Here is a 144,179-nt window from a genome sequence, read left to right on the forward strand (position 1 = left end):
GGAGGAGGAGGAGGAGGAGGAGGAGGAGGAGGGGGGGGGGAGAAGAAGAAGAAGAAGATGTGGAGGAAGAAATGTGTTGATTAGACAAAACATTAAGTTTTTCCCTTACTTAGTGGTTCAAATTCTGAAGTCTTTGAGGGTTCAATACAGCAGTTAGCAATGTTTGTGTTGCTTAAACTCTAACAAATAAGAAAATAATAAAAAGAAATTAGTTTATAAACACAAAAATGAATATTTTTGTTTAATAATGTCTATTTTATAATTATAATCTCAAAAAAGTAACAATATAAAAGTATTTTATAAGACAATATACAAAACTGCTAGGCGATTGGGTGAGGTGAGCCTCCAAGGGCGCCTTGTCGCCTAGGCATTGCCTTGACAACTATGACAACACGAGTCAATCACATTAAGGCATCACAACATTTTTTTTATGGTTTAATGGTAATGGTTCACTGGAGAACTAGACCTTATATCACCAAATGGACAACATAAATAATTTTGCAGCATTTGAACTATTGCTTTCTCCTTGGTCAATTGTGCTTATGATAACTTGACTCCTCTGAAGGGATGAGAGATCCATCATATGGATGGCCGAACCCTGCAGGTAGGTTGGGCGAAATTTCAAAAAGTTTCTCTCTCCCATGTGGGAATCACATTCCTTGTTTTAGAAAATCTGCATTTTTAAGGATCAATCTTGAACCTAAACTGAACCAGATCTGAAACCAAAAGGTAGGAGAGGGATATACTTGATACGGAGTAGCAGTAACTCTCAACGAAGGTGTTCACACCCAAGGAAAGCTCCAAGGAAAGCTCCCACTGAAGATGACACAGCGTAGAGTAGAGCAGAATCAACAGGTGGTTCTTCACAAGAACCGAATCCTTCAACAAGAATTTGATGGAGGGTATGTGACCACGACTTCATATCAGTTTTTCGTTCTTGATCGCTCCTACAGTGGAGAACGAATTGGCAATGGCAGCAGTAGGAGGAGGGCGCAAGAGCAGAAGATGGCGCAGTCTTACTGTTGTCTTTTCTCTTTCTGTGATCTGAGATCTGATTGAGTTGTTGTGTTTGGAGGTTCGCCCTCCTCCTCCTTTAATAGCCTTAAAGAGATTAGCTCCTAATCCCATTAAGAGTTTCCTAATTCAAATCCTTATTTGAATCTGGACTCTCTTTAAGAGATAAGGATAAGCCCTTATTTTATCTACAGATTAGATCAACCCTCCTAATCTTATTAGGAGTTTCCAAATCCCAATCTGTATTTGGATCTGGACTCTTTGAGTGGATAAGGATAATCCTTTATGCTATCTACTGATCCAAATCCTAGCTCTGCCCCTCTTTAATTAATCTAATTAAACCAGTTCGAATTGGGCTTTAGGCCCATTAAGTCCATGTGCTCACTAACCTTCCAAACTGTTGCCCAGTTGGGTTTCCTTGTATGGTATGGGACCCAAACATTGATCTACACATCAGCCACATGGGTTCAGTTTAGCCTCTGTTACAAGGCCTGGCCGAATTCACTGTAATGGACAGTGAACCCCTGCTCTTAATGAGCCCAACACTTACACTAAGTGGTCCCTGGACCAAGCTACCTTATAAAAACCCAGGGACTGTGGGCAGATGCAAGATTAGCCCATCAGGTATTACCCTCAATGGTCTTACACTTAACCTCTCAGCCCATAATGATCAAACACTGCCCGACAAGAGATGACCTCTCCCTCGGCTGCAAGGAACAGTGCTACACTCTCTACTCACATGGATATCGGGAATTAAAACCTTTTGCAAACATTTTGAAACCATAATATATATATGTATATCTCTATATAAATATATTTTGCAAAACAAATTTCAACAATTGAAATCAACTGCCGGCAGTTTAGGTTTCTATCAGAGAGAGTGCATCCCCGATCATTACCTTTGTCCGACAAAGGGGCTGATCCTGTCACTATGATCACCCACTCAGATGAATTCTCGGACTATCCCAACATACCCAGGTTTTAACCCCCTCTAAGGATCTCACTGATTGGCATATCAAAGACACCTCAATCCGACACATAGTGCAGTATCATAATCGAGTCTAGGGGTCAGGTGTAACATTCCAGTTTTGCCCATCAATCTCCAAGGTCCAAGGCAATACTGGAATTCTGGTCCGGTTTAGGGTTTCAAGAAAGCCCACACTGCATGTACCTCAGGTCTCATCCTGACAGATGAGACAAGCCACCCCAACCAACTTGGCGGCACATCAGTGTCAGCCTTGGCAGGATAAATCTCCCTAGATCTATCCAACGGCTGTGAAGATTCTAAATTTACACGAGTCTCATATGTGTCCAGTTTAAGGGTATTACACAGAAAAACACTACAATAACATGAATCAAATATGTACTTTATTCATTTACATTAAATGTCATAAGGTACATCATTTTGATTGGAGCTAAGGGCATACACTGTCTAACATCCTCACTTGTCCATAAATCATTTTGCAGCATTTGAACTATTGCTTTCTCCTTGGTCAGTTGTGCTTGTGCCTTTTTTTGGTTTTTGTTTTCATTGCTAGAGTTAGATGGATCTGGATTTTGTTCTACTTAATAGGACACAAATTAAACATAAATTATTAACTGATGCATTACACTTTTATAATGCTCAAGCAAGAATGCCTCTTAGACCTTATAAAACGTAGATTTCCTATACATGATTATGCTTTTGCATTTAGTTATTATGTTGCAAGCTGATTTATTTGCTTTGTTTAATCCTTAATATTTCCCTTTTGGATCTGCATTTATTTGCATTTGGCTAAGTCCTTGTATTCCAAGATTTTGGGGTCAGATGGATGATGGATCTGACTCCTGGGCATATACCTGCACTAGAATCCATGCAACATCTTGGACTATGAATTTATGTTATCTATCATGATAGAACTCAACCATGAGTGGACAGGATGGGGTGATTTCTCAAGGATGCTTTTCTAGAGCCGTGTTTATTTTCTTAAATCTTTTTTTTTTTTTAATTATTAGCACAACCAAAGAGGATTATGCATAATGAATGAGAGGAAAAGATAAGAGTACTACCTGACATCTAGAAGATTCCAGATGAGAGAACCACATTGATTGCCACTGAAAAATAAAAAATCACCGAAGTAGATAGAAGATCATAGTCAACAAGTATGGGTTGCCTGTTTACCAAAAAAAAAAGTATGGGTTGCCTGACTCTCTGTACAGCTGTTGTCTTCTTACCCTCTTGCTGAACCATCAGCCCGTGATTGCTGATCTAGACATCTGTTTCAATGAGCTGCTTAACCTAGATGCAAAAGAATTGGCTTGTCTCTATTCTATTAGCCTTAGTGCCTAAGGGCCATCTGAATATGATAACATTCAGCCTACTACCACATCTGATCATCATGCACCAATAATAGTGAACCTATGCCTAAGGAAAAACCAAGTGTTAAACCTTGTTGCTGAGAGAGTATCTCAGCTTTTAATGAGCCCCCCTCGTAAATCTGACATGACGGACATTACCACATTTGCTTAACTAAACACCCTATCTGCTCTTTGATGGTTTCTCATTGCCAGTTCTCCAGTCAGCAACCAAGTTTAATGTAACTCCCTCTTGATACGAGTTTCTTGGATGCAATTTCTTAAAATTTCAGTGCTCTGTGGCCACTGGATTTTTTTTTTTTTTAATTTATTATCTCTGTTTGCTAATATTACATTGCTTTTCAAGTGTTACATGCTCCCAGAAAGTTTGTTTTTCCTATTCTAAAACTAAATTTACTCTAAACTCAGTAAGCCTTATCCTCTTTGTTAACTATTGATAATATATCTGTTCCAAAACTGGTTATAAATTGTTCTAATCTTCATCTTTGCTAATTGTATCTGTATACAAACAATGTCCTCTCTACTTGTGTCTGGAGTTTGAACGATTTTCGTAGGGTCACATGAAAACTTGTAACGAGTTTATAAGTTTTTGATAAATATTTCTTTCTTTCAGGTGTTTAGAAAGTTTGGAGTGGAGAAGTTTGATTCAATGAATGAGCAGTTGGATCCACATAGGCATAATGCAGTCTTCCAAATACCTGATAGTTCTAAGCCTCCTGGCACTGTGGCTGCAGTTCTGAAGGTACTTAGATGTTATTACGAGTATTCATTCAAAACGTAATATGGAGCTTCCTTTTTAGTTTATATATGTAGCAAAGGAGTGGGGGTTAACTGTGCTGATAGACATTATGACATAAGCATGACTAAATGACTTGGTTGCATTATGCAGAAATAAGACTTACATTTGAAATTACATTCACATTTGCCTTGGAAAAATGACGAGTAAAATGTAGTGGCAAATTTATAACGAAATTGTGCCTTTGTGTTTATCTTGCAGCCTGGATACATGCTCTATGATCGGGTAATTCGGCCAGCTGAGGTTGGTGTTACTCGGTCTTTGGACAGTGGAGCTGGTGAAAATGCTGAAGCCTGAAAGTTGAAACGTGGTCAATTTACTCCCCCCCAGTCATCCAGTTCTCATTGCCATATACATGTTTGGTCGAGAGCCCTGTGTAATTCCATGAGTAAGAGAAGGAATTATAGTGATCTGAACTAGATTGGTTGTAGGGACTGTTTCCAGTGCATGTCTGAGACAAATTTTCCCTACACCATTTGTTTATTCACATATTATTGTGCGAGAGAGGGTCCGAAGAAGGTTTTGAATCTTGAAATCAATTTTAAGCCAAATTTAATTTGCCATGATGGCATCAAGTTGAATATCTATTGCATTGTATCGTGTCTCAAACCTGAAACCTTGACACAGTAATAACCAGGAGTCCATACTCAATAGAAAAAAGTAAGGGTAAATTACATTGACCCGCTCCTGGACTTTTATGTTGTGACAAATACCCCTTCGGTCGTGAAGTCAGATAATGAAAATCATTAAATTATCAAAATACCCTACTAAAAATATCATTAAATTACATTTTCTTGCCATTCTCTTTTAAAATCCAACTGACCTAAAAATATCTTTAATCATTATCGAATTATCGCCGAAAAGCTTTGCCTGTGAAATTCATGAACTATTGAATCTTTGATCCTAGACATTGATTATCATGAGAATTTTTTAACCTTGGGTTTCCTCAAAGTTTCAGGTTTTCTGGGTTGACTTTGCAAAACCAAAGAGTATTACAAGGATCAGGTCAGGTAGATCTCTTCAGGTGGATCACCATTCACCAATTGCATCTTCCGTGTTGGCATGGTTGCGCCACGGCGATGATAAACCAATTGACCCAAGACACTGGGCAGAAGCTAAAGTGGAACTCGTGAACATAGCGCATGAAAGAAGCCATATGCCTTGATTGGAGATTTTATCCACGGCGATGATAAATCAATGACCCCAAGTCACTGGGCAGAAGCTAAAGTGGAACTCATGCTGATAGCGCATGAAAGAAACCATATGCTTTGATCGCAGATAGCGCATGAAATGTGAGACGATGCTTTCGAGGGAAAGGATTTTAAATGGGGATCGGAAAATAAGAAGTGTACTAACTAATGGCCTAAATGATAGATTTTGCAATTCAAAGGTATTTTTATTTAAAAAAAACATGTCTTGATTGGAAACAGGAATTTGTTTCTTGCTTGACTGCTTGATAGAATTGTGAAAATGGGCAATGGACACGTCACACGGGTGGAATCAAGGTGCGGGCTGGTCGAATTCAGGGGGAGCCAATACAGAGTTGAATTATGCTGGGGTGGGCGGCGGATGCACTAGGGCTGGAGCTGGAATGGGTGGCAGAGACACTGAAGATGGAACTGGAAACGTGTGGCTAGAACCAACCGCCGTGGTGTATAATTAATACCAGGAACGATGACAACTGGAGCTGGAGGGAGTGGTGGAAATGGCCGAAACACTGCGACCGGCATGATTCGCATCTCCTTCTCTTCCCTTTGTCCAGTCACGCAAATCCCAATTCTTACCAGTGATTGTCTCCAGAAAAGGGTAGTTCGGGGTCTTTGTCTAACGCCAAACGTTCAGGCCCTTCAGGGGGTCATTGTCCCCAAAAACAAAAATAAAAAAAAGTGCAAGGGGGTCTTTGTCACTTACCCCATAATACAAGGGGATCCGTGTTTGTCACTGACCCATAATACAAGGGGATCTGTGTAATTTACCCAAAAGTAAATAAATAAAAAGGCCCATGAAATACTGCTATTGTCCAATGATCTGGTTAATTTGTGCTGTATGTAGCACACCTGCGTGCACTTGCAAATCCGTTTCATATACCCCACCAAGCAACTGGAATTCCACAATAATATACAAGATAGAAGATTGCAGGATATTTATTTGGCATGAAGTAATATGCAACTACAGGACCGTACTTATTAGGAAGAGGTGAAGGTCCGAATAGTTTGATCCGTTGTCACCGTACTTCTCCGTAGTTTTTATTTTCTCAAATCATAGTTGGTTGTACTCTGCTTGCCTAACTCTTCGCACATTTCTCACATAAGTATACGCTGGTACTCCGAAGTCTGAACACAGTGATGAAGTCTGACTCCGGCTTAAGTCATGTTTACTCGCAAAGCCATTGAAAGATCTAGAGTTGATTCTATCACTCTACAGGACCAAGAAGGGTGCAGCTTTCCACGCCTAGAACTAGAATCCATTAATGGTTGTTTAGTTAAGAACCGTTTGAAAAAAAAAAAAAAAAAATTAAACCATTAAAATGAGTGAGTATTGAAAAATGTGTCTATCGATGTAATTTTTACATTGATAATCCGTGTAAAACTTCATTGTAAGCAATGTCTTACTCAATCACACAATCATACAGGTTGGATTAGGTTGAAATCACATGGTCTGAACTAGTAGTCGAGATGGTCGCGTGCATGGCACCCCCTCCAATAAGGAGGCATGAGATCAAATCCATGGAACCACTGGTTCTTGGTGGTATATATGCCCAATGATGGACCTCATGCGGACTCTGCTCTTCTCCACTCCACCCTCTATTCCTCTGAACCACATTACATTCTACAAAATGTTGTATAATTTGGTTTAATTGTGCTGTGTGTTTCAAAAACCAATTTATCTACAGAGAATATTTGTACTCTACATGTCTGTATTATTATCTGTACTCCTTCCAAACTCAAAAAACAAAAAGTCAATGTCACAAAATGAGCTTTTTGTCTTATTTGTTACTTTTCATCCAATGGGGTTGATGCAACGCTACTGAATGGACATTTCAAAATTGAAACTATCTCATTTCCAGCAATATTATTAGGATAACCAAGAATTCATATTCAAGCAGGAGAGGAGAGGCATTTTAGTTGTCCACCATTCAAAGGACTGGTTAATGATCGGTAACTAAGTTGATACTTTTGAAAGTTTATAGATACTGGATTAGCATATTTTAAAGTTTAAGGATCAAAATGAGATTAACCCAAAGTACAGGGTATACAATTTTCCCTAGTTTTTAAATGATTGTTAATTTTTCTTACTCAAAATGCGATCCAAATGTAGCAGCTGTTAGCTAGGCAGATTTCTGTCTACTGCTTATCAGGCCCTTTCCATTGATTCTAATAAGTTGTTTTGTTTTGTCCATTCAACTTCACCCACCTACTGAGTACTGACTGGCTTATCTGAAAGATATTAAAAACCTCACCGACTCCTCAAAGAACGATCCAATATACTAATACAGGAGTTTCTGTCAAAATGGTACGCCACATGAATGTAGAATAGAAATAACACTCATTGATCTCTTCTATACTTTTCGCAATTCCAAGCCAACCAGCGGCATAAATAACAATGCTATTATTAATAACAACTACGATGGCAGTTCTACTTTGACAATTTAAGAGGTCCATGATACAAGGCTAAGCTACGATTATAATAAATTCCATCATCGTTCCGCCCGAAAAATGTTCAGTCAGCCGATACGAATCCCATTTCGGATGAACACCAGGAAATCACAAGGACACGTCAGCCCGTAGATATATACAGCCTGGGGCCAACGCGCCAAATCACCTCTTCTAAGGAAACTGCTCCTACTTCGATTGTTACACCAAATCAGCAGCTTATTTACAATTCCATGCCATTGAATATCGCTGCCAAGTTGCCTGCTTTCAACCCAGTAGTCTTCCTCGCAAAATCGCCTCTACAATTATAACTAATCGCCGGAGACGTCTCAAAACCTATCGACCGTCTTCCGGTCATATTGTTTTCCTCTTTCTCTTTGGATGCCTTCCTTGCCAGAAATGCATTCGTCGTACGCTTGTAAGAACTGAACCACTTAGCCTTCATGTACCCGCTTCTCCTCCAAGGTGGAATGCACATGTCGTTGCTCTTCATGGACTCTTTTGCAGCGGTACTCATTATCTTCATCACATGCTTCAGCTCCTCCTGTCTTCCGACGAACACGGGAGGAAAGACCTCGAGCAAGGAGAGGTAACGATTGGTAGGTCGAGCAATGGTGAATTCTCCGGAGAGTGCCACTTCGACAATGTAACGAGTTCCGGATACAATGACGTCGATATATTCATAATCCCCCGCCGGGAACCGGCCAATTTTCTCCCATCGAGATTTGCAGAGACCTGACATTAATATTATGGGTCACGAATTCAGTATCTGATAGACAAAAAAAAAAAAAAGTGCTAATGTACACTGCAATAATCTGCATGGCTAACGTACGCCATGATGGAAGGGCAAAAATAATGTCCCTAATGGACGCTGCATACGGTCCACTGAGGCACTGAGCCCACGAATGAAAAATTCTGACACCAATTTAAACTCTATACAGATTCCGACGTTGTTGATTGATGATTCCGATATTGAAAACGTGTTCTCTTACGTAATGAGATTGGCTCTCATTTCTCAGTGTTCAAGCCACATCTCTCTTTTACAATCATTAAATCACAATATCTACTACGGTTGTTAAAACATCCAATGCCATTTAGTTTGGTGTCCTCAATACACCAAATCAGCCTTGCCTCCCTCTGTCTCTCCGCTCTCGTTAAAGTTCCCGTGGGCCCGTACAAGACGCCCATTGGAAAGGAAACCAATCCGGAATCCAAAACTCTCCCAATGGCGGAGTTTTCAGTAACCCGCACAATCAAGGCGCACGTTAGCAACTATTAGAATCCGTGCCATAGAAAAAGAAATTACGAGGAAAACAATGAAAAATTAAAAACAAAAATTTCAAAGGTCACTCCTATTTACCTGCGTCGAGACCTCTCTCCCGCAATCGACCCATCAACTGACGTTTAAATCCTTCCGATGGCCTTGTTCCGCTAATTCGGCTGGCTTGTTCCACTTCCTTAATAACCGTTCGCTTAACCTCGTCCGACGAATCGCAGCCTAGCAAGCTTTGTAACGTTTCTCTCGTCTCTGAATCAGACCAGAAAGTCTCCGAGTCAAAACCGCTTTTCTCTTTCTCCCGGTTGCTCTGCTCATCTTCTTCTCCATCAATTTTGTCATCTGTCTCCAGGAAGGAGTTTATAAGATCGGATAGATCGGCGGAGTTCTCAGCCGAGTGCTCGCTCCCACTGCTATCGCAGGGACGAGCCAAAACCACCACGTCGAACGCTGCTGCAACTCTTTTAAACCTTACCGGAATCTTCACCATGATTGATCCGGAAACGTGCTGCAAATCTTATTGACTTCTTGATCCTAGTTTTTTCTTTCTTTCTGTGTTTTTTTAAGAATGAAACTCTAACAACGGGTGTCTCTTTATATAGAGAGGGACTTGTTGATGTACTGTTGCTTACGTCATTATGCTGCTGCTGCTGCCATAACAGAGAGAGAGAGAGAGAGATTAAGTGTGAGACTCCATGATTCCATATAGCGGAGTACATATCAATGGATTAATATGACGATATAAGTTCAGTTGATTAAGAGTGATTGGAGGGTCCCATAACCCATTTGAAACCCACGTTGGTAATGTACACGAAAATTCCCTTTGTTTCAAAGTTTGCTTTCCTTGTTATTACTTATTACCCTCTCGTTCCGCTCACAGTCACAGGAAGCAAGAGTAGTGAACCTAGTCGTTTTTGCAGCTAAATTAAGTCTGGCTTCTCTTATAATAATTAATTTCAGGGGTATTAGCCAATACACTAACTCTTACGCCGTTTAATCTGCCGTTTCGTATCCGTTAACTTGTCGTGTAGCGTGAGGCATGGCAATGTCAATGTCAATGTCAATCAAAAGGGGATGATTGAAAGAGGAATAGGATTACCACTACGGTACCGAAAAGGAATGGTGCCTAAAGAAATTGATAACCAACCAACTGGTATCATCAATTTGTTGATGACATGGGAACTGGGAAGGAGGCCCACTACTGACGTGGACTAAAACCAAGAACCTAGATCATAGCATTTGCATCCACGTGGGCAGCAATTGTCCCGATGTGCCGCATAATTCAGTTGAGTTAGCAAAATAATTGGTTAAGGTGTCTAGATTCATTGGATCATTTTGGTTGTCCAGGTTCATTGAACCTACAATACTGCAGAGAAAATATTATTACCCTTCCGAGTTCCGACATTATAAGATTAAAGAATTGCTCATCTTTCTTCTTCTGGGTAAACAAATCCAACCGAAGCGTGAAACTGGAAGCTGTATGTAACCGCTTTCCGGGCGTGATTCGGAAATAGGCATTAGGGAATTGAGTGGAATACAAAAACATCTGCACACAATCTAACGGCTCTGCCTGAGATTTGCATTTTAGATCCATTTCTTATTGTCTCTTTTCTTTGAGTAAGGGATCTGCTGTCAATCCTGTCCCAACAGTCCCACTGCAGCCAGCCTCACATTACATTGGGATTTGGGAATATCTCCCTGGGGAGATGTTCCGGATGTACGGCTGCAATGGCTGGTCCTGGTTGGAATTTTAATTATCGGATCTGTGTTGGTAGCAGATCCAAAATTCCTTTTCTTTTTCATTTACATGTGTTAAATAACGTAGAGTCGTAGACAACACAACAGTCAACAGGGACACACATAAAACTCTAACATGTGCCACACGTGCTGAACACCATCGTCCATCGTGGTGTCTTAGCCCAACCCCAAAGAATTGAATTCAAAATGGTTGATTTTCATTCCAACCGCTTGGTTGGGCGGAACTGGAATGATATGGCTGATTCTGTGATTGAGCTATCATCTTATATCATATGGACTATATGAAAAGCTAGAAATAATTTTGTGTTTAAAGGAATAGATCCTAATCCTGTTGTATGTGAACAGAAGGAGGAGAAGTGATGAAAGCTTCCCTTCAAGAATCAACAGCTGTTCTCTGGCCAATCTCGTTCTGTTTTTAAAGCTTCTGAAAGTTTCTCTGCACATATTTTCTTTTTGCAAAGCCAAAACGGATGGTAGCTTTTGTAATTTGGGCACTAGTGGGTTTGGTTTTGGGGTTACAGATTCCTGTGGCACTTTTTTGGTGGCAAAATATGGTTCCTGTAGGGATGTATGTGCTGAAGTTTCTGCTATCTTGGAGTGTTGTTTAACTGCTAAAAACTTGGGTTACAATTTCATCTCTCTGGAGTGTGACTCTGTTATGGGTTGGGGGATGGGCTACCCCCCGTTTTGTGGCTCTTCACAAGATACTAAAAAAAAAATATTATAGAGGCACAATCTGTGTAATCACATGCTTTCCGTGGTAACGTAAATAAACCTCACGTTTACATGCTCTTTTGTCATCTCTTAATTTCCTTGATTTGTAATATATCTCTAAGACCATTTCAATGTAGAGAAGTTAGGAAATTGGGCCAACGAAGGATCCCAACCTAAACCAAAATCACAAAATTGGGTTAGAGTTAGAGTCCAACAATTTGAGTTGGGTTAGGGTAGAGGTGCAACTCGGGTGAATCAATTGGGCCAAGTTTATGGTAAACCCAAGTCCAACCTTAAGATTTGGGCCTAAGGCCAATGCCCAAGGTTAAACCTGATCTTCTAAACCCAAGCACCACCCGTACTATAATTTGATGCATTTGGGTTGGACTTGGGCCTGGTTTCAAGGTCCACTTAAGTTGCACCCGTAGGTCATGACTGATCTAAACCCTACCTAATATAGCCTGACTTTCACCCTTAAGCAAAAGTATTAGGAGATGATTATTTCTAGAAGTGATCATCGAAAGTATTGGAAAATGGGACCATGATTCAGTTAGCTGAACCGTGAGCACCCCTAGCTAAGAGCATATCAAGATAGCATGCAACTAGAAGTCATTAAACATATCCAATGCAAACCATCGAAATTCAAACAAAGTAAGGTCAACTTTGATGCCTCTTTCAAACAGGGAAGCGAAGCGGTGCAGCAATTGGATGGGTAGCTCATATAAGTTGATACAAGCTTTGCGCTCAAAACTGGTCAAGTCTCACTGAATTTTGATGCCTCTTTCAAACATGATATCAGAGAAACTTATAACCAATCAGGTGGTATTCATCAAAATTGACCAGGGAGGGATGTTGATTGGTCAAAGCTCTTCCTATATCATACCTTTCTTGCATCATAAATTTACCCAAGAATGGGAGGATGCAACTTGGGTTATCCCAGATTAGCATTTTACACTCCTTCGGGTTCAGGCTTTCGAACTGGGCCCATTCAGTTTTGACAAAATCCCAATCCAAGCCCACCCAAGTTACACCCCTACCCAAGAAATATTTATAGTTATAGTCTTACAGGAGGGTCAGTTGACTTCAAAAGGCAATGGTTATACCAAAGGAGTCCAGATCTACTCCTTATAGCACGCCTCACACCGACCTCACAGCATGTCCTGGCCGTGCATTGGGAACATCTCCTGCACTCGTATTTAATATTCATGAAGAGATGTTCCCAATTCAGGGTGGGATATGGCTATGAGGTTGGTGTGAAGTGCTCTATGAGGAGTAGATCCCAATTCCTAAGAAATGGTTGTCCAAAATCACCAATTTCTGGAAGGGAATGCCAACTGGCTCAATTGGTAAGGTCTTTGGTTGGTTGTAATGGAGACTTGGATCAAATCCCATTGTCACCAGGATTGGTGGTTTATGGGTAGAGAAAAATCACTAATGTTTGGAATATGATTGGACATCAAACAAGAAAGTCAACAGTTAAAGAAGTAGGACCAACTAATGGTTGCTCAGTTGATATGTTCTTTAATTGTAGCAGAAACTTGGAATCAAACCATGTCACCATTAAGCCAGTTGATATCTTTTCCTTGACTCTCTCTCCTCTCCCCTTCCCACCACTCCCATTAAGCCATGTCACAACTCCCAATCCAACTACCTAAAAATATTCCTAGAATCTCTCTCCTAAGGCATATTTTCTAAGTCATTGGGAACTTATCATGTTACCCACTCTCCAATCAATTCCTAAAATTTCTCCCCCAATCTATATCCACTCTCTCATTTAAAATATTTATATTAATTAATAAATAGTTAAATACAGTTAATATTTAATCCAACCCATATTCAGTGAGTATTAAATAGTGTTATTACCAAAAGTTAATAAATATTGTTATTAATTAACTCATCATGACCTTTTAAAGTATTTTGGATAAATACTGTTATATTCATGTTAATTAACAACATTTTATAGAAATTGAAAACTCTTTAACTAATTTTCATAAATTGAGAATTATATTTAACAATTATCAAAAAGTATAAAATTTTAGTTATTGCTATTATTATAGTTAATAACCGAATGAAGATGGGGAATAAAATATTATACTGTTGGAAAATAAAACTATTAATTAATTTATATTGGAAAATAAAAGGTAAATTAGTGTAACTTTGTTAGTAAACTACCTAAGAAAAATAAATATTTAATAACAATTTAAAATATTTTCAATAAATCTCCATAATCACACAAATGTAATAAAATTTTCAAAAAAAATCATAAAACTACATTTTCATAAAATAACATTTTGGAAATTAAAAGATATAAAATTTTTGAAAGTTTATTTAAAATGTATTAAATAATTATTGAAAATTATTGGAATATTTTGTAAATTTTAGAAAAAATTATTACATTTGATAGATTTTGGAAAACTATTGAAAAATTATTTAGTTTTCATTATAAATTATTGAAAGTTATTAAAGATAAATGAGTATGGGAAAGGGAAAACTGTAATTTGAATCAATAATTACATAAATTATTAAGACAAGTTAGTATAATATTGGAAAAAGAAAATTACTAATTAGTTTATATTAGAAAATATAAGACACATTAATATAATTCTGTAAGTAAACCATTTACAAAGAAAATAAATTATTTAATAACAATTTAAAAATAATTTTGAATAAATTTTCAAAATTACACAAATGTAATAAATTTTCCAAAATTTTCATAAAATTACATTTTTGAAAATTAAAGACAATTTAGTATACTTTTAGAAATTTACCATGTCGTTGATACTCAATATATCCTTTTTATCATTTTTGTCATCAAATTGAATGTGTTGACAGGGAGTGGGTGCCTTGCCTTGAAATCGCCCAACACTGGGGACAGGGCAGGGAAAATTTGAAGATTTCACATCCTTGATAATGAGTGGGTGTTTTGCCCTGAATTCACCCAACATTGAAGATGAAGCGAGGAAATTCGAAGATTTCCTGTTCCTAACGGGGAGTGGGTACCTTGCCCTGAACCTGCTTGACATTAGGGACAGTGTGGAGATGGGGTAAGTGTCTTGACTATGAGGTGGGGATAAGGATGGGGTGCCCTGCCCCGTTGCCATTCCTATACAATTATTAATTATTAGTGAAATTAATAAAAATGTTAAATTTTGTAATTATTTTTATTTATTTAAAGTCAGTCGAAATTTCATTTAAAAATAACGAAAATAATAACAGTTATTAAAATTATTACAAATAATTAATAAAATTAAATTAGTTACAAAAATATTTGTTCATATTAAATTAACAATAATTATTTTCTGTAAATCAACATTAAATGAAAAATACAATTATTAAAATTTTAAATATTAATAATAAGTTTGAGTACTTTTTAGTTAATTAATAGCAAATTTTGATTATTAATTTATCAATTAATTAATAATAAATAAAATTATTCAATCTTTCAGTTTTTCCCAAGCATTGCACAGGTACATTTTTTATTACCTGCGTGCTTTGTCCAGCCCTTAAAAATAGACATCAAAGGCAAATGCTAGGGTGCGGGAAAATGTTTTTCCCTTTAAAACCTATGAGCCACACACCGCCCCCCAATGCCCCGTTGAATTGATAAGCTGTCCATTTTTGTGACCTAAATTCCCATGAATTGAGAAGCTGAGATTTTCACATTATCATAAAATTACCACACAGAAATAGAACCCAACTTTAGCCCACATTCCTGATTTGTCAACTTGTTCTTTGTTAGGTGGTGATTTGTACATCTGCATAGTTGGTGTCTTCACAATAGTGACGTGAACATCATCAAAGTTAAATCCAAATGCCATATGACGGTAATAGTTGTATGCAAGGTTCAGAGTATCGATATGTATCGACCGATATGTATTATTTTGGGAACTACCCTTATACACCTCTACGGAAGGTGTATCGGGGTTCTCACCGATTCAGAGGTGGAGGAGCCTTAAACCAGCCCCTAAACTAGTTTAAAAAAAAAATAAAAAAAAATAAAAAAAAAGTATCAGTATCACCTGATACGCCAGTATCGATATTTTGAATGTTGGTTGTACACGTCCACTTATAAATTATAAAAATAAAGAAATACAAGAGAAAAAGATAGGCAATACGTAATCCAATCATCCTGGGTGCTAATAATTATTGTACTTGATATCGCCTGACCCTATACGTGAGATCAAATGCTTGAGCAAGTTTTCGAATGCAGAGCCTTCACCACGTCTCTGTTGCAGGCAAGGTTTTTAAAACCGACTCAGAGAAAGAATCGGTCAGGGGTCCGGTTCCTGGGGCGAACGGTCCAATCATTCGAATTAAACAGTTGGCCTGTTCTGATAAAAAATAAAAATAAAAATTAAAAAAATAAGTCAAAACCGTTGAACGGTTCAACCACCCAGGTCAGTGGATTTGCTGACCAAATCAACATTTTTTGGCCAAAATCCGGTTTTGGTGAAAAACGAAACCGGTCACCTAACCTTCCTGGTTTTTCCGGTCCAACTGTCCGGTCCGGTCCGGTTCGGTTTTGAAAACCATGGTTGCAGGGACAAGTGGAAAATAAACGCTTCCAAGTTCCAACATAGGACAATGTTGTATAAAATATCCTATAAATATTATTAGTTGGCAGATTTATCAAAAAAAATATTATTAGTTGGCAGGAACTTGGTCCATTGTATATTTACAAACACATCAACTTCATCATATTTGTCTTTATAGGCACATACCATAGTTGATAGGCTTTAAACAAAACCCCTTACAGTGTAATCATCTCACACAAACAAAGGATAATCAGTGATTGAGATGTTGCACTTGAAAGAACATTTGGCACCAAAAACAAGGAAAAACAGTGTAATCATCTCACACAAACATTGAGATGGTGCCTTTTTCTCCGTCTGGTATCCATATATTCTATTGCAAACTTCGTCATATTTGGGGCTGACTTCAGAACAAAATATGATCTTGCAAAAGGAAAAACAGGAAATTCAGGAGCCATCCATCATGGTATCATTCTCATTTGCAGGGCTGCCACCTATATCAACCACCTTCTTCTCGTTCTGGCCAGCTCCAAATGTGAACTCATGAGGAGGAATACTCAAGGCTGGACGGTCAAAAATGGATGTCATAGCAGGCAAGTTGAAAGCAGGGACAGGAACTGGGTTGATAGTCTTTGGGAAGCTGAAAGCAAATGATGGCGCCTCAGACAAGGAGAAAACTGGTAGGGTTGGAGCACTCTCAATTGATCCAAAGATCTTCCTTTCATAATCCTCCAACTGCTGGTATACAGCTACAATTCATGGGCAGAAATGTCAGAAACAAGGAATTGTGCACTATGGAAGGAGAATATTTAAGGTTGGAAGGTGATAGTCACCATAGAAATCATGCAAGATGGATGGAGGCCACTAATTGAAAATGTCCCACCACATGAAAAAAGAATCTAAACCATCTATCCTTTATGGTGGTCTAACGGAAATTAAGTTAAACACAAAAAATAGACCATGAGAGTTCCATCAAAAGGTGGTCCCACAACCCTGCAAATACATGTATACTAACATGATGATCGGACACTAAGTAAAACCTCAGTGACCTATCAAAACTCCTACGACTTTCAATAGCATTTAAAGATATCACAGCACTCAACCAAACTGGTCTCCACACTATGTACGCAAGTGTAAACATTGAGATCCAGAAGTTGTGACAGCTGAACACCAAATTTTCTAATTGCTACTATATGAGAAACAGTAACATCTAACAGTCTCAAAATGTTGTTATATCGTTTACAGTAGGCAGCTATTTGCTCACATAATATACCATACAGAGATTGGAAGAATGAAAGACAACATTTTTTTTGTTGATAACAGTAAGAATCTTATTAGTTATGACAAAAAGAACTGAAAATTAACAAATAGTGCCACAAATCAAACTCACAATAGTCTAGCAGTTTCATTTTCTTAATGTCAGAAAACTAGGGATGCTTTACTAGGTAGTGCTGCTGCTTTCTAATCAAGAAAAAGTTGATGATTTGACTTTAATTGAACTTGTGTTTCGCATTTTCTACATTATTCTACAATGGTTCTGTGTGCTTCAAATCGATAAGTTCCATCTTCCTCCTCTCATCTATTTTTACAACATCTTCTAACCTCCAAAATCAATTTGTAATCCTATATTTGGCAGCACTTCAGACACGAGTAGATTTCTTTTTTTTTTTTTTCAGTATCCAGACAAAAGTAGATTATAGAAAAGAAAGCAGTACATGTAGATAAGGATATGCAAACCTGATGTTAGATCAACAGATGGCCTCCGGTCTTTCACCCATTGGTAGCTTTGCGCAAGCCTCCATCCTTTACGCTTCATCAAGTATGCTATTACAATAGCTGGTGACCTGTGATAGACTGCATTATGACAATTCTGCCAAAAGCACTAAGTATTGAAGCTCACATCACCCAAGAACAGCAACAACTGACCTATTTTTCCCTGACATACAATGGACAAGAACACGAGCCTTGTCCTTTTCACATTGCTCTGCACAAACAAAAGAGTTTTTAAGTAGAATATATGCAGATATATACTCTGCAAGAAAACCATATTAAACTCTGGTCTTGTAGGAATCAGGTGACAAGACTACGAATGCATGCACAATGTCACACAAGGGGGTGAGGGGATTGGGAATAATAGTAACATTTTTATCTCATTTACCAATTAAAAAACCAAAACTGGCAAGGTTGTAAAGACTTTTAAGGGTTAATAACAGAAAATCAGATTGAGAAAATGAAAACATATAGAGGCAATAAGCAAATGGTAAACTCAGTGAAGAACCACAGATAAGATTCAAAAGCAGTGAACCTCATCATAGATAAAACCCAACATTTTTTTCAGGAGAAGGAAACGGTGAACTGTATTGATGAAAAGGATATAATGATACAACAGGCCACCTGCTGGAGCTCCCAAAAACAAGAGAGCCCCACCCACCTGTAAGGATTGATATTCATTGTTCATACACCAAGAAACTTCTACTTGCTGCATCATATTAACATGTTTTTACGAAGATTAGTGCACTGTATATTTGGTGCACATGTAACAAACAAACACATGTGCATGAGCATACAAGCATGAGTGTATTTGTATTGCTCATAACAAAATAAATGAGAGAAGTGTTTTGTTTAGTGTATACAAATATCATTATGAAAGGACATGACTTCAAGTTTGGCATCCCTCTTAATCTGTTTCAAAACCCACCTCATATAGGTTGGAATAGGATTTCTGAGTTAGACCCTAGTCATGCTTAAGTTGAGCAGTTAGAGTTGGTTCTCAATTTGGTAGAACAGCATGATGGCAGCTTGGTTCCTAGGTCTGGACAGAGTTTCCCCCATCCCAACCTTACCTACTCCTACCAGATGGACTGTCTGCCTAATCCAAACTGCATCAAATAGGGGATCAGCCAAGTTGCCACTATCACAGCCCATGTTAACCCTATACCCACCTTATAATGGATTTTCTTTGAGTGACATTGACCATCCATAATTTCTATGTTATTTAAAAAAATATCCAAAAGAGCTTACTTTGAAGAGGTGGCAAGGGTTTTGGGGCCCAACTGCCCCATGACCATGAATATATTGTTTTGGACAGGAAATATTTTATGTTGATAATATAGGGGTGCAAGCCCAGTTCAACCATTGGGCTTGGGCCTAGTTAAAATATAATTATTGCTAAACCAAACCCAACTCAAGTTGCACCGCTAATAATATCTCTAGCCAAGAAAACTTTAAATGACAATAATAGCCTCCTGTGAGCAATAAGACTATCAAATCCTTCACAAAATTTAATTTTCTACAAGTATCAATTTGAATAGAACTTACGGAGCAGACTCCTTTAGAAGCACTAAGTAATTTCACTAAGGATAAAAGAAGGAAAAGTTGGCAGCCCAAAACAAATAATTTTGCTTTTAAAAACAGTATATATACACTAGAGTGAGGTAATACTTTTACATGTGTATAAAAACAAAAATAGAGAACAAATTTATAATATTAACAATGATGATAATAATTGATAACTTGTTAATAATAAGAAGAATGTGACAAATAACAACAACACTAATAATAATTATTAACAAGTTATATACTCTCTTAGAAAATAATGAAAGAAACTAAATAACTAGAGACAAGCTCATATCCAAAAGCGAAGGCCAATACTACAAATTGAATTAAATATGAGAATAGTAGATTAGATAGGAATGTCTTAGAACAAACCTTATGAAACTGCATCAAGCATGGTGAAAACTGGTTAGTTAGTTCAGATGTAGTAAGTTTACCCAAAATAAAGTAATTTTTCATGTGGCAAATAATGTTGCATGGATATGGACATGAGAGGACTTGTGGGCATGTCAAAGTACAAGTATACATTATTGAAAAACACCATATTTTGTTGAATTTCATCATTATAGTCCTATAGGAAAAGTTTTCAAAAGCTTATCTTTGCTACTTAGTAACATTTTGTAGGAAAAAAATAACATCCAATCTGTCCCTCAATATAATCCATGGAATATATGTGAAAATTCAGAAGGGTTTCTTATGGGAAGGTGTGGGAGGGTGGGGGCAAGAAGTTTCATTTGGTCAAATGGGAAAAGGTGTGTAGGCCTGAGGAAAGGGGAGGGTTGGGTTTTAGATGGGTGAAGGTTTTCAATAAGCAATTGATAAGTAAGTGGTTGTGGAGATTTGGATTGGGGAGAGAGGAAAATTCATTATAGAGGATAAGAGACTGTGGAGATCTGGTTCAGATCTTAGATCAGGTGGTGTTGGATCCCTTTGAGAGGGATAAGAGACTGTGGACCCTAACTCCCTCTGGAACCTTCTCTTGTGCCTCTTTCTTCAAGTCCCTACTGCCTTTATCCAGTCCATTTGCACAAAACTTTCCAGTTAAGGATGTTTGGGGTGAGCCAATTCCTCCAAGGATTGGAGCCTTTTGTTGGGAAGCCTTCCTCAGAAGATGTAATACATGTGACGTACTCCAAAGAAAAAGGCATTTTTGGTGCCTGTCTCTGAATTGGTGCATTCTTTGCAAGGCTAATAGTGAAAGCTCCTACCACTTATTAGTTTCTTGCCCCTTTGCTACTGATCTTTGGGAATGGTTTCTTTCCTCTTTTGGTTGCAAGTGGACCCCACCGCCAAACATTCAAGGTTTGTTTAGCCCCCTATTCTTTGGTTGCCCAAACAAAAGGGGAAGGATAATGTGGAGATGTGTGCAGGTAGCTGTTTGTTGGACTCTTTGGGAGGAAAGGAACATCAGAATTTTCTCTGAAATTGAAAGAAGTAAAGAATGCCTTATTGAAGTAGTAGTATCAGTGAGGGTGGTGCATTGGCTAAAATCCTTGGACCTGTTTGTTGATATTTCTACGGATATGTTGCTGAATAGCTGGCTGGAGGTGGCAAATTCTGCTCCTACTCGTTCTTTAGTTTGTCCTGTGTGGTCACCACCAGGAAGTGGACTTATAAAGCTAAACTTCGATGGAAGTAGTGAAGGAAATCCAGGTCCATCAGGTGTAGGAGAAGTTTTCAGAGATGAGGATGGGAAGGTGTTCACTTTGTATTCAGGTTCCATTGGATTTGGAGACTCTCAAAGCTGAGGTCTATGCAGTACTGGAGGGTATAAGGAAGTCTAAGGAACTTAATATACAAAAGTTAGTCGTTGAAGGGGACTCAAAGCTGGTCTTAAGTTGGTTACAAGAAGGTAGTGGACTTTGGAAATATGCTAATGAGAGGAGGGAGATTAAGTGGCTAACTAGAGGACTGGAAATCAAGTTTCAGTGGGTCAAGAGAACAGCAAATGCATTTGCTGATGCTTTGGCAAAGCAGGGGGTGGGAAGGGATCAAATGTTTTGGGCTGTTCTGTAAATTTTTCATTTTTGTTATCTTCCCGGAGAGAGTTAAGATTGTTTCTCTCTCTTTGGAGCACTGTAACTAAATTCTTTTAATCTAATAAATTCCAGTTGTTGATAAAAAAAAAAAATCATTATAGAGGAGAGTGGTGGTGGAGAAATATGGGGTGGTGAGGTTTGGGTGAGAATCAAGGGAGGTGAGTTCATTCTATGGGCTAAGTGTTTGGAAAGGGATTATGAAGTTTAATCAGGAATTTAGAAGCCTAACAAGCTTTTCAGTAGGGGATGGACCAAGAATCAGGTTTTGGGAAGATGATTGGTGGCGTGGGGTTGGAAAGTTGAGTGAGTTGTGTACAAGGTTGTATAGGCTGGCTGAAGGTGAATGGATAAATCCTGCTATTCATGCTATTCAGTTCTTTGTAGGGAGTCTAGGGACCATTTATGCTCAAATCAAGCTGAAGGTGAATGGATAAATCCGGTTCCCCCTAGGGTTAAAGCCTTTCCAATGGATTGCGGCCATGGATAGCATCTTGACTGTGGATCACTTGAACGTAGTGGCTTAAATATAGCTAATATATGCTTCCTATGCAAAGAACAAGAAGAAACTGTTTGCCATCTGTTTATTTCTTGTAAAACATCTGGATTCATATGGAACTTATTCACAGCTCTGTTTGGGGTAAGATACTTTCAGCCAAGGCTCCCTTCAGAGATTTTTTCATCATGGCCAAAGAAAATAGGAAGATAGAAAGAAAGGCTAATTTGGAGTTGCATTCCATTTGCAATATGCTGGAACATCTGGAATGAAAGAAACAGAAGAGTTTTAGAAGACAAAGCTAGGAATTTGGATAGGATGGTGGTGGCTGTTAGCAAATCTGTTGCAGAATGGGTCCTGTTATTACCAGAATTTAGACAAGTTACAAAAGAGGACCTTGGGGAAGTTCTGGGGTTTCAAATTTGTAATCTGGATAATTTATTTGAACTTGTAGTTGGGCTGATTGTGATATTTTAGTTTGTATGCAGGTGTTTCCTTAACACCTGGCAGACTGTATCAATTTTTTTTTTTTTTTTCTAATAGAACTTTATTTTTACTATAAAAAAAAAGTCTGAAGTGTGTCCAACAAAAACACTTCATTCATTTAGGAGAGTCCACATAACACTGATGGTAACTTGGTTTAGAGCTCAAAAAGAGTTTCTATAATCCTCTTCTCACCTTTTATGAGCATCCTTAAAATCTAGAAGTTTAGACAGCTCTTATCAATTGAGTAAATTCCAATACAAAGTTGTAATAAGGTGATGTGGATGGTGGGATTGAATACATGGCTAATCCAGTGAAACCCCACCTAATTGATGACCTGGGTTTTTTAAATTAGTAATAAAAACCATTCTTTCATACATCCCCAAGTATAGGCTAGAACATTCTACCTGCCCCCTATTACTAAGCTTTCAGCTAGAATTTCCCTAAATGATCTTATTAAAAAAACTTTTTTCTCCATAATAATATATTATATGGGAGAAAACAGAGAGAAAACCAATAGTGATAGTCCTGATTAGTAAGCAATTAGTTAAAGTCACAATTGTACCTCATTAACTGAATTTAGTTAATGAATGAATTAAAAGGTTGGGTACAAAGATCAACAGAACAAGTCATTGCTGCGTAGCCATCAAAGTTATACACTGGTGAAAGTTATTGACTTGTTCAAAGACTTTTCGATGGATGATATACTAAGGGGTTGGTCAGCAGTGGCAAATTCTTCAACCAAACAGTCTGCTTTTTAGCCTTACTGGACACCTGCAGCACAACAAAGGGTAAAATTAAATTTTGATGGAAGCTCCTTGGTTAATCCAGGACCCTCTAGAGTTGGGGGAGTTTTCAGGGATGGGGAGGGCAGACTGGTGGCACAATATTCTGGTCCCATAGGAGTGGGAGATTCTCTGAGAGCTAAAATTTTGGCTCTACTACAAGGCCTGAGATTTGCCAAGCAATGGGGATTTCAGAACTTTGAGGTGGAGGGAGACTCTAAACTGTTAATAGGGTGGCTGCAGACGAAAAGATTGGGTGTATGGACTTTTAGACAGAAAATAAGGGAAATAATCTGCTTGGCAAGGGATGCTGGAGTAATCTTCAAAATTTCAAATGGGTAAGGAGGTCAGCCAACTCTGTGGCAGATAGTTTGGCCAAGCAAGGGACCTTCAGGGAAAACTTCTTTTGGGCTGTATTATAACTCTTGAAGTTGATGGGGTCAACACTCATATTCTGAGTGGTTGTATAGATCCATTTCCAATAAAAAACTGAATTAAAAGGTTGTATATATCCACATCCAATGGCCAAGATTTGAAACTTCTACAAACCTCATTAGAAGCTTCACTAGAAATCAAAGGGGCCATTGCTTGGTATAGTTGTCAAATCTCAGGACAACAAATGTGAAAACATGGGTTCAAGACTTATATTTTATACTTTGAAGGTCATTTGATATGGTGCATGTGAATCTCCCGCCCCACACCCCCGGTAAGTAACCCCATTTGCTTTAGGACAAAGCAATGCATATAGACATCATATATACAATATATGATGCTCAGATTCTGATGGGTTTTGAGGTAGACAGCTCAACAGAGGAAGAGAGGTACTCAGACACTGATATAGATGACACCAGTAGTCTCAGGAGTGTAGAGTCACCACAACCGAGGGATGTTTTCGATGAAGACAGCTCTTTTACTGAGATTCTTTTCATCAAAGGAGAAGATTTGGATTCTGTACAGGAAAAGCAGGAACTTTCTCAACCTCGTTCGCCCCAGAATGTGACAGTCAAAATAGCAACAATTATAGAAGAAAGTTAGGGCACACCTAACCCAAAAAATCCTCCCAGTTCTACAGAGCAGCTTAGTCCTGATAGCAACCCAGAGAAACAGGATTCGTTCTTGCTATGGCACACAAAGACACTGGTTGGGGAACAACAATCTAAGGGGGATTTGGATGCCATGGTTAACAGGGTGTTGATGGAACATGATACTCCTCTGCAGGCATCACAGGGCGAAGGATTGGCCCTAGATTCAACGCTTGCAACTGGATTTTCCAACCTGTCCAGGTACGTCTGTCAATTCGATTTTGGTTACTGATATGGGTTCTCTGCCTGTAACAGGTATCCCAGTTTCTCAACAGGAAGAAACAGCTATTGGAGGGAAGGTGGTGAGAAGGGACTTTGTGTAGCCAAGGGGGGGAGAGCTTGACCTGAAAAAAGAAACAAGAGGACGAATTAGAGAGGATATGGGATCAAATTTGCACCCATCTTGAATTGTTCAAGCAGATAGAGGAGTTACAGGAAGGAAATCCAAATAAAGTGGAGGTCCAAAAAGGGGAACCTGAGAGGGGAGGCATTGAGGGGGGAGAGCTGTTATTAAAAAAATTTCAGGAAGAAGAATTAGAAAGGATCTGGGGACAAATCAGTACCCTTCCTGACGATTATAAGAATGCAGAAGAACTTTGGGAGGAAAACCTAGCAAAGATTGAGGACCTGAGAGAACCCAGAGTGACAGCTAGAAAATCTGAGATAGGAAAAAACCAGAGGAAAAAGAAAAGATCAGAGGTAGAGAGATTGCTTTCAGACTTAGAGGGAGATATTGAATTCAGTGGAAGAGGGGAAAGAAGGAAGGTCTCTAAGTAGGGGACCATACATTTGAGTGGCTATCATTACATAGTTACCATGAAAATTATCAGTTATTGTGTGAGGGGATTAAGTAGTGCAAGGAAGAGAAGGTTGATCAAGGACCCTTTGGGAAGAGAAAAAACTAGACAACGTGATATTATAGGAGACTAAACTAGCAGAGTTTGACAAGAGATGGATTAGAAGTTTTTGGAAGTCAAGAGGAATAAGGTGGGTCTCTACACCTTCTTAGGGGGCCTCAGGGGGTATTGTAACTCTTTGGAGAGAGGATGTCAAGGAAGCAGTGAAGGAATTGTTATGGAACTTCCCAGTGTCAATTAAATTTAGAATGGTGGAGGATGGTTTCACTTGGGTGTTAACAAAAGTGTACGGACCAAACAACTACAGAGAGAGGAAAGAGCTCTAGGAAGAGTTATTTGGGATACAAGGACTATGGGAAGGTCCTTGGTGCTTGGGAGGGGACTTCAATGTAACTAAATTTACTAATGAATCAAATAACCCCCAACAGACTCGCACAACCAAAATAAGGAATTTCAATGATTTCATTAATATCTGCAAATTGGAGGAGCTCCCCCTACTGCAAGCTCATTTCACCTGATCCAATTTTCAGGAAACCCCAATTTCCTCTAAGTTGGACAGATTTCTATTTAGTGACCATTGCCCAATCGTACTTGGGCAGGAACTGTTTAGGTGTGGACCTCGACCCTTCAGATTTGAAAACACGTGGTTGACACATCCGGACTTTTAAAGAAAGTGGAAGAGTGGTGGAGTGAAGAGATGAGGGCGGTGAAGTGGAAAGGGGTAAAATTCCTTAAAACGTTGAAGAGCCTAAGAACAAAGTTAAATGAATGGAATAGGGACCAATTTGAGAGAATGGAGGAGTTAAAATCAGCTCTTTATCCCAAATAGAGGAACTAGATGAGAAGGAACCCCTTAGGAAAATGAGTGGACAAGAAAGATAATTAAGACGAAGATTGAAGGAGTTAGAAGAAATCCTTTTGCATGAGGAAATTTCTTGGAAGCAAAAATCTAGACACAAATGGATCAAGGAAGGTGATGGAAATACCAAATTCTTCCATGAATGTGCCAATGGGAGGAGGAAAAACCTGGTGACCAAACTTGAAGTGGATGGAATAAAATTGGACTCCCTTGAAGAGATAGCCAACTGCTTTGTAAATCATTTCAAATCTATTCTTAGGAAGCCATAAGGAAGAAAACTCGAGTTGACTGATGTGGAATGGCCGAACCTCTCTGAAGAAGACAAAGCTTGGTTGGAAAGGAATATTGAGGAGGAAATTCGGCAAGCAGTGTTTACCATGGAAAGATCTAAGGCACCAGGGCCAGATGGGTTCACTACGACATTCTTTCAGGATTGTTGGAATATAATCAAAGAAGATTTGTATTTGGTTGAGGTCTTTAGAGAGTTTGGAGATAGTTTCATTATTAGTAGAGGAATCAATGCAACATTCTTAGTTTTGGTTCCAAAGAAGAAATAGGCCTTACATCCTAAAGATTTTAGACCAATTAGCCTAGTGACAAGTATCTACAAGATTTTGGCTAAGGTCTTGTCCTTGAGGATCAAAAAGGTGCTTCCCTCTCTCATTAGTCAAGCTCAAGGTGTCTTTGTTCAAGGAAGACAAATAATTGATTAAATCTTAATAGCAAATGAGTGTCTTGAGGAGATGAAAAGATTGGGAACTCAAGGTTTTGTTTGCAAATTGGATCTTGAAAAGGCCTACAATTTGGTAAATTGGAGCTTTCTATTAGAGGTGCTTCGAAAGTGCAGCTTTGGAGACAGATGGTGCAAAAGGATAAATGGTTGCCTCTCCTCTTTCCATTATTCAGTTTTAGTCAATGGGGGAGTGAATGATTTCTTCCCTACTTATAGGGGTTTAAGACAGGGAGATCCACTTTCCCCTTTCTTATTCATACTGATGTTTAGTAGGTTGTTATCGGAAGGGGATAGGGCTGGATCAATAAGAGGATGGAGAATAGGGAGAAATCAAATCCCTGTAACCCACCTTCAGTTTGTTGATGACATTATAATTTTTTGCGAAGGTTCTGAAGTGGTGAGAGTGCTGAATTTCATTTTTTGAGAGTGCTTCCAACTTAAAGGTCAATCTTGAAAAGAGTTGTATGGTGGGACAAAACTTAGATCAAAGGAAGTTGGAGTCTATTGTTGTATGCTTAGAGTGTTCTACTTCTAAGTGGCCCTTGACCTACATAGGGTTTCCCCTATGTCCTAACCCATATGAGAGTCGTTTCTAGGACCCTGTGGTGGAAAAGTTCGAAAAAATGCTACTTGCTAATCTTCCTATTTACTTTCTATCCGTTTTTAGGATACCCTCTAGGGTAGCTATGAGGTTAGAAAAACTAATGAGGGACTTCTTGTGTGAGCTAGGAGATGAGAAAAAGAATCACTTGATCAGTTGGGTGGTAATCAACGTTGTAAGTAAGAAGGGGGATTAGGATTAGGGAACTTAATCAACAGAAATGAAGCTCTTTTAGGCAAATGGCTCTAGAGGTGGCCTATTGGAAAGAAAGAGGCTCTAGCATGAAGTGGTGGCTAGTATCCATGGCTGTTCTAAAACTGGTTGGGATGCTGGGATATCTCAATGGGCTCGACTCACTACTCCTTGGAAGGAAATTTCTAGCATTCTCCCTAAATTCCTCAAGTTTGTAAGGTATGATGTTTGCTCAGGTAACTCTGTTCTTTTTTGGGAAAATGTTTAGGTGAGGAACCAACCTTTAAAAGATCTTTTTCCCTCTCTTTATACTATCTCCCTCTTCAAGGAGCCTATTTTGAGGTTTCTTCATCACCCAGTTCTCCCTTTGTCTCCTGCCTGGGATCTCAGGTTTCGTAAAGGCCTAAATGATGAGGAACTTATTTGTGTCTCTGAGCTTTTATTATTGTTGGATTCTGCTTGCTTGGAACCCCCTCAATCCAGATAAAGAGTTTGGACCCTGATGTCAAATGGCTCTTTTACTTGTGCTTCCTTTTTTAAGTCCCATTGCTCTTCTTCCCCTTGGGTTTTCCAAGTGAAAGAAATCTGGTCTAGGCCTATCCCCCCTCCCCCCCCCAAAAAAAAATAAATAAATAAATAAATAAAAATAATTTCCTTTTGTTGGGAGGGTTATCATGGGAAGATTAATACTTTGGATAACCTGCAAAAGACGAGACCTTATTTGTGTTTATCCCTAAACTGGTGTACAATGTGTAAAGTGTAGAATGAGGACTGTTACCATTTGCTGTTATCTTGTTCCTTTGTTGCAAATATTTGGACTTGGGCTTTCTCTTTATTTGGGTGCAAGTGGAACTTGCTTTCTGAAGTAAAAATGCTCTTTGATCCGTCAACTTTTTAGTGGCCAACGAAGAGAGGAAAACTGATGTGGAAATGCATAAGAGCAGCTACGGTTTGGACTATTTGGGAAGAACGGAATGCCAGGATATTCCAAGGAAGGAAAAGAAAGGAGTCTTGAAGAAGTTAAGGAGTGTATTTTAACAAGATCCGTCTTTTGGCTAAAGACTTCTAATTTGTTTGTGAATTATTCCTTTGATGACATTCGAATGGGTTGGGTAATGGTGGCTTTTGTAGTCTCTAAGATGAGTAGGACACAAGTAAGGTGGACACCCCCTCCAGAAGGGGTTGTTGTAAAGCTGAACTTTGATGGTAGCAGACAAGGCAACCCAGAACCCTCAGGCATTGGAAGGGTTCTGAGGGACAAGGATGGCAACATTATCTCTTTATTCTCAGGTCCAGTGGGAGTTGGAGATTCAACAAGGGCTGCAATTAGGGGTGCTCATGGTTCGGTTAACCGAACCGTGGGGCTTTTTTTGGAACTGAACCGGTACTACCAGTTTTCTAGTGGGAGTTGGAGATTCAACAAGGGCTGCAATTAGGGGTGCTCGTGGTTCGGTTAACCGAACCGTGGGGCTTTTTTTGGAACTGAACCGGTACTACCGGTTTTTGGAAAACCGGTAACCAAAACCGGACCGAAGCCAGTCGGTTTTTTGGTTTTTTTATTTTTACAATATATATTATAAAAATATAAATAAAAATATAATAAAAATTTATAAATATATATAAAATATTATACTTTAAATAATAAATAATATATCATATATTATAAATATATATTTATAATATATAATGCATATTTATTAATTTATAATATATTAAAAATACAAAATATATAATATACATAAATATATGTATATAAAATATATAGAAATATATGTATACCAGTTGGTTCGGTTAACCGCCGCTTTTTTGTATTGGTTAACTGAAACTGAACCGGTACCTTTGATTTTTTAAAAACACCGAACCGACAGGTTTGGTTAACCGGTTTTTCAGTTCGGTTTCGGTCGGTTCGGTTTTTTTTTCTCACCCCTAGCTGAAATACTTGCAGCTGTACAAGGCCTACAAATTGCTAACCAACTTGGGGTGCAGGACCTAGTGGTAGAAGGTGACTCCAAGGTTGTAGTGGGCTGGTTGCTGAATCTGATCAGTCCTGTTTGGGGCTAAAGATATCTCCTGAAAAAAGTGAAATGGGTCACAAGGAATATGTCAATCAATTTCCAGTGGATTGTAGATCAGCAAATGCTTTGGCAGACTCTCTGGCCAAACAAGGGGTTTCTCGGGCTTCTTTATATTGGGCTAATCTACAGTTTTATTCTGTTCTTGTTAAAATATGGGTCTGTAGTCACCCTAAAGGGGAGGTAGCACCTCGTGGCTCCTCCAAGGCTGTTTGTATTCTCTTTTGTTCTCTTTACTAGAACTACTTATTCATTCATCAAAAAAAATCAAGATACGAAGACAAGTTCATTAAGACCTATTTCCAAAAGCTAAGCTTTTAAACCAAAGGCAAAGCAAAATCTAAATGGAAGGATAACCAATATATTAATATAATGCCATTAGGAGTAGGAGATAGTTGAGGAAGTTCTGAAGCAATATAATGTAGCTTTTAGTAACTTGTATAAATAATTATATTATCCAAAATAGCAGGCATCAATTTATAAGTCTAAGGAACTAAGTAAAATATATATTTTAAGGATTTGATATCAAAGATACAGGGAACACATGAATATGAATTCTTGCAGTATAACTCATAATAGGGTACCCACCAAAAAACTCATAATTGGGTGCAATAGTGGCCACACCTATCTTGATCATAACAACATAGCTTCTTCCAATCAACAAAAAATAGGACACGTAAAGATTTAAATGTTTGAAATCAAAAGAAACCCAGATATGGGCACACTAAAATTGATATAACACTCACTACAATGACTGAAGGAGTAGTAAGGAGTTAGGACTAATCAATGACAACCTACAAATACCACAGGAAAAGTTCACAATTTCAATTTGAATGGAGATTTCATTCCTAGAGAAATATATATTATGGTATCCTAGAAAATATTAATATAAACATGATTAAAACTACAAAAACGACAATACATAATGAGTTCACAAGTCTAAGGAACAACATTACTCATCCATGGTGATAGGAGAGGTTGAGTTCATGTTTTTTCCAGGAAGAATCAAGCTTGTTTGGAAGAAGTGGCATAATATCTTCTTATTTTAGTTTATAGGAGAATCATTAGAGGCTTGTGTCAGAAAAAGTATTCCATGATTCACGTTGGTGGAATGCATAGATATGGAAATTTTGTTTGCCCATGGATCCCAAGACATTAGCATGTGGAACCTATGGAGAGGCATACTTCAGGACTAGATGTTCTCAAAGATGAGTTGCACAGTTTGTTTTTTTTTTTTAATAAAGTTAACTAATTTTATTAATGAAAGGAGAGGTACACAAGAGGGTGTACAAGTACAAAAGAGGGGCCGGACCCCTGAGAACTACACAGGAGGACAGGAATCACAGTACAATGACTCTACAATAACTCCTAATTTTGCTAGACCATCTGCAACTGCATTTAGCTCCCTTGGGATCCAGGTTAGAGAAACATTTGTATGAGCCAGGAGGTCCCTTGCCTCCGATAGGAAGTGACTAAGTCTCCAAGGTCCAGCTTCCTGTTGATCCAACCATCTTATAGTGTTGGCTGAGTCACCTTCAATTAAGAAGCTTTGAAAGCCCAGTTTGCTGACTAGGCGAATCCCTGTTAGAGCTGCTAACACTTCTGCCTTTGTGGAGTCGGCTATCCCAATCGGACCACTATAAGCCCAGCAGGTGTGGCCATTCTCATCTCTTAGAATTCCTCCTATGCCAGCGGCTCCAGGGTTACCATAAGCACTTCCATCAAAGCTAAGAGTCCAGAATCCTACTCTTCTAACTGAGGGAGCTCTGGGAGGGGGTGGGGTAGGAGGGGAGGAAACCAGGAAGTTATATACGTTTCTGGTGAGATCGTTGAAACTAACTCCTGTGAACTCCTCTGAACTAGAGGCCCACAAGTTGCAGTTGTGAGTGATGTGGTTGATCAGCTCATCCTTAGATTTTGACCTATTTTCAAACAGCCAATTGTTTCTTTCCTCCCAAATTCCCCAAAGAACAGCATGCAGTATTATCAGCCAATAGGTCTTACCTCTCTTGCTCAGACCTCTTCCTTGCCACTGAGAAATCAGGTCCTGAAGATGATTAGGAGCCGCCCAACTGAAGCCAACTAAATGAAGAAAAAAGTTCCAGATGCTGCTTGCTACCTGCAATGTATGAAGAGATGGCCTGTTGTCTCTCCTTCACGTAGGCAAAGGGTACAGGCGTGAGGGGAGATATAAAGCCTTCCAAGATTTTTCTTCTGCAGTAACTCACAAGTGTTCACTCGCTACAGGCAAGCCTCCCAAACAAAGAAATTCACTCTTGAGGGTATAAACTTGCACCAGATCTTCTTGTAAGGAAAGTCACTGTCTCAGATACCCGCAACCAGAGCTTTGAAGAAAGACTTGGACGAGAACTCACCTACAGGGTGGGATTTCCAGACTTGGGAATCTTGGGAATTTGGGGATATGTAGGTTTCACTGAGAGAAAGAAGGAGTTCAGTTAGCTCACTGATCCCCGGATCCCTTAAGGGTCTTCTGAGGTTCAAGTTTAGGTTTCTTTCATTGCTGGGGGAAGGCACTGGGAGATGGTTGCGCCCTTATTTAGAGTAAGGTTATAGAGCCTGGGATACAGATCTGCTAATGTGGAGTTGCTCCACCACAAATCCGTCCAGAATTTTATTCTAGTACCGTTACCCACCTTGTATCTAATGAAAGAAATAAAGAGGTTGTGAATAGCAGAAATACCTTTCCAGGGATTTGAGAAAGTTGATCGGTTTGAGCGGAGATTGTAATCCCAACCGTTTACATTTAACCCGTACTTGCTGGTGATAGTTGCCCAAACAGAATTTTATTCCATGGGGAATCTCCACAGCCATTTTCCAAGAAGGGCAATGTTTTTCTCTTTTAGATGCCCGATTCCTAATCCTCCAGCCTCTTTGGTTTACAGACATGATTCCAATTTACTAGGTGCCCTTTTTTTACACCTCCGCCTTCCCAAAGGAAATCTCTTTGGATTTTTTCAATCTGTGATCTGACTTTTGCAGGGATCTGAAATACTGATAGGAAATAGACAGGCATGTTTGCAAGGGAGGCCTTAATAAGTGTAATTCTACCCCCTTTTGATAGGTAGCAGCTTTTCCAAGTAGCTAACTTCTTTTCGCACTTTTCCACCACAGGCTCCCAAAAGCTTGAATTTTTTGGATTCCCTCCTAGTGGCATGCCCAAATAGGAAAGGGGGAGATTTTCCACTCTACAATTCAGAATTTCCTTGAAATTTTCCATCAGGGACCCTTCAATTTGGTTTGTTGCTGCTAGGCTACTCTTTATGTAATTTACCTTCAGCCCTGATACTAATTCAAAACACTGAAGCACTCTTTTCACATTTGAGATGTTCTCCGGACTGGCTTCCAGGAATAAGATGACATCATCGGCAAAGAGGAGGTGGGAGACATTTATGGCATCTCTTCCTACCTAAAAACCTTTGATCAAATTAAGGTTTTTAGCTTTCTTCAAAAGCTGGCTGAAAACATCCATTACCATTGTAAAGAGGAATGGAGAGAGGGGGCATCCCTGCCGTAGACCCCTTGCTGGCTTTAAAATAACCTTTAGGCTCTCCATTGATCATGATCGAGAACCAGGTACAACTAATACAGCCTTTCATCCACTGCAGCCATTTTGTACTGAAGCCCTTCAAATATAGAATCTGGAGCAGGCAATCCCAATCAACTTTATCGTAAGCTTTTTCAATGTCTAGTTTCACTAGAAGACCCTTCCTTCCACTCTTCCTTTTGTCTTCTACAACTTCATTTGCAATTAGGATGCTGTCTACAATTAGTCTTCCTCTCACAAAAGCAAACTGATTTTGGGAAACCAACTCTTTTAGAACCTCTCTGAGTCTTTTTGCCAACACCTTTGCCATTATTTTGTACACACTCCCTACAAGACTTATTGGCTTGTAGTCTTTTACTTCTGTTAAAATAATTTAGTTGCTGATGTTAGGGCCTGTTTGGCTAATTAAAGTGTTTTTTATTTCGTTTTTTCTTTCTGTTATGTCTGTTATTGTACTCAGGGGCACAAGGGTCTTTTCCCTTGTTATTTCTGCTGCCCTATATATATTAAAATAAAGGCTGGCGCCGCCAGCACTGTTACATTGCAAAACCCTTCTTTCTTCCCTCCTCTCTTCTCTTCTCTTCTTCTCCTCTTCTCTTCTCTTCTCTTCCTCTTATTTCTGGCCGGCCATACTATCAAGATGGTATCCGAGCGGGAATACTGATTAAAGAGAGCAGATCGAACAACCTTACTAAGAGAACAGATCGAACAGACTATCAGAACCTGGGCGGAACAGAAATCTGATTCGGGACTGAAAAAACAGCTACAACTGGTACAGTTCTCCCTGTTTCTCTCTTCTTTACCCTCCTTGGTCATGTGCCGAGTGAAAACCCTATGAGTCTAGGCGGCTGAATGCTGTCGAATCTGTGTACCCCCCTTTTTTTTGGATCGTGTGATCCTGTACATGTGTTAAGACAACTGTAGGTCAAGGATGACCTATCTTCTCAATGGTTGGAGTTGACTGTAAGTAAGAAGGATCTCTCCTGCTGATTAGTGGCTGTTAGACATTCTGAAATTCTGGTAGGTTGAGACTGTTAAAACTATACAGGTCTAAAATCTGCCGAATATTACCTCTGTTTTGTCCGGAATTTGGTACTGTTTGTGCTCAACCTGGTTGTTAAACCCAAGTGTGTGGGTGTGAACTGAGTGGAGCATTGTTTTGTGGAGTAAGGAGGGGTCCTAAGTCCGGTGTTTGGGACTGATTTACTGTGTGACCATGTCGACTGAGAATTCTGCTACTTCAGAGATTTCAGGGAGCCACAATGGAGTGAGTGGGGGAATGGATATGAGCTTTCCCATGGCTGTTATTCCCTTTGATGGTCTGAATTACCTTGAGTGGTCTAGGGGAATAAAACTCTACATCACTGCTATGGGAAGAATAGGATACATCAATGGGAGAGTGAAGGAACCGAAGTATGGAAGTGCTGAGCATGATAGGTGGAACCAAGAGAATAGTATGGTGATGTCTTGGCACTTGGTTTCAATGCTGCCACAAGTAAGGAAGACTTTTATGTGGGCTGAAACCGCTTGTGAGATATGGGAACAAGCGAAGTCCACCTATTCAGAGCAGAGACACTATGCCAAGATATATCAACTACAAGCTGAATCCTCTACTTGCAAGCAGGGGGAGAGGAGTCTCTCAATGTACTATTCTGATTTGACATCAATATGGAAAGAACTTGATCACTATCAGAATGTGAATTGGAAGTGTGATGAAGATGCAAAGGCTTATAAGTCACTTGTATCTAAGCAACGAGTGTTTTCCTTCCTCCTAGGGCTGAATCCATCATATGAGTCCATCAGGGTGCAGATCTTGGGTAGTAAAGACTTGCCATCAGTTCAGGAGGTGTATGCCTTGGTGCAATCAGAAGAAAGCAGAAGAAGTGTGATGAATGGTGTAGAAGGGGAGTCAGTTGCCCTATCTGTCCGGGGAAATTCAGATACAAATGTCGGAGGTGGTATTAAAAAGGGTGACACTCAGAAAAAATCAAATGATAAGAGCAAGCTTTGGTGCACTCACTGCCAGAAGACACGACACACGAAAGATGCATGTTGGGATCTCCATGGAAAACCTAAATGGGCACAAGATTTGGGTAAGAAGTCAGCACCTGATCAGGGCAAGAAACTAGGCCAGCAGAATCAAAAAAGGTATAACTCAGCTAATATGGCATCGACAGAGACTAGTCCTTCAGTAACTCAGGAGAGACATCCCAGTTCTGACCCTAAGGAAGATATTATCAACTCCTTCCGTGAACATTTGGAATTGTATGGTAGGACTCTCCGCCAGATGGATTCTAGGCCTACTCCTTCTACCTCGTTTGCGTCTACATCAGGTAATGCCACAACCTTCCATGTGTCATCTCATACTACTAATTCTCCTTGGATTATTGACTCCGGAGCCTCAAATCACATGACCGGTAAGTCTAATTTGTTTCAGACATATAACCTTCTTTCTGGGAGAGATAAGGTAAGACTGGCTTATGGTTCTTTTTCTATCATAGCTGGCCGAGGCACCATACCTCTCCCACTTGGCCTTACTCTTCCTAATGTACTGCACGTTCCGAAATTACCTATTAATTTGTTGTCCGTTAGTAGTCTGACTCACTCCTTGAACTGCTCAAGTCACTTTTTTTCCGTCTTCATGTGTGTTTCAAGATTTGACCTCAGGGAAGATGATTGGTAGAGGACGCATGGTGGATGGTCTCTACGTGTTGGAGAATAATGCTGGTCTAGTGGCGACAGAGTCCACGAGTTCGTCAAGTGAGAGTCAAGCCTATTTATGGCATAGTCATTTAGGTCATCTTTCTTTTGAGTCATTAAAAGTTATGTTTCCAAAGTTGTTTGAGTCCTTGTCAGTGAGTCAGTTACAGTGTCAAACTTGTCAGTTGAGTAAGCATTGTAAAAGTTTTTTACCTTTACGAAATAAAAGATCTGAATTTCCATTTCATATTGTTTATTCTGATGTTTGGGGCCCTGTTACTCTACCTACTGTGGCTGGCTATAAGTACTTCATTACTTTGATTGATGATTATTCTAGATACACTTGGGTTTACCCTATGCGATCACGAGATGAAGTGCCACAAATTGTGAAAGATTTTCAACGCATGGTGTTCACTCAGTTCCAAACGGAAATCCATATCTTCCAGTCGGACAATGTGAAGGAATATTTCCATAGTGATCTCACGAAGTTTTTTGCTTCGAGTGGGTCACTTCAGCAAAGCTCTTGTGCCAGGATACCCCAACAAAATGGTGTGGCTGAACGAAAGAACCGTCACCTTCTCGAAGTCGCTCGTGGTTTGTTGATTCATATGAACGTGCCAAAACAGTTATGGATGGATGCAGTCTTGTGTGTGGCATATATCATCAATCGCATTCCCTCTCGGCTACTAGAGTATAAGGCCCCACATCAGCTCTTGTTCCCTACAGCCCCGCTGTCCACCATTCCGATGCGTGTTTTTGGGTGTCGTTGTTTTGTCCATAACCTGTCCCCTACTCGTGGTAAGCTTGATCCTCGGGCTATTCCTTATGTTTTTCTTGGTTATCCTTAAGCTCAAAAGGGGTATCGTTGCTATGATCCCATTGCTCGCAAGTACTATGTTTCCATTGATGTCTCATTCTTTGAGAATCAACCTTTTTTCTCGGTTTCTCCTCAGGGGGAGAGTAGGGTTGAGGAGAAACAGGCGACGACTCAAATTCAACTACCTCCTTTACTCGATCCTCCTCCATTCCGGGTTTTTCATCGTCGCTGTAAGAGCCAACAGAGTTCAAGAGCCGTGGAGCCTGACACTATGCAACCAACATCATCGGATTCACCTGAGGCAGATCCGTCTCATCAGCCAAGTACACTTGCTCCCATTGATATATCTACTCCTTTAAATGTTGATTCACCTGTCACCAATTATCTTAATATTCCTATTGCTAAGAGGAAGGGTGTTAGGTCTTGTACCACTAATCATCCTATCTCTAAATTTGTGTCCTATGAGCATGTTTCGCCTTCGTACTGTGCCTTTCTCTCTTCTGTGGATAGTGTCCCCGTTCCTATGACTGTGGCAGAAGCTTTGTCAAAACCTAAATGGACAGATGCAATGCAGGAAGAAATTGATGCTTTACACAAAAATGGCACTTGGGAGTTGGTAGACCTTCCTGAAGGGAAGGAACCAGTGGGGTGCAAGTGGGTGTTCACAGTGAAACACAAGGCTGATGGAACTGTTGAAAGGTACAAGGTTAGACTGGTAGCAAGAGGCTTCACACAGGTATATGGAGTGGACTATGTAGAGACTTTTGCTCCAGTAGCCAAGATGAACTCTATCAGGATTCTTCTTTCCTTGGCAGCAAATCTTGACTGGGATCTTCACCAATTGGACATAAAAAATGCTTTCTTGAATGGTGACTTGGAAGAGGAAGTGTACATGACCCAACCCCCAAGATTTTGTGCCAAAGGCAATGAACAAAAGGTGTGCAGGTTAAAAAAATCTCTATATGGGTTGAAACAATCACCTCGGGCTTGGTTTAGTAAGTTCCATTTAGCAGTTCAATAGATGGGGTTCAAACAATGCCAGTCGGATCATACTCTGTTTGTGAAAAGAGGTGAAGGTAAAATTACAGCTCTTATAGTGTATGTGGATGACATAGTGATCACAGGAGATTGGGAGGCTGAAATCCATAGACTGAAAAACTTCTTAGCAACTAAATTTGAGGTGAAGGATCTAGGCCCCTTACGATACTTTCTTGGAATTGAAGTTGCCCGCTCTCACAAGGGCATCTTTATTTCCGAACGGAAGTATGTACTAGATCTACTAGAGGATACAGGCAAGTTGGGGGTAAAGCCATTTGATTCACCTATTGAACCTAATCACCATCTGGGAGACAGTCAGGGAGAATTTTTGAAAGATGTAAAGATGTTCCAGAGACTCGTGGGGAGACTTTTGTATTTGTCTATGACCAGGCCTGATATTGCCTATGCAGTGGGTGTCCTTAGTCAATTCATGCATAGCCCTAGGACAACTCACCTTGAGGCTGCAGAGAGGATCTTGAGATATCTCAAGAAGTTTCCTGGAGCTGGTTTGTTGTTCCAGAAACACAATCACTTAAAAGTGGAAGTACATACTGATGCAGATTGGGCAGGAGCAGTCAATGACTGAAAGTCTACCAGTGGGTATTGTGCCTTTGTAGGAGGAAACCTTGTCACATGGAGAAGCAAAAAACAAAGTGTAGTGGCTAGATCTAGTGTTGAAGCAGAGTATAGAGCGATGGCTCATGGGGTTGCGGAAATCATGTGGATAAGAAATCTATTAGGTGAACTGGGTTTCGCAGTAAGCAATCCTATGTCACTCTACTGTGACAATAAAGCTGCCATCAATATTGCTGCTAATCCAGTTCTGCATGACAGGACGAAACACATTGAAGTGGACAAGCATTTTATTAGAGAGAAACTTGAAAGTGGAGAAGTGTGTACACCATATGTCAGCTCAGAAGAACAACTTGCAGATATCTTCACCAAAGGTCTCCATCATGTGTGGCACAAAGATTTGTGTGACAAGTTGGGCATGATTGACATCTATGCTCCAACTTGAGGGGGAGTGTTAAAATAATTTAGTTGCTGATGTTAGGGCCTGTTTGGCTAAATAAAGTGTTTTTTATTTCGTTTTTTCTTTCTATTATGTCTGTTATTGTACTCGGGGGCACAAGGGTCTTTTCCCTTGTTATTTCTGCCACCCTATATATATTAAAATAAAGGCTGGCGCCACCAGCACTGTTACATTGCAAAACCCTTCTTTCCTCCCTCCTCTCTTCTCTTCTTCTCCTCTTCTCTTCTCTTCTCTTCCTCTTATTTCTGGCCGGCCATACTGTCAAGAACTTCCAAGACGCCAATTTTCTTTGGAATGAGGCATATAAAAGTGGAATTAACTCCTTTGTTGACCACCCCCGTGGAGTGGAATTCTTTAAAGACCTACAAAATATCCTCTCTTACTACTTCCCAACAGATCGGGAAACCATCGGGCCCAGGTGCTCTATCTCCATCCATATCAAAGATTGCTTCTCTTATTTCTTGCTCTTCAAATTCCCTTTCAAGCCAAATTCTCTTGTCTTCTGCTAGAGTTGGCCCTTCCTAGTTTCTTAAATTAAAACTCTTAGCCCTTTCCTTGGAGTAAAGAGATTTGAAATGGTTTAGAAAAGTTTCAGTGATCTCTTATGCTTCTTTCACTTCCCTCTGGTCCACTTTAATTTTTGAGATGAGATTCTTTCTGCGCCTACCCGATGCATAGCTATGGAAGAATTTTGTATTGTTGTCTCCTTCCTTTAACCATCTGACCCTTGACCTTTGCCTCCAAAAGATTTCTTCTTTTCGGATTACCTTTTCCCACGAACTCCTTAGAGTATCTCTCTTGCTTCTTCCTTCTCCGTCCAGATCTCCTAATTGCTCTTTCTTATCTAACTCTTCCAGCTCCATGAGGATGGCACTTTTTTCTTCTGTGAATGATTTGAACTCTTCTCTCCTCGAGGACTTCAGTTTTCTTTCCAGGAATTTCAGCTTTTGCAGCAATCTGTACCCTGCCCAGCCTTCCACTTTGCATTCCTTCCACTTTGCATTCCTTCCACCATAAAGATACATTTTTCAGGAAATCTTTATGATGGGTCCACATCTTCTCCAGTCTGAATGGATGTTTACCTTTCAAAACCAGGTCTGTTCTCAAAACTGGAGACCAGTGGTCTGAAGTGCAGCGAGGTCTAATTTCTTGGAGGAGATTTGGAAATTTTTCTGCCCAGTCTGCGGAAACCAGAAACCTATCTAATCTGCAGCTTATTGGATTCTCTTGAAGGTTTGACCAAGTGAACTAACCATTATGGAGAGGAAGGTCGCAAAGGTTGTGCCTCAAGATAAAACTGGAGAGTCCTCTCATGCTTCTGGTTCTTGATCTTCTGTTGGAATTTTCTTGAGGAAACCTTGTTACGTTAAAATCACCTCTTAGAACCCAAGGGGTTTCGTCAAACTCATGAAGAGCATCCAATTCTTCCCAAAAGCTTTGTTTGTTTGAAGGTGCATTAAGTCCATATACTCCAGTCAAAATCCAACTAAAACTGGAGTTGCACAGTTGGTATTGTCCAAATGTCTTTTCCAATAATAAATAATCTAACATATGCTCCTTGGGGGGAACACAACCCTTTCTGACTTGGGAATGTTATTGGGACAACCATGGGAATATCATCTTTTGTTTCCTGGACCCTATTGTTATGGTGATCTTAACTTCTCAAACTCTTGAGCAGATTTATGTTTGCTCAAGTTCACTTGCCATAGTAGTCAAAATCTTATGATTGATGATACAATTCATACACTAATCATCATAGTTGTCAAGGCGACACCTAGGCAACAAGGTGCCCTTGGGGGCTCGCCTCACCCAGTCACCAAGTAGTTTTGTATACTGTCTTATAAAATACTTTTGTATTGTTATTTTTTGAGATTATAATTATAAAATAGACATTTTTTATAATTTTATAAAATAGACATTATTAAACAAAAATATTCATTTTTTGTGTTTATAAACCAGTGTTTTAAAAGCGCAAGGGCCAGTTTGCGCTTGAGATGCAAGGCAAGGTGCGTGCCTTTTTAAGAAAGGCGCAAAATTACAAAAAAAAAAAAGCTAAAAACTAAAAAAAGTCAGAAAATTCTAAAAAAATGCTAAAGTTTTTTTTTAAATGCAAAAAATTTAAAAAATATTAAACATAATGTTAATAAAAATATAAACTTAAATTTGAAAATAAATGATTTAAAAAACCTATTATCTAAAATTAAAATACATAAACATAGCATGTAAAGTGTATTCAAATGAAAATTTAAAAATAAAAGCAAACATATAAAGCATTTTCAAGCATGTAAAACCCACAATCTCTTTTTTTCCCTAATTGCATTGCTTCAAGTAGTTAATGTGATGTAAAACATATTGCATTCTTGATTCTATGAGTCGCCTTTGTAGCACACCCCTCGAGGCAAGCTCGAACAAGTCTATATTAGGGTCTGAAATTCTTACTTCTCACATAAAAAATAATGATTTTACAACTTTCATTGCCTTTTAAAAAGATATTTTATTGCAATGAATGAATGAACAACATAAGCAAATAGGGGGTTCTCGGAGCTCCAGTGTGAGAAGTAAGAATTTCAGACCCTAACATAGACTTGTTCGGGCTTACCTCGAGGGGCGTGGTCAGGGGTCGGGGGCAGAGCCCCCAAACCAGTCGTTAGACTAAAAAAAAAAGCAAAAAGCGTAAAATTTTAAAAAGGTGCACGCCTGGGCTAAGGCGCAAGGAACATCAGGTGCACGCCTAAGCGCACCAGGCGCGCGCCTTTTGAAAGAGGTGCGCCTAGGACCTGGGTGAGGTGCATACCCCAAAATGCGCCTCGCCTGTGCGCCTAAGGCGCACCTTTTAAATCACTGTTATAAACTAATATCTTTTTTATTATTTTCTTATTTGTTAGGGTTTATTCAACACAAACATTGCTAACTACTATCATCAAAAACTTCAAAATTTGAACCAATAAGGGAAGAACTTCAAAATTTTGTCTACTTCTTCCACCTTTTCTTTTCTTCTTTTCCTATAACAAAAAAGGGTTCATCCCTATATTTTTTGAATTTTCTTTTCTTTCTTCTTTTTCTTCTCATAAATATGTTGACTTTCTAGACTTAAACATGAAGTTTATAATTTTCTTATGAAAATTATGGATAGCCAATAAGGAAAGATGGTTATGGAACCTAGGGAACTACCCTAGGATATGTGGTTGTTACTTAAAAAAATCCATCACGTAGACGACGCCTAGGCAACTAGGCAACAAGGCACCCCATATCACCTAGCCTCGCCTTGGTGCCTTGAAAACTATGTTAATCATGAATCCCAATGGTTACAATTCAAATCTTATTTTCAATTTGATTCATGAATCTTATGAATTAACCAACTAGAGCTATTTGAATCAATTTCACCGAGACTTGGTTGTAATTTGCCATCTTTTTTAAGGGGCATTTGCTTTAAAACCCTTAGTAGAATAAGAATGAATTAGGGCCATTTCTTGGTAAGAAGGTAAAATCTCCAACTAACAAGCATGAGGTGGGTTGTTAAAAATGCTGGAGATTAGGACCAAGCATTGAATAATAGCATGTTTTATTAGAATAAGACTCCATTATTTAAACTTAAAAACCCTTCTTAGTTTGTTTCCATTATGAGATAAAGAACCATTATTTTGTGGGTTTATTGATTTTGAAGCATTTAAAATGTCCCTGATTTCCCTAATATATTCCACGGCATATTTCCATTTCCATGGGTAGCAACACGAAATTTTACCGGAATCAACATCTTTCCGAACACTACTAGTCTACTAGCAGTCTAGCACTATGTGGAGTACAAGAGATAGTTTCTACAACATATTTTCCATTTCCACTTCCATGGGTAGTGACATGAAATTTTACTAGAATCAACATATTCCCCAATGAACACTACCAGCATCATGTAGAGTACAAGAGATGGTATTATAACATTAGCTGGTGCCAATATTGTAGATATGTAGAGTAACAATGGTATTGCCCGCCTAACTTACATGATTACCACTTTTTTTTATCAATATACATGATTACCACTTTGAGCTAGCTCAATATTCATTTCAAATGTAAAGCTAAATATTAGTTTCTTTTTATGTAATAGTTTATTTGGTTGTTCTGTTACAAACATTTACGTTTTCTATGAGTTTAATTTTGCTTTAACTCATTCCAACATGAAGCTCTGAACCTTAAGGTTTACAAGGCAACTTTAGAATGTATTGTTTTGTATATAACCTTGGTTTCTTAGCCATAGTTGTCAAGGAGTCACCTAGGTGACTAGGCACCCTTGGCTGGGCGCCTCTCCCAAATACCTTGATTTGAGCAACTAGGTACCCACCTAGGTGACTAAGCCCCGCCTAGGTGACAAAAATGACAAAGTGGATGCCTTACATAATATCATTTATATTGTTGCATCTTATTAATGTGTGTGTTAATACATTTTATTATATATATATATATATACATACTTTGTTTGAATGTTTTACTATTCAAATTTAAAAGATCAAAGGGTTTTGAGAAGAAAAAAAAAGAAAGAATGAAAGAGAAAGCAAGAAAGAAAGAGGTTCTTTTTTTTTCTATTCTCTCTCTCTAATTAAATAAAACAGAAATCCCATCCTTGTTTTTTCTATTTTTACTTTCCACCTTGAATATTTATCATATAAAGTTAATAACCTTCTTTAGTTGCTAATTCATATGAACTTGATCTATTAAATACTTATTATGGTAGTATTATTTTTGAAAATAATGAAATTAATATAGGTAAAAGATTTTTATCTTTTAGATGTGATGATTTGCCACATTTTTAGAAGAAATTTAATGTTCTTAATAAAGAGAATTGCTATTTTTTCAATTAATGAATTAATATAATGCTGAATGGAATATAAAACTAGGGAACTAGCTAAAAGAAAGTTCTTTATATTATAAAATAATTTAAAAAGGTGTGCCTATGCTTCTTTCATCATTTCATAAAATATCATTCTATATTTTTGCATATTTTAAATGATTCCACCATGTCTATAATTCTTATAAAATTTCCATACGATATTTCCTACATTTTTGACATGTTTCTTATATTTGGACAACCGACATTTCCACCAACACCAATGTTTTAAACCTTGTTTTGAAGTTAAATTTGATTATCTAACCATACCTTTTCTTCAAAAGTGCTGAAGTTTGGAGCATAAATTATTTATATACTAATAGAAAAAATAATTCATAGAACACAATAAAAACTAAAAAGAAAAACTTCATCCAATGTCTCATAGATTACAGCAGATAGAAAAGGAATCCTAAAAAACATAGAATGGTTTTTAAACACAAAATATCTAGAGGAACATACCCAGGAATTGAATTGCATCATCAAAGGGTAAGCTTTTCTCATCTTGAAGGCAGTGATAAGTAAAAGAGTTCTTGTAGAGATTTTGGCAAGCAGGTACAGTCTGCATATTCACAGAATCAGTACAGAAATAGTATGTAAAGAGGGCTTAATACAATTTCCTGGATACTCATCCAAGGGAAAAAAGAATAAAGAAAGTAAAAAGACCAAGTATGTTAAGGTTTTCAGTTTTCCTGAAGAGAGTCAATGGTAGGTATAACAGTCTTTTACAGGGCTTAAACTTTAGCCACTGGGATAGAATCAATAGGGATGAAGACTTTACTGTATGATCTATATTTTGTTATCTTTTTTGTTTTGGTTCAGTGATTAATCTCGGTGGTATGTATTAAGGGAACCTCTCCCTTAGATAATCTTTTCCATTATGATGAAATTTCATTTTCACCTTTCAAAAAAAATACCAAATACAGCATGGAGAAGGTGTCAGACACTGAATTTAGTCTAAAAAAGTAAAGTATCTGAAATGGACATAGAACCTATCTTTAAGATAAGAAAGTATTGACTAAGTTGACTAACAACTAATCAACTTACTCAACTACAATATGGGCTTCTCCATCATAGTATTTAAAATAGAAACAAGATTCTCCCTGATAAACAATGGTTGCCGCTCTCTTATCTCAGAACATTCAGCCTCTATTTTATGGTTGTAAAACAGGGATCTATGCTAAATGCTCTGTATTATGTCTTCAGTCTTTCCAATAAGAAAAAAATGCATATATTAATAACATAAATGCTATTTTTTTTGGTAAACTAATCAGCAGGCACCAATCAGTGAATGCATCCCAGGGAGGCCAAACAACTAGTCATTGCATCCATCACATTGCCAGTGCTATAGCAAAAGTTGGAGGCAACTGTGCAAAGGGTTTCTATTTTTGGCTTTTGCAGGAAGTTCAAATTAAAAATATGCATCCAGATTGTTGCAATATTTCCTTTAAATGGTTGAGGCGCCCTCAGTCCTAGCTTCAAACAACCAAACCATCCCACAAACTCTATGCTACATTTAATAGCTATTTCACTTCACAATCAAATGCTTGAGATTTTTGGGACCAGTAGGTTTCTAATTAATTTAGTGAGAAGCAATTGGGAAAAAAAATGACCAAGCACACAATGTAGCGGAAAAGTATTAAGTGAAGATGCCATCTGACTCCAAAGTTGAAATTCAATTTATAACAAAATGGACATCCTTAAGGAATCAAGTAATCAAGAAGGGGCACCACCTCTCTTACCTCAATGTCTTTAAGATATTGTAACTAATTAGGAAATCAATTTAAGGGTCCAATGCCACCTAAATCAGGGCTTTTTTTTGGGAGCATCAGGGACTTTTTTTTTTCTTTTCTTTGTTTGGTTGCAGGTTAACTCCTCCAAGAGAGGCGGGCAATCCCTTCAGCACACCCTGCTCTCCAACTAACAAAATGGACATCCTTAAGGAATCAAGTAATCAAGAAGGGGCACCACCTCTCTTACCTCAATGTCTTTAAGATATTGTAACTAACTAGGAAATCAATTTAAGGGTACAATGCCACCTAAATCAGGGCTTTTTTTTGGGAGCATCAGGGAGTTTTTTTTTTTTTCTTTTCTTTGTTTGGTTGCAGGTTAACTCCTCCAAGAGAGGCGGGCAATCTCTTCAGCACACCCTGCTCTCCAACTAAAAAGAGGCAAAATTCTACACAGATGTACAAATGGATACAATCCATTGGAGTATTTGGGAGGAGTGCTAGAATTTTCAAACAGATCCAAAGCAAAGTGGCCTTAATTGAAACCATCACCATCACAATCCAGTAAAATTCACGGAAGTCTTTGCTTTTCTCCACTAATGACATTATTGGAAATGGTGTGTCAGTAGCAGCATCGTCTTCAGAAAGATCTTGTCAAAATCTTCCTTGGACCCCTCCAATTTCTAATATCATCAAACTGAACTTCAACGGATGTGATTTGGAAACCCTGGAAGCTCAGAAATTGAGTTAGCTTTTAGAAATTGTTAAGGAGTCACTCCCTTCGATTCCTGAGAGGCCCGGATTGCCTACACTACTGCCATCAAAGTTTAATTTCATCCAACCACCCATTGGAAGTGACCACACCTCTAGGGATTTTTGTATCCTAGAGGAGCTATTGCCCCCCAATTCCTGAAGAAATCTTCCACCTTAAAGTCTGAAAAGAGTTTTAAGGTCATCACCCAATGTGCCACTATTAGAGTTATGAGATTCAACTTGGGCCGAGGCTGAGACTGGAAATGGAGATTCAACTTGGACTGAAACAATGACAGTCCAACGGCATGGGCTGGGCCAATACAAAGGGGTGCTTGGCATGTATTTTTATCTACACCATACCTGCCATGTATGAGATGTGCGGATGAGATCATGTTGGTAGAGGATTGGAGCGTGCTTTGTTGGCAGGTGATCTGGACTTAAAAGAATTAGCACATCTTTTAACCCACTGCAGTCTCACTCCCTATACCCTGAGTCAGCCACTTAAATTTCCTTCTTTCATTAATGTAGCTCCACAAACAGTCATCCTCGGAGGATCCTCCTCTAGCCAGCCTATCACCAATTGTGAATCACCTTCAATGATCAACCTGCTAATGTTCGATTCCCTAGACCTTTTTGCACCCTCCAATAACAGCCAAAATCTCAGCTCGAAGTGAGTCCCCCACACCAATTGGGCCTGAGAACAACGCAATAATTCCAGCTTCCTCATTCCTGAAACTCCTCCAACACCTTAAGGGCTGGGGTTTTCTTCACTACTACCATCAAAGTTCAACTTAGTGAAACCATAAACTAGTGGTGTCCACATTGGATAGGGCACAACTTTGCTAAGGGCTGAAGATACCACTTCCTTCCAATTATTCAAGGCTGCTGTAAAAATACCATCAAATAAATCCATAGATTTCACCCACTGAACCACTCTCGCAATGATTATTTCAATAATTTCCCCTCTACTCCTCTCGTTTTCAACAAATATTCTTTGGTTCCTTTCCTCCCACACAATCCAATAAATTGCAGCTCTTGTGCATCTCCACAACACTCTTCCCCTCTTCTTAGTCCAGCTAACAGCAGAAGAGTTGAACAGGCTTTGTAATTTGGCAGAGGAATCCACATGCAACCAAACAAAGAGAGAAGCCAATCCCAAATAGACAAAACAATGGGGCAAGAGATTAATAAGCGAATAGCAAGATTCACCATTAGCTTTACAAAGAATACTCCAGTTAGGGTATAAGCACCAAAAAGGCTTCTTTCCTTGAAGTAGGTCATAGGCGTTGATCCTTCTCAAGAAAACTTTCCGGCAAAAGGCCCCAATCCTAGGGGGGATCAATTTACCCAAAACCTCCTTAGTAAGAAATGGTTGCCCAAGACTATTAGAGGGTTTTGCTAAAGCTTTGAAGAAATAGGCACATGTAAAAGTACCGGAAGAGGAAAGGGTCCAAATACGGGAGTCCAATTTTGAAGGATCCAAGAAGATCCCTTGTAAAAGCTCAAGTAGTGCCAGGGCATTGTCCATATTTGAATCTCTGGATGGCCTCCTAAAACCCAAGTCCCATTCAAACTCAAAACGCACTTCAGATAGATTCAAGAAGGTAGACAAAAGCTCATCTTTATAATTAGTGATGGAAAATAAGGAAACTATTCTTTTAGTGGCAAATTCCCCACCCAAAACTTTATGAGATTTCTAGAGCAAAGATTGTACTTGATAAAATATAGGAAGGATGGTAGGATGGCATGTATTTTTTTATCAGCAAAAAAACTAATAATTTTATTAAAATGAACTAAATTTTGAAATTACAATAAGTCCAATCAAACCGCACAAAGTACAAAAGTTACAATTGCGCCCAAAACAATTGTTGCCTATTTACCCCTTGTTTTGCAAGAGTATCAGCCATCCCATTCGCGGTCCTTCTTACCCAATTGAAAGTAATGTTCAGCTCCTATTTTATGCTTTCAATTTCCCTAAAATTATGCCTATATATCCATGGCATAAGCTAAATATTCTTTGCCCAAGAGATGATAAGCTTTGAAATTTGAATCACCCTCTACTTCCAACTGTTGAAAGCTTGTTTGTTTGGAAAGTCTTAAGCCTTGAAGTAGTGCCATCAATTCTGCCTTTAATGAGTCTCCCAACCCCAAAGGACCTGAATACATAGCCAAAACTTTCCCTATGCAACCTCTAAAAACTCCTCCAATACCTGCCATATCAGTGTTTCCTATGAAACTCCCATCAAAATTCAATTTTATTTTATTTGTTGCTGGGGGTGACCATATCATAAACCTCTTTTCCTTTTCTCTTGAGGAGGCAGCTACTTCAGACCATGCCCTTATGATGTCATTAACTGAGAAATCTTTCAATGCATCAATTGTCTTTATCCAGTGAGCTGCTCCAATTAGAATAACTTCACATAATTCCTCCTTTGATCTGCTTTTCTCATTAAAAATTCTTTCATTTCTTTCAAACAGTCCATACTACTCCAGCCAGAATTGCTTTCCACATAGTTCCTCCCCTCTTTCTTGGTTGTCTTAAGAAGCTTAGGCTGAATAGCACACTCCTGTGGAGATATCCACCTGCAGCCAAAAAGAGAAAAACAGAATTCCCAAATACCAAGAACAAGACAGCAAGACAGCAATAAATGAGATAGGGTTTCACCATTTGCACGGAAAAGGAAGCATATATGGGGTGAGAGGCTAACATTTGGCCTTCTTTTCTGAAGCAAATCATAGGTATTTATCTTTCCAAGACAAACTTCCCAACACAAAGCTTGGATTTTAGGTGGGATAGGCTTGCTCCAAACTTCTTTCATAGGAAAGTTCCCCAAGTTATTGGACTGCAAGAGAGCATTAAGGAAGCACAAGTGAAAATACCATTAGGGGTACAAGACCAAATTCTAGTGTCTTCCCTTGACTGATCAAAGAAAGTTTGGTGTAGTTTACACAGTAATTGGATGGGTACCTCACATTCATTGTCCCACAAACCCCTTCTAAACCTGAAATCCTAGTTAATCCTGAAGTAGTCAAGGAAACAAATCTCGAGACAGGTTGTTGTTTATAGTTTGACAAGGAATAAAGGCTAGGAAAGGAAAACTGAAGGGGGGGATCCAACCAGCCAAAGGTCTTCCCAAAACAATACCCGGGTCCCACTTCCCACATCATATCTAATATAATTGATAAAATTCGGGTATACCACCTGTATTGATTTCCAAGGAGACATAGCAGTTGCAGAAGAGGCAACTTTTGCATCCCATCCGATATTCGTTGTCCCAAGAATGTTAGCAATTACCTTATGCCAAAGTCTGTCATTTTCCATTGGAAATCTCCATAACCATTTCCCTAACAGTGTTGTATTTCTAGAGATTAGATTCCCTATTCCAAGCCCACCTTGCTCCTTTGGTTTGCGCTCCCACTTCACAAGATGATCCCTCTTCTCATCCCCTGGTTACCAAAGGAAGTCTCTCATGATTTTCTTGAGTTGGTTTGTAACTCGAGCTGGAATTCTAAAGGTGGGAAGATAGTAAATAGGTAAATTGGCTAATGTTGCCCTGATCAATGTTATTCTTCCCAAAGAAATGTAATTTCTTTTCCAAAGAGCAAGTTTTTTATTGAACCTTTCTAAGACCGGCTTCCAAAAGACTCCTAACCTCGGATTTCCACCTAACGGGAGACCAAGATATTCCAACAGCAAATTCCTTACCTCACACCCTAGAGTCTCTGCTAAAGATCTTAATTCTTCCTCTTCCATATTAATCCCTGCTACACAACTCTTCCCCAATTTTACTCTCAAATTAGAAATTGCTTCAAAGAAAAAAATGATGTCCTTTATGCTCCTCAAGTCCCTAAGATTGCCTTCTTCATAGAACCCGATTGTGTCATCAACAAACTGCAAGTGAGTGACTGTTATCTCAATCCTACCGACACTCCATCCTCTAAGAACCCTCTCCTGGTCAGCCTTAATGATCATAGTGCTTAAAACATCTGCTACTAGAGTAAAGAGGAAAGGGGATAAAGGGTCACCTTGTCTCAAACCTCATTTGGCAGGAAAGAAATCTCTGGCTACTCCATTTATTAAAATTGAACAATGCACTGAGCTTAAGCAATCACCAATCCATTTCCTCCACCTCTCTCCAATCCCAATCTTCTTTAAAATTTCAAGGATGAAAGACCAATCCACAAGATCATAAGCCTTCTCTAAATCTAGCTTAAAAATTAGGCCTTTTTCTTTCTTTCTCCTTTTCTCTGCTACGCACTCATTTGCCACCAGGATTTGGTCAATGATCTGTCTCCCTTCCACAAAAGCTCCTTGGAATTGAGAGATAACCAGAGGCAAAACTTTTTAAAATCTTTTAGCCAAGACCTTTGCTAAAATCTTATAGAGACTACCCACATGTATAGATTTCCAAGGAGAAGCACTAGTAGCTCGAGCCAACACTCCCGCATCCCAACGCTCAGCCACCAGCCCATGAATGCTTAAAATCACCTTACCCCACAATTTATCCTTATCTACTAGCAATCACCACAGCCACTTCCCTAGTAATGCCATATTCCTCTTTTGAATATTTTCCAGTTCCTAACCCACCACAACTCTTGCTCTACTTAAAACTTCTCGATTAACCCTATGGTCTCTTCTTTCCTCCTCTGGTTCCCACAAAAAATCTCTCATTAGTTTCTCCAGACTTTTGCATACCCCCATTGGGATCTTGAACACCGATAAGAAATAAATAGGCAAAGTGGCTAAAGTCGATTTTATCATTGTAATCCCGCCACCCAAAGAAAGATAATTCCTCTTCCAAGAAGCTAATCTCTTTGTAAATCTATCAATCACAAGATTCCAGAAACTTGTGTTCCTCAGGTTATCTCCCAAAGACAGACCCAAATCCAAATAATTCATTGGCCATTGAGATACTTCACAACCCAAAATAGTTGCACAGTCTAACAGCTCCCTCTCGCCCATATTAACCCCCACTGTGCAACTCTTATTAAAATCAATTTTTAAATTTGACATTTGCTCAAAGAGTTAAACCACCAACTTCAAATTTCTAACCCATCTAAGGTCATCTCTCTCACAAAATAAGATTGTATCATTAGCAAATTGCAAATGGGTAATAGGCACTCTATCTCTTCCCACTCACCAACTCTCTTGAATCTTCCCTATAGATTAACTTCCCTAAGACATTAGCAACTAAGGTAAACAAAAAGGGAGGGAGAGAGAGAGAGAGAGAGAAAGGGAGTCTCCCTATCTAATTCCTCTGATTGTTGGAAAATGAACCACTACAGCCCCATTCACCAAAATTGAATAGTGGCATGTTCTAATGCACCCTTGAATCCACTTTAGACCAATTTCTCCAAACCTGTAGTTTCTCATCACTTCTACTAAGGAAGACCAATCCACCAAGTCATAGGCCTTCTCCAAATCAAGCTTACAAACTATGCCCTTTTTACTAATTCTTTTCAACTCCTCCATATTAGCAATTAAAATCTGATCAATAATTTGCCTATTCTTAACAAACGCCCCTTGATTTGGGGAGATAATGGAAGGAAGCACAAATCTGATCCTTTGAGAAAGCACCTTAGTAATTATTTTGTACAGGTTGTTAACCAAGCTGATGGGTCTAAACTCTCTTGGGTGGCTTGGATCCAATTTTTAGGGACCAAAGCAATGAAAGTGGAATTTGGCCTTAGATTTATCACTCCTCTCCCAAAAAATTCATTAAACACCCTTAGGATATCATCTTTTAGGATGTCGCAAAAGTCTTGATAGAAAGTCATTGTATACTCATCCAGACCTAGTGCTTTAGCTCTGTCCATCGAAAAAACCGCTTCCTTTATTCCCTCCAAATCAAAGCTCCTTTTTAACCATTCTTTGTGGTCTACCGATAACCTTGGCCAATCCAACCCTTCTAACCTTACTCTTTCTTGCGAGGTTCTTCTAAAAATAGATCTGAAACATTCCACAAAAGCTCCACAATCTCATTTTGTTAGGTAATTGTTACATCTTCCCGCTCTTAGAAATAAAAAATTTTCCTTCTCCTACCATTTGCTGGAGAATGAAAGAATTTCATGTTCATATCCCCTTCTTTTACCCATTTGTGCCTAGACTTTTGTCCCCAACTTATCTCTTCTTTGAATAGAATGTCTTCCAGCTGCTTCCTTAATGCCCACCTCTCCTCTTAATCTCTTTTCCCAAAAGGTACCCCTAGCTTCTTTAGTATCCAAAACCTCAACTTGATTGATTACCTCTTGCTTTCTCTCTTCTAATCTCCCAAATTGCCAGATATTCCAATCTTTTATTTTAGCTTTTAGATCTTTTGGCTTGGAACTTCATGCCATTTAACCCTTGGATTACTCTCTTGCCACCACTCCTTAACTTTCTATATAAACCCCGGGTGACATAACCACATGTTCTTAAACCTAAACGGAGCTGGACCCCTGCCCCTTAAATCATCGTTAGACAAGGAAGTTTGCCAACGATCAGAAGTTATTCTAGACAAGGCCCTCAAGACCAAATCTCCCCAATGATCCTCCCAGCCCACACCGTAAATAAAAATCTATCAAGTTTGGAACATTATGGATTGGTTGGTCTAGGGTTGAACCAAGTAAAATTTGACTAGGTTTTCTTTCCATAAAAACTCATTTATTACAGCTCTCTTTCTCACACTCCCTAAACCTCAAACATTCCAATTTACAATCTTCATCTCTAACCAGTACCTTCTTTCTCCCCCTTGGCTTCCACACTCCTATTTGCTTTCCCTTCCTCTCATTGAACTCCCTTTTTTTTGAAAGACAAAGAGAAATTCATTAAAAGAAAAAGAGAATACAAAACGAAGGTGATAAAGAGATCAGTCTTAATCTTTCAGCCTCACTCAATTTTCTTTTCCTAGCCTTTCTAACTCCCTTCTTCTTTCTTAGATAATTCAGCCTTAATCTTTCAGCCTTCCTATCCCCCTCCACATCCAATCTTAATCTTTCAGCCTCACTCAATTTTCTTTCCCTAGCCTTTCCTTCTCCCTTCTTCTTTCTTACATAAGCTTTCAGTTCATTTGGATCCTTTATTTTGCACCCATGCTTTCCCATGAATTCAGCCACTGAGTCTTCTCCATTACTATTGCCGCATCCATCCCTGCCTCTTCACTAGCTTTACCTTCCCCTATTTTAGCTTCCGAAGACTCCATACTAGCCTCATGGTCAATAGTGTTCTCTTTCTCCAACTCTTTCTTCATCAAATCCTCTAAAAACTGCTCTGTTAATTCCAAAATTCTTCTCCCCCTTTCCTCCTTAGTTAACAATCTAAGATTTCTACCTCTCATTTCTTTCTCAACAAAGGGGGCTGGCAGCTTAAGGACAATCTGGGATCCAAGAGGACAGGCTAAGACACATAACACAAGTTAGTATCCAAACCCAAATTTACAAGCCTACATAGGGGAAGCAAAGGGGAGGAATCAGTTGCCTTTTCCTGAACAAAAGTTTGGGGATCACCAGAATATTCCCACATGCTTCTTGGACAACCTTGGTTATTTGACTGACTGGACATGAAAATACCTACACCTTTTAGCAAGATTTGAAAAGGTTCATCCTTAAACCAATGAAACCCAAGACTAACATGAAGCATGAAAGTACTCCAAACAAAACCTCCTATCCCTTTTGAATCCATGCACATCCTCCCAGATAATCAAATGACCTTCTTAAATTCCCACAAGATGATACTATAATACCTTTCCTCAATTTTCGAAAGGATATCTAACAACCAACACACCATACAAAAAATAATTGATTGGTAACTTCCAAATTTATTAATTATGGACAAAAGTTAATGTATTACAAATGGTTGTGCAGGCCACCCCAGATATTTAGGGCTGTCTGTCCCTTCCCTTACATATTTCCAATTACATTTCTTGGTTTGTGCAGAACATACCATACAACAAAAAAAATGTACAAGTGGATTTGCTTAAGGTAAATCTGGCTCCAAGGAAAACCTAGTTCCTTTACTACACTGCAAGTTTCTTGTTAAATTTCTCAACAATTGGATCCCAAGACTAGTTATACTTGTTTTGCCACCAATAGAGCTACAAGAGAGACAGGTTGTCAACCTCATATTCTAGAATCCCATTAATGCTTCCTACTTTTTTTTGGATCAGTAAACAGGATTTTCATTAGATATTAAAATAAGGCAAGTTAAAAGAGTAGGGCTAGTAAGATCCAGCCCCCATTGCTGTTTGTTTCAATCTCATAAAGCTTCCTACTTCTTTTACCATATTAACCCCCACCAACCCCCAACCTGAGATACCTTCAAAATATTTTACAATGCCCTTCAAATCCAAAATCATGTTTCCTTTTTTTGTAGTTAGTGCTACTAACAAACTATTTAGACCAAATTTCCAATTACAGTACCCCAATTACGAAGCCCCTCAAAATATGACTTCAACGCCCAGAACAGCCTTTTAGGGTGGGATATATCAACCTCGCTCTTTTTGAGGTGATTCTGGAACAGAATCATATTTGAGTCACAATCCAGTAATATGTAAAACATGATTGAAGGAAATGTGGCCGCCATTCAAGTGACTCTTTCCCTCATTCCCTCATTCAATGATTCAATGAAGCTGCAAGCCCCAAAAAATTCACGGTATACAAAATTATAATTATATGTGTGCGAAATTTGCTAGGCTGCTTACGATATATAGTTCAAGAAATTACTAACTCTGTCCAGAACAAACTCCAAGTAATGGTAAGAAACGCAAACACTTAGAGCATGAAACAACACAGAATCCATTACATGTGCAAGTACTCGAAATCAAATGTGAAGAGAACGAGAGAGACAGAGAGAGAGCTTACGTTGAGGACACGAGAGATCCCCTGAGTCTTTAAAAGCTCGGCTCGAGACGCGTTATCGTAGCTGCCCAAATAAAGGAACTCCGGCAAGATCTCCGATGGAAAAGCACTTGTTTGAATGCCCACTTTTTCAGATGAAGCGGGAATACGATGACCACAAACCCCACAAACTTCCCCTTCTTCGTACTTGTGATAATGCCCACAGACCGCGCAGGGGTTCTCTCTCTCCCTCTTCCTCATGATCAAATACGACGAGCAAATCAGACCCAGATAAAACAGCCTCACAGATCGAAATAACGAAATTCAGACGATCACCGAATTTATGGCTTGGACAAAGACAATAGAAAGGGAGTGAAAGAGTTCAGTGTTTCATCAAAAAGAAAGAAAGAGAGAATTCAGTGGAGGTGAATAGATTTTTTAGGATTTAGGTTAGTCGGAAATGCTGGGCTAGACAACGAATCGATTGCTCGAACGCGATTGTGTATTTTAGAGCGGTTTAGAACTTAGATTTGTGCCAGACGTTGTCGTTATCGGCAGTACCTAAAACCGAAAATAAAAGGGTTCCCCTTCTGTACCCACGCTTCCGTACTTTCAGTTGGCCGAACTCGTCAGTATTCTCTTTCTTCCTCTTATTTTTTCTTCTTTTTTTTTTATTTTTTTCCTTTTCTTTTCGAAGAGGTTTTATGGGATTAGGTCTGTATATTTTGTTTTTTTCGGTAAAACCTTTAGGTCTGTTCGTAGAACAATAATTTCTGTGATTTCATCCACAATGTCTTAAAACGCCTCCAACTTCCAAATGAAGGGTCCATTTCACAGTGGATGAGGTTTGAAAACTCTCTGACTTTAGGCTCTCCGTACAAATAGAGCTGTTAATGAATTTCTAACGTCCGCTATCCGATTTCATTAGGAATCTGATCGTCGTGATTTGGATGTTAGAATTTATATCCGATCCGATCCAATTCGATTCAATTAAAATCAAAGCCCGATAAAAATTATTATTATACATAATATAATTATGTATAAATAAATATTATGTATAATTTAATAAAATTTACAATTATTAAATTTAATATTTATATTATATACATTTACCAAACATATATAAGTTAAAATTAATTAAGTTTTCTCTAAATTTTCTAATGAATTTAATCATTTTAAACATAATAAGATGATTAGGATTAAATCTGAATCTGATCCAAAATTTAACATAGTAATTGGATGCGGATGTAAATTTAGAGGGCGTTTGGTAGTGTGAAAATATCATGGACAAGACTGTTTTGGTCCACAAAATATGATAGAGAAAGGCCACACCCTAATTTATCATCCATATTATTTTCTCGTGGATTGGTCACATTATGCCATTATGTTATGGGCAATTTGTGGGAAAGATTCGATGTAACGCACATGCGTTACATTGGTCCAACTACTCTCATTTTATTTAACAAATATATTTATTTTATATCTATTAATGATTATGCATTGGTATTTTCTTTTATCCGTTATTATTTTTATCTTATTATTTCAAGTTATTTTTTGGCTTAAATTATGGTTCTTTTTCATTCATGACCGTACGAGGTGCAAATGGATCGAATCATGATCTGATCCTATTTTTGTCATATTCTGAGAAACATTCGTTATGTTTTTGGATTGGATCGGGTCCGATTGAAATTCAGATCTGATTCGGATCACCCCAACATGATCAATTGTGTAAGTTATCCCACAAGTTGTACATGAGATGTATGAAATCAATAGGTGTAGTGCGGACCAATCCATATTACACCTATATAACGCTCTTATGGGTGTAAATAGTTTCTATCGACATAACTTGATCCACAATTCAGAACAGCTGTAAACAATAGTACGGTGTAGATGCGTCATTGCCATAAAATGTAGTGTGGAACCAGTCCACACTCACTAATTTCTCATTCATTTACAACTCTCTTTACACGAGTCCGGATCTCCTGCCCACAAGAACTCTACCAACATAAAACAGCAGCCACACATGGAGAATATTTCATCCTCCTATATAGTATTATGCACGGAGAAATGTTCACGAGGTAATGTGTTGTGGGTAGACGTGGGTAAGATTCTTGTGGGCAGGCAGGAGATCTAGAGTCTCTTTAGATAACTTGTATAGGGGGCAATTTCGAGAACGCATATGCAGCAACCACGGTCACCATATAATCCAGCGACCTCCAATGAAAAGTTATTCTAAATTCCACCATGGGTTTGATTGGTCAAAGTTCATTAGATATCATGGGTTTGATTGGTTAAAATCACATATGAATTTTGAAGCGGCTGTAACTGTATGAAAGGTCCTATGGTTGGATAAGTAGATTTATAAGAGACATTGCTAAAACCATGGGCATACTCAGAAATAATGCACCAAAGTGCCAAACCTACCCTCAACCACGCGATTCAATATGTTTCCTCATATTAATGGTGACTTTGTACTCACACATACATGGATGCAAACTGCAAAGTATAGACTTGTTGCCAATTAACCAGTATCATTAAAGCGGTAACCAATCAGATGGTTATTTCTCAATCATGGGTCTAATTGGTCAAAGCACAGTAGTATTAGATAATTAAGGGCAATCCCCCCCCCCCCCAAATTTTCATGAACGACACTTGATCGGTTACTACATTTATTATACCGGTTGATTGGTTATAAGTTGTTGCCGTATCACGTCTTTCCAATATCATAGTTAAACCTGATAATCAATTGCCCAATGCTTTTATTATTTATATTTTTACCGATCCACTTTAATGTTACTATTATTCTGTCCCCTTGACATTTTTACCCTTTTAAATATCACTTCTTTTAGTATTAGGGCTGTAAATGGGGCTGGCAGACCCAACAAACTCAAACCGGACTGGCCCAATTATATAGGTCTGACCGTCTGAGTCTACAATTACAATACTATAACGTTGTATCCATTAAAAAATTAAAAAATAAGAGAAACAAAGAAGTAGAAAAATAAGGAAAATTAAAGAGCTTGAACATTTATGACTGCATTCAATTAACTTGGCAGGAACTACGGCCTTGCAACAGCCAGGCCTTCATAGTCCTTAAGAATAATTATTACCTTCGATGGGTTGGGAAGGCTAATTACGTAATTACCGAGATTGAAGGCTTCCCTTTGATTCTTTGAAGCTTGAAGAGGATGAAAATTTCAAAATGGTTACGCTAATTTGCATCCCCCAACAATGACAAAGGAAAGGCAACCCTGTTTGATTGGAAGAATTCTTCGGTAATTGGGTATGAAGGTAGGTAGTAGTCTTTAATCACCGTAAGATCCCAGTGAGAACACCACTATTAGCAACCACAGGAATCCAATCCAATCCAAGCTTTTTTTTTTAAAGCAGCTGTCCTTACTTTTTCTCCTGGCCCAATCAGATAAAGTTACTCATTAAATTGAACGAGTGGGCCAGCTAAATTTTGGGAACTGGGAATCCTCTCAACCTGAACCACGTATCAATGTGTTAACAGAAAAGTGAAACTAGAAAACATAGAGATGCAGCCTGCGATGCATTCAAAGCGGTATCAATATTATGACCAACCTGCCCAATATAAGCCATAAAATAGTACAAGGACTGTCCACTGGATTAACCCATTAGATTTATGCAGAAGACCTAATAAATCAGCCGTATCACACCAATAGTCATTTAGTTTTTTGCCAACATCCAGAAGAGAGAAATATCCAAGGCACAACACCGTTAGGTAGTAAATTGTGAGCGCGGCTTCAGTCAGTGCTAGGCCCGTTCGAACAGCCTTTATGGCCTTGCATTGGGAATATCTCCCCATGACACTGTTTTGTAGGGGGACACTAAACATATCCTATTGACTTCCCCATACAGGAAGCTAGGCCATCTTTAAACAAGAAAACTTAAAAGAAAAAAAAAAACTACACCATCAAGAAAGTAGAGGTAAAAAGGGTACCAAATACACCCTACCAAAAGAAAATAAAAAACCTGCTTCAATATTGAATAAACTATACAGCCACCACACCAACAAAGGCCCTGGTTGTCAAATATTTATATGGATGGAATTGCACGTGAAAAAACACAACACCATTTATGCAGCATGCCCAATGAGGAGGCAAAAGATTATAGTTACATGAGAATAGCTGGATAGGGTGCTTCAAATTTCACCAAATTGCCTCTCCTGAAAGATCTGCCCAAGCTTCATGTACAGAGCCAGTTGCTCCTCAACAGAAAGGTTCCTCAACATCTGCATAGCATCAACAACTCAATCCCATCATATGTTATCTTTCTATTCATTTCTGATACATGCACACGTGTGTGTGTGCATAGATGAAAACTTACATCCCTCAAAAACTATCACCTCACCTGATCCAATATCATCTCAACCGAAAAGTTCTGAGGTACAACAAATGACTGGTGATAGATATACGCAAAGACAGCCATCACCATCTACATAAACATACCATATTAGTCATATTATTAGTATAACCTATTTAAACAACTGCAGCGTTCTTTTGATTCCGGAAGGAAACCAAAGATAAACAGGTGCACAGAATCCACTATCAGAACTAGTGTGCATAGCACCCATCTAAAGAACTAAAGTGTCATTTGCTAACCCACACAATTCCACACTAAAAAAAAAAAAAAAAGAAAACAAAATCTGTGGGTGATGCCAATAGGGAAAATCATTGCCACAGCAACCAGTTAAGGGCCACAAATATGCCCAGCTGAAATGGGCATGTCTGAAAATACAGTGCTCCCTCTTAGAACCATAAAGAGTCAAGATCGTGTGGAGATTTAAAAGTAGAAGTTACCCTCTTGGTATATGGAATGACAAGAATGCTAAAATTTTTAACAAAGAACAGGTCAATATCATTATAGATCTTATCTCAGAGTGCCCAAGGCAGAGCACTGGGCAAAAAAAAAAGGTTTTGAAAAGACATACATACAGTGATAGTGTGATAGTGTTGGAGAATAACTTAAATCAAGCTATAAAAAAGGCCATCACCCAATGTTCTATCTATCTAGCATCTTGAACAGGTAGACTGGATACAGACCTAACCTTTGGCATTTTTGCACAAAGTGGCTGCTCTCAGACTCAAACTTGAATTCTCATACTTGTCCGCCTGAGATTTTACCATTACACCAATCAACTAAGTCGTTGTCTTGAGACAGTAAATTCCCCCACTATTAGAAATTTTCTAAAAACTCCAGTTCTTAGAGGGAATTTCTGTCCCTAATATACAATGTTCAAACACTAGTTCCAAGAAATCAAATGCTGCAACTCCTTCAAACCAGGTGAAATGAAATATGTGCCCAAAAAAAAAAGAAAAAACAATGAGGATAAGAGAAGAAGAGTGCATGAGAACATAGTTTTCAAGACACCAAGGCGAGGCTAGGCGACAAGGCGCCAGGAACCTAGTCGATGGATATTTTTTAAGTAAAAACATATATCCTAGGGTAGTTCCTTAGGTTCCACAACCATATTTCCTTAATAATTATCCATAATTTTTAAAAGTATAAACTTCATTTTAAAGTATAGAAAATCAACATATTCATGAGAAGAAAAAAGAAGAAAAAAAGAAAACTCAAAAAAAGGGGGAAGCTGTAGTATGACAGGCATGGAGTTTACTTTTTTGTGTTTATTACTTCTATACACTTGTACTTCCCTTGCCTCTCTTATTTCTCTTAAGAAATTTATGTTGATCCTGTTGCTCATCAAAATAAACACCATGTTCAGCAATGGTACATTGGCCCCATAGTTTCAAAAATGTGACAAATGAGTATTTTCATAAAGATTAGATTTTCATTCCTTTTGAAAACTAAGGTTGAAGGGCACCTTATTATGCCAAGCTGATGACTATTGACACAATTACAAGCACAAAAATGCCTTTGGAATAATCATCACTCAGAGATGCACAACAGACAAATTGGGGGAGCATCAATGTGCTTAAGATAGGAGGATAGCTTTAAAAGCATGTTATTTCGGTATTATCATTTTTTTTGGCAATGACAAGTTAATGTGTTTATCCAATACTCTTTAAGTTAGGAGGATAGTTTTGAAGGGGGTTTGCTTATTTGCACATCAAATTCCACTGTTTTCTTTTTCTTTTTGGCATTTTTATATGCAAAGTAAGCTAAAATCTGTGCATGGAATTTATTGTGGGACAAGTTGAAGTTTCTTCCAAGAGAAGCTAAAGGTTCCCCCCATAAGGAATGGCAAGGGTTCCTTGAACGACATTTATAGTACTCAAGGGCCATATGGGGGTTTTCATTAGTGTTTGGAGACTTTCTGATAGACAATATCTACTCAAAGTAATATTTGATATATATTTTTTAAATCGAAAAGAAAATTTATATGAAAAGAAAAACATTACAAAGTGATAAGATATCACCCAGAGAATAACAGATCAAAAAAAAACAACCCCCATGAGAGGACCAAGAACATAAACCCTCACAAAATAACAAAAACAGCAACTGATAACTCCCCCAGGCCCAAACCAAGCCTTCAAAACCCACAGTAAGCTTACACTCTAAAAACCAGAAAACCCCCTAAACCACACCCATCAGCCCCAAAACAACACCTCCACCAATCACCACTTCTTCAAATTCCCCCTCCTCCCCACTTCCTTATAAGATTTCTCTTTTCTTCTCGCCTTGAACTCACTAGAAGTTCTTCTTGCAAACTGCTCCCCTACCAAAAATTAATAAATAAACCATATACAAACTTGAATCTCAACGTAGACAACTTTTTCCAAATCAACAACCCTTCTCTCAGCCAGCCTTGCTTGATCAACCAAAACTTTTTTTTTGGATAATTAACAGAATTTTATTAATGATAGCATAAAGTACAATAGAAAGGACGGAGGGGTGAAATCTCTTAACCCTCCCTGAGAATGATATTCATGTTACACAAGACTATCTCTTCCCACTCCTTGTTTGGCAAGGGAGTCAGCAAAGGAGTTCGCACTTCTCTTAATCCATTGAAACTTATTCCCATGCCCCGAGTCAGCTGTTTAAATTTCTTTTTTTTCATTTAAAAATTTCCAAAATCCCATCTCTTCCTTCTGCAACCAGCCAATAACCAACTGTGAATCACCCTCCACCATCAGATATTTTATATTCAAATCCCTTGCTCTCTTTACCCCCTTCCAAAACTGCCAAGATTTCAGCTCTTAGGGAATCCCCAATTCCAATGGGGCCTGAAAACAAGGCAATGACCCTCATCCCTGAAAACTCCTCCAATACCTGATGGCCCTGGGTTTCCTCCACTTCTACCACCAAAATTCAATTTGGTGAACCCACCAGCCGGAGGGGGCCAAACTGGATTAGTAACACCTTTAAGAGGAGTTGAATGTGCCTCATCTTTCCAATTCTTAATAATATCTCCTGCTGTAAACCCCTCAAAGAGCTTCATAGTCTTGACCCACTGAACCACCCTAACAGTTGTGGTTTCTATGATGACCTCCTTTCTTTCTCAGAAAATTCTTTGGTTTCTTTCCTCCCAAACAGTCCAACAGATAGTTGCTCTAACACATCCCTAAAGTATTTTGCCTCTCCTCTTTGACCCACTAACAGAAATGGGATTAAACAAGTTCTGCACATTTAGTGGGGGGTCCACCTGCAATCAAATAGAGAGAAACCAACTCCAGATCTCAGAGACAAAAGAGCAGGAGATTAATAAGTGATAGCAACTCTAACCATTATCCTTACAAAGGATGCACCAGTGTGGGGACAAACACCAATTAGGCCTTTTCTTTTAGAGTAAATCGCCAGTGTTACACTTTTCTAAGAAAGCTTCCCAACAAAAAGCACCTATTCTGGGAGGATTTAGCTTACCCCAAACTTCCAAAACTGGGAAAGGTTGCCCATTATTAGTTGAGGGAAGAACTAACTCTCTAAAGAAGGAAGAACAAGAAAAGACACCTGAGGGGGAAGGGGTCCAAATCCTACTATCCCTCCTAGAAGGATCCAGAACCACCTCATCAAGGATTTTAAGTAAATCAGAAACATTGTTCAATTCCGAATCTCTAAATGCCCTTCTAAAACCCAAGTTCCAATCCAAAGCAGAAATCAAGTTAGAATGGGATAGGAAGGTGGAAACAGGCTCAATTTTATCAACCAAAACTAATACCTCCTCTTGAACCTCTGAGCCTTCTAACTTGATTTCATCTTCCACCACCTGGTTCTCTTGAATTTCCCCACCCACTTGCCCACCAAGGATTTCCTTTACCAAAAATCCTTTGTTTTCCACAATCCTTTTTATTTCTCACTTCAACTCCCACTCCTGATCTCTTATATAGATCCTTTTGAATCTGTTGCAAGGACCTGCACCAATTACCCCCTCCTTCAAACATGAAAACACTTTGGTCACATGCACTAGATTACCATTATGTGAACCTTCAAGTTTCTTCACATACAAGGGACCCCCAGTTTCTTCATCTCTAACAAGTGTATCCTGCTGCCTACCCAAATCCTTACCAAGCTTTCCAACAATTACTATTGCCACTGATCCTTCATGATCTCTTTCAAAATCATTATTCTTGACTTCTAAATTGTTGCTGACACTATAAACTCTATCATCAATCTTCTGCACATCAACATCCACAGCCTTCTTAGGAGCAACGCCCACTGGTTTGAGTTAGCCACTCCAAAGACCATCATTTTCACCATTGATGAGAAAAGCCACAAGATCTTCCACCTCAGAACTTGGGAACTTTTTGCACTTAAAAAACAAAGAAACCCTTTTCTTTTCTTTTTCATCGTCATTAGGATGAAATACCTCTTTCTATACCTTACATTTTGCTAAAATCACCCCATGAAAAGCCTCCACTTCTAACAGAAACAAATCATAGGTTACAAACCCAGCACACCATCATCACTTTGATATCAAGAGCTACAGTCTCATCTTAATTTTTTTTTTTTTTGAGAAAGAGAGAGGGTAAAGTATGATTGTATTAATAAAAGCAAAAAATGAATAGCAAGATGATGATGTACCCAGGGGCTACAGCCTCGCCATAGATAAAGTTGCATATACCAATAAAAATATCATGAATTGTTGTGAATACACCTACAAGAGTATAGATAGTGAATTTTTAGCTGCTCACCTGGCAATCCATTCTATCAGTAATTCCACCATGTCCTGGAATGCTATCACCAAAATCCTGTAATTGTTTACCCACAAAAAAAAAAGAATTATAGAGGTCATGGTTATAAATCTCATCATGTACTTTCTTTCTATAATTAGCTTAACTAATTAACAAGTCGGAACCTTAATCTTAAAAGCTCTCTTGAAGCCACTTGCGAAAAAGCCTCCAAAAGGAGCTATAATTGAGGCAAATAGACCAAGACAGAGAGCATGCCATTGCACTGGCAAGACAGAGATCTCTTTCCAAGGGAACTGCAAGAAAGCAATAGAAAATTTGCATGTTATAATTTGGTATTGATAATTTTTGATAATGGCTCGTGAAAAAAAGAATCAGAAAATATGAAAAAGCCAGGAAGAGCAGAAAACCAAATACACCACTAAAAACATCAAGGGAAAAATTTTGTGACCTTATGGAATGCAATCACAAGTTTTCGAAACCTGCAATAACATTAAACAAGAATGCATGTTCTTGGAAACAATTCAGAGAATTAGCTTCAATGTGATTACCACACTGATCAAATTGGAGTCTACTTTCATTTATACTACACAGGAGAAGAAATGTGATGAGAACCCGGCTACTATGCAACCATCTCCAGGCCCAGCCAAGACTATTGCTTGCAATACCAGCCCAAGCCCAGAACAGGGCAGCGCACAACAGCCGAGCATTAAGCCTTATAAGGCCCCCATCTGTTTTGTTTACACTAAGAGGCCACATCAACCAACTAGTTAGATCTGGTCTTTCTTTGTTTGTACCAAAGTATAAATAACTGGGTAGGACTGAATAAGGGCAATTTAGCTGATCAGGTTTCTTCTTCCCCCTCTACCTTTCCTTATCCGTTTTCTTCTCTGAGGAGGTTGGTTTGCCCTCAAAGAAAACCCTGAGTTAAGCAGTATCTGAACAAAATGCTTCACAACTAATGCTATTTTTGGTTATAGAGCACTATTTATTATTTCAGTCTGCTCATAAAATGCAAACTGTTTGAAAGCAGGCAATACAAACTTAGGAGATCACAGAACTTTCATCAACAAATAAGTTAGGTGCAATGAAGAATTCTCTTATTACCCATTGAGGAAGCCATTCTGGTAAAGAATGATACTCTGGCTTAAATAATGGACCAGGATCACAGGAAAGCCAGCCAGTTGATAAATCCTATAGAAGTACAATAGGAGCAAGATGATGAGCATGATTCAAAAATAAATATAAATATTTCTTTAAATTTATCTTTCAGAAAGCTTACCTTTCTTGGGCATGTCAGCCACCGGAAACGGCCCATGATATTTGCAAGCTGCAAAAATTAAGATTGCAGATAAAATTTTAAGATAGCTTCAATTCACTGAAAATCAAGAAAACAAAACTCTGGAATGGTTATTGGCAAGAACTTAATAGGTGCTCATCATTGTGCTGTGGAAAGGGAGGCCCTTGCATACTAGGTGCTCATTTTGTAGGGGCTTTCAGTTTAATGTTTCTATTCAGAAACCATGGTTATTGGCAAGAACTTAATAAATCTATTGTTTGGGCTCATAAGTCATAACAAATTAAAAGTTGCTCCATCTATCCATCCACCTGGCCACCCACTCTTCCATACATATACATCTAAAAGAATGCTGTTCCCTGATTCAAATTAGAAAGGCAGTTCATATCCCTTAATGACAAATGAAATATAATTATTTTCCCATGACAGATAAAGAACCTCACCCAAGGCTTTCTGTTTTCTTTTGAGGCTTAATTGTATCTTGGGGGCAAGATGCAACAGACCAGCTCTTTCTTCACAGTAAGTGTAAGGTTTAGCCATCTTTTATATCTTTGCACATTCTCTACTACATTACTCCTATTTCTGAGTTCTAATATAACAGAAAGAAAAACTATATATATATATATATATGGCATTTACGTAATTCATGGATGCCTCTTTTGTGCATCACATTGTTTGCTTTATTAATTATGTTTCGATTATGTATATGTGTTCTATAGTTGAGAAGTGAAGAATCAAAGCTGGACGTTTATCATTAACTAGATCAAGACTTCTATAAATCAGAAAAACAACAGAATACAGGACAGAAACAAAGAAGGCTCAACAAAGATCAATTCACAGATCAATACTAAGATAAAAAGAGAGTTCTTGGGCTGACCTCACAGCCCACAAAATACACTTGAAACATATACAGGAATAGCCAAGCCCCAACCTTATCTCCCCTCTCCATACTCTCCAAACAAACAAATTGGCTGATAATCGTATCAACTGAAATAAGATGTTTGGCTGATAATCGTATCAACCGAAATAAGATGTTTGGCTGATAATTGTATATTTGTCTCCACTGAGATAAGATCTTTCCATACATTCAAGGATTTAGCCTCTCTAATAAGGTGCCAAAGATACCAAGGCCCTATGCCCAATCTGTTCAAAGAACTGCCTCAGACAGTTCCACAATATCTTTCCACCAATCGTTTGTCAGGGAAGAACTAAATGCTCAAAGAGGGGCAACAAAGGAGCGCCTAGTCACCAAGAATGATATTTATAAACAAAATGGTTAACATTAGCTCATTTCCTTACTTTATTTAATGAATTAGCTTTTCCCTAGTTGAAGTAATCAACTGTTAAAAATGATCTAATGTGAAAGAATCAATCATTTAAAGTAGAAAGAGAACAACAGTATATAGTTTACAAACAAAAACAAGAGTATGGAGCCCATTTTTCTCTACACTAATGAGAGAGCGAGATACAAAAAGAATGTGCATACATAAATCAGAGTGGAAAAAAAAAAAGAAAAAAAAAGGGTGTAGCCCTTGTTATGTTGAATGAAATAGAGATACAAGTGTGAGTGTGTGTGTGTGTGTGTGTGTTTCAGTGTTTTAATTGCCAAAAAGGTGAAATGAAGGAGAGGAATGATTATAAAGAAAAAGGAAAGAAAAGAAAAAGATAATATGTGTTTTAACTTTGACAGATGCAGCCTAGGAAATCCAGACGATCAGGAGTGGGGAGAGTATTTAGAGATGAGAAGGGACAAGTAATGGCTCTGTTCTCGGGCCCATTAGAATTGGTGGCTCCCTAACAAGGAATACAGTATGCTACTGAAATGAATTTGAGCAAGCTACTCGTAAAAGGGGATTCACAGGTAGTAATTGGCTGGCTCCTGAATGGCAAGAAAGCTTTTTGGTCCTATAGGGATGTACTCAAGAAGATTAAATACCTGACTAGGCACTGTAAAGTGAAAATCAAATGGGTGCAACGGTTGGCTAATGTTATAGCTGATGCACCAGCCAAGCAAGGGGCAGTTAGGGATCAATTGTTTTGGGCTCACTTGTAAAAAGAAATTAAACTAGGGAGGAGATATGCCTCATTCCCCAAGGGTTGCTTCTAAATCTTGTATATCATTACTGGTTACAATAAGATTCTACAACAAGCCTAAGGGAGTTAAACCATCCCATGTATTACAAATAAGCCCAAAACATAGTTTGTCTACTTGCTTAGCTAAACCACCAGCCATACTTTTTGCAAATCTCCTAACCCAATTTATTTGGATCATCTTTGGATATCCATTTGAAGTGCCTGAACTCATTTCTTAATTGCCAAGTTACCCCTTCCCCCTTTTCAGACAGCCCACAACTGTTTGCGAGTCACCTTCAATGACCAACCTTTCAATCCCCAGTTCTTTAGCTTTCTCTACCCCATAGACTGCTGCCAATAGTTCTGATCTGACCACATCACCTTGCTGAATGAGCCTGAATACAAAACCATTATGTTTCCTCCCCCATCCCTAATTACCCCTCCAATACCCGAAGGGCCTAGATTGCCCACACAACTACCATCAAAATACAAATTCTTCCACCCAACACTTGAGGGAGACCAATCCATATAAACTTTTTGTCTTCTAGAGGATGAATCAACAATTGTTCCCCACGAACTGAAGAAACCTTCAAACTTAAAGTCTATAAAGAGCTTCAAAGTTCAAAGTTTTAGCCCAATGCCACCCTTAAAGTGAGGAGAACCACTCCAAAATAAAGCCAACAAAGTGAGGAGAACTAAACAACTGAAAGCAGATGAACTAAACAACCCTTCCAAGCTATCAAGATGAGACCATCTGCAACCAAAAAGTGAGGAGAACTACTCCGAAATAAAGCCAACAAAGGGACAAGAGATTATGAGATGTAAAGCAGTTTCACCGTTCAACTTACATAAAAAACACTAGCTAGGAGACAAGCACCAATTTGGTCTTTTCCTCTGAAGCAAATCACAAGTATTAATGGAACCATGAAATACTTCCCAACAGAAAGCACTGTCTTTTGGAGAGATGGGCCAAAACCATATTTCCTTAACAGGGAAAGAAGGAGAGGGGGAAGTGACTACAAGGGAACAAAAAAAATGACTTACAGGAGAACAGACCTGCATGATTAAGAGCCCACACTCTAAAGTCTGACCCACCTTCCCCCAAGACCACTGAATTTAGCAGACATAGCAAAGAAGTTACAATGGGAATTTCAGACTCTCTAAGGTTCCTAGAGAAACCCAAGTTCCATTTCAGTTTTGACTGGGACTGGAGGAATACGAGCAAATAAAATCAGACATAGGTTTTCCCTTGCGATTGGATAGGGCAAAAAGAGAAGGAAAGGCCTCAAACAAAGGGGATTCCCTAACCTAAACATCTTCCCAAAATCTAATTTTCTGACCCAAAGGGGTACAAGAAGGTGTTTCTTACAAGGAGTACAATGATTAATGCTACTAATTGAAGCCCTATTGTACTGAACATATTACTAAACCCAGTTTCTTAAAAATAATTATTATAGATATTAGAACACTTAATTCAAAAGCTTAAATAATGAAAATAAGGGTGACCAAAGACAGGAAATCCAGGATTAGCTGGAATTGGATTGACCCAAGGTAGAGGTCCTGGCTGCTCTTACTGGCATCCGTATTGCTAGAGACTTGGGCATTCAGACTATCCATTGCAGGAGACTCTGCAAATAATATTAAATAGCTTGTGAGAAGGAGAGTAGACCTAAGAGACTTGATCACTACTTGGCTTAGGCTAGAGATATGAATGTAAATCTGTTAAGGATTCCGAGGGATTTAAATTCTGTTGCAGATGGTCTAGCCAAATCTGGTGCTCATATGGATGTTCTATAGCCCTGAGTGGCCTTTCTGTCTTTGTATTTCTTTCTGTACATCATCTCAATTTCTTTCTGTCTAAGGTTAAGGCCTTTTATTGGGAGGCCACGATACAGAATGTTATAACTTGTTATACGTTCCAAAATAGAAGGAACACCTGGTGCCTTTCCCTTCATGTCCATCTTTGCTTACAGACTGGGAGAATTGCCAATAATCTTTTCACCTCTTGCTCTTATGCATCTCCAACCAGAAGGAAAAAGTGGTTCCATACCTTTAAAAATACATACTTTAAAAATATGGAACCACGTTTTCCTTCTGGTTGGTACTGTTTGGTCCCCATCCACTAATATTATTGGCCATTTTTTAAGTTGCAATTCCCTAAAATACATACTTTGTTAATTAATTCTAATAAAATAAATTACTTTCTGCTGATCAAAAAATCCCTAAAATACACACCAGAAGGGGAAAATCATGTGGAATTGTTCTAAAGCTGCAGTGTTTGGAGCTTGTGGGAAGAAAAAAATGCAACCTTTGAGCAGTGATTTAAAAGGCACGCTTGAGGCACAGGCAAGGTGCATTTTGGGGTATGCGCCTTGCCCAGGTCCTAGGCGCACCCCTTTCAAAAGGTGCACGCCTGGTGCACCTAGGCGTGCGCCTGATGCGCCTTGCGCCTCAGCCCAACCGTGCACCTTTTTAAAATTTTGCTCTTTTTGCCTTTTTTTTTGAGTCTAACGGCTGGGTCAGGGGCTCCGCCCCCAGACCCCCGACCACGCTCTCAAGGCAAGCCCGAACAAGTCTATGTTAGGGTCTGAAATTCTTATTTTTCACATAAAAAATAATGATTTTATAACTTTAATTGCCTTTTAAGAAGATATTTTATTGCAATTAATGAATGAACAACATTAGAAAATAGGGGGTTCTCGGAGCTTCGGTTATTTTTTATGTGAGAAATAAGAATTTCAGACCTTAACATAGACTTGTTCGGGCTTGCCTCGAGGGGCGTAGTACAAAGGTGACTCATAGAATCAAGAATGCAATATGTTTTACATCACATTAGCTACTTGAAGCAATGCAATTAAGGAAAAAAAGAGATTTTACATGCTTGAAAATGCTTTATATGTTTGCTTTTATTTTTAAATTTTCATTTGAAAACGCTTTACATGTTATTTTTATGTATTTTAATTTTAGGTAATTGGTTTTTTAAAACATTTATTTTAAAATTTATGTTTATATTTTTTATTAACATTATGTTTAATATTTTTTGCATTTTTAAAATTTTTTTGGCATTTTTTAATTTTCTGACTTTTTTTGAGTTTTTAGCTTTTTTTTTTGTAGTTTTGCTCCTTTCTTAAAAACGCACGTGGCTCGCCTTGCGCCTTAGGTGCAAATTGGCCCTTGTGCTTTTTTTGTGCCTTGCACTTTTAAAACACTGCTTTTGAGGATGAGGGCCATTATGTGCAGCCCTTCTTAATTAATCTATTATGGTAAAGGTAGCAGATTGTATACACAATAGACAAGGCTTTTTGTGGAGTTTTGATGGATTGGATCCTACAGAGATGGTATTGATATTGATAGTAGTTCCAATGTTAAACATCAGAGGGGGCTTAGAGAAGATGATGAGGGACTTCCTATGGGAACCAGGAGATGAAAAGAAAAATCATTTAGTGAAATGGGAGCAGGTGTGCAGACCAAAGGACAAAGGGGGCTTGGAGCCTTGGAATAGGGAACTTAGTCTGAAAAAAATATAGCTCTCTTAGGAAAATGGCTCTAGGGATTTTGATTAAAACAAGAAAGCTTTGGCACAAGGTGATTGAAAGTATACATGGGTGGTCAGACAATGGATGAGATGCAAAAATAGCCCCTAATGCATCATCAACATCTCCTTGGAAAGCAATTCAAGAGGTTTATCCTTCCTTCCTCGATCATATTCGATTTGACGTGGGAAATGGGAACAAGGTCTTGTTTTGGGAAGACCTTTGGCTGGGAGAACAACTTTTAAAGACCCAATACTCCTTAATTTTTTCTTTGTCAAACTATAAATCTGAACTCGATTCCAAATTTGTGATATTCAACAATTCTAGGCTGAACTGGGACTTTGGCTTCAGAAGGGGTCACAGGGAGTTGGAAGGTGAATCTATAATATTTCTATTGGTCAAGCTGGATTCGGTTTCCTTGGACTAAAGAACAGAGGACACAAAGGTTTGGGAAATTTCTACTGATGGAATCTTCACCTGTGCTTCTTTTTTCATTAACCTAATTCAGCCTACCACCTTGGGTTTAAACCTCCTGGTCAAAGAAATTTGGAGCAAGCCAATTCCACCAAAAATTCAGGCCCTTTGTTAGGAGATTTTTCTTGGGAAGATAAATACCTGTGACTTCTGAAAGACAATTTTCCTGAGTTATTTGCAGTAGCAGTAGACAAGGAAGCAAAGGTAGCTGATTATTTGCAGTTTTCTAGTGGAAAGTGTGTCTAGAATCCCCTTTTCAGAAGAGCTATAAATGACTAGGGAATTGAGCTTTTTGCTCTTTCATTGCAAAAGCTTCATTGTATTCACATTGAACCTAGCAGAGATGACAGAAGAGTGTGGCTGAGTGGAAAGGATAAACAATTTACCGTTACCTCCTATAATAAGTTGTCTAGGGAAGAAGATCAGGAGTTTCCCATGTGCCTAATCTGGTGCAAATATGTTCCTTCTAAAATTGCTTTTTTCATTCTGGTGTGCCTATTCAGATAAGATCCTAATAATCTCTTGAAGAGGGTGTGAGATTGATTCTTTGCAATGTGTTCTCTGTAACAGGACAGATGAGTCTGCTGATCACCTGTTTTTACACTGCAAATTCTCTTATAGCATCTGGGTGAAAATTTACAGTTTGGTGTCCCTCAAGGGTTGTTGTCAGGCATCAGTCGATAACTTCTTGAAAGGGTTGTATTTACAAGGTCTAAGCAAAAGAGGAAAGGCAATTTGGTAAATGATTCTTGGAGCAGTGTGGTGGTCTATATGGCAGAAGTTAATAGAATTGATGAGGTAGAAGCTGATAGGAGATTGGATCCAGAAGGAAGAGTGGAAAGATGACAGTTATGCTATCAACAGGATACAGCATAAACGAGATGGAAGGAGACATTAAAGGAGCTTCACACTGGAAACAAAATGGAGGAAAGAAGTTACGACAGAGAAGAAAATTTGCTGTTTGAGGGGAGCAGTCAAGGTAGTCCAGGGCCGTTGGGTATAAGAAGGATTTTGAGAGATAAGGATAGCAACATCCTATCCTTATTTTGAAGACCAGTGGGAACTTGATAGTTGAGGGGGACTCCAAGGTGGTAGTGGGCTGACTGTCAAATCCAGAAACAGTCTTTTGGGGTTACAGGGATCTTCTTAAAAAAGTTAATTGGCTTACAAGGAATATGTCAGTTAGATTTCAGTGGGTTATTAGTACAGTGGCAAATGTGATGGCTGATTCTTTGGCTCATGGTTTCAAATGTCGCGAAATGTCGCTAATGTCGCCCAACATATGTCGATGTCGAGGCTCACCGACATGAAAATGGATGGTAATATAAAAATTACATTATTTCGGTCGACATTTCCTATATTTTGAAAATGTCGACCAAATTGGTCCAAATAACCAAAAAAAAGACAGTTTTTCCTATTATGTCGACAGGATGTCGACTAATGTACATTAATAATATAATATATTAGTATATTATATTATTATAATACAGTATATTAATATAAATTATTCCATTAATAATTTCTATTTAGTATTTCAAATAAAATATTTATAAAAAAGAATTAACAAAATATAAAAACAAAAGAATAAATTAATTACTTTATAATATAAAACATACAATATTTTTCAAGTAATAAAATATTAACTAGTTAGTATTTTTTTAAATATTTATTAAAATCAGAAATGTTTATTAAATTTTATAATAAATCATATTCTACATTTAATATAAAAAATCAGAATAAATTTATTAAATTTTATAATAAAACATAATTTATTATAAGTTTAGTATTAAAAATCATAATAAATCCATTAAGTTTTATAAGAAATCAGAATTTATCATAATCTTAATACTACAAAAAGGAGAATCAGTTTATTAAATTTATAATAAAGCATAATGTATTATAAATTTAATATTTAAAAAACCAGAATAAATGTATTTCTATTTACTAGTGTGAATTAAATATATTAGAATTTATAATAAATCAGAAATAAAAATACGAAAAGAAAATATCAGATAACCTTGTAAAAACATCAAAATGCATAATAAATCAGTAAATCGCCGATTACTAATTTGTTATTGATCTTAGTTTCTTAGCTTTATATAATGGTTGGGAATAAGATAATAGTCTAGAAATATGTATTAATGCTTCTTTTATCATTTTACAAAATATCATTGCATATTTCCACATATTTCATAATATTTCCACAATGTCTCTAATTTTTACAATATTTCCCCTCGACATTTCCGACATATGTCCTATATTTTGGTAAGTGACATTTCCATCAACATCGACATTTTAAACCTTGCTTTGGCTAAACAAGGGGTATCAATGGGTGAATTGTTTTGGGCTACCTTATAATTGTAATTCTGGTTAGGGTGTGCTTATTTGCTCAGTCCTAAGGGGAGGTAACATCTCGTGCCTCCTCTTAAGCTGATTGTACACTTTTTCCCTTCTTAATAAAACTACCACTCATTTATCAAAAAAAAAAAAAGAACTGGAGGAAGGTTCAGTGTTGAAGATCAGGGAAGATAAAAAGTCGATGGTTATTCTGATCAAAGAAACTATTGACTGGTCCAAAGGTTTTATGGATGGCACAATTTTGGCTATAACTGAACAGGGTTGGGAAGGAGAGATGAGGAAGGAAAGGTCTTAACAACAGGAATCAAGCAGAATAACAAGGGTTCCTTCATTATGCTCACTGAAAGATTTGGGGTTGGCAAGGTGTTAATGTTATGAGATTTGAATTACTTTCAATCTACATGAGATTTCTGGTATTTTAGAAACTTGCAAAGGGCAGGCAAACCCTAGCTCTTTTTATATGATGCAAGACTATTATTTCTTTGCAAAGACCAAATAGAATAAAAGTTTGTTTTGAGGTTCAGTTGCAGGTGGGAGTATGTTCTTTTTACTTCTCTCTCTCCTTCTAAACTGTTTTTTCTCTTATTCTTAAATATGTCTCCTCCTCCCCCTTCTATTTCAAATTTGAAATATTCTTGTTCCCCTCCCCCTCTGACCCCTTCTGAAATCAGTTTTTTTATGAATAATAGTGGAATTTTATTAAAACAGAAACTGATTCAGGATTACAATCTCATACAAGATCCCTTGGAGAGGCACGAGCTGCAGCCTCTCCTGACAATAAAGCAAAGAAACTAGGAAAAGCGTATTGGAATCACATCTGAGCCTAAAGCAATTCTTCCCTATTTGCCCCTTGCTTGGCTAACACACCAGCCAAAGCATTTGCTGACCCTTGTACAGCAGCTAGCATTTCTGCCCTAACAGAGTCACCAAGTCCCAAAGGAACCGAGTACAATAGAACAACCTCTGCAAGCTCGTTCCTCAGACTCCCCCCCCCCCAATTCCAGATGGCCCCGGATTGCCCAAACTGCTACCATCGAAGTTCAACTTCAGTGAGCCTTCAACCGGAGGAAATCACCTTGGGACTACCCTGTTCTTGATGGAAGACCACCTTACTATTGCCAACCAGTTTCTCCAAAAGTCATTAAAGGAGAACTGATGGAACAGGTCCAAAGTCTATTTCTTTCCTTCTCTTGAAAGATTCTATCATTCCTTTCTTCCCATAGCGTCCAAATCAAGGCTGCTCTAGCACATCTCCACATTGATCTTCCTCTTTTTGTATGCCGGTTGAAGATAGACTGGTCAAAGATAAACCGTACTTCTGCTGGCAAGCTCCAATTACACCCAAACAAAGAGAGTAGCCAAACCCACAACTCTGTAGAGAGTGGACAGGAAATGAATAGATGGTAACAGTCCTCCCCATGAGCTCTACAGAGGGTATGCCAGTTGGGAGAAATACGAAGGGTCTTCTCTTTTGTAGGTTATCTAAAGTGTTTACCTTCCCATAGTACACTTCTCAGCAGAAAGCCATAACCTTTGGGGGAATCAGCCTGAACCAAATTTCCTTTGAGGGAAAGACCTATTGAGTGTAAGACTAAGACAAGGACTTAAAGAATGAGACACAAGGGGTGTAAATGGTATTTGAAAATCCGAGTTCGAATTTGAGATTCGACATAATCAAATCAAATTTGAATATCACTCAATTCGATTCGATTATATATATTGTAACTATATAAATTATATTGGGTCATGAGTCATGACTGTAATATATTCATATTGAATAATATATTAATATATTATTTTTATTAAAGAACAACGAATGATGGCTTTCAAAAACTTTTAATATTATTTTAATAATAAAAGAATTGATTGAAGACATGCTATTGCAGAGGCCATGATGATTTCTCGAATTGGAGGCATGTGTCATTAATTATCTCCCACTTTTTTAACATTATTTTAATACTTTTTTATCAAATGGCACTTGTCTCATTAATTATCTCATACTTTTTGTATTTGAATCATATCACTTTTACTATTCACTTTCTTCTTCTTCAGTTCAAGCATTCATTTTCCGTTCTTCGGTTGAAGTCTGCATTTCTTGTTCGCTCTTTTTGTTTGTTATAGCTTTACAAGCTTAAACCTTTTTTATTCTATATTTTTCAATCTCTCTCTCTAGGCATGTTGCAGAGCTGAATATGGAGACTGACAATCTCTCCGTTGCAGATCACACCAGTAGCGATCTCTCTAATACTTGTTGCAGAACACGCCAACATAGCAATACCAAATAGATGGTTATTGTTCAAAAACTTTTTTTTAATTTCTTTTTTTTTTGTTTCTTGAAGGTTGGATCAATAGAAAATGAGAAAAGAAAACCAGGTTTCTTCTTCTTCGTCTGGTGAAGTTGTTGGAGAGATTGACATTAATTTTTTTTTTTTCAAATTCGAGTCGAAATCGAATATTCAATTACTTAGACAAATTCAAAATCAGTGTAATGCTTTCAGAAAGCGTCAGATATCGAATCGAATTTGAGTATTTATTTATTTAATCAGTTTCAAATTCGAAACAAGCCTGATTTGATTCGAACTAACTCCATTTACACCCCTACCCACACCCTTTTGTCTGGCTTGGAAGGATCCAGACAAATCTGATTAAGGAGGCCAAGCAAATGAGATAAAGAATCAATTTCAGCATCCCTTAACCCCCTACAAAAACCAAAATCCCAATTTGGATCACCACGGGCGTTCCTGAGGGTGAAACAAATTTTGAAATTGCCCCTTTTTTAAAAGATGAGATAGAGGACAGCAAAGGAACAAGGTCCTTTAAAGGGGTATTTCCCACCTAGATATCTTCCCAAAACCGGACAGAAATACCAGAACAAGCTTCATACCTGACAAACCTGAGAAACTGAAGGATGATTTTGTGGTTGGCCTTCCACGATGCTGCCAGATTAGCCCGCCTTAATGCACCTGCGTCCCATCCACCCTCTGAGATGCCATGAATACTCCCCACCACTTCATGCCAAAGCCTTTCTCTCTCCAACGGCCAACGCCAAAGCCATTTCCCCAACAATGCTTGATCCTTTTTTTGTTTTTTTGAACCACCCTCCCTAACCCCAAACCCCCTTCCTTTTTGCTTCTACACACAATTTCCCACTTAATCAGTTCACTACTAATAAATGTTCTGGGACTTTCTCTTACATCATTTTGTTTATAAGTGGTCCTTTGTTTAGGGCCAAGAGGCAGTGCCCTATATGATTTATTTGATTTTGAGACTTCTGTGTATCTTCATGCATAGTAATATTCATTAATAAATTCTTTTTTAATCCGTATCAAAGAAAATCTTCCTACCATGGCGCTAATCTCCTTATCAGGGCATAAAGGGAAGCAAAGCACACTAATAACATGGGAGAAATGAACTGGAAAAAAAAGCACTGGAAAACACAGCTCTATCTGAGGATCTAACCACTCCTGTGGAAGTTGATGAATCACAGAGTATGAACAAGAAGTAAAATCTCCGAGGATGTGAGGAAAGAGAATGTCCATATAGACGTGGTATTGTAGTAAGTAGAAGACCCCTGAACAACTGTTCTGGAAGTGCAACACTGCAAGGGCTGCATGGTTTGGAGTTGACTAGGGTGGACCATTGGAGGCCTCCAACAACACTGAGTTTTTCATTACTAACTGGGTGAAAGAAATATCCATGAGTAGTTAAAGGAGATAGAGTTGACGCTTGAATGGGATTTGACAGATCTAACCTCTGGCATGTTTAGCGCAAAGTGGCTGAGCCATGTTTCCACTCTTTGTGCTTAAAATGTCAGAGGTTAGGTCTTTATCTTCAGCTATAATCAAAACCCAGTAAGTTGGATTCCACCAAAGAAACTTCTTAAAATTAAACTTTGATGGGTGTAGTTTGGGTAACTCTGGAGTTTCTAGTCTGGAGGATTATTTAGAAATGATGATAGAGAAGTTAAATCTATTTTCTCAGGACCAATAGGCCAAGGGAATTCAACAAAGGCTGCGCTTGGTAGGAAGCCAAGGTTTAAAGTTGGGAGCTCATTGGAATATAAAGTCTTTATAGTTGAAGGCAACTCAAACACAATTATAGGCTGGTTGAAACAGAAAGTCTAGGTCCATGGAGACAAACAGTTAAAAAGAGAAGCAAGAAATATAGCAAGGGAGCTGAGCCTAAAAACAACACTCGAGTGGGTGTATAGATCAGAAAATGGGATGGCCAACAATCTAGCAAGACAAGGGATTAGTAGAGCTAAATTTTTCTGGGGAAATACAGAAGCAGCAGGTGAATAATGTAATGCAGAGACAGATCAACTGATGGGTTAGGCAGGGGACAAAGGTGTATGTAGTAGTGGGTGGTTGGGGTACTGCTTGTACCCTTTGTATTGTAAATATTTTATTAATCTCACATCAATAAAATGCTGACTAATTACCAAGTCAGAGGTTAGGCCTTTATCAAATCCACCCCTCCCAAGACCCTAGGTAGCTAGGTTTGTATTTGAGCACTGACCTTCTTAGGATATCCTTGCATAAATTTCTTCTCATCAATGTTGCAAATAAAAGAAAATGTAACTTTCACATGTATGCATACAACAAGTTTCATATCCAATCACATATGAAATTGACAAGGTAGACTTCATATTAGGACTACCTAAAAGATTACTAACAACAAGGAAAGATGATACCCACCACAAATGCAGAGATCATAGTTGTAACAGATGCTCCAATGAAACCCTCCCAAGTTTTCTTTGGTGATAACTTGATTAAAGGTGTTTTCCCAAAGAAAAATCCAAAGAAGTAAGCAGCAATATCATTGATAACAATAAGGGATGCTGGAAGAAGAAACCTGCATAATATCTATACCTTATCAGAAAAGATATTTTTGAAATAAAAGGTAATAGAGGAATTTATTTGTTATGTAAATGTAATAATCAATTAAAATGGTGGAGGACAACTAATAATAGACCTACAATGAAATACAAATTCAATCGATAATGGGGAACCATAAAGAAGTCAGGTACATATATAATGCCATTCCAAATCCCAAAGATGAAGCAAGGAGAAAATTATAGTTGATATTCCTTCAAGTCATCAAATAAATTCAACAAAGCCTTACCCCAATCATATGGAGTCAGCTACGAAAATCCTGTTCCGCCATTCCATTGTGTCATGTCTATTGTTAAATTATGAGCTCTGAAATCATTTGCACTACCTTAACCTATTTTCTTTTTGGCCTACTCCTAGCTCTTCTATACTTTTCAAATGGCAATAGATCACTTCTTAGTTCTTAGTATGTGGTCTTCTATGCATATGCCCAAACCATCTTAGCCTACTTTGCCTCTTTGGTTCCCATAAATATGCTAATTTCTATCTATCCTTGTGGTTTCACCACTCATCCATCTTAATATTTGCATTTCCACCACACTAACACATTGCTTCTTGACTACCCAATACTCCATGCAAAATTATTGCCTTTATAGCTGTCTTATAAAATTTTCCATTTTGACTGATTGGTGTTCTCCCAGCACACACACTATGGATACACTGTCTCCATTTTTTCTATGCCACTCTAATTCTACGGGTAACCTCCTCAATATCTCCTCATTGTAAATAATCAAATAAAGGTAATAGAAAATGTTAGATCAAGGTTTTTCCTTGTCTCCATGACATGGTGGCATCATCTTGGCTTAACAAGTATTATCCTTTGCAGAAACCCCCTATGGAAAATGTAGCAACAATAAATAAAGCAATGAAGCCAATAAGATGTCTATCACAATGAAAATAAGCCAAGACAGGGACTTCAATCATTCCCCAAAGAAGCACTACCAACAAGTAGCTCCAAGAAGGAAACTAGTGAAATTCCCACACTAATGGCAATTTCATAGTTTTGGGTAAATTGAGTTTTTTAACTAATTTTCTGCTTAGTTTAAAGAATCCTATAAGATAGTCATAGTGTTAGAATTTTCAAAATTTGTGGTTGTAATAACATCACTTTTCTTGCAATCCAAGTTTAAAGGTTCAAAATAATCTGTTTCACATAATTTTGGTGTCATTAGATAAATTCTTTTAATTACCTCTCCAACAAGTTCAAGATCTTCTGGTGTTTTCTGAGAAAGTTATGACCATTTTGGTTATAGGGTATAAATCTTTAATGGGGTCATGAAGTTTCTAATCTTGGGTCTATTTTAGAGTTGTCATTCGTTTGTTTGGTTTTGATATGATTAGCACTGGTTTATTAGAGTTGTTCTAGGAGTTGAAGTCCATATTTGAGTGACCCTATAGACTATGAACGGGTTTACATTAGCTCTAATGCAATTAGGAGCAGTGCTATTAGATTTTGACCGTACAAAAAACAGGAAAGTTCACTGTCATAGTTTCAACAGTTAAACCATCAGGTTTAGAAGTTTTGTTCATCTGAATCCTGGTAGTGGTGATGGCATCAGATTTTGTGAAACCTTTCCAGGCCTCTTTGGGACTGCATAAATAAGATGTCCGTAAGGGACTGTTACGAGCTAGTGGGGTCACAGGTGGTGTAGGTGCCATGATTCAGACACAATCTAAGTGACTGGAATGACTGGTAAATTGAAGCTTTATCATCTCTGTTGAAGTGACTCCATGGTTCTCACATCCAACCTGAAGTTAATGATTCCTGCACTAGGGTGGTGTGCAACTCCAGTGTGCTTTCAACAAAATCTTGCTACTATCTGCTGACCAACAGACAATCTAATTCGGTTCAATGGAGATGGATCTGGAAGGCCCATGCTCCTTCTAAGATAACCTTCTTTTTGTGGACGGCAATTCTGAATAGGATCCCCAGCATCAACAAGCTCATTTTGCATGGTATGGCGCTGCAAAGTAGTTGCTATTTTTGCTTGGATCAGGAGAAGACAACCAGGCATTTAGTGCTCCCACCGTTCTTATGTTGGCCAAGTGAGGATTCACTTCTGGAATACATTTGGCTTTCTCTGGGTTATCCCATGGACATCTATGTGTTTCATCCTGGAGGGTTAAGGGTGGTAGACAAGAGGTGAAATTCTTTAAACTTAGTTCCCTTGTCTGTAGCCATATGCTGGGCTATCTGAAAAACAAGAAACTCCCACATCTTGTTAAGGCAAGTCTCACTCTTGCCCCTGTGAGACCTTAATCAGCAAGATCAAGTGGTAGCTTCAGAAGTGGACGGTTGCCTTGCATTTTTCTGATGGCACCTCAACCAATCAGTTCAGGGTTTTTTTGTCTATCGTGTATAGAAGTGCACATATATCATTCCAATTTTATTGGATGTCTGTTCCATGGTAATGCAAATCATTTTTCATCTACTCCAACAAACAAACCCACCCTTGGACTGCAACACGCTCAGGATATCTATTTAGAGGGTCAGAACTCATTACTGTTGTTCCACGCAGAGTCACCGATTAGGGGGCAACCTTTAATGGTAGCTTCGGCTGCATTTGTTAACACAGATTTGATTGAACCTAGACAACTTCCAAAGATCAATCAGTCAGGGAGACCAGGCCTAGATTCGATGCCCCCGCCAGCACCTTTTGCTCCTGTTCCCACTCTTCCGGTTCCCTTTGCTTCAGGTACATCTGTGGATTTGTTTTCTGGTACTAACAAGGGTCCTATGCCTGAAACAGGTACTTCGGCTTCTCAACCAGAAGGAATGGCCAAGGGAAGGGAAAGTGGGACTGCGGTTAAGGGTGGTGGAGAAGAGGAGGGGGAGTTTTTATTGAAAAGGAAAAAGGAAGAAGAATTAGAGAGAATTTGGGAGTGTATTTGTGCTCTCTTGGAGGATTATAAAGAGGAAGAAGAGCAAATGGAGGTTACCCCTACAAAATTGGAACAGAAGAAGGAAAATAGAGAGTGTCTTAGAAGTGCTAGGGTAGATAAAAATAGGAAAAAAAAGGAAAAGATCAAAGGTGGAGAGACTAATCTCAGTTATTGAAGGTGATATTGAATTCAGTGGTCAAGGGGAAATAAGGAAGGGCCCTAAGTAAGGGTGGGTGGGTGGGTTCTACTCTTTCCTAATGAAAATCATAAGCTGAAATTGAGGGGTTTAGAAAGTGCAAGGAAGAGAAGACTAATAAAGGAGATGCTTTGAAGAGAAAGGCCTGACATTGTAATGCTACAAGAGACTAAATTAGAAGGGATGGACAGAAGATGGACTAGAAGTGTTCGGAAGACAAGAGGGATTAGTTGGGTTTCAACTCCCTCTTGGGGAGCTTCAGGGGGTATAATCACCTTGTGGAAAGAAGATGTTGTAGAAGCAATTGAAGAATTAGTAGGTAACTTCTCTGTGTCTCTGAAATTCAAAATGGTGGAGGGTGATTTTACTTGGTTTCTAACCAATGTGTATGGGCCCAATAATTACAGAGAGAGGAATGAATTGTGGGAGGAGTTGTGTGGTATTCAAGGTTTATGGGAAGGTCCTTGGTGCTTAGGTGGAGATTTTAATGTAATTCGGTTCACAACTGAGTCGAATAACCCCCATCAATCAATCACGACTAATATGAGGAAATTCAATGAATTTACCAACTCTTGTGAGCTGAAGGAGATTCCTCTTTTGCAAGCCAATTTTACCTGGTCCAACTTTCAGGAAAATCCAACTTGTTCGAAGTTAGATAGATTCTTGTTCAATGAAGCCTGGGAGAATCATGGGAGGGGCTTGATGGCTAAAGAGTTACCTAGAGTTACTCCGAATCATTGCCCTATGCAGTTAGGAGAGGAACCCTTAGATTCTGGACCTAGACCCTTCAGATTTGAGAATATGTGGTTGTCTCACCCAGACTTTATAAAAAACGTTGAGAGTTGGTGGAGTGAAGAGCTAAGAGGGGTGAAGTGGAAAGGAGTTAGATTTCATAAAAAACTAAGAAATTTGAGGACAAAATTAAAAGCCTGGAACAAGGACCATTTTGGGAGAATAGAAGATTTAAAATCTTCCTTGTTGACTCAGATTGAAAAATTGGATAAGAAGGAATCCCAAAGGACTATGAATGCACAAGTTCTTGAGATGGAGATTATAAAAGGAATTAGAAGAGGTCTTGTTGCGAGAAGAGATATCATGGAGGCAAAAATCAAGGGTTAAATGGATCAAGGAAGGAGATGGGAACACAAAATTTTTTCATGCGATGGCCAATGGGAGGAGGCGGAAAAACTTTGTAGCACAACTTGAGATTGATGGAGAGAAAATCTCCTCTCAAGAAGAGATAGCCAGATGCTTTGTAGATCATTTCAAGTCAATTTTGAGAAGACCTCTTGATTGCAGGGTGGAAATGAATGGTCTAGATTAGTTAAGTCTTTTTGAGAGGGAGAGGGGATGGTTGGAAAGAAACTTTGATGAGGAGGAGATCAGACAAGCAGTTTTCTTAATGGATAGATTTAAGGCTCCTAGGACCAGATGGATTTACGATGGCCTTTTATCAAGATTGTTGGGACATAGTTAAAAATGATTTATTTGAGGTCTTCAAGGAGTTTGAGGATAATGTCGTTGCTAGCCCTGGAGTTGATGCTACTTTTGTAGCCCTTGTTCCCAAGAAGTTTGTCGCTAAGCATCCTAAGGATTTCAGACCAATTAGCTTGGTGACTAGTGTTTACAAAATTTTGGCGAAGGTCTTATCCTTGAGGATCAAAGTGGTACTCCCCTCTCTAATTAGTCAAGCTCAAGGTGCTTTTGTACAAGGCAGACAAATAGTAGATCAGATTTTGATAGCTAATGAATGTGTGGAGATGAAGAGATCAGGTAAAAAAGGCTTTGTCTGCAAATTGGATCTTGAAAAAGCCTACGATTTGGTGGACTAAAGTTTCCTCTTAGAGGTGCTAAGTAAGTGAGGGTTTGGGGAAAGATGGTGCAAGTGGATTAAAGGTTGTCTCACTTCTTGCCATTATTCCATCATTGTCAATGGAGTAGTTAAGGACTTCTTCCCAGCATGTAAGGGCCTAAGACAAGGTGATTCACTCTCCCCCTTTCTATTCACTTCACTCTTGTTGCTGATGTGTTAAGTAGATTGATATCAAAAGCAGATAGGGAGAGGATAGTGAGTGGTTGGAGAATAGGAAGAAATAGTGTTCTCATTACTCACCTTCAGTTTGTAGATGATACTATAATCTTTTGTGAAGGTAGTGATTTGAGGAATGTTAGGAACCTTAAGAACTTAATCTATTGCAAATTGCTTAGAGTGCTCCACCTCGTCCTAGCCCTTAACTTATCTAGGTCTTCCCCTAGGAGCTAACCCAAAGGAGAGCCGCTTTTGGAACCCCGTTGTGGAAAACTTTGGAAAGAAGTTGGCAAGCTGGAAAAAGAATTATAACTCTGTGGGGGGTAGTGTGACTTTGATCAAATCCACACTTGTTAATTTGCCGGTTTACTTTTTGTCTATCTTTAAGATTCCTATCAGGGAAGCTAAGAAGATAGAGAAGATGATGAGGGATTTCTTGTGGGAGTCGGGGCAAGAAAATAAGGATCATTTGATTAGGTGGGAGATAGTTAGTCAAAGTAAGGAGGAAGGAGGATTAGGATTAGGGAATCTTGCTTGTAAGAATGTAGCTCTTCTAGGTAAGTGGTTGTGGAGATGGACTTTAGAGAGGGAGAGCTTATGGCGTGCAATGGTAGCGAGTATCCATGGCTGTTCCAGAAATGGTTGGGATGTAGGGGTATCTAGGCAGGCAACTCTTGCAACACCTTGGAAGGCAATTCATGGCATCCTCCCCCAGTTCCTCCACTTTGTAAGGTATGATGCTTGCTCTGGGACTCATGTTCTTTTCTAGGAAGACACTTGGGTGGGAAATTTACCTCTTAAGGATTTGTTCCCCTCTCTTCTCCATTTCCCTTTATAAAAAAGAACATGTGTCTTCCTTTCTTTTGTCCCTGTATACCCCTTTTCTCCAAATTGGGACCTTGGCTTCCATAGAGGGTTGAGGGATGAGGAATCCTTATCAGCTTCTGAGCTCTTATTGTTACTTGATTCTGTTTGTTTGGACCCACTCAAATTTGATGGGAGGATTTGGACTTTGACTCCAAAAGGGTCGTTTACTTGTGCATCTTTCCTTAAATCCCTTTGCTCTAGTTCCTCTCCTTGGGCTTTCCTAGTTAAGGAAGCTTGGTCTAGGCCTATTCCCCCAAAAATAGTTGTGTTTTGTTGGGAAGTTTACTACGGTAAAATCAATACAATGAATAACCTGCAGAAGAAAAGACATTTCTTGTGTTTATCCCCTAACTAGTGTATTTTGTGCGAAGCGCAGATTGAGGGCAGTTACCACTTATTGATTTCTTGTCCTTTTGTTGCAGCTATTTGGAACTGGGTTTTTGATTTGTTTGAGTGCAGGTGGAACTTGCTAGCTGAGGTAAATTTGTTATTTTCCCCATCTACCTTTGTGTGGACCACAAGAAGAGGGAGAATTATGTTGAAGTGTATAAGAGCAGCTCTCCTTTGAACTATTTGGGAAGAAAGAAATTCCAGAATTTTTCAGGAGAAGAAAGAAGCATTCTTGAGATCAAGTAGTGTATTCTTACAAGGACTATTTTGTGGCTGAAATCCTTAAAGCTCTTTGATAATTACTCCTTTGATGATTTAATGAGGAATTGGTCTGCAGTTGCCCTCACTTCCTCCAGGAAGCCTAGAGTTCAAGTAACTTGGACTCCACCGATGGAGGGTTTTGTTAAGCTGAACTTTGACAGAAGTAGTCAGGGTAACGCAGGACCGTCTGGGATTGGTGGTGTACTAAGAAATGAGAACAGCAACATCATTGTCCTTTTTTCGGGACTGGTGGGAATAGGAGGAGACTCTGTGAGGGCTGAACTCCTAGCTGCGGCACAGGGGATACAGATTGCTTATCAACTTGGAGTGCAGAACTTAATAATTGAAGGAGATTCCAAGGTGGTAGTAGGATGGTTGGCTGACCCGGGTACTGTCACTTGGGAGTTTAAGGATATCTTAAAAAAGGTCAAATGGCTATTGAGGGACACAACAGTTAGATTTCAGTGGTTGGGTAGATCGGCTAATGCCTTGGCTGATTATCTTGCTAAACAAGGGGCTACTCAGGTCTCCTTGTATTGGGCTTTTCTTTGTCCTTTGTTATGTTTATTAACTAAAGGGTTGATGGTTTCCTCCATCTCCCCTCCAGGGGAGGTAGCATCTCGTGCCTCTCCCTAAAATGTACTATCTTTGGCTATGAATTAATAAATCTTACAATTCACTGATAAAAAAAATCATTTTTCACCTTTCCAAAAAATCAGTTAACCAGCGGGTCAGATTGTTCAGCCCAAACGAACCGTCAAATAACCAGGACCCATAAAAGCTCACTGGGTCACCAGTTCAACTGTCTAAGTTGGTCTAAGTCAACACTGATTAGGAGTCAATTCTAGGCAGCTTCCTAGTTGGAATAACAGTGCATCCTTTGTGGAATCTAATGTCATTCTCATTCATTCATGGATAGCAAGCTGTCTCCTTGCTTTTTCATCTCTATTCTTCATCATTAATCACCCAAATTAACTCCACTACCAATTTGAAAGTTGTAGGACCCCCCATACCATCACTATAATCCTGATTGTACCCTAATTCTCATCCTGTTATTGCTAAATTTTCATAGCGTATTCTGATTTTGTTGTACTTATTTAAAAACCTTTTGATTCTAGAGCATCTCTTCTTGGTCATAATTTTTTGCATTTGATCCTTTTTTTTAGTTTCATCAATCAACACTAAGGATCCATTTGGTTCATAGTCAGAATCAGAATGGTCTATTCCCATGGTCTGTTTGGTTCAGACAGGAACAGGAATGGAAATTGGAATCAGCTGGAATGGGATTTCATTCCCAAGGAAGGGGGAAGGAATGGCCATTCCCTAAAATGGGGGAATGCCATTCCACCAGGAATGGGAATGGTATTCCAATTCCGCCCAACCAAGCCATTGGAATTTCCAAACCCCTATTCCCATGAACCAAACAGGCCCTTAACTATGTCCAACATTCATGTCCTTAATTATGCCCAAGTACCTATTTGGCACTCCTTTGTTTCCTAAAACCACCATATTATCTCCCAAGGGACTCTTATCATATGCTTCCATATCAATGAATACCACATGAAGGTCTCTCTTCTATAAAAAATTATCAATCATAACAGAAAAAACCATGGTTAAATTCCTCGGTATAGAGAAAAATTCTTATATGTTCCTTTAAAGTTTTCACACTTTATTTTCACTACATGCACATAGGGCTCAAATTCAATTTCTCAAACACAAAAAAGCACAATATAGAGTTTAATATGAACCCTATTGTAATTCATGGAATGACAAGAACTAACAGCAGGACAAAAATGTACAGGTTACTCATTTGTAAATCATATAATGCATCACTATTTCTCATTGCTGTGAAATGTGTGATAGTGATGCACTATAGGGATGTAATATTGTGTAATATTAATATATAAAATAACCCATATGAGTACATTGCATTATATTATACCGACAATCATATAAATTCTATTGCAATTCATGATCTGACAGGAATTATAAACAATTCATATTAAGCTGTATATTGTTCTGTTTAGTTGTTTAATAGCAATATATTATACCATATCAACATGGCTACACAAACAAGTGTAAAGTGAAAGGGTCAAGGAACAAGTAAGCCCCTTACGACAAATTAATAAGATGCAAAGTGTGACAGCTTACAGCTAATGTGATGCTACAATGACTACTCATAAAAATGGCGTTTATTAATATGAAATTTGAAATTTTGAAGGTTCATGAGAAAATTTTCACAAACATCACCAAGTAAAATATTTCTTATAATTATCACAAGATACCATCATTGAAGTCATCTTACCAGAAAATTCCTTCAAAAATATTTGCTACAGTGAAGGAAGACTGTGTAAACACCACAATTAGAATCATATGTGTCCATGCATACTGCCCAAATTGATACTTGTACATCTTCTTCTTTAAAGTAAGAATAAACCACATAAAACCTGAACTCAACATAGATAAATAACCATAACTTTAGTGAACATATAGTGCTAATGAAATGTAAACGCGGGGGTGCTATTATCATCTAAATTGCAAAAGAACAGCACAGAATAACACAAACAGAAGAAGGATTAAAACACAAACAAAAATAAGTTCTGATTCCTAAAAGGTCATAAAAACATGATCAGAACAATAAACATGATGCTACAATGATTTTTTTTCCAAATCTGAAGTGCAACGAAATAAGAAGGAATGCCTACAATCTAGATTCCGGTGCTTATATATGAGTATATCATAGTAAAATGTAACAAACCTGCAATGTATAAGAAATAACAAATAACCATCTGATATTTGATAAGGCCACTGACAAGCTGATACAAAAATTTATCTGAAGTTACAGTGTTGACAAGCTGCTGGCTGAGTATGCGGCCATAAACAAACAGCACTGCTGTGAAGAAAAAATGCCTGAGGACAAATATGAATTATGAATAGAAGAAGAATGTAATAGATGAAAGTTAAATATATCAAAATGGTATTATCAAACAAAAGATTTTGGTTTCAGTAGTGAAGCACTGTCTAGGGCTTTCAATAGAACATTAAGGAATGGCAGACTACATGATGCCAAAAAAGACAACTCCTTACCAGTTTAAAAGCCTGAATCCTGGGAGATGCCTATCTTCATGAGCTCGTCTGAGTAGGTTGAACAACTCCCTTGCCATAAAAATTTGGATAACCACAACCATGGCCCAGATATAGAGATGACCCATATAGATAATAAATGCAAATCCCCCAATCATCCAAACAGATGAATATGCACGAATCAACATGGACTTGTATTTGTTTCGGTCATCAATGAGTAAATGACTTCCATTTGGCTTGGTTGCCTCAGGAGGAACCTGGCATTAAAGAACAACTATTAAGCTCCCAGCTCTTTCAATGCGGACCTTTATAATTTCAAGAAGCAGCATATCCATTAGATCTTTTATCCCCCCCCCAACACACACACCAGAGGGTCCATGTAAGGGTTTTTCTACAAAGAAAAAGGCATGGATTCCTACAGTCCTACTTATAGATGTGACTTCATACTAAATTATACCATGTTTATTCTTCATTTCTTAAAACTTCTGTCCAAGAGCCTCTTGCAAATGGCAAAGGAAAATTTATTTTACCATTTTATTACAAAAGCAGACAAAGAGACCCTTTGGAAAATTGTTGTATTCTGCTGGTAAGTCTACTATGGGAAAATCAATACTTTGGAAAACTTGCAGAAAAAGAGACCCTTTCTTTGTCTTTCCCCCAACTGGTGTTCCTTGTGTAAGGCCCAGAATGAGGACTGAGGACTTTTTCCATTTGCTGATCTCCTGCTCCTTTGCTACAGCCTTATGGAGTTGGAGCCATAGTTTATTTGGAGGTAGGTGGTCTCCGCCATCTGATGTGAGTTTGTTATTTAACCCATCTATTTTTGTATGGCACACTAGAAGAGGCAAGTTCACGTGGAAATGTATCAGGGCAGCCACCTTATGGACTCTCTGGGAGGAAAGGAATGCAAGAGTCTTCTTAGAGAAGGAAAGAAGCTTGGATGAAGTTTAGAATGGGATCCGCCTCCAGAAGGTGTCATCAAGTTAAATTTTGATGGGAGAAGCCAAAGTAACCCTGGGCCTTTAGGTATAGGGGGTGCCTTGAGGAATAAAGATAGCAACATCATCTCCTTATTCTCAGGACCAGTGGGAGTGGGGGACTCTACAAGGGCAGAAATACTAGCTGCTGTACAAGGAATTCAGATCGCTACCCAGCTTGGGGTGGAATATCTCCTAGTTGAAGGGGGACTCTCAGGTGGTAACAAGGTGGCTTCTAAACCCGGATGCTACCATTTGGGGCTACAAAAACCTCATCAAAAAAGTAAAGTGGTTAATCAGTAATATGAGAGTTGAAGTAAAATGGGTAAGCAGGTCAGCCAATACTATGGCTGATTCTTTGGCCAAACAGGGGGTTTCCAGGGAGGATCCTTTTTGTGCTACATTGTAACTTGTTCTAGTATATTGGAAAGTTGTACTTAACTAGCTTGGAGAGGTTGCATCTCGTGCCTCTCCTTGGGGACATTGTACTATTTATCATTGCTGATTAATAAATTTCTTTCAATTATCAAAAAAAAGTATTACAGTGTACCTTATTAATGTACAGTAAATATATAGTATTATAGTTATAGTGAATCAGAACACACTTATAGCACTTCACCAAGATTGAGGTGCAATGCAGTTAGTACAAAAATAGAAGATTAAGTATTACAGTGTATCTTATTGATGTACAGTGAATGTATAGTATTATAGTTATTTTAATTCTTTATGTGCTGTACTCAGAAAGGTGCTGATGTAATTTCATAATCACTAATAAGAGATATTTATTTCTCTTGGGACAGTCAAGAGATTAAACTACCCATTCTACTCAATAGTTCTAGTTTGTCTGATATGTTGCTAATTCAACATGACCTGTGCTCCTGTCAAGTGAAGTGTACACTTTTTACACCTTGATGCACTTCTGTACTAAAATGCAACATGTAAACCTAAGTTTGATGTCTTTGTTTTGTACAAAAGTGGATATTTTTTATGATGTGCTTGTTTTGTCATTCTTTCAGCATAATTTTAATGAATTTTGATGGTAGCTGTTCTCAGACTATTCTGTGGCTGATTTGGTAAGAAATTGGAAAGAGATAGCTTCCTCTGCCCTATGTAAGAGGACTTGTAGTCCTTCTTGGTCCCCTCCTCCCTCTGGGTTCATAAAACTGAATTTTGATGGTAGCTGCTTAAGGAACACGGGGCCTTCTGGGATTGGGGGAGTGTTCAGGAATGAGGATGGGGCTATCATTGCTATGTTCTCAGGCCCAATTGGAGAAGGAGATTCTCTTAGGGCTGAGATTCTTGCAGCCCAGGAAAGTATCCAAAGAGCAAGGGAGTTGAACATCAGATGTTTGGTCCTTGAAGGTGACTCGGAGGTGGTGATTACGTGGCTAAAGGAAGAAGACAGCGGTTTGTGGAGTTATAACAATGAGAAGGAAAAAAATTCAAATGGCTGAGTAGGAATATTGTGTTGCATTACAGCTGGGTAAAGAGGACTGATAATTCATCTGCTGATGGGTTAGCCAAGCAAGGGATGAATAGGGAATCTATCTTTTGGACTAACTTTTGACTTTCTTCAATTGTATTCTGTTGGTGGGGAGTTAAGACATTTTACCTCCCCTTTTGTACCTTAAGTTTCACATAGTTTAATATCATTAATAAAGTTTCTTGTTACTGATAAAAAAAATTATATTTGCATAATGTCAGACCAGGTATCAAACTATGCTTAGTTACCTATATGTGCCTGCAAAATATTTTTTGGAGTTTCACAATAAGTGTTGGGAGAGGGGAAAGAATACTAGCATATTCCTGTTTTACAGTGAACTAGCTTATTAAGTCTGTTTTATATTTTTAAGATGCCAGATTAGTTCATATACACTTTACTGTGTATATGCACATCCAAATTATTCTTTTCCCAAGCTCCAGAGGAATTATTGGAAAGAGAGGGAAAAAACTAGTGCAATATGTTTTTTAGCTCTCGTTCTTCTTCAGTTTTTCATTTATTTGGATCAATCTTCTTTAGTTTTTTATTCCTCATCTTCCTTGTATTCTCTTCTGCTTATCCTTTTTTTCCTTTTTGAGGATGGCAGCAAGCACCAAAGTAAGTTGCACTATTGTTCCACCATTGCCCATTTCCCCTCTAATTCTCTTTTAGTGAGGCAGCAACAGGTGCTAACAAAACAAACAGAAAAGGCTCCTCAGATGCTCATTCATTTAATAGACTAACTGTGCTAATAAGCCATTTTAGATACCATTCTTCTTTTACCTTAGGTTTTCTTTTCAACAACTATAATACAACTCTATTTGGGGAAATGGGATCATAAAAAGAAAACTGTAGCAAATTTACAAAAAAGAAAAGGACTGAGCCACAATAAGGTACTTAGAGGCAAAAGACAAAGGATAAAACAATAAAGAATCATTGAACACCAATCCATGTTATTCCTCATAACTTACTCTTGGAAACAGTATCAGCCAAATAATTAGCCTACTTTGGAATTTCATCGGAACAATCTGTTTCTTCTAGATGCTAAGGCCCTAACCCTTTGGTGTGGTCACACAAGGACCATGCACTATAAAAAACCACTAAACACCAAAAGAATGACAAGAGACTCTCCTTCAATCTCAACCTTCTAAGAACCTAAGGAATACTATACTGATTTTAGATTTCATTTGTGGTTTCTTAATTTTTTTTAAGTGCTAAACTTGTGTTTTAAATATGTCATGTTTGAATGTTTCAGTGAATTATGTGCTTCCTTAAACTTTGTACTGCAGGTGACAACAGACCCTGTTGCTTCAGCTATCCTTTACACTTTGTACATTGAACGTGCATAGTTAAATTATGATCTATAAATAAATGAACTAATAGAAAGAAAAAATTATATGATTCTGAAAATCAGATCCAGATAACAGTCCTTGGAAATCACCAACCTCATTTGAGCGTCTACGGTGTCGAACCCGTCCAGTAGGCGTTTGTGGGGCACTGCTACTAAGATCCTTTTGCATGACTACCACTTATTATGATTCCAAATATGCAGAAGAAAAAATACCTGAGAAATCAAAGTGTTGGTGTATTATTCAAAAAAGGGAAAAAAATATGCACCTCTTATATTATAAATTAAGGAAAAAATGAAATTGGAAAATTGGAAAAGAAGCATGAGAATGTTACTATAACATGGTTTAAAATATCCCTAAAATTTGCCAACACTCCTTGTAGAATTTCCCATTTTCTAAAATAACTTACCAATGGAATAACCATTAAATACATAATATTAAGGAAATTCTTGCAATACTTCTGCCAAATTATCCCATGAGTTCATATTATGAGAAATATGACAAAAATGATATACAAAAATCAAGAACTTACATGTCAATGTATACAATGATCAATTTATCCTTAATCTTGTCATTCTAATTTTCTTTGTTGTTTCTCTAGTATATTAGCTTGTTAGTATTAACCATATCTATATTATATATTAGCATTTTATATAACTCTACTGTGAGATTTTATTCCTCATAATTCTTCTATTAAACATAAAATTTTTACACCATTCTGAAATTTTCTGCAAAGTTTCTGACAAAATTCCTTGTTTATAATGGATCAAAAGTTCCCTCAAAATAGAGCAATAAAATACAATACTTTGCCTTTCTTGGGAAAAAAAAAAGTTACCTAGAAATAAAATTTGCAAGCCTCTTACTAAAAAAAATGATATTCTGCAAAAGGTTAATGATGGTAATGGTATATTGGTATTGATAAGTAAAGCAACTAGAGTGGCACAATAAAGAATTTATGCAATAGCTACATACCCGGGACACCAAGCTCAACAGGATCACCAGGCATTACCCAAAGCAAATATCAAAAGAGACCTATTACATTAAGAGAAGATGAGCATAAAGTAAGTATGGTTATTTTTCTCAGTCGATAGACTGCTTGCAATAAACTGAGTTACAAAGTAAAGTTAAATCGTTTTTAAGCCCATAGAATCCATTTCGTTTCTCCATTCAAAAACTGAAATCAATTAAACTCAATCGTCATCCCAACTTTCATCATTCAAAAATAGTTTATTTAAATTCCCAAATTTCAATCTGGAGTATAGATATCATCATAAAACCAAAACCTAGCAATTCCAAATACAATTGTAAGTACGTCAAATATAAAATAACAATGAATCCAAGAATGCAAGTAGGCGCAAACTCAAATCAACAGAACATGAATAGGATTTCTACCAAAGAAATTCCAAAATGAATCACATTTCCAAAGCATCAACTCTACAACAATTCAATAGTAGTTTATTTGAAAACAAGGAAAAAAAATTGACAACGCAAGTAAATCTTACTGACAAATCTGGACTAGAGAGAACCCCGTTGGGTGAAAACTGAAGCAGCAATCAAAACTAGATAAGACGAAATAGAAAGAAAGGGAGGGATCATCGTACAGGCAGAGGGAAGTATGAAACCTGTTTGAATTTCACTGGAAGTTTATATGGTGTGAGACTTGACGAACTGGAACCCTACGAAGCAAAGATGAAGGAAAGTCCGAAAGTATAAGGAATAAAGCGAGGGCCTTGTTATCACGGGTCTATTGGGAAAGAGTTATTCTGTTGGTTTTCTGCTCGTTACTCCTAAGCGAGATATCCCCAAGTTGGTATTCTCGGCAGAGGAGAGATACTGTGCTTCCGCCCAGACGAAGTGCTCGACGCAATTGCCCTGCGCCATCTGGATTCTGGACTCTTGAGGGCGTATTTGGAAAATCTAGACCATTGCAATGTGGGCAACCCCATCACTGCCAACGTGTTGATCAAGGGTTCCAGATAAAAACAAAGGAGCAACGCTAGCCCAACTGCCAGCTCCATACCACTGGCACTGATTTACCTGCTTTTTTTTTTCTTTTGTAAACCAATAAATAAAAGAAAATAATTGTAAAAAAATAAACAGTGTAAAAAAAAGACAGGGAGGAGGAAAGGGGGTTCGCCATGGAATCGTTGCAGTTGAATCAATGTTTGTTTTTTTTTTTTTGGCATTCTATTCTCTCAGAAATCACGACGACTCTTTTCTTGTAGGAGAAGCCGTAATCACGATACAGAGCTAAAATCATCAAATTATTCTCGAAGTTTTGAGCTTGATTTCAAAGCCACCGTCGCACTGTTCAGAAACAAAAATGAAAGGAAAACCTACCCCTCCTTCTTCTGCCACTCTCTCCACGTTTTCTATTGTGAGAAATCAATCCAGGTGAATCTCTCAGTCAGCGCATTGGCGCTTACAATGGGTACTAGTACTGTGCAGACGATCTCCACCAGAAATCTACCAACGTCCAATATCTGTGGAGATGGGTTTTGTGTTCTCTCTCTCTCTGATAAAATTGTTTTTTTCATTTGTTTTGGGGGTTTTTGTTAATTAAATGTTAATCGCTCTAAAGACGGAGGAGAACCGGTTCTCCAATGAACCGGTTCCATAAAGACCAGTGGTAAGCTTGGATTGGGTGGATCAGTCAGCTAGCCAGGCCCACTTCTCAAAAACAAAACGACAGCAATTGTCCATTTATGATGCCGACGCGATTGGTTCCGGGGAAGCCAAGCTACCACGTGGAGCATCCCAAGATTCTCCGGATGTCTTTTATTGCGTGCTTATCCAGCAAAGCATCATTAGAGTTTGGATTTAAGAAATTTTTTGTTTTTTTTTTTTGGTTTAGAAAACGTGAAGTTGATTAGTACAAGGGAAATGCGTGGCTGTTTGGAAAAAACAGCTCAGGCCGGTTTGAAGCTTTCATGTGCATGTGCATGTCATGTGCATGACACGTTAGCATGCGTGTGTGGGGTGAATATGTGATTTCAAATTTGCAATTAATATTCTTTTTAGTATAAGTAAGTGGGATAACGTATCATGAGGCTTTAAAACAGCCCATCTTGTTTTTTTTCCGGACAATAAGCAATCTCAGATTCAGGGGTGAGGCCAAGTTATTGGGTGGGGTCCTTGGCCAAGGACCCACAAACCTTTTTTAATTTAAGAATATGGTACTGGATTGGGGAAGAGACATTAATGCTTTGATCTCAACCCTGATTCCTGACCCAATTCGTCGATTTGTTGAAAACCCAATTAAGTTGGGGCTCATATTTTTGTAGGGTGGATTGAACCAATATAGTTCAATCTTAACCTAACCCAATGACAAATAAGGTTCTTATTTTGTAACTCTTGCTTTTTAGACTCAAGTTACGAAGAGTATAAATACAAATATATATATATATATATAATATAAGATTTTGTATTCTACATATTTGTAGTATTTATATTCCTTTCAAATGGAGCATTAACGCTATATTTGGTTTGAACGAAAGAGTAAGGAACGAAGGAAAAACTTCAAATCAATCTTTTTTTGGATTGGATTTGAGATAAACAGTTATTCTTATACTTATAGGCGCAATGTAGAATATTTTGACGGGCCTCCATTCTCTACTATCCCTCATCTTTTGACCTCTCAACTCAAATTAAAAATGGTAAGTATAAAAACCTTTAAACTTTTCCTATGTTTTGAATCTTTTGACCCTAAATTTTTCTATTGTTAAAGACTAACATGATGCATTATTTTTCAAAATAGAAAATTTACGCTTGAAGAAGTGTCATGAAACCTCTAATCATACAAATAAGATAAACACTATAAGGATGAATAGAACACTGACAGCTAAAGCACACCACCATTCAAATCCAGTTGAGCCAGCAAAAGCTCACGGTAAGAGTTCAGCCTGATATAGATTTAATTATCTTTGCTAACGGAGGTATGTTACCTGTTAAACAAAACAGAATCTGTTGTAACAACTTAGGCCACGTGGCCCCATTTGGCCAAGGCGGTTGTCCACTTGTAAATCTATAAATACTAGAGAATAGAATAATTTATCAGTTTTTCCCATTCTTCAATGTACATGGTATCAGATCATCACCAACTCTGACTTGTCTCTTTCTTCTTTCTTATGTGGTAATCTTTTTTTTTTTTTTATATTCAAACAGCTGCTCTGTTCTACAATGTATCAATGCCAGAAGAATATATTTCCAGTTCGATGCATGCAAACTCCACTATGGATATCAGTTCTGATCCAACAAATTCGCCATTTAACCTTCGTCCTTCAGACAATCCAGGGCTGGTTCTCATTTCTTGCCTTATCACCGGTGATAACTTCATCACTTGGCAACACGCGATGAAGAATGCCCTGCGAGCTAAAAAACAAATACCAATTTGTTGATGGTTCCCTGCCAAGACCACCAAGCACCTCACCAGAAGAAAGCATATGCATCAAATGTAATTCAATGGTGGTTGCTTGGATTGTTAATTCGCTAGCAAAGAAGCTTCGTAACAGTATTTCTTCACTGAATCCACCTCCGAGATTTGGCATGAGCTCCAAGAAAGGTTCGGACAAGGCGATATTCCATGTATACACCAAATCAAGTGTGATCTCGCCCTACTTCAACAAGGAAACCAATCTGTAGCAGTGTATTTCACACAACTAAAAAGCCTTTGGGATGAGCTTGCCTCTGTCACCGATTTACCTGACTGCAATCATGGCAGTGCGATGAAACAAGGAGATTCTTTCAACATGATCCATTCTAGCATTATTGGAACCGATCATCTTCCAAGTCTCAACAGGATCTATGATTTAGTTCTTCAAAAAGAGCACCATCAAATTGCAATCTCTTTGACAGCTCCGCCCAATCTTGATGTTGCAGCCCTCAATATTTCTTCCCGGACTAACACTACAGCACGACATCTAGGTCACAACCAGCCATTTTGTGATCATTGCAAACGTCCTGGGATAAGTGCTTCGAGATTCATGGCTATCCACTTGGTTGGACCAAACATTCACAGTCCAAGTCTAATAAGAATGACAAGGCTTCCTCATTTACAGTAACAGTGCCATCGTCTTCTAGTCAGACCTCCCCTGTAACTGACCATCACCAGTTGATTTCTAATGCAAATCAATTAATATCTCTTCTTAGCAAAGAGTCGGTCGACAGTAACAATGCCATCACATCAAGTGTTTTTTAGTAAGAATAGTCCTATTCTGTCAGTCGAATGGATACTTGATACTGGTGCCTTCGACCACATCGTTTCCACAAAATTTTTACTCCTCCATTACAGTCCTCTTCCTGTGCATTTACCTAATGGCACCACTGTCAATGTTTCAGACCATGGCACTGTAGCCCTCACTTCCACTATTTCTCCCCATGATGTCCTGCCTGATCCGGTTTTACCTGTAATCTGTTAGCAAACTGACTAAACAGTTGAAATGGCAGGTTCTTTTTTTCCCACTCACTGTCTCATACAGGACCCTGTCTCGAGGGCCATAATTGGAATGGGTGAGCTCCGAGACGGCCTCTATTACCTCCATTTTTCCCCTACCGCATCTGTTCACAATGCTACTACTAGTTATTCACTCAGCTACAGCTTATGGCATCGACGTTTAGGCCACGCTTCCAAGGCCCGTATTTTTCTCATTCCTGGAGTTCCTCTTCCTGTTTCTGGCATTTGTTGTGATTCTTGCCACCTCGCAAAGCTTACATTACATGGAGTCCTTTTCCAATCAGCCACACTCGTATCACTTCGCCTTTTCAATTTGTGCACTGTAATATTTCGGGAGGTTATAAGACACCTTTCTCATGAAACGCAAATCTGAAGTTTATCATTTATTTACTATGTTTTGTTTCATGGTTGAGACGCAATATCAGCTAACTGTTCGTTAAGTCCAATCGGATAATGGCCTTGAATTTCTATCCACGCCTTTGCAAGAGTTACTCACTCGACACGACATTGTTCATTATCAGTCATGCATCGACACACCATAACAAAATAGTGTGATTGAACGTAAACATCAACATTTATTGGAGGTCGCCCTTCCACTCCTTTGTTGTCCAGGAAGTCACCTTACGAGATGTTGCACCAAGGCGTGTCAATATTACTCCCACTCTAATTACAGCCACTTTTGGGTTTTTGATTGTCTTTGTTATGCTCTGAATCGGACACCACCACATGATAAATTTTTTGTTTTGTGCTGCTCGTTGCACTTTTGTTGGATATCCATATGACCAGAAGAGCTATCACGTGTTTGACATAGAAAAGCAACAAATCTTCACCTCCCGTGACATGGCATTTCATGAAGATGAATTTCCATTCTCATCTCAATGTCCCATTGATGATTCAACAATAACTCCCATGGAAAAACCTGACATTATCATTGATTATCCATCCCCTACACCACCTAGTCATGCTTCTAGGCCCACTACAACTCTTAACACTTCAAATGAGACCACTATCACAGGCTCACCCACTCCAACCACCGGACACAGTCACATACCTAGTACATCTAATCCTCTTCCTGTCCCTTTCGACAAACCTAATGGGCCAATAGTTTTGGATAGACAAATCCGCAATCGCCAACTACCATCTCATCTCCAAGATTTTGTTTGTAACATTCCATCATTTCTTTCTTCCCACCATGCCTTGACCACCACCTTGGTTCCATCCGAACCTTCTTCTTGTCATCAGGCCATGCAAAACCCACACCGGCAAACTACCATGATAGATGAATTAGATGCCCTTGACTGAAATGGCACTTGGACACTTGTAGACTTTCTCGTTGCAAAGTGGACCATTGTATGCAAATGGGTCTACAAAATCAAACTAAAGGCAGATAGATCAATTGACCGGTACAGGGCCCAACTTGTTGTAAAAGGCTATAAATAGGTTGAAGGATTGGACTATCATGACACTTTTGCACCTGTTGCAAAAATGGTCACCATGCGTTGCTTGCTTGCAATGGCTACAGTTGAAAATGGGGAGTTACATCAACTATACGTCAATAATGTCTTCTTACATAGTGATCTCCATGAAGATATGGTCTCACCTCCTGGGTTGCTCTCCAATGGTGATCATCACGTTCGCCAACTATACAAATCCCTATATGGCCTCAAGCAAGCCTCTCGACAATGGTTTGCAAAGTTTACTCAAGCCTTTATCGCCATTGGTATTAAGCAATCAATTGCTGATTATTCTCTATTCACTTCTCATCAACCGAACTCTTATGTTGCTATTCTCGTTTTATGTTGATGATTTGATTATCATCAGAGATGGTCCTGACCTCATACAATCAGTCAAAGGCTATATTAATGATTGTTTCAAAACAAAGGACCTTGGGCCCTTGCGATTCTTCCTAAGTATTGAGATCTCTCAGTCCAATGATGGCATCTTCCTCTACCGACACAAGTACATAATAGACATTTTGACTAAGACTAACATGTTGGATTGCAAACCATGTCTAGCACCCATGGAACAAAAGAAGCATTTCACTAATGACTCTAGCCCACCTCTACTCAATCCAACCCGTTACAAAGATTAGTGGGCCGTCTTGTTTATCTCACATTTACACGACCAGAGTTAAGTTTTGTTGTCCATTCTCTTAGTCAATTCATGCATGAACCATTCCAAGAATACATTGATGCAACTCTTCGTGTGGTTCGCTATCTCAAAACCACACCAACACATGGATTGTTATTACCATCTACAAAGGACTTCATTCTTTGTGGATACTACGACTATGATTGGGGCAACTGTCCTCTCACTCATCAATCGACTACTAGACATATTACCATGTTAGGGTCTTTTCCCATCTCTTGGAAGACCAATAAACAATACACTAATCTCCTAGTCTTCTACTGAAGCTGAATATCGAGCCATGGCCACACTAACATCAGATTTGTTGTGGATCAAGAGGGGTCTTGGTGATCTCAAAATTACACTCTCCTGTTCTATGCATCTTCATTGTGACAGTAAAGCCACCATTCGTATTGCCAACAACTCAGTGTTCCATGAACACATGAAACATATTAACGTTGATTGTCAATTTGTGCGTGAACACATTCAATGGCAAGAGATTCAAACATTCCAAATTTCAAGGGTTCATCAATGTTAATTGTCTTTTTACATGATATTTAACGTTGGTTAATGGTTTCGAACCAATTTGACACTTTTTGAAAGTTTGGGTACTATAGTGACATGTTTAAAAGTCTGGGTACTAACTTGACACTACCCCCCCCCCCCCCCAAAGTTCAAGGCACTAAAGTGGAATTTCCCAAAAAAAAAACTTAGAAATACTTTAAAACAATTTCTAAACAATAAGAGTAAAGTAGGTCAATTTTCTAAAACTTAGAGTACTTTAATAGATTTGCCCTTGAATGGTCGGGATGAATTGAAAATTGTGGTTCATTATTTGGATGGTCAAGATTAAGGCCATTTTCATACCATAGTTTTTTATGTTTATCTAGTACATCTAGATTAGTTGAACCATAGTAAGCCATTTGGATGGTTGAGATTAATGATCAATCTAGACTACTATTCATTTGTTATTGGGTTTGCATTGTTTGAAACTTGATAAATTGGTACATCATTTACCACACTGCTTTCAAGGTCTAAATTACTTGAAATCATTGATTTAAGTTATTAGACAATCAAGACTATAAATATCCCTTATAATAATATCAAGGTTGCATTTGACATTGACTTTTAGCAGTTTAATTAAGGCTATGTTTGGCATTGCAATTAATAAGTACTAATCCACTCTATTAGTGGTTCAAAAAGGAGATTTGTCAAATTTTAGATGTTTGATAATTAAAACTCCCTTTTGAAACAAACGAGGAAATTTTAGATTAAAAAAATGGAGCTTAGAGTTCAATTTTTTAACGACTTTTTGGACCTAATATTTGAGATCATTTTTTGAACAAATGTTTAATGACAAGAAGTTCATTAATATTATCGACCTAGTTCTTCCCCTACCACTAGGGGTGTATTTGAGCCGAGCCGAGCCGAATAGTATGAGGCTCGAGCTTGAGCTCGAGCTCGGCTCAAGTCAAAAACTCGTAAGCTCAAGCAAGATTTAAGAAAAAATGTTTTATAAAAATAAAAAGTTATATATATATAAAATATTTTTTATTTGATATTTAAAAATTAAGAATTCTAATAATTAAGAATTCTAATACTTATATATTATATATATATATATATATTCAAGCTCGACTCGCGAGCCTCATGAGTTGAGCTCTATTAGGCTCGAGCTCAGTTCGTTTATTTTATAGGCTCGAGCTCGGCTCGAATCTCGATTGAAATGGAGCCGATCCGAGCTTTTCACGAGCCGAGCTCAAATAGCTCGTAACCACCCCTACTGTTAGAATGAGTTGTCCTTTGTAAATATGGTAGTAAGTTTCGTGATTATAGGAATCTGATTAGTTGACCAAATCTTGTATATTAATATTTGTATAGTTGCCTTAGAATAAGATTATTTCCTATGTAAGATGTAATTGCACCTATATATTTCCACCAAGAAAGAGAAGAATAGAACATAAGAGAAAAAAACTTCTGTTTGTAAATGCCATTGTTGTGCAACATGGTATCAGAGCGTTGCCAATAGAATTTGCTCGAACACGAATCTTGTATTTCTTTCTTTCGAAACTAGTAAACGATGGCTAGTCAAATATCAAGCCCCTAAACAATTGAGGACAAATCGCAGCCCACAGCTAATGCCACTACAACTAATGTTGCTCACCCAGGTATTGTTGGTAAGGCAAATATATTCTCTGCAACTTCTATGAATGGTACTTGGATTATCGATACAGGTGCATCCGATCATATGATTAGAGACTCCAGTAAGCTACAATCCATTAGTTCACCTTCCCAATCATTTATATCTATAGCTAATGGTAGTACATCTCCTATTACTGGAGTCGGATCTATCGTCTTGCCTAACACTCTCACATTGAATTCAGTTCTGGTTGTACCAAGTCTTGAATGTAATCTTTTGTCGGTCAGCCAAATTACCTCTGCTCTTAATTGTATTGTAACTTCCTGACCTTCATTCTGTGTTTTCCAGGATATTCTGACCCGGAAGATTCTTGTTATGGTGTTAAACGCGACAAACTCTATTACTTGGAATTCACAAAAAATGAAGGACAGAAATTCAGCCATGTATATCAGACTAGAAGTGAAGATAAAGATCGAGCAATCATATGGTTATGGCACCGGCGATTGGGACATCTTTCTTTTGGATATCTTAAGAAATTACAACCGCATCTTTTTTCAGTTTTAAATGATTCAGATTTTCATTGCAATGTTTGTGAACTGGCCAAAAGCCATCGTATTTCTTATTTACCAAGTTCGAATAAAAGTTCAGAACCTTTTTCAGTTATACACTCTGATATATGGGGACCTGCTAAAATTCCCTCTCTCTCTAAAGCTCGTTATTTTGTTACGTTTATAGATGAATGTACGAGAATGACTTGGGTGTCTTTACTTCATAGAAAAAGTGATGTTTTTTACAGCATTTCAGGGATTTCATCGTATGGTGGGTACTCAGTATCAGAAACAGATTCGTACTTGGCAAACCGATAATGCCATGGAGTTTATAGATACATCTGTTCAAACGTATCTAACTCAATCTAGGATTCGACATCAGACTTCTTGTACCAATACTCTGCAGCATAATGGGTTAGCGGAGAGAAGGAATAGACAAATACTGGAAGTGGTTCGTGTCTCACTATTTGGAATGAACATGCCTAGGTTCTATTGGGGAGAGGCGGTCAAATCTGCTGTATACTTAATTAATCGGTCACCCTCTAGAGTGTTGGAATTTCATACACCTCAACAAAAAATGCAGTCCTTACTTTCTATTCCACATCTTTCGAATCTTGAACCTAGAGTTTTTGGTTGTACTGTCTATGTTCACATTCCAAAAGTTTTGCAAACTAAACTTGATCCATGTGTCAAACATTGTGTTTTTGTTGGTTATTCAGATTTTCAAAAAGGATATCGATGCTATGATCCTCAAACCAATAAACTACATACGACTTTGGATGCATCTTTTCAGGAATCTGAACCATATTATTCAGACAAAGTTTCAACATTTTCCCTTCAGGGGGAGAGTTCCAGTAAAGGAAAAATGTCACAAGAAGGTAGCAGAGATGAGTTCTCAGAACTAGAAGCAATACATGAAAGGCTTGAGAGAAGTGGCACTCATGAGGAGTTACCAGAGAGTATAGAGTTGCCTATGTTAACACCATTAACTGAAGAATCAACTCAGAATGTTGAACCTCAGGTAATCTCGAATCCCATATCTAATGATTCCTATGAAACACATGATTCGAATCCCATATCTAATGATTCCTGTGAAACACATGATTCTTGTGAGACACCCGTCATATCTAATGAATCTCTTGCTCCTCATGAAAACTTAGTTCCAAGATATTCTCAAAGATCAAACAAGGGCATTCCAAAGAAACAATATGAACCTGATCCCAAAGCCAATGTGAAATATCCAATCAGTAATTATGTCTCTAGTCATAGGCTGTCTGAATCATATGCATTTACTATTAACCAATTATCCAATGTATCTATTCCTAGTAGTGTGCAGGAAGCTTTGACAAACCCAAATTGGGCCAAGGCAATCAACGAAGAGATGGAAGCTTTGCAGAAGAACTCTACGTGGGAACTTGTCTCACTACCCGAAGGAAAGAAAACAATCGGATGTAGATGGGTGTTCACTGTGAAACTTAATGTAGATGGAAGCATTGATAGATATAAAGCGAGGTTGGTCGCAAAGGGGTATACACAAAGATACGGGGTGGATTACCAAGAGACATTTGCATCGGTAGCCAAACTGGATACAATTATATCCATAGCAGCAAATCGGGAGTGGCCTTTGCAACAATTTGATGTTAAGAACGCGTTTCTCAATGGGGATTTAGAAGAAGTGTACATGGAGCTGCCACCAGGTGTAAAATGTAGTTCCCTGTGTAGAAACAAAGTTTGCAAATTGAAAAAATTGTTATATGGGCTCAAACAATCTCCAAGAGCTCGGTTTGGAAGGTTCACTTCTGTAATGAAGGCATTCGGTTATAAACAAAGTAGTTCAGACCATACTTTGTTTATAAAGCACAAGGAAGGGAAAGTAACAGCTTTAATCGTGTATGTTGACGATATGGTCTTGACAGGAGATGATCCGGAAGAGATGAAGTTGCTACAAGAATATTTGGCTACTGAGTTCGAAATGAAGAGCCCTGGACAACTTAAATATTTCTTAGGAATTGAAATAGCAAGATCAGAACGAGGGATTTTCCTCTCACAACGAAAATATGTGCTAGATCTTTTGACTGAAACCGGAATGCTTGCTTGCAAACCAAAAACAACACCTATAGAAGTGAATCACATGCTCGAAATTTTTTCAGATCAAGTCCCAAAAGACGTAGGCCGTTATCAACGGTTAGTAGGTAGATTAATTTATCTATCTCATACGAGACCAGACATAGCCTATATGTTGTCAGTGTTGTAAGCCAGTTTATGCATGCGCCGAGTGAAGAACATATGAATGCAGTGAACCGAATTCTAAGGTACTTGAAGGGTGCTCCAGGAAAGGGTCTATTATTCTCAAAAAATGATGTTTCAAGCGTTAAAGGATACACGGATGCCGATTGGGCAGGAGATCAAACAACTGGAAAATCTACATTTGGTTACTTCACTTTCGTTGAAGGTAATCTTGTTACTTGGAGAAGCAAAAAGCAAAAGGTAGTTGCAAGGTCGAGTGCAGAAGCTGAATTCCGAGGTATGGCTCATGGTGTTTACGAGTTATTATGGATTAAGGGTGTTCTCAAAGATTTAGGGATTGAGTATTCAAAACCGATGAATCTTCACTGTGATAATAAGGCAGCCATTGAAATTGCACAGAATCCTGTACAACATGACCGCGCTAAACATGTTGAGGTTGATCGTAATTTTATCAAAGAGAAGTTAGATCAAAAGCTCATACGGTTTCCGTTTGTCAAGTTAGAAAATCAACTAGCTGATATACTTACAAAATCTGTATCAGGAAAGGTGTTCCATGAGATAGTTAACAAGTTGGGCATGATAGACATATATGCTCTAACTTGAGGGAGAGTGTTAGAATGAATTGTCCTTTGTAAATATGGTAGTAAGTTTCGTGATTATAGGAATCTAATTAGTTGACCAAATCTTGTATATTAATATTTGTATAGTTGCCTTAGAATAAGATTATTTCCTATGTAAGATATAATTACACCTATATATTTCCTCGAAGAAAGAGAAGAATAGAACACAAGAGCAAAAAACTTCTGTTTGTAAATGTCATTGTTGTGCAACACCTACCTACCACAATGGTTGCAACTCTCACTGATCCATATTGTTTATTTTTATTCTCGAGTGCTCCAGCCTCCAACATGATATACAACTAATAAGCTTTCTCTTCTTCTTGAAGCGGCCATCTTGGATTGGATTGAAATAGACAAACAACCCATATCCAATTCAAATCTTATTGCACACTGCAACTCATGATTGTATTCAATAATCTCGACTACAAAACTTCAAAGAAGACATTCCTTGAATCCCTTATCTCACCATACCCTTAGTCTCAGTTTGGAAATAGTATAAACACATGTATATACTGTAAAATTATATACAAAATACAAGGTTTTGCACTCTATATATTTATATTTGTATTTCTTTCAAATTGGGCCTTTAGTTATTCTGATATTTATTTTTGTAAAGAATAAGTCCTGGTGGGTTTCTTAAATGATCAAATAATCAATTTCTCATTGTGAGAGATGGCACGACAGGGTTTTGAAGGTCATCACATGCCATCATTCATTTATGCAATCTACATAAGGTATAGGGCTTTCGGAAGTGGAAGATAATGGAAGGGATTTTTCTCTCTCTCTCTCTCTCTGTGTCTCGAAAATAAATAAATGACGAGATCATGCCCATTGAAGTTTTTGCAAGATATGAGACAAGATATTTTTGAAATAAAAAAATCATCTTAAGAGATCACATGACCAATCCTACATTTTAATTAATATGGCAATCTATAAGGGTATCTTACAAAATTTCCTTGCATATATAATACTAGTAGGGCCATGTTCTACACAGCTTGGTTAAAAGAATGAATTTGGATTTATTTCTCAGAGTGTGCCTCACACCAACCTCACATCATGTTTCAGTTGTGTATTTGGAACATCGCCATACTTGTAAATTTTTATTCATGGAAAGATGTTCTCAATGCACAATTGAAATATGTTATGAGGTTGGTGTAAAGCGTTCTCTATAAGGGGGAGTTCTTTTTCTGGATTTTGAGAGGGGGACAGTTAGTCAATGGGATTTTGATTCTCATTGACCAAAAATCCCATGTTCTTTTTTCAAACTTATGTGGGGACCAGGGAAAGTTTATTTTCCTAGGTATCACTTACCCGGGTAAGTGATACTCATCTCCTACGTGGGTAAATAACTTTCCCACCTTAGGGGAAAGTTGCCAACACTTGAAAGGGACAAAAATGCCTCTTGTAATAATGGACTTTTATGGATAAAATGGCCATTGCCTTATTTACATGGGAAATAAAAGAACATAGGTAAATGCATTTACCTGGGTAAAATCTTTCCTAGGAAACAATTACTTAGGTAAATGCATTTACCCGGGTAAGTAACTTACCAAAATGTGAACGGGGCCTAAGGAGTAAATCCGAATTGATAGGATTGACTTATGAAAAATCAAAACAATACATGTTTTAGTTCACAAATAAACTCAACAATAGATAAAAAATGCTAAAGGGCTTCTTAGAAAAAAAACAATAGATAAAAAAAAAGAAACACCGAGTTACAATGGTACATACATAAAAGCGACCATTCAAGGATCTTAATATAGAAAGTTAATTATTAGGTAGTAATGTGTTGAGTGATATGGATCTTAATATCTATTGCTAATTATTAGGTAATGGTGGAATTGATAGACACAAATTTGCATACATGGTATCACGCATTTCAATTTGCTATAGGAGGGAAACTAGACATGTATCATAACCCTTAGAAGCCGAATTTGGTGTTGTGTTAGAAATTATATCTCTCAAAGGGGTGGAAAGAGATGATCCTTAGGCTGTGTTTGGTTGCAATGCAAATTTATTTGCACTTCAATTTGCTATAGGAGGGAAGCTAGACAGGTATCATAACCTTTATAAGCCAAATTTGGTGTTGTGTTAGAAATTATGTCTTTTGCACTCTCAAAGGGATGGAAACAGATAATCCTTAGGCTGTGTTTGGTTGCAATGCAAATTTATTTACACTATTGCCAATGCATGGGACTGCAAATGAAAAAAAATGTAAATTCTTGTTTAATTTTGTTATGGATTTTACTTAATTTACTTCATTTGTACTGCAATAAAACAAAATAAGTTAAAACTTGAAACAAAAATATGTCAGAATTTACACTCAAATCATTTGCACTACCATGATTTTGCATCAGTGCAAATTTATTTGCATTGCAACCAAACATAGCCTTAGTTTCAAACTCAAACCTCTACTTTGGATGCTCATATGGTAGCACTAAAAACCAAGTTTATAGGGGAATCTCATTTTTGTTAGAACTCAACCATGGACTAGCTAGAACTAGAGGTGTAAATCGGGTCGTGTCGCCCATGGCCCAGCATGATTATGAGTTGACCTGGCCCAACCCGGCATGACGGATTGTGGGCCATGCCAAACACAACACGATCATATGGGTCGTGTCGGACCTAGGATTTCAGGTCCATGGGCCGGCACAACATGGCACGACTGAGTGGGTTATGTCGCCCACAACCTGCGTGTCAGCACAACCCAGCATGGCCCACGGCATAACCCATATATATTTATATATATTTTATATATAATATATAACAAGTATATATTATATATTATATTGTATATAATAGTTATATAATATATTAATGTATAATTTTATTATATTATTTCATTTTATTATTGCATATATATAAATAATTATATACATCAAAATTCATATAAAATAAAGTTTTAAGATCTTTTTTAATTTTTGTTAAAATTTTCATTATTTTTTCAAAAATTTTAAAAAGCACAACTTGGCCTAGTCTACAACTCAGCTTGGCCCGCATACCAGCCTGGCTTGTGGCACGGCACAGGCCTATGCGGGCTCGAGCTATGGGTCGTGTTGGGCCAACCCCCAAAATATTTCAGGGGAGGAAAGCACAACTCGACTTGAACCACGGGTCGGCACGGCATGGCCCATACTTTGCACAAGCCGCATGCGAGTCGTGCCATGCCAGCCAAGCATGGCCCGATTTACACCTCTAGCTAGAACAATATTTATATAATTTTGATTGCCTAATATAAAGTTTGTTAACCATAAAAATTTATAGGGCAAGCCTCACTATGTATCCATGACAAAAAAAGATAGCTAAGACTCTAACATTGTGTTTGGTTAAAAGAGAGAGAGAACAAGAGAAAAGGTAGGGAACTCTATACAAACATAGACTTTCCCTACCTTTTCTTATTTTTTCCCTTCAAACCAAACATAACCTTCAAGCCTTCTGTAATAATGCACCCCAAAAAACATTTATCCTGTTTTTTATTTCTCTACAAAAAAGAAGAAATGCCAAAAAAAGGTCATAAGGACTTGAAAAAGTTGAAGTGAACATGAATATATCAATATCTTCAAAAAGAAAAAAGAAATGTTCGAATTCCGTTAAAAATGAGACCTAAATGAAATTGATCCTTGCTACTTCAAATTTCAATATATTTTAACATATTTACTCATTTGTATTTATTTTAGTAATTTTTAAATTTCTATTAGCGGAAGTTCTATTTTTCTTCTTTAGTTCATGAAAAAAGAAAAAGCGTGGGAATAGTCATCAACGGTAATTAAAGCTTAAAATAATCAAGGACAATGAGAGCAGGAATTATCCTTCCTACCCATAATGTGGCCTGGCCACCGCTCCAATTCAATAAAATTAAGGGTAAAATACAAAAACCTTCTTAAACATTTTGACAATCATAAAAACCTCCTCTATAATTTTATTTTAGCAAAACATTCTCTTCTATTTTTGAAAAATTCAACAAACATCTCCCTTCGGTGCAAGACGGAAAACGTTAAAAAGATGAATAATTTTTTCAAAATTCCTATTTAAAAAGATGAATAATTTTTTCAAAATTCCTATTTTACATTTTTACGAATTAATATGCATATATTTTTATTAAAATAACCCTGTCTCAACTCCATAATACGCTCAAATACTGTTCATCTTCTTCCTTACCCTCCAGCCTTTCCTCTTCTTTAATGGATGGGCAACCATGACAGTAGATGGATGACAATGTCAGACGTCCAAAGATCGTACTGTGAATTTCGTTGTTGCTGTCATATCTCTCTTGGAGGAGAGCTTTTTTTTCTTCTTTCTTATATAAACACCACGCTTCCCTCCTGTTTCTCTAGTGGAGAGGATCGATACGAGAACCAAGCTTGGTAATCGTAAGCTCCAGTTTTTCAAGGATGAAACACCTCTCAAGAGAAAGAGGGATTTCCCCCGTGGAGAAGTGATGCTTGACCGGAAAAGGACCGAGAACGGCATTGGGAAACGTTAGAGAATCGGATTTTTTTTGATGGTTTGCCTGACGACCTTATCGTCTGTATCCTCTGCAAGCTCAGCTCCACCGCTCGTTGCCCTTCCGATTTCATTAATGTTCTCATAACGTACACCCCTATCTCTCTCTAACCGTTGCTTTATATCGGTTCTCTTTCATTTCCTTTTTGGTAATGAAGATTTGCTCTGGGTGGTTTTCGCTTTGATTTTGTAGTTCTGCGGAAATGCAACAAAATAATCGATTTATTGCCGAAGAGGTGATTCCGGTATCGAACATTGGATATATTCTGTTTTTAGTTGTTGATAACAAGTTTTGAATTTATAAGGATCGGTGTTTCTTCAACTTCAAATAATTAGTGCTATGTAATAGCATATAAGGGCAACTTTTCGGTTTAATATCAATAAAAGTAATATTTTTAAAAATATTAAAAAAATAGATAACATTTTAAAAATAATATCAATAAATGACAAAAACACTGTTTATCTTCTTCTTGCCATTTATTTACTAGTGTCGTCGTCGTCCGCCGCCGCTCACCGATGGTCATTTCTCTGCCTAACGCCGCCCATCCTTGCCTCCGTCTCTAACAACGTTGTCGGAGGTGGGTGGAGACAGAGGCGACGGCGCTGGGTAGAGGAATGACCACCAGCGCCGCTGTCGCCACCTCTGCCTCTGGCCACCTCCGATAATGTTGCCAGAGGCGGAGGCGGCGGCAGGCGGCGGGCGGCGGGCGGCGGGTGGTGGTAGGCGGCGGCGCTGGTGAACAAATGGCAAGAAAAAGATGAATTGTGTTTTCACCCTTTATTATATTATTTTTAAAAAGTTAGTCTATCTTTTAAATTTTTTTAAAAATATTACCCCAAAAGTTGAAAGAGCTCTCTTTTCGTTGTGTAATGAAAATAACTAATTTTCCCCCTTCTCAATTGCTTCTTGTTTTGTCTCCTAAGCAGGTGCAAGAGACTGAACGGTTTAGGCTTTCATCCCCTCGTGTTGTCTGAAAGCATCTCCTAAAGCCTTCACCGTGAAAGCTAAGAACTGGTCTGAATCGTCTCATCGCTTCTTGAAACAGTATGCAGATGCTGGAAACATCGAAGCCTGTTATACGCTTGGCATGGTCAGTACATTATTACCTAAATTTACAGATGAAAGAAAAATTGTATAAATATTTATTTCGTTACTGAGCCTCGCAAATGATCATCTAATTAGCCTTTCTTATTGATTGCAGATCCGTTTCTATTGTCTACAGAACTGAGGAAGTGGGGCGTCGCTGATGGCTAAAGCGGCCATCAGCTCTCACGCTCCAACGCTTTATTCACTCGCCATTACCCAGTTCATTGGCAGTGGCGGGTCCAAGAACGACAAGGACCTCCGAGCCGGCGTCGCTCTCTGTGCACGAGCCACTTTCCTCGGCCACATTGATGCCCTCCAAGAACTCGGCCACTGTCTGCAAGATGGCTACGACGCTTACCAAAACATCGCCGAGGGGAGCCGATTCCTCGTCCAAGCGAGGCGACATGAATTTCGTTGTTGCTCGGCGTGCGGCACCGTGAACTACTGTTCTCAGGCGTGTCAGGCGCTTGATTGGAAGTTGCGCCATAAGGTGGAGTGTGCACCCATGGAGCGGTGTTTCGATGACGAAGGAATCGTCGAGGTTGACGAGGACGATGCCATGTTTCCTCCTGTAATAAACGAAAAAACAGAGTATCGTTCCCGTTGATGAACTAAATTCTTAGTACCATCGTTGGATGTCTGACATTGTCATCCATCTCATTTTCGTTGAAACAAAGACTGGTTGTTAGTGAGGAATTCTCATATGTGTTTCCCTCACTAACAGCTAGTCCACCATCCCAGACTCCCAGTACCATCGTTAGACGGTTGACAGTTCAGATGGCCGGAGGTGGAGATCGAATTCAATTGCCACTTCCATGTTTGCAGGGAGAGAGAATCGGAGGGAAATTAAAGAAGAGGGAAGGTTGGAGGGGGAGTGCCCACCATCTACCGTTGTGACTCGTGAGGAAGAAGATGAACAGAATTCAAGTGGATTATGGAGTTGCTAAAACAGGGCTATTTTAGTAAAAATATATATATAATTTTTTAAAAATAAAGGGGAGATTTTTATGATTGTAAATTTTGTATTTTACCCTAAAATTAAATACCACTATATCGTGTATCTCCATATGGCCCCACTTGCCACTAAATTAACTCTTATATTTTGGGTTTTTTTAAAATGATTTGTTTAAATTAACTGTCTATGCTTCTTATTTTGTTATAACTAATGTTGCTTGCCAACATATTATTTTGGTTGATGGTAGGATTAAATCCAGTAAATCTGTGTATTAAAAAATCGATTTTGCAAGGAAAAAGAAAATAAACAAATTATCTCATGTAGGCACAGGCAGGGTTAGCACCTCCCACATTCCCACTTGATTGATTTTCCCATGTCTGACAAGTCATGCAAATTAATTTTTTGTCATGAAAGAGGGCGGCTATTTTGTTTTAATGAGGAGGTGTCTTCCAGCAACATTAAAGAAGGAAGGCCACCATTGAAAACCTGCCATCTATATTGGACTTTTAAAAACATCTCCTCCAATATGCCTTTTCATTTAATCAAGAGTCTCAGCATCCCATTGTGATATGCAAGTTTTGTTTTCTAATGCCTATATATCCCAGCTTTTGAGCACAGTTCACAAATGTCTCTTGGAGGGTCATTTATCTTCTAAAGCTATTTATTATGGCGCAGACTAGTTTGCAACAAAGAAGAAACGAAGAGATCGATAGCAAAGAATAAATGGCATGGAAGAAATGGTAAAATAAAATTTCAAATTTTTGTACAAGAGTTTGTGCAGTTGGGGCTATTCGGCTTCGGCATGGTTTTTTCCGATTCCATGATAGAAGACATCAATTGGTTCGGGCTTCTTCCATGTTACAGGCCGGAGACTGCAAGATCGGAAAGGCAATTATCACTCCTATATATGTGAAACTGCTCTACATTTGGAACCCAATTGCCTATTTTGTAAGGATTTTATTTGTCTTTCATTTCAACTTCTTTTTTATTCTCTCCACTTGGATTCTTTTCGTTCTTTGTTATTTTGTCATTTCGGTTATGTGTTGGAGTTTCCGTCATTTAAGTTGAAGGTAGGGGTGTCAGTTGAACTTGACTTTGTGCTGCTAGCGTACTAAAACTATTGCTTGACAAATTGTAATCATTGTGTTTTGATAAATTTTCTATTGTTTTGGTATACACTAGTGGGGACCCATGCAGTGTACAAGTTTTGTTAATCAAGAATGAAACAATCAAGGCTTACAAATTATAAACAAATTGAAAGAATCAAAAGAATGCTTTAATCAATTTGTCAAAGAACTAATATAATAATAGAATATTATATTATTGTAATTAATAATAAGTATAAATGTTTTTTTATACATACTGTATTTATTAAAAATACTGTAATTATGAAAATACTATTAATTAATCAATAAATACTTTATTTTTTTAATAATGTAATTATTAATACTGTTTTTCAATAAATACTGTATTTATTAAAATATTGCTAATTATTAAACTACTGTACTTATTTAAAAGAAAGTTATTATTAAACTACTGTGTATATTTAAAATAAAGTAATTAAATTATAATTACTGTTAATTGATAAATACAGTAATTTCTGGAAATTAAATGTAATTTTCTGCTACTTATACCTTAAATTATAATTACTGTTAAATGTAATTTTAATATAATTATTAATAATATTTTTCAATATATACTGTATTTATTTAACATAAAGTAGTTATCTACATGTAATTTTCTGGAAATAAAGTAATTAAATTATAATTACTCTTAAATACTGTTAATTAAATAATAAATACAGTAATTTCTGGAAATTAAATGTAATTTTCTTCTATTTATACCTTAAAATATAATTACTGTTAATTACAGTTCAAAAATAATTTAGTACAGTTTAAAAATGATTTCTGTTAATTATGTTACTGTTCATTAATTACTGTTAAATGTAATTTTCTGTTAATTACAGTTTAAAAATAATTAGTATTATTTAATGTATTGAAAATACAGTTTTTTCTGGAAATTAAATGTAATTATTAAATTATAATTACTATACAGTTTAAAAATAATTACTGTTTAGAATAAATAGTGTTAATTATTTAAAAATGCTGTAATTATTTTAAATATGGTTTATTAATAAAATGCTGTATTTATAAGTAATTATTTAAAATAAATGTAATTACTGTTAAATGTAATTAAATTATAATTACTATTAATTACAGTTTAACTTAAATGTAATACTGTTTTTTAATAGTTACTGTTAATTAATTAAAATACTGTATTTATTGATAATACGGTTAATCAATAAAATGTTGTATTTATTAAAAATACTGTTATTATTATTAAGCAACCAGTGTACTACACGGATTGCTCTACCCATGTCCATGGGTTTCTCAACCCGCACCGTTATCCAAACAGGATTTTCGAAAAGCGGGTCGAAAACGACCTGATTAGATCATCTTCTTCACCCGTACAGTAAAACGGGTCCTGCGATAATCGATTCTACTTTTTTACCGTTTTTCACTTTTTTCGTTTTTTCCAGATTTGGTTTGGGTTTCATCTGCAATAGGAAATGACAGAACTGACTTGAACGAATCATACTTGTTTATACCTGTAAAAAATCCATGGAAAAGCTTTGGTATGTTACCTCAATTCTCCTTAGCAGTAGTTTTATCAATTAGGAATTCGTCTTGAAATAAATTGTTATTTTTGGGTTAAACATGAAAAGCTTTGGTATGTTATGGTGATCTTTCCACAATTTTATTAATAAAACATTAAGAGAGAGAGAGTGAGATTTACTCTCATCCATTTTTTTTCATATTCAAATCCGATTTAATTGATTAATTGTTAGAAAATTATAATTTGAAACCTAATAACTAAAATTAATAAAAAATATATATATATTTTTATTAACACTAATATGATAATTAAATTTAATAATAAAAATACCAAAAAGATTAAAAAAGTAAAACAAACCATTTGCATTCTATATAAAATTTATAAAAATTAATTAAAATAATAAAACTAATAATGGCCCAATTTGAAATGTCATAAACTTATTCTACTTAGGAATGATTATTTATAACTAAGCCTAACTTGGATAGACCTATAAATTTTATGGGCTTAAGCAACTATTTTCTTTTGAATTAGAACTTTGATCTTCACCAATCCCACACATAATGCGGGTAGCAGGGCTATAAACAGATCGAATTCAAATTGGATCTAGTTGCTCTACATTTGCATCCTATTATGAAACCACTAGATCCGCATCCACATTTGATATAATTATACATAATATCTATATGTATACATAATTATACTACATATATACATAGAATACTAATTTTTCATTAGGCTCAAATTTTAATTGGATTGGATGGAGTTATATTTGCATCCAATCAAATGCAAGTTCTAACATCCAAATCTGGGATAATCTGATTTAGAATATAATTGGGTATTAGACTTTCGGAGTCTAATGACAGCCCTAGTGGACATGGCTTAAACTAAGAAACCCCAAACTCAACCTAGAAGTTATATACATATATAGTGAGTATTATATATTATATAATATTTACTTAATATACGTATTAAAATTTTTTACATATTTTTATAATATACTAAAATTAAATACAAATTTTAATTTGTAAAAAATCATAATTTTATAATTAACACGGGCAAACTTGTTGCTTTCTTAGGCCCATACAAATATTATTATGCTTGAGGAGCATGTTCGGCTAAGCTAGGCATTGTTAATACACTATCAAAATCTGGCATTAGATCTTTTTTTTTGGGGGGGGGGGGGGAAACTGGGCTACAAAATAGTGGTAGCCCATCCCCCATAGCTCATTCGGTTTCAATGTTATCTAAAAACAGTTAAAAACCCAAAAGTAAATGCATGCATAGATTGTACTCAATTTGGTATGGTCCAATTATGAATGTTGCAATGTTCTTAAGGGGTGCAACTTTGGTGGATTGGGTTAAGTTGAGGATCAACCCAAACCCAACTTGAACTCTTAAACCTCGAGCTCGGGCTTAAATTAATTTACTTATGACTAAAGAAGTTATACACACTAAACTTAATTATGACTATAACCCAATTCTATATATTTACTAATATTTACTTATTTTAAATATCCAATTAATATTTACAAAAAAAAGTTGTAGCATTTAATCATTAAGAAAATAACATAAATAAATAAAATAAAACAATAACCAATAATATGAGAAAAATAATTATTTTATTAAGTAATTAGCAACAAATTATTATTCTTCGTTACAACTTATTAATATAATTAATCCAAATTACTAGATTATTTTTGTAACAAATTACTAAAATAAAAAATAATTATTTTAAAAAATATTAAATTCCTTCCTTATAATAGTTATCTGTTTCTATTGATTCACTTTTCTCTTGACAAATCTGAGCATCCCATGAGTCCCCGCTAATTTAACCTTATAGTCTCAAATGCTAGCCTGGCACGGGCTCATATTTGATGCCTAACAACCCAGAGTCTGGCCAGGGTCTAGACTATAATTCTTATTATGTGTGCTAGCCCAAATTGGGATCTTTTGCCAATAAAATACATTATAACCCTCCACCAACACGACCTCACACCGTACATCTCTCTATGAGATTGAAACCCATCATAAAAGTGGGACTTAATATGCGATGTGAGATAATGTTGGTAGTAGAGGATTGAAACTAGGGGTGACCATTTCAGCCTGGTACGGCCCAGCCCGGAAATTCCGGGCTTGTGCCTGGGTTTTGTGTTTAGGTCTGACTCGGGCTTGGGCCCACATCAGGCTTGCAAATTTTAGGGCCTGGCTTGGGCTTAATACTTCAAACCCGGCCCAACCCGCACATATTTAAACTTATACATTTAGTATATAATATATACATATGTATATATGTTAATTTACATTATATTATATATTTTATATATAAATATTATAATATGACGTATAATTTATATTATATATTATATAATGTATAAAATAAGTTTATATGCATGTTATGCCATCTAATATAGATATATAATATTTTATATATGAGTAACATTGGTCCAAAATCAGGCTCCAACTCCGTATAAACTTGGGTTAGGACTTATATTTCAAACCTAAGCTATAGCCTTTATCATAAATGAAAAGCCCAGCCCGACGCATGCTCATCCTTAATTGAAACTAGTTTTGTTGGCAGGTGATCCGGACCGGATAAGCACGGCCCGGTCATGATTACCACTAAGAAACATAGACTATGGTACCAACCAAATCCGTAATTTGCGGAACTCCACTGGAAAAGCAAAAAAAGGAGCCAATACCAATAATGATTTCTCTTTTGGTTTCAAATTTTCAATGACTCGATCAAAGCAAATTCACGTGGGGGTCATTTTCTCGAAACGTGCAACAGGAACCATGGTATAAGACCATTAGATAACGTGTAGAAGATTCTTGTTTCTTGATTCGTTTATGTGTTTGATTTTATATAAAATAAGAAAGAAACATACAGCTGATAGAAAGTTTTTAATTTATTGAAATTTTTAAGAGCTTTCCGTCAATTTTTCTATTCCTCTGTTATCACACCAAAAACAACCTCAAGGAATGCAAAATATATGCATGTATATTGTTAATTTTTGGTTTATGTATATTGCTTTTCTAAATGTTTGGGTTTAAATAGACCAAATGCTCAGTTTGAAAGGTGATGATGCACAATCTGACCACTCCTAACTGGAAATGATTGGGCTCTTAGTTGGCGACGGGCAAGAGATACATGCGTGAAGAGAGATGAAGGAACCCGGGGTTGCTCACCCGGCGGGAGCACTCCGATGCTTTAGTACTCGGTTGCGAGCCGGAAGAGAATGAGTTTGCAAGAAGATGAGAAAGCTAGAGAGTGATGAATATGCGATACCTTGGCCCCTGGGGGGTTGAAGTCTTTATATACTGGCATCCTGACAGGTTTTGTGGGATTGATCTCGAATCTCTACCATGGCTATCTGTTGTCAGGTAACGTTTCGGAGTGACTTGCTGTTACCGTTAGGACCGGGGAGCAGGTGGGCTAATGCGACCTTTGTAGGGTACGGTCCCGCCAGGCAGGAGACAACCTCCGAGGTTGGCAGGCATGACGCCGCCAGGCGAGAGACATGGGTGCAGTCCTCAGAGTTGGCAGATACTGCGCCGCTAGACAAGGGACGTGGGTGTAGTTTTCGCGAGACGCTGGGCTACCTGACAACAAGCAACCCTGTAGCGAGCTACTTAGTGGCGAGCTATCCGTGATGAGCTGCTGATGGCGTGCCGGGGTGATTCTACTCGAGGCAAGTCGTCTTCGAGGTGGCCCACCTGCTAAGGTTCGGACTGCTGAGAACTTGGTGCTGTTGTTTTAGTTCGTGAACTGGGAGGGACTCAACCCGAAGTACCTTCAGCTCGGGACATTAGTATACTTGAGCTCGTTCTGTGGTGAGCTGATACTTGTTGAGTTGCCACCTGCGTTGAGCCATGTCCACGTGCCGATCTGCTCATGTCGAGTTGTCGTTTATGTCGAATCACGTACACATGTCACCCAATTATGAGGTCAGGCCAAATCACCCCTTATTAAAAGGATTACACAAATACATACAAAATGCCCATTTAAAAAAAATTACAAAATAATTCAAAGTACAAGATTTTGTACTCTATAAATTAATTTAGGCTCAGTTTGGAAGGAGTACAAATACAAATATGTAGAGTGTAAAACTTTGTGTTTTGTATGTATTTGTACAGTATATATTTATATTAACTTCAATTTGGAAAGAGTATAAATATAAATAAGTACAGTATAAATATGTACAAAATACAAAGTTTTGCACTCTGCATATTTATATTAAATTTAATTGACATAAATTAAATTAGTTGAGCTTGAGATGGACACTTGTCTGCCACGAGTCAAGCCCAATCATTAACTGGGCTGGGCCAAGCTTTGGCTTGATTTATTAAAAAACCAATCCAGATCATCCCAATCTATCTATCTATCTATCTATAATCCACGTTACCATGGCTCTCCTTGCTCCAAACCCTAATTTCTTGTTTTTTATGATTTTTTATTTTTTAATTTGACATAATTACCCATTAAACCAATAAGGAAATCACATAGGCTTAATTATTTCTAACAACCATAAAGAAAGAGGGTTTTGCTTAGCCAAGTGGCACCACTTTCTCTCAAGTCGTCTCTAATTCCTATTTATCTCCTAAATTATCTCTAACTCCTATTTATCTATTGAATTATCTCAAACAATAAATTCTATCATAAACTATCTCTAATTCCTATTTATCCTCTCCCCCACTTTTTATCAATATCTATCCAAAGAAAGTTTCAATTAAAAAAAATCAGAATTATTTAAATATTATAACAAAATTATATACTAAATTTAAAATATTTATTCAAAACACAAAAATTAATTATAATAGATTTATTAATATTCATATTATTGATAATTCTATATTTTTTACAAAATTCATCATGAAATTATGTAGTAACAATATAAGTTATAATTTTATGAATTATTCAATTTAAATGTTATTCAAATAATAAAAATTTAACATTAAAAAACAAAACATTTTTTAAATATCTCAATAACTAAATATCTTAAATAACAAAACATTAAAAATAGCTAAATAATTATATACAAATACTTAATATTATGTAATAACATTAAAATAAATAAAATTCAAATAATGAAAATTCTTAAATATTTTACATACTATTTAAATATTTAAATAATGAAATATTTAACATGACTATATTTTAAATTGATGCATCAAATTTTTGTGATAAGTACCTCGTCATTCGGTCTGCTTCCAAGTGGCCGATGACTCAGAGGCCGAAGTGGAGAACTTTTGTTGGATGGGGACCTAGATGCAGAGTTGGAGGCAGATCAAGTGCCGAGCTGGGGGCAAATTAGGTGTTGAGCTAACTAGACTGAGCTAGAGGCAGATTAGGTGCCGAGCTGAGTAGGCTGAGCTGGGGGCAGATCAGGTGCCGAGCTAACTAGGTCGAGCTGACCATGCCGAGCTGGGGGCAGATCAGGTGTCGAGCTAACTAGGCCAAGCTGGAGGCAGATCAAGTGCCGAGCTGAATTGATGGTTGAGCTATGTAGTTCTTTAGAGAAACTTGCAAGGAATCAATGTCAGAGGACCCGGGGTGACTAACCCGGCGAGGTCGCTTCGATGATTAAGTTAGTACTCTCATAGTAGACTACGAGCTAAAAAATCATAAAGTATGAGAGATAGATTGTGCGTAGTTGCCCCCCTATGTCATTGGGGTTGGTGCCTTTATATAGGCATTGTTTGGCGTGGGCTTCACGCACTGCATCCGAGATTTTCGAGAGGTCGCTTAAGTGGTCCGAGATTTTCGAAGGCAACCGCTATGCACGATGACCATCATCCGGAATGTTCGGTACATGGGCCAACTTCCAAAGATCGTGGGAGTGTTGGGATATGCATGCCAAGTTTGTCGGTGAGTACGTCTTACAGGTCACCACCTGGACCTCAGTCAGGCCGGCATGCCCTCGAGGGACGTCGCTCCTTGCGTCGAGGTCACTTTAGCCAGTGACGAGGTCCTGTAGGTCGGCCCTGGATGAGGTGCTTTTAGCCGACCTGAATTGTGGTCGAGGTTGCAAGGTCGCCATAAAGGCAGGTCGCCAGGTCGACGGTGAAGGCAGATCGTCAGGTCGGTGACAGTGTCAAGTCGCTAGGTCAGCATCAATGCCAAGTCGCCAGCTGGGACACCATCATCTTGTCTAAGGCAAGTTGTTGCCTAAGTGGTTCTGAGTGTCACCTAGTTGTTTTGAGATGCCATGTGTCACAATGTTATTGGAGGGCCAAATCCACCCTCATCATTTAAACATTTTACATATTATTTAAATATTTAAATAATGAAATATTTAACATGACCACATTTTAAATAGTTAAAATAATGAAATTATGTAATAAATTTAAGAAATTTCTTAAAAGTAGAAAAATAAGTGTAATAGATTTCATAATATTCATATTAATAATAATTAAATATTTTACAAAATTAATAACAAATTATGTAATAATAGTACTAATTATAATTTAATGGATTATTAAATTCAATAAATAATTAATATTTTAAATATTTAAATAACTAAATAATATTTTAAATAATTAATTTCACTTATATAAATTAATAATTATAGAAAAATAACTTTAAAAAAACTAATAGCGTATATTCGTTATATATTTATATATACTAAAATTAATATTTGTTTTATTTTCAGTAATTATTTATTGTATTTTTTGATAAATATGTTTTCAACAATTATTTATAAATCCATTTTTGTTTTTTTATTTAACAGAAAAATGTCAATAATTATTGGAAACTAAAAAACTATTATTGAAGTTTTGAAATTTAATTTATCATATTTATTGCATTTTTGTTATAAATTTATTTTTAGTAATTATATGTTTTTTATAATTTATAGATTAATAATTATTAGAGATTACACTATTTACCAACTAATTTAATATATTTTCAGTATTTATTGTATTTTTATTAGATATCTATTATATTTTCATTATAAATTTAGGCCCTATTTGGATAGGATTTTATAAGTACTTTTGTACTTTTGAAAGTATGAAAAACCCCAAAAGCACGAAGTTAGTTTTTTATACTTCATGCTTTTGGTGTGAAATTATGCTTTTGTTTTTGCGCAAACGGGTGGTCATGTGACCACCCTTTAATAAAGTATGAAAAACCCCAAAAGCACGAAGTTAGCTTTTTATACTTCGTGCTTTTGGTGTGAAATTATGCTTTTGTTTTTGCGCAAACGGGTGGTCATGTGACCACCCTTTAATAAAGTATGAAAAACCCCAAAAGCACGAAGTTAGCCTTTTATACTTCATGCTTTTGGGGAAATTGTGCATTTGTTTTTGCGCAAACGAGTGGTCATGTGTGACCACCCTTTAATAAACTATCGACCTTACCTCAACTTGTTGCTCCTAAAATTAGATTGTCATCACCGATCTCATACCCCGAAACCACTAGAAACTGTCACCAGAAGTACAAACTGACATGCTTTTGTCAAACATACAATGGTACTTTTGTTTTGGAAAGCATACTTTTCAACTTATTTACTCAAACGATTTTCAGAGAAAAAATACCAAAGTAAAAATATTTTATGTACTTTATACTTTGATATTTTTAAAAGTACAAAAGTAGAAGCACATAAGAGTAGATAATTGTTTTATATTGTAACTTTTTAAATAATTAATAATTATTTGTATTTTATATATTAATTTTAATATTTTTTTGCAATACAAAAACAATAATAAATAATTTCATCTAGGGTTGTTAATCAAATTGATGAAACCAACCAACCCAACCCAACTCTTCCTGAGTTGGTTGGTTTTCTAATATTTTGGGTCGATTTTGGTTTAGCAATTTTCCAACTCAATTAGGTTGGGTCAATTTTGGTTTGGCCAATTTGTACATTGACCAAAATCGAACTGACTCGACCATATTTCTAAGTGGGAAATTCCCATATTTCTAAGTCTAAAATATTTTTATATTGTAAATTTAGATTTTTTAATTTAATTTTTTCAATAATATCATTGTATTATTTAAATTTTAAAAATTTGAGTTTAAATCTTTTCAACTGACCAACCAAACTGAAAACTGACCCAAATTGATACAACCTGAATTGGACAGTTTTCATTAATAGTCGGTCAGTTTCGGGTGATCAACTCCCCAACCCGACCAAGCCAATTTGATTGGCCAAACAATCTATAACCAAATTGACCCATGAGAATTCATAATTTAAACTAAATTCATAGTTAAATAACTAATAAATAGAAACAATTTAATCTCCAATAATTATTGATAATTTATAGCAACAATACAAAATCATTAAAAATAAATTTATAACAAAAATATAATAAATAAATCATAAAAATACAAAAATTATAAAAAATACAAAATAAATACAACTAAATGTTTAAAATATTTCATTATTTAAATTTTATTTATTTGAAAATTATTACAAATATTAAATATTTTGTTATATAATTATTTAGTTAATTTTAACACTTTTATTTAAAATATTTAGCTATAGAAATATTTTAAAAATATTTTAAATTTTTATTATTTAAAAAGAAAATTAAAAATTTTGTTATTGAATTTTTAAAATATTATTAGTTATTACATTATATTAAATATTTTGTTATATAATTATTTTTCTATTCTTAATATTTTGTTATTGAAATATTTAAATAATATTTTAAATTTTTATTATTTAAATAAAACTTAAATGATTTTGTTACTAAAATGTTTAGTCCACAAAATTATAATTTATATTGTTATTACATAATTTTTAGCATTGTTAATAACCTAAACATTATTAAATCTATTATAATTATTTTTTCGTTTTTAATAAGTGTTTTAAAGTTATTACATGATTTTGTTATAATATTAAAATATTTATTTCAAACTATCTTTAAATATACATGGATGAAAAGTGGGGGAGAGGATAAATATGAATTAGATATAATTTAGGAGAAAATAGGGGATAGTGGTACCACATGGCTAAATTATGTATGTAGGATAAATTAATAGGTATTTTAGAATTATAGGTGGAAGATATAGCTTAGGAGAACTTTTAGGAGGGATTTAAGGCTTCGTTTGATTGAGGTGTAAATACAAAAATACACCAGTGTAAATGAAAAACGGCCAGATCTATAAATACAATAGTTGAACCGCTTCTGTGTTATTTTTACACTGATGTATATTTGGAAGAACAGTGTAAATGTGAATGTATTTTAAACACATGTTTGGAATTAACATGGGTGTAACTACACCCATGTTTGAAAATGCAGCCGTTAGTTTTTTGTGTACGTGTATTCTCCTTCTTTGCTGATCCCACCACTTTATCCTGTTTTCTTGTTCATCAAACTCTATCGATCAAAGGGCACACCTCTCTGACATTATGACATGGTGGTACTTGTTTTACATGATTACCCTATACATGAGTGCGTAGGATATATAGTATATATATCACCGATCAGCTTCTTCCTCCACATAAGGTATACATAGCAAAGCAATATCAGCTTAAACTGAATAGAAGCTTCTAGCTTCTAAATCAACCTAGGTTAGCACCAACTGCAATTCAACAAGCTATAGAAGTAGTCCCAAATATCCAAGTATAACAGCAGCCAATAAACAAGTTAAATAAAAAAAATAAAAACAGTGAGGAGCTATGATACCATAAGTTGGGGAGACCAGAGAGAGATCTCAAAAAATGGTCCTAAGATGCATTGCAGGAAATGAGACTGTTAACATGTGGTAGAACATCATCGGCCCGGAGTTTTCAATCTTTCGATTGAAAAGTTTATCTTACAAAAATGTAAAACTGGAATCCACATGTTGGGCTAAACAAGTTGCAGAAAGATGAAGACGACGAGTCAAATCTGAGATATAAGAACCAAAATAAAAGAACAAGTTGCATATCTAAGCACTAGAAAATAAATCGTAGATCTAAGAAAACACAGTAGAAAAACAAATCTTATATATGTTTTTGGGTTGTTTCCAGATCTGAAACAAGTTGACAACATTCCCTCTAGATTTGAATGACAATGTCTAGATATGTGCGTTCTGTTTGTTGCAAGATGGAGACGATTAAATGCCTGAGTGCGTCCTCTGTTCTGAGATGACTTCGAACCTGTGGGAGAAAGATAATACAGGGTGAGAAAAGAAGAGAAAGAGCAAGAGAGAGGGAGGGATTGGAAGAGAAAGGGGTGACCAAACGGTGGTGGAGGGTGCTAGTCGGCAATGCTCAACTGTGAGAGAGAGGATCAAGCGGTGGTAGAGGGTGCTAGTCGGTAGTGTTCGACTGTGAGAGAGAGAGAGAGAGGATGAAGAAGAAGAGACGAAGAGTCGTTGTGTTTTTACACTGTCATTGTTTCGATCAAATTTTACATAAAAAAAATCGATGTATAAAATACATCGATAATCGAAGTAAATAAATATCGAATTTGGTTTTTACACCCCATCCAAATGGCTACAAAACTGGACCAGAGTGTAAAAATATACCAAACCGGGTTTTACACTCCATCCAAATGCAGCCTAAGTGATTAGGAACATGAGAGAGGGAGTTGGAGTGGGACTCTAGTAAAGAGGATAGGGTTGCCACATGGCTACATAGAAGGATTGGGGAGGGGTAAGGGAGAAAGGAGAGAGGGGGCATGGGAGAAGGAGAGGGGTGTTGACGTGGGACTTAATCGCTTTATAATATAGTACTAGTGGGGACTCGTGTGATGCACAGATTTGTTAAGCAAAAGATAAAGAATAGAATGTAAGAGTATATATTTATTTTATATTTTTATTTTTAAATAATTAATAATTATTTATATTTTTGGGTTTGACTATGATATAGGAAAGATATGACATGTTAAAAAATTTTGACCAATCAACTAGTATTATAAACGTGGCAACCAATCAGGTGTTATTTATCAAAATTCATGGATGGATTTTGATTGGTCAAAACTCTTTCAATACTATATCTAGCCTGCATCATAGATATTCTCTTATATTTTATATATTACTATTAATAATTATTTTGCACTACAAAAATAACAATAATTAATTTCAGCTAGGGTTGTTCATCAAACTAATGAAACCGACCAACCCAACCATTCGATTTTATAGTATTTCCTGTAGAATTTGGTTCAACAATTTCCCAACCTAACTAGGTTGGATCAATTTCCCTTTGGCCATTTGTAAATCAACCAAAATCGAATGACCTCGCAATATATATATATATATATATATATACATATATATATATATTATTTTTAATATAATTTTTTAATACGAGAAAGTGGGAAAATTCCCATATTTCTTAGTCTAAAATATTTTATATCATAAATTTATTTTTTTAATAATGCTACTATTTTTTTTAATTTAAAATTAATTTTTTAAGTTTAAATCTTTTGAATTAACTAACCAAACTGAAAATTGACTTCAATTAATACAACCCGAGTTGGGTGGTTTTCACTAATGGTTAGTTGGTTTTTAGGTCGGGTGCAAATGGACCAGATCACGATCCAATTTGATCCAAAGTTTGATCCTATATTTTCGGATTAGGATAGCCCCATTTTGAATCGGATCGGAACAAATAATTTGATCTAATCAGAAATTAGGTCGATTTCGGATCACCTCCTATCCGATTTGGTAAGATTCGATTCGATATATACGTTATTTATTTATTTATATATATGTAACACATATATATGCTATTTATTTATAAGTCTATTGTTTATATTGCAATTTTGTTAATTTGTTATATTATTTATTTTTATAAAAAACATGTATATATATGATGAATAGTTGAAAAGATACTTATAGGTTTTTTTTTTCTTTACTTCAATTATTATATTTTATTTTTATTTTAACAATTTATTAATTTTTAAATCAAATCGAATTGGATTAGATCAAATCTAAAAATCCGATTTCCTCATTAGATTCAAATTCAGATCCATGTTTATCATATCCGATTGGGTCGAATTCAGATATACCCTGATTCGAATCCGATTTGATCCGTTTGCATCCCTAGTTTCGGGTGACCAACTCCCCAACTTGACCAATTTGATTTGGTTGGCCAAATAGCCTACAACCGAACAGAACCAACCTGTGAAACACTCATAATTTTAGCTAAATTAATTGTCTAATCTCTGATAATTAAAAATAGTTTAATCTTCAATAATTGTTAAAAATTTATAATGAAAATACACAATTATTGAAAATATTTTGGTAATGAAAATATAATAAATAACAATAAAAATACAATAATTACAAAAATACAATAAATACTAAAAAATATTTTAAAATATTCAATAAATAGTGAAATCTCAAATAATAGTTTAATCTCTAATAAATATTAATCAATAAATTATAACAAAAATACAATAAATTAAACTTAAAAATTTAAATAATAGTAGTTTAATCTCCAATAATTGTTGAACATTTTTTGTTAACTAACAAAAAAATCTTTATACATAATTATTGAAAATATATTTATCACAAAAAAATAATAAATAATTACTTGAAATACAACAAATATTAATTTTAGTATATATAAATATATAATAAATATAGATTAGGATTTTAAAATTATTATTAGTAAACATTAAATTTTTTGAAAGTTATTTTTCTAGAATGATTAATAGATATAAGTGAAATTAGTTATTTACAATATTATTTACTTATTTAAATTTTAATATATTAATTCAATAATCCTTAAAATTATAATTTGTACTATTATTACATAATTTCGTTTTTAATTTTGCAAAATATTATATTATTATTAATTTGAATGTTATTTTATAATTATTTTTCTAGTTTTATTTTTTAAAATTTATTACATAATTTTGTTATTTTAACTATTTAAAATCAAGTTATGTTAAATATTTCATTAGTTAAAATATCTACTTATTTAAATATTTAAATAATATAGCATATTTAAAAAATTTCATTATTTGAATTTTATTTGTTTTAATGTTTTTACATAATATGAAGTATTTTGTTATATAATTATGTAGCTATTTTTAATATTTTATTATTTAAGATACTTAGTTATTGAAATATTTAAATAATATTTTATTTTTTAATGTTAATTTTTTATTTAGTTGAATAACATGTAAATTGAATAATCTGTAAAACCATAATTTATATTTTTAGTACATAATTTCGTGTTGAATTTTTTGTGTGTGTGTGCGTATGCATATATATATATATAATTTAAGTTTAATAAATTATAGTGATATTATTGAAAAATAAATTTATGATATGAAAATATTTTAGACTAAGAAATATGAGAATTTCCACACTTTTATATAGTAAAAAAAAATAAAATTTAAAATATAAACTGTTAATATATATTAATAATCAGGTCAATTCAGTTTTGATCGATTTACGAATGGCCAAAACGAAACTGACCTAACTTGATTGAATTAGAAAATTGTTAAACCAAAACTGATAAAAATATATTAAAAAAATCAATCAATTCGGATTAAATTTAATCAAATTAATTATTAAAAAATCAATATAAAATAATTATATATTCTTATGTATTTTCTATTGCACTAATCCCGCAAAGAGAAACATTAACTAAATTCATCCAATCAACCACATTCCTTTTGGCAGCAAGTGAACAGGCATATCTCAAATATCATTGATAACCCAGTGTTCAGCCAACGTTTAAGTGACAACAAAACAGAGAAGAGGCCCCGCAGGTCCCCGCTTTCTAACAAATAAATAAAATAAAATCGTAAAAGAGAGAAAAATCCAAAACGCATGTGAGGGCTTTTGGCCGGTCTGATGCACCGAAGCAGACCTACTTCATACGTTCTTTTATCTTGTCTACTAGTTCCCGTGAAGCAATCAATCCACACATCATAAGATCATTCAACATCAATTCTGTTGACGTTGGGGCGGCTCCGGTTCCGAAATTCGGATATGGCCACTGAGCCGAATGCGGACAACTACAGCTAATCCAAATATAGTAGCATTGGTCAAGAGTCAAACTCTAACACTTTACCGTTCGATTGGTATAGTATATACACCTTTCATCATAATTGAATAGAGGAGATTGTTAACCGTTGATTCAGTACTTGGTTGTGCATTGCTTTAAGGTGGTTTCATCTAACTTGAACTTTTTTCTTTTCTTTTTTTTTCCTGACAGGAAAAGAAAAAGAAGAGAAGAATAAAAAAACTGAGTTAGAGTGGCGCTTGATGCTTAATCTGGTTCAGTCAATTAAAATCATGGGTCATTGACGGACAAATCAAATAAATATTTAGTTTTTGCTGATTTAATTAATTATCCAATATATTTACAAAAACCTCTCCTAAAATTTTTGACAATCATAAAACTTCCCTTATAATTTTACTTTAATAAAAACCTCCCTTGAACTTTTCATTGTCTTATTTTCTTCTTCTTCTCTTCTCCGTCCCCACTATCCCCACTCTCTTTGAGTCGATTAAGTCAGAACAACCGAAAGACACTATTCATCTTCTTCTGGCAGCAAATAGAGTTTCAGCAACTAATCAGGCAGTTCTCGGAGGTCTAGTTTGTGCCGCTCAAGGGGAAAGCATTAAAACGGTGGGTGTCCTCTTTAGGCTCTAAAATTCTTCCATCACGACCTCCTCAACTTGATCAATTGAGTTCAAGAGTTTCTTCTGTGGGGTTAGGACATCAAATTCTCCAGCAACCTAATTATCAATACCAAGCAAAGATTTGCAGCACGTCCTTAGCTTCGGTCACTTCTCGCCACCGGAGTATTCTATCGCCCCAACAATGGAGACCCGTGTAAAATCCAGCCACGCCCAATTGCCAACCTTTGAATACCATAAGATGCCCTTCCAATATTGACGCCCCGCTAAACCACTATAGCCCCCACCCTTATTGTGTGTTCCAGTAAAGCATCCAACCTCGTAGTTCCCCGGGAAATTGGAAAACCGATGAAGTCTCGACCATCGGAACTATCCAGTTTTAAAGGCGAGCCGAACAAGTTTGTTGCATCTTAGTCATCGAATATTAAAGGGGAGCCAAACAAGATCCGTCCATCGCCATTGCTGATTCTTGCGGGAGAACTGAACAGCCTCCCCCCCTGTTCCATATCGAGCGGATCTGCAGCCGATCGGCGATGAACAAACAACGATGCCGTCAAGTCCGGTCTGATTAATCTGTCTCTTGATTCTGGCATTGCTATCCTTGTCTAAAACAAGAAAATTTGTAAGAACGTGTATTACTATCTCCGACGAACAAATAATCGGATTTCCGATACCTCTTAGGAAAATCAAGACAGAAAGGAGTAGTTTTGAAAACCATAGACTACCTTGCTTCAGTTCTTGAGGATTTGGAGTTCGCGATTAGAGGGGTTGAAGAAGAGAACGAAGTAACGTTTTAATGGATTCCTTTGCATTTGAATATGAAACTTGAAGAAGAAGAAGAACTAATGAGGGGAGATCCGGGGAAGGATTTCACGCCGTTCCCTTCTATTGCAAGTGGAAGGGGAGACAGGGGCAGTTTTGATATTTTAAAATATTTTATTAACTCTTTGTCAATTAATTAGGGATAATTTCGTAATTTATCAAAATTTCATCTGAATCGCTGATGAAAGGGAGGTTTTTTCCGAGATTTTAAAAGTTTAGGGGAGATTTTTGCTCAAGAAAAATTAGAGGAGAGGTTTTTATATTTTACCCTAATTGGATTATTATAATTATGCTACGGCCAACTATTGACCACTAATCAAAAGGTGTCACGTGGGCAAAGCTAGAGTGCAAGATCAGGATTTCACCGAGGCACGGCGAGGTTAACAACGACCACGCATTTATGGTAAAATCGATGATAGGAGAGCTATTATTGGCGGCCATTTCAGACGAAGGACATGGGCCTCTGCCGATTATTAGCGAAATAGTTACTCCCACGAAGCCACGATGGATGGTATTGCAAGTCGCCGAAAATCCCAAAATCTCCCACCAAGTCTTCAACAAATTAAGTAATTAATCACGATTATATATAACCTTGATTGCCAATAAAAAAAAAAAAAGAAAGTAAAGATGGAGATGTTTATTGAGGACACCTAGCAAAGGCGATGACGCGTATCTCATTTTGCCCGGCAGCAACCAACGTTTAGTGTTGTTTTCCAACAGCTTTTATGTCACATTGTCACCCACACTAATTGCCCCTGCCTTCGTCGTATCATTTTGGGATTTGGACTTTCCCATTATTGATCAGCTACTCAGCACCGTCTTTTGGATTTTGATTGATGATGATGTGTCATGTGTCCACGTAATTTACTTTTATCTCTTTCATGTTCCCTGCTGTACCAGGTAGTGATATGTCCTATTTGCCCAATTGGCAGTTAAAAAGCAGATCGGACGGTTAGGATCATCTGGCTGCCAAATCCCAATTCCCAAGAAGCATTTCGGTGGCCCATAGATAGTTGGACTCGGATCTGATTTATCATTTATGGAGTAGGGCGCCTCGTGTTTCTAGAAGATCTGCTTTACCAATTACCGGGGTAAAATTTCTCAACTATGGAAAAATCTACGGCTCAGATGTCCAACCAAGGAATCTTTTCACCTGAATCCCAGTGGACGCGTGTCTCGATTTTGAGTTCAGGGGTCCCAGATTCCCAGTCTTGATGAGATGAAATTGAAGACCAGTGGATGGTCAAAATTCGGAGTAGTTGAGTCAAATTTAGCGTGGCAAATAGGTAATTTGGTTATAAAGCTGTATCTTTTTTTGTAATTGCGCTCATAGTAATAAGGATTTTCATTTTTCAGTACATTTTAGACAAAAAATTATGATATGACTATGAGGTGATTAAGGGCCCCACTGTGGCACTGCACCGTATTTCCTTTTTCTTTTCCTTTTCCCCCCCCACACTGTATCTATATTGCTGTCTCCTTTGTCTGGGTAGCTCTTCGACCTTGTCCATCTGCTCTGTCTCTCGACGCAGATAACACTGAACTTAGACGAAAAGCTTAGATCTAAAACTGAAATCTCTCTAGCCCTAGCTCCAAGAACGATCTTGGTACGTCTCAGTCCGCATTGTCTGATCTTTCAGCTGTTGTTCTTTTATAATGCATGTACCAAGTGTCACTGTTACTCCCGTCGTGATCTCATGTTCAATCGTGTTTTCTTTTTGACTCGAGATGAAATGGGTAAAGATCTGAGAGTTTCTCACTTCATCTATTATCTGCTTCACGAATGTGGGGGTACCGGTGGTTTGGTTGACGGGGATATTGGAGGAGTGAGGGTTTCTGTGTGTTTAGAGCTTGACTTTCTTGAATGCTACTGGTTAGCTTTCGATTTTGGAAGTTGAAATTCCTGTAATTAGTAGTACTAGGTTGGTTAACTGCTTTGCAGTTTGTGATCTTGGCTTAGTGCTTATTTTTAGTTTCAATTATCCGGGAACTTGTGATTTTCACCTGAGTAACTAGATTCTGTCGATTTTAAGTGCTTTTAAGTTTTAAGCCGAACGAAGTAGGGCCTAAGGCTAAGATTTTTGGTACTTGTAATGTAGTACTGCAATTCTAGATGCAGAGTTATCTCTATTATGTTGTCTGGCGTGTAATGTAAGATCTTGACTTGGGTCAATTTTTGTGCCGAAAAAATGTTTGGGTCGAAGAAATAATTTTTATATTAAGACCATTATTCAGGTCTTCAACGGTAATACCTGCATTTTGTTTTATATTAGGAGAGACAGAGAGAGTTGAGGTCTGATTTCACGATTCTATAGTTTAATGGCAGATTTGAATTCTATTATACCCAAGAAAGGACTCACCTAATAGATCTGCTGTAACGCTGTTTTAATCCTTGCAACGAAGTCCATTTCTTCCCTTTTCTTTTATCTTCAATTCTTCATAATATTCGCGTCTAAAAGCTTGGGACCTTTTACAATGGTTTACGATGCAGATGGATTAGAATATTAGCTTAATTATGCATACCCCTGGACTGTGGCAACCTATGCCTTTTTTGACATGGAATCTTTTAGAATGTTTGCTCGGCTTTGTTATTATTTGGTATGGTTATTTAAAACGATTTTTGATCATCTTGGCTCATCAGTATGGCTCTTTTCAGATATATGAAGAAACGAGTGTATGTTTCACCTGTTTGTTGAAGTGCCAATCTCTGTTTCGTTAAGGTAACTGGATTGGCCTTTTCTTTCTTGATACATACAGTTTTTCTGTGTGTGTTGTCATTATGTGTATATGTATATATATTGTATTCTCTTTCTTAATGCAGGTGAAGTTGTAATATTTGAATAAGCTAGAATGGCGGTCACTGATGCTCAAAACCCACTTCTCAACGAGATAACTTGCGGGTCTTTGCTGCAGAAATTGCAGGCAATCCTTTTTAACCTTTCCAACTTGAAAGTCTATCATATTTCATTTTCATTTTATTTATGCACGTTTTTTATTATTGGAACATGAAGTTACATATTGAGCAGAGGAAATAAAACTGAAGTTTGGGTTTGTAATGCAGCAAATATGGGATGAAGTTGGTGAGAGTGAGGAGGAGCGTGACAAGATGTTACTTCAATTAGAACAAGAGTGCTTGGATGTTTACAAGAGGAAGGTTGATCAGGCTGCAAAGTCAAGGGAACAGCTTCTTCAGGCCTTGGATGATGCCCAATCTGAATTGTCCAATCTTCTCTCAGCTTTGGGGGAAAAAAGCTTTGCTGGAGCTGTGAGTGAACGCTCATCTCGTTTTATCTATGATAGAATGTACATAATGGGTCCTTAATTTTTTTTTTGTCAGAAAAACTTCAAGTAGAAATTTGTGAGCAACTTTATAGGCATATATTCCTCTATGTACATCAGTGCAAACCCATTCAGGTTTTCTCATGGATATGGCCTTTTATGTCTTACAGCCAGAGAAGACTACTGGGACAATTAGGGAGCAACTTGCAGCTATAGCACCTGTGTTGGAAAAGCTTTGGAAGCAAAAAGAGGAAAGAATAAAGGAATTTTCTGATGTACAGTTACAGATTCAGAAAATATGTGGGGAGGTTGCTGGGAACTTGAAACTTAGTGAGCAGGTGGGGCCTCCTACGGTTGATGAAGCAGACCTATCCCTCAAGAAGTTGGATGAATTTCATGCTCAACTCCAGGAACTTCAAAAAGAAAAGGTAGTCTCTCTCCCCTGATCATCCGGTAGATGAAAAGTTATTAAGTTAAAGGTGATTGTGATTTAGTTGTTTTAACTTTCACATTGATTATATTGGTAATAATCCATTGACTTTCCAATGTGGCAGAGTGATAGATTGCACAAAGTCCTTGACTTTGTAAGCACTGTACATGACCTCTGTGCTGCGTTGGGCATGGATTTCTTCAGTACTATTACTGAAGTTCACCCAAGCTTAAATGACTCTGTTGGTGTGCAAGCCAAGAGTATTAGTAATGATACACTATCAAAGTTGGCTAAGACAGTACTTGCCCTAAAAGAAGAGAAGAAACAAAGGCTGCAAAAGGTAACTCTTTTAGCATTTCAACTCTATGTTCTTTATCATGCTGAACTTTGGTCATTACAATTATTTTGGTTTGACTCACAATTTTGTAACTAGATGGAAGTACTGGGCACACTAATAATTGAAACCTTGCTTGCAAAGCTTTATATATGTCTAATTGTCTATGGGGGTGTAAGGGTGTTTGGCACCATGGTCGGTAGAAGTGGCAACATTTATACTCGAGTCTAGTCTTGGAAATTGGGAAAGTAGTCAAGTTGTGTACATAACCTAGTGCACATTTGTTTATTGTTGTTTAATACACAAAGGTGCCATTAGGCACCACATGGGACATTAGAAGTGAAAACGCCTTTAGGAGCAAGAAACCTCAAAAAGTTGTTTCTATCAAAAGTCACTTTTGCATAAACAAAGGTGAGAGAAGGTACAACTGGTTCTACTTGAATCAGCCCAACCAAATTAGATTTTGGTTAGGTAAAGTCAAAATGGCTACATGGCACTGATGTGGCAGTGTTTTTTCAGGAAATAACCATGGCACCAAAAAATATACTATATGTAGTTCTTTTGGAAACTGGAAGTGCCTAATCAAACAGGTGGTGCAGATTGTGAAAAATATTGAATTTTCTTTCATTGGATTAATAAAGCAAATATTATACTTTATCAAAAAAAGAAAATCAAACAGCTAGTGCCATGCCAATGCTGGAGCCTCTGAATTTTGGGATGGAGAGACAAAGATGAGGAGGTGGAGGCTCTTGACTTCCTTAATGGAGGGAAAGTGAGAGGACTCCACTTATTTCTTGTTAACCACATGCCCTTAAGAGTAGGTGGAATTTAACCAGCCAAATTGGGTGTCAACATGTGAACTAAGAAGCTTTTAAGGTAACTTATCATGTCCCATGTAGCATGAATTTCCCTTGAGCCTACTGGTCTTCTGTTGCTAAATTTCATTCTTATTCTCCAATGAAATAATATTGCTGAATTGGTATTTAGAGGTTAGTTTCCATATGCCATCCAAGTGGTATGTAGTAAAAAACCATTGCCCCCCCCCCCCCCCCCCACCACCACCACAATTGTTTAGAAATCCTGATGCCAGGTTTCCATCTCTCTTTGCAACTTATTTTTTTCATAATAAAGAAAGAAGCATTGAACCAAGTTCAAGTAATAGTACTGATGATATTAAACTATATTGATTTAATATGGTAATCCATCAAGAAATGTTCAGGCATTAGGTTTGTCCTCAATTATGTGTTTTCATTTTAATGAAAGGACAAAAGGTTATTGATCTGCCTGAAGTGCAAAATGAAAATGATCACTCTAACCTGAAAAATTACTTGTGCACATTTTATTTTTTATTTTAGCAAGAATGAATTTGAATGGTCTGACAATGTTAACTTCTTCCCAGATTCAAGAATTAGCAGCACAGCTATTTGATCTGTGGAACCTGATGGACACGCCTGAAGAGGAGAGGAATTTGTTTGAGCATGTTACCTGTAACATTTCAGCTTCTGTAGATGAGGTTACAATCCCTGGGGCCCTTGCTCTTGATCTGATTGAACAGGTGAGAAATAATCACCAGTTGATAAGTTCTCTGAGCAGTAACTTTGAGTGTGGGAAGCTAGCGTATCTCATTTTCTTATTTCTGTTGTGAAGGCTGAGGTGGAAGTTGAAAGACTTGATCAGTTAAAAGCAAGCAGGATGAAGGAGATAGCTCTTAAAAGACAAGCTGAGCTTGAAGAGATATATGCTCATGCTCACATAGAAATAGATTCCGTGGCAGCTCAAGAAAAAATAATGGCCTTGATTGATTCTGGGAATTTTGAGCCCTCTGAATTGCTCGCTGACATGGATAATCAGATTGCAAAAGCAAAAGAAGAGGCCATCAGTAGAAAAGAGATACTGGACAAAGTTGAAAAGTGGATGTCAGCTTGTGAAGAAGAGAGTTGGCTTGAAGACTACAATCGGGTAACTTTGATATCTCTCTCTCTCTCTCTCTCTCTCTCTCCAATGATATTATGCTTACTGAAAAACGGACTTAGTTCTTTTAGGTACTTATATCCAAATTAAATAGGACCTGATCTATATGTAGCTAATCTGAACCCATTATGATAATGTGGATGTCCAAACCTAGGTAATCTCATAGTAAAAAAAAGTCTGGATTCTCTGGATTCCTTATTTGGGGTTTCTTTTCCTGTTGCATCTTGCTTGTTGAGTGCTAGGTGCCAACAGCTTTTTTTTTCCTGATTTCAGCTTGAAGCATCATTGGGATGCTACAAGAAGTAAACAAGAGTGCCTTGCCTTAACCGGGGAGGGATTTGTTTTCTATACGGTATCTTGCCTGAAAAGTCAGAGGTTCCTATTCCATAAAAAAGCCTTATACTCTATTTTTATTTAATAAAAGAAAAGTTATTCTGCATGGTTGCAATGTTTTTTTTCTTCAAATCTTATTCTTACTTTATTTTAGAGGAACAATTATTCTGTCTTGCAGGGGTTCCACCCCATTGTTTCCTTGCTGTTTGGTGCCTATACTGCATTTGAAACAGGGTAGTTAGATTATCAATATCCTTTCTTTAAGAAGGAATCTATGATCAAAGAAAAGTACAGATCTTCTTGTGTCCTTTACTTGGAGGAAAAAAAATCCTTGCTCCCCCTAGAAAACAGTAAAGAACCCTTGCAAGATTATCAACAATCAAATTAGCATACATTGGAACACACTAGAAAAGAAGTTCAATCTGGATCCAATAATCTTGCATCTTTTATACTATGGACATTATCCATGGGGCCATAGGAAAAGTCCCTAATTATAAAAAAACGTTCACATGATTTGCTGAGAACGAAGCTGCATTTCTGCAAATCATCATTATAGCCTTCTGCATCATGGTTTTTTTCTTCACCTGTCCCTATTAGTAAGCAGAAGGAAAGGTTTACCTTTATTAGAAATAAGAACAGCAATATAGAAAACAAAGTAACAATCAACAAGCTTTCTGATTGTACTCTTGCATACTTCCTTTCCTGTCACATTCTGTGGTTGCAGTTAGGATGTGAGTTTTCTAATGTGGGCTTTCTATAAACAGGATGAGAATAGGTACAATGCTAGCAGAGGTGCACACATAAATCTTAAGCGTGCAGAAAAAGCTCGCATTTTGGTCAATAAAATTCCAGGTATATTCAGAACTAGCTTACCTTAAGCTGATAAAAAACAAAGGTACCATATTGTCATGTATTTCCCATTTGCAGTCTCCACAAGGAAATGCTGGTAGTGTTTCATATACAGATTCAGAATGCTTGCTTACATCGCTGATATTTTAGATGGATTGAAGGATGAATAAATGCTTTGGTGTTCATGCATGCCTGTATGAATATAATGGTATGCATGGACTCCCAAAAACAGATATTATCCAACTTACAGTTTGCTAATTGTGTATCATTTGTGGACCTCTTCAAGACACTCCTATTTGATATATCTTCAACAGGGGATTTTGTAGGACAAGAGTGCTCTGGACCTCCAACATCCAAAGTCAATAGAGGAATAGGAATTCTACTTTCAGTTATGATTAGATCCTTTTTTGTCTCTTTCCCTTTGTTTTACACATGTCCATGTAAGGTGGTGTGGTTAATATAATACTGTCTAATGATGCACGATCCGGTCAGTCCTAGCTGCCGGTAACCTTGCCTCTGACGGAGTGGGAGATGCCTGAAACAGGGAGGAAACAAGAGATCCCCGGGGGAGGAACTCGGCGGGAATGCTCCGACGCTCAAGTTAGCACTCTGAGAAGGCAAGGAAGATGAGAGATTCTCTTAGACCAGAAGGCGCAAAGTATCACTTGCCTTTACTCTGGGGGAAGAGGGCCTTTTATAACCGCCTTGGTGCACTCATTCCCAAGCCTCTGCCAGATCAGGTGTAACCGCCTCTGCGGGGGGGCAGACACAACCGCCATTGTCTTCTCTGTCGGAGCCGTCTCTACAACGACTGAGATGGCGGTAGCAGGTGGCCGTTGGAGTGCGACTGTCATGTGTCAGATCCCTGATCAGTCAGGCGCGCCGCCTCAGATTGCGGACTTCTTTGGTGTCAGGTACGGTCGTTCAGTCACGCGGCCTAGAGCCGAGGTGCCGGAGTGGTGCATGAGGTGAAGTCTTGAGTTCGGACAGGAGCGTGGCTTGGACTTATCCGAGGTGGGTTAGTCCGGGCTTTGCCTTTTGTGGTGTTCCTTGTAGAGCTCGGGATTTCTAAGGAAAGCTCGGGTTCTCTTTGGGGAGCTTGGGGCCTCTCCTTGGGGAGCTCGGGCCTCTTCTTGGGCTATGGCTATGTCGCTGTGCCGAGCTGACGCTCCTGCCAGGTCATACCCGGTTGCCTCCACGTGTTGCGCGGCCAAGGGGTCGGGCCAAATCCCCCTCGGGTCTTGACCTGGCGCGAGGAGTTCACGGGTTGACGGGTGGATTTGCCTCGTGGCGCGCTTCGTCCAGCTCGGTGATCCTCCGGTCTGACACGCCTATGCCTTTGGCTCGATTAGGGTTAGCTCGGCCCGACCAAGGGTCAACTCGGGTCGCGTACAGCTCACCCGTGGACGTCAAACGATTATTAGATTTCGGACGTCAAAAATTCGCGCTAAACTGATTTCACCTCGGGGGTCGTGCAGTTGGTTTTTCTGAGAGCCGTTGGATGGCTTTGATCTTGGTCGTTGATGCACGGGTATAGTAAATAGTGGGGGTCCTGGTCACTTTTCCCTCGCCATAGTCTTCAGCACTTGTTCTTTGAGCTCGCGTCCAAGGTCTTCAGCTCACGTCACTTTTCCTAGTTCGGTAGCTTTTCCTTGGTGAGTCCCCTTAGCTTTTCTTTCAATTCCTTTCCTTTCAATGTCTAGTTCGGGTAGCTTAGATAGTCTTCTAAGAGAGCCTGAGGTGGGGACCTCGGCTCGGGCTGCTTCTTTCGACAGCCTTCTGGATGAACCGGAGGTAGGGCCTTCAGTCCGGGTCACCTCTGGCAGCCTGGCATCCACTTCTCGTCGAGTTCGGATGCCAGATAAGTTCAGACCTTCCACTATGACGTCTGAGAGACTTCGGTCTCTTGTTCGTCAGTTCAATCTGCCCGGGGAGTACACCTATAGTTTACCTACGGGCGACTTCCCTTGAGAGCACGATCCGGATGAGATCGTGATTTTTTGGGAGCAGCTCGTCGCCGGGCTGCGCCTTCCTCTTCATTCCCTTATCGTCGAGGTCTTGAATCACTTTGGCGTCACCGTTGGTCAACTCCATCCGCAACGTTGTTGGGACCATCTCCCTCTGTTGTGAATATGTCCTCCCGCTAGACTTAGAAATCTTCTCCGCCCTCCTCACGCTTAAGAAGCATGCGAGCTTCCTCCCCGAGCACAGGCGGGCCTATTACTTGTCTCCCCGCCCGGGGTTTAAACTTCTACACGAGCTTCCAAGTAAGGTCCCAGCGTGGAAGCGGGACTACTTTGTGGTCCGAAGTGCTACGGGGTGGCCGTTCCCCACCCATTGGAGGGCGGCTATTCACGACCCCGGTGCCATGTTAGACAAGAACATGGCGGAGACCTTCCAGTCTTGGGTTCAGCTCGGGCTCGAGTGCAAAGATTACCTACGGAGGCTAAGCTTATCCAGGCCGGTCTGAGTCCGGGTAGGTTTCTTACTCAGATGATTTTTTTAATTTTTTTTACTGATACCGAGCTCCTTTCGCAGGTGTCATGGAGGAGGAGAAGACCCGTGGCGACAACCTGCTCGACGGGATGAAGAGGAGAAAGCGGGTTACTAAGCAGGCTCGCGTCGAGTCTCCTCGGGCTGTGGAGCCCGAAGTCCCAAGCCATCCTCTAGTCATCAACCTGGAGTTTCCCAGGGAGCTTGAGGTAGTCGGGCCTGATCCGAAGGTTGCGGCGGAGCCCGAGGTTGCAGAGGCTCGGGACGTCGACACTATGGAAGCTTCCCACACTCAGATGGTATTCTCCAGCTTGGGGAGCCAGGAGGGGTCAGTAGTGTGCTGACGCCGAGCTGTGCTTTCCGTAAGAGCAAAAAGTTTGTCTACCCTGGGGAGGTTTCGGAATGGGCTGACCTTCCTCCAGGTCACATCGGCGCACGCGCTGCGTCTCACGCCATGGTGGCAAGTCGAAGTGGTTTCCCTTGGTGTTTTTCCTATGCTTTATTATTCTCTTCTTGCTGGATTGACTTGTTCTTGCTTGGTAGGTAAACTCCTCCATCCATGCCCTAACCATTCAATCGGTGAAGCGGGCACAAGCTGCCGAAGAGGCTTCCCGTGCAGCGCATACCAAGCTAAGGATAGCTCGGGAGCGGATCCATCGTCTTGAGGGTGATACTTCGGCTCAGAAGAATGCCATCGAGACCTTGACGTCGGAGAAGGTCGCAATGGATCGCGAGTTGGAGAGGCTTCGGAGGGAGAACGGGGCCTTGAGGCTTGTTGTAAAGCATCTCGCGAACTCAAGGGGTCTTGGAGCACGAGGTGGAATACCTTAAGGCCAATATCAAGGAGAAGTCTGAGATCTTCCAAGCCATCGAGGACACTAAAGTGAAGGCCGTCGAAGATTATATCGCGTCGGAGCGCTTTGATGACCTGATGGTGGGCTCGTATCGGAGGGGTTTCAAGTTGAGCCGGTGGATGATAAGGCATATGTACCCCGGACTCGACACCCGTGCCATAACCTCCTCGCGCATTACTCCGGAGATGGCTCTCCAGGCTGACGACGACCCGGACTCTGACGATGAAGCAGACGCCTCGAGTGCTGCCGAAGTTCCTTCTGATGTCTTGGTCAAGGGAGGTGTGCCTCTGAAGTGATATGTACCGAGCCTGCGAGCTCGTTTTTCTTGTCTTTGTATTGAATCGATTGTAAATGAAATGTTGGTAATGAAATGCCTTTTTTTGGTTAAGTGTTGTGCACTGTCGTTCTTTCTTTTTGCCGAAGTGACTATATTGCCGAACTGTTAGAATTAGGTCCCCAAAGCGGGGGGGTTTCTCGAGGTGAGTTAACATAGTAAGGCTATACGCCCGAGCTCGGCGCTTTAGCCCTTGGGCTAGAATACTCTCCTAGGGTTTGCCCACGCCGAAGAAGCGACTGGGTCTTACGGTGCCGAGGTCCTTGTTAGCTCGGCATTTTGACCCTTAGGCTTTGGGAGCGATTTATAGTCCACTCAGTTCGGCAATTTACAGGTAATATCGCCTTAAGTTGACGATATTCCATTCCCGGGGTATTTGTTTTCCCTCCAGGGTTTCGAGCTCGTACGCTCCTCCGAGCGCTCTCTTTACTCGGTAGGGTCCTTCCCAGTTTGGTCCGAGTTTGCCAACGCTGAGCTCAGGTACCATGACCTTGCGGAGAACCAGGTCGCCGACGCGGAAGTTTCGCTTCTTGACTTTGGCATTGTAGTACCGAGCTACCCTTTGCTGGTACGCTACGGTCTTGATGTAGGTGAGGTCCCTCACCTCGTCGAGTAGGTCGAGGTTGGTACGTAGCTCGTCTTCATTGGTCTTGTCGCCGTACGCTTCCAGTCGTAATGAGGGGATTTTGATTTCGGCTGGGATGACTGCCTCCGTGCCATAGGTGAGGTTGAAGGGAGTTTCTCCGGTGGCGGTCTTCTCTGTAGTTCGGTAGGCCCATAGGACGCTGGGTAGCTCGTCCGCCCATAGTTCTTTAGCTCGGTCTAGCCTAGCCTTCAGTCCGCGGAGGATAGCTCTGTTCGTGACTTCTGCTTGACCGTTTGCTTGCGGGTGTGCAACTGACGTGAAGTTTTGCCGAATTCCCATGTCTTGGCACCATTCCTGGAATTTGATATCCTCGAACTGCTTGCCGTTGTCGGAAATCAGTACCCGAGGTAATTCGAAGCGGCACACAATGTTCTTCCAAAAGAAGTTTTGAACGTTTTGGGTCGTGATTGTCACGAGAGGTTCAGCTTCTACCCACTTTGTGAAGTAATCTACCGCCACTACTAGGAACTTCCTCCCACCTGTTGCTGGCGGGAATGGCCCAAGTATGTTGATGCCACATTACGCGAAGGGCCATGGACTGGTGAGATACTTGAGATCGGCGGCGGGCTGATTGTGGATATTTGCATGCTTCTAGCACTTATCGCATTTTCTGACTAACTTAACAGCGTTTGCTTTCATTGTTGGCCAATAGTACCCTTGTAGTGCTTTTTGAGCGAGGGCCCTGCCCCCCAGGTGTCCGCCGCACAGGCCCTCATGAATGTCGTGGTGAACAAGCTCGGCTTCGGGAGGCTGCAAGCAGCGCAGGTAGGGGAGCATGTAGGATCTTCGGTACAACCGTCCGTCAATCATGACGTATTTGGCTGCCTGGCGCTCCACCCTCCTGGCGGCATTGCGGTCTGCGGGAAGGGTCCCATGTAGCAGGAAGCTCGCGAGTGGATCGATCCAGCTCGGCTCTGCTTGGACGATAGGAGCTACCTCCTCTGCCCCCCTGAGAATGCTAGGCCGAGGTAAATCTTCTATGTACACGGTCCTCATCGTGTTATCACTAGTGCTGGCTAACCGGGACAGGGCATCGGCCTCGGTATTCTCCGACCTCGGGATTTGCTTGATGAAGTGTGACTGGAAGTTAAGCAGAGCCTCATTTACTTTGGCTAAGTAGGCAATCATAGTCGGTTCGCGGGCTTCGTATTCGCTTGTAACTTGATTGACCACGAGCTGGGAATCGCTGCAGATGACGATGTGTTTGGCTCTTACCTCTTGGGCCAGGGCTAGCCCGGCTATCAACGCTTCGTACTCCGCCTCGTTGTTGGATGCCGTGAACTCGAAGTGTAGTGCGTACTCCAGTTTTGTGCCGCTCGGACCATGCAGAACTATTCCGGCTCCACTGCCCTACTGATTCGAGGAGCCATCTACGTGAAGGATCCATGGCTCTTCATCCCAGTTCGCGCTTGGCCTAACCAGGAGAGATACCGAACTGGGTGCGACCTCACGATGCTCGGACTCAACCGGCCTGGGAGCACCGAACTCGCCCGAACTGGGGGCTTCGTGCTTAACCGGGCTAGGGACTTCGGAGCTGAATGTGCACTCTGCAACAAAATCCGCCTAGGCTTGGGCCTTGATAGCAGTTCGCGGCTTGTATTGGAGGTCGTACTCACTGAGCTTAATGGCCCACTTCGTCAGTCGACCAGAGACCTCGGGCCTGAGTAACACTTGCCTCAGGGGTTTGTTGGTGAGGACGGTAATGGTATGGGCTTGGAAGTACGGGCGGAGCTTGCGGGCTGCAATGACCAATGCGTAGGCTAGTTTTTCTATCTCCGGATATCTCGTCTCCGCTCCTTGCAACACTTTACTAACATAGTAGATGGGTCGTTGGACCCAATCTACTACCTTTATTAGTACCGAGCTGACTACTTCATCACTTGCTGAGAGGTACAGTTCTAGGACATCGCCCTCTTCGGGCTGGGTCAAAACTGGGATACTGGCGAGGCATCTTTTGAGCTCGTCAAACGCGAGCTGGCAACCTGGGGTCCATCGAACCCTTTGCTTTTCATTGCCTTAAAGAAAGGTAGGCAGCGGTCTACCAACTTGGACATAACACGACTCAGTGCGGCTATTCTGCCGTTCAGCCTCTGAATCTCTTTTACTTTTCGGGGCAGTCTCATCTAAGATGGCCCTTATTTTGTTCGGGTTGGCCTCAATGCCGCACCGGTTGACGATGTACCCTAGGAATTTACCCGAGGTGACACCGAAGACACTTGTTTGGGTTTAACTTCATGTTAAATTGGCGCAGAATTTGAAAGACATAATGCAAATCTTGTATTAACTCATGTGAAAATTGGGTTTTGATGACCATGTCGTCTACATAACATTCTATCTTAGTGCCAATCAATGGTTCAAACAGCTTATTCACAAGCCTTTGAAAGGTCGCTCCCGCGTTTTTTAACCCGAAGGGCATGACCTTGTAGCAGTACAGGCCAAACTCGGTTATGGAGGCGGTCTTTTCCTCATCGGTTGGGTCCATCTTGATCTGATTGTAGCCCGAGTAGGCATCTAGGAAGCTTAGCAACTCGTGCCTCGAGGTCGCGTCCACTAGGCGGTCGATCCTGGGGAGGGGGAAGCAATCTTTCGGGCAAGCTCGGCTCAGGTCGGTGTAGTCGACGCACATGCGCCACTTGCCGTTAGCCTTTTTCACTATAACGGGGTTGGCCACCTAGCTCGGGTAATGAACTTCCCTTATGAAGTCTGCTGCGAGGAGCTTCCCGACCTCCTCGTCGACTGCCCTCCATCGCTCGGGCTAGGTTGCGTTTCTTCTGTCTAATGGGCCTAACTATAGGGTCAG

At 38.0% G+C, this 144,179-nt stretch overlaps 5 protein-coding genes and 2 pseudogenes across 16 annotated transcripts in view; 3 read left to right on the plus strand and 4 right to left on the minus strand.

Moving 5' to 3' along the window:
• The window catches only part of LOC104606523 (grpE protein homolog 2, mitochondrial-like), a 10,272-nt gene extending 5,522 nt beyond the window's left edge, over nt 1-4,750 (plus strand). For both annotated transcript variants that reach the window (XM_010271773.3, XM_010271774.3), the window contains 2 exons: nt 3,983-4,111; nt 4,367-4,750. In XM_010271773.3, coding sequence (XP_010270075.1) covers nt 3,983-4,111; nt 4,367-4,462 — 225 coding nt within the window. In that variant the 3' untranslated portion in view covers nt 4,463-4,750. The remainder of the gene's footprint in view (nt 1-3,982; nt 4,112-4,366) is intronic.
• Nucleotides 4,751-7,694: 2,944 nt separating this feature from the next.
• LOC104606524 (phosphoenolpyruvate carboxylase, putative (DUF506)) lies at nt 7,695-9,669 on the minus strand. The gene is made up of 2 exons (XM_010271775.3): nt 9,179-9,669; nt 7,695-8,553 (listed from the first exon to the last, which is right to left on the minus strand). The coding sequence occupies exons 1-2, from the start codon at nt 9,582-9,584 to the stop codon at nt 8,042-8,044; spliced, it is 918 nt and encodes a 305-aa protein (XP_010270077.1). The 5' UTR covers nt 9,585-9,669; the 3' UTR covers nt 7,695-8,041.
• Nucleotides 9,670-16,191: 6,522 nt separating this feature from the next.
• Nucleotides 16,192-55,788, minus strand: LOC104606526 (protein-tyrosine-phosphatase IBR5). Its single transcript, XM_010271776.3, has 5 exons — nt 54,975-55,788; nt 44,116-44,215; nt 18,025-18,082; nt 17,836-17,942; nt 16,192-16,847 (listed from the first exon to the last, which is right to left on the minus strand). Exons 1-5 carry the CDS (start codon nt 55,209-55,211, stop codon nt 16,546-16,548), a joined length of 804 nt encoding a protein of 267 aa, XP_010270078.1. The 5' UTR covers nt 55,212-55,788; the 3' UTR covers nt 16,192-16,545.
• A 3,058-nt stretch (nt 55,789-58,846) lies between these two features.
• On the minus strand, nt 58,847-94,756 carry LOC104606527 (phosphatidate cytidylyltransferase 1). 5 transcript variants are annotated; one of them, XM_010271781.2, is made up of 13 exons: nt 94,547-94,756; nt 93,179-93,238; nt 92,303-92,421; nt 88,404-88,657; nt 88,075-88,226; nt 87,622-87,763; nt 78,496-78,652; nt 65,346-65,393; nt 65,171-65,257; nt 64,231-64,359; nt 64,067-64,123; nt 59,325-59,408; nt 58,847-59,205 (listed from the first exon to the last, which is right to left on the minus strand). In XM_010271781.2, exons 3-13 carry the CDS (start codon nt 92,375-92,377, stop codon nt 59,116-59,118), a joined length of 1,275 nt encoding a protein of 424 aa, XP_010270083.1. In that variant the 5' UTR covers nt 92,378-92,421; nt 93,179-93,238; nt 94,547-94,756; the 3' UTR covers nt 58,847-59,115. The 5 variants fall into 5 exon arrangements, with proteins under 5 accessions (XP_010270083.1, XP_010270080.1, XP_010270082.1 ...); XM_010271778.3 differs by lacking the exon at nt 94,547-94,756 and adding an exon at nt 93,829-94,245; XM_010271780.3 differs by lacking the exon at nt 94,547-94,756 and adding an exon at nt 93,808-94,044.
• A 15,030-nt stretch (nt 94,757-109,786) lies between these two features.
• On the plus strand, nt 109,787-113,102 carry LOC148803970 (F-box protein At1g67340 pseudogene; annotated as a pseudogene). The gene is made up of 3 exons (XR_016082785.1): nt 109,787-109,932; nt 110,771-110,934; nt 111,046-113,102. The product of XR_016082785.1 is annotated as an F-box protein At1g67340 pseudogene (transcript).
• Nucleotides 113,103-129,108: 16,006 nt separating this feature from the next.
• Nucleotides 129,109-129,896, minus strand: LOC148803971 (uncharacterized; annotated as a pseudogene). Its single transcript, XR_016082788.1, has 2 exons — nt 129,760-129,896; nt 129,109-129,639 (listed from the first exon to the last, which is right to left on the minus strand). The product of XR_016082788.1 is annotated as an uncharacterized LOC148803971 (transcript).
• Nucleotides 129,897-131,310: 1,414 nt separating this feature from the next.
• LOC104606529 (65-kDa microtubule-associated protein 1-like) overlaps nt 131,311-144,179 on the plus strand; it is a 19,641-nt gene continuing 6,772 nt past the window's right edge. Inside the window, exons 1-9 of one of the 5 annotated variants that reach the window (XM_010271783.3) lie at nt 131,311-131,463; nt 132,513-132,576; nt 132,678-132,778; nt 132,918-133,121; nt 133,306-133,563; nt 133,690-133,905; nt 135,299-135,454; nt 135,547-135,858; nt 136,968-137,055. In XM_010271783.3, coding sequence (XP_010270085.1) covers nt 132,707-132,778; nt 132,918-133,121; nt 133,306-133,563; nt 133,690-133,905; nt 135,299-135,454; nt 135,547-135,858; nt 136,968-137,055 — 1,306 coding nt within the window. In that variant the 5' untranslated portion in view covers nt 131,311-131,463; nt 132,513-132,576; nt 132,678-132,706. The other 4 variants (XM_010271786.3, XM_010271785.3, XM_010271784.3 and 1 more) reach the window with 4 other exon arrangements.

The sequence above is a fragment of the Nelumbo nucifera genome, chromosome 1 (assembly GCF_055504915.1).
Source record: "Nelumbo nucifera cultivar China Antique chromosome 1, China Antique-T2T, whole genome shotgun sequence".
Taxonomy (NCBI): Eukaryota; Viridiplantae; Streptophyta; class Magnoliopsida; order Proteales; family Nelumbonaceae; genus Nelumbo; species Nelumbo nucifera.

What these genes read in the sequence shown, in the direction of transcription:
- LOC104606524 (XM_010271775.3), bottom strand. Translation starts at nt 9,584, where the DNA reads ATGGTGAAGATTCCGGTAAGGTTTAAAAGAGTTGCAGCAGCGTTCGAC. An exon ending in GGAGAGAGGTCTCGACGCAG is followed by an intron (nt 8,554 to 9,178) that starts GTAAATAGGAGT and finishes TATTAATGTCAG; the next exon opens with GTCTCTGCAAATCTCGATGG.
- LOC104606527 (XM_010271781.2), bottom strand. Translation starts at nt 92,377, where the DNA reads ATGCAAAAGGATCTTAGTAGCAGTGCCCCACAAACGCCTACTGGACGG. An exon ending in ACCGTAGACGCTCAAATGAG is followed by an intron (nt 88,658 to 92,302) that starts GTTGGTGATTTC and finishes CTTTAATGCCAG; the next exon opens with GTTCCTCCTGAGGCAACCAA. An exon ending in TTATTTCTTATACATTGCAG is followed by an intron (nt 87,764 to 88,074) that starts GTTTGTTACATT and finishes TGTTGAGTTCAG; the next exon opens with GTTTTATGTGGTTTATTCTT.
- LOC104606526 (XM_010271776.3), bottom strand. Translation starts at nt 55,211, where the DNA reads ATGAGGAAGAGGGAGAGAGAGAACCCCTGCGCGGTCTGTGGGCATTAT. An exon ending in TGATGCAATTCAATTCCTGG is followed by an intron (nt 18,083 to 44,115) that starts GTATGTTCCTCT and finishes TTGTTTGTGCAG; the next exon opens with AGCAATGTGAAAAGGACAAG. An exon ending in ATCTGTTGATCTAACATCAG is followed by an intron (nt 16,848 to 17,835) that starts GTTTGCATATCC and finishes CATGAATTGTAG; the next exon opens with CTGTATACCAGCAGTTGGAG.